The sequence below is a fragment of the Polypterus senegalus genome, chromosome 4 (assembly GCF_016835505.1).
Source record: "Polypterus senegalus isolate Bchr_013 chromosome 4, ASM1683550v1, whole genome shotgun sequence".
Lineage (NCBI taxonomy): Eukaryota > Metazoa > Chordata > Cladistia > Polypteriformes > Polypteridae > Polypterus > Polypterus senegalus.
This window is the reverse complement of record NC_053157.1, coordinates 2,285,635-2,425,851: the sequence shown is the minus strand read 5'-3', so window position 1 is coordinate 2,425,851 and position 140,217 is coordinate 2,285,635. Positions and strand designations below refer to the sequence as shown.

The 140,217-nt window shown below is 43.4% G+C and overlaps 1 protein-coding gene across 2 annotated transcripts; it reads right to left on the bottom strand.

Annotated features, from left to right (window-relative positions):
• Positions 1 to 18,922: 18,922 nt before the first annotated feature.
• Positions 18,923 to 125,287, bottom strand: ppm1kb (protein phosphatase, Mg2+/Mn2+ dependent 1Kb). Of its 2 annotated transcripts, none has more exons than XM_039750148.1 (7): positions 125,136 to 125,287; positions 91,570 to 92,063; positions 84,161 to 84,261; positions 49,998 to 50,163; positions 43,142 to 43,286; positions 26,565 to 26,699; positions 18,923 to 19,099 (listed from the first exon to the last, which is right to left on the bottom strand). In XM_039750148.1, exons 2-7 carry the CDS (start codon positions 92,001 to 92,003, stop codon positions 18,968 to 18,970), a joined length of 1,113 nt encoding a protein of 370 aa, XP_039606082.1. In that variant the 5' UTR covers positions 92,004 to 92,063; positions 125,136 to 125,287; the 3' UTR covers positions 18,923 to 18,967. The 2 variants fall into 2 exon arrangements, with proteins under 2 accessions (XP_039606082.1, XP_039606084.1); XM_039750150.1 differs by lacking the exon at positions 125,136 to 125,287 and adding an exon at positions 105,796 to 105,897.
• Between the last annotated feature and the right edge of the window lie 14,930 nt (positions 125,288 to 140,217).

Sequence of the window (140,217 nt, the reverse complement as noted above, 5' to 3'; positions counted from 1 at the left end):
CTATCTTTGTGCTTGTTGTATATGAAGATGTAATTCAAACGGCTGAAATCAGAATGTGCTGGTCAATAAAACGGTTACCGTATGGACAGAAAAATCGTGAGTGAGTAACATTTCAGTTTATTTCTCCGGTGTCTGCTTTTTGTTGACAGCAATTCACCTGCCACTTCGCACGGGAGAAATCGTTTTTACTTTCTCATATACGAAGTACAGAGAGAGAGAGTATAGTAATCATGAGAAAATTCAACCTCGATATTTTGATGAATCTTGACGTTATAGACTAACCAGTGTCCAACAATACTGATTTTTGGAATTGTGTGTGTGTGTGTGTATAAACACGATAACTCAAAAACGCAACTAGACAGATGGATGAAATTCAGCATGTGGTTGTTACACCACAATTGTAGATCGGTGTGAACTTTTGAGCCAAATCCATCACCCGGAAGTCGTTCCTTACATATTTTACATACTTGATTTTTTTTTTTATTTTATTTATAGAGCTGCAGAGTCTGACTTATTCAACTTTACTGTTACAATAATTGTTCACTATATTATTAATTTGATTTGGTGTTGATGGTTCCTTAATGTAAATAATTTAAAAATATAATCCTTGTCTTGCGGTTTACTCCTCAGATATCCATCCCCATAATTGAGTATACGAGAAAGTCGAGGGGAGAGAACTCATGATTTTTGAAAATGAAGCGGCGCTGATCGAGAGACTGACGAGGTCATCAGACAAGAGCACCATATTGGTGCTGACCAATCACTTTTGCTTTAAAAACATTGTTTAACAACAAAGCGATACAAACAAAGGCAGAGAGTCTGACAAGTGATGACAAACTAAACATACTAATAGGTTTTTGTGTTTATTCCAGATTTATTCATTTCTTTTTTAGTTCATATTCACAACTCAAAATACCTGATTTTGTGAAAGTAATCCATTAGCAGGATTATCTTTTATAATATTTGTCTCCCTTTTTTCAATGTTTTTCTCTCTCTCTCAAAATAGACAGTTGAATTCTAATATTCTTTTTGTTCTTAACATCAGCCTTATCGTACTTCTTGCATACCAGGGATTGTTCCTGCCTTACATCCAAACTGCTGCGGTAGGCTCCAGGTGTCCTGCGGTCCTGCTCTGGATAAACAGGTACAGATGATGTCGTCTACGTTGTTCTTAATCTCAGACGCTGTCTCTCCTGTCCGCACTCTTATTACCTGCTCTTGCTCTGCTCGTTACGGGTTTACTGTCCTTTATGGTGGGCTACTCAAGTCTCGCTGCCCCTCACCTTCACACTACGTGCTGCTTGTTTTTGGTTTTCCTCAATACAGCCAGGTGGGCTCTGCAGACCCATTCAAGTCTAAGAGCCCCTGTTCTTCCTAAGCCCCCGTGATTCTCATGAGAAAATATTTTAAAAATTATGTCAAATTGTTCATATTCAGTATCTGGTTTTGATAAAACAAAAGCAGGCAGTTTAGTGAACGTCCACTAACATTAAACTCGTATCCAAATCTGTTAGGTTGCAGTTCTGTCTACTTGTGACGCAAAACTAACTCCAGAGGAGCTCCACACCATAATTACTAAAACCAAAACTGAAAGTAATAGATATAAAGATAAAATAGAAATGTCTTTGTGAAATAAAAAACAAACTAAAACGAAAAATGCACGATGAAGGAAAACTAAAACTAAACCGAATTTCCAAGTAAGGTCAGAAAAAATATAGAAATAAAAACGCAAAACTAGAATAACCTCAGTCTGAATACACAATGGGCGGTCAGAAGATGGAGAGTCCACCTTATGAGAAGGATTTAGGAGTCATAGTGGACTCTAAGCTATTGACTTCCCGACAAGCCATTAAGAAGGCTAACAGACTGTCAGGTTATATAGCGCCTTGATGTGTGGAGTACAAGTCACAGGAGGGTCTGCTCAGGTCTTTATAACCCACTGGTGAGGCCTCCTCTGGAGTACTGGGTACAGTTTGGGTCTCCATAAGGACATAACAGCACTAGAGAAGGTCCAGAGAAGAGCAATGAGGCTGATTGAGGGCTACAAGGGATGAGTTTTGAGGAAAGATGAGAAGATCTGAGCCTTTAGAGTCTGAACAGAAGAAAATGTAATTTAATGAAATGCAAAGTATGACACGTAGGAAGTCAAAATGGGAGCTCTGAATATCAAAAGTCCACCATCTGTGAAGAATTTAGGAGTCGTAGAGGACTTGACACTATTGACTGGCAGACAAGCCATTAAGAAGGCTAACAGACTGTTATGTTATATAGCGCCTTGAGGTGTGGAGTACAAGTCACAGGAGGGTCTGCTCAAGCTTCATAACACACTGGTGAGGCCTCGTCTGGAGTCCTGGGTGCAGTTTGGGTCTCCATAAGGACATAACAGCACAAGAGAAGGTCCAGAGAAGAGCAACCAGGCTGATTGAGGGCTACAGGGGGTGAGTTAGAGCTGAGCCTTAAGGAGATGAAGAGGAGACCTGACTGAAGTGTTTAAAATGACGAAGTGAATCAGTCCAGTGGATCGAGACGGTGACATTAAAATGAGTTCATCAAGAACACGGGGACACCTTTAGAAACTTGTTAAGCGTAAATTTCACACAAACATTAGGAAGTTTTTCTTTACATAAAGAATGACAGACACTTGGAATAAGCGACCAAATAGTGTGGTGGACAGTAAGAGTTGAGGGTCTTGATGTAAATAAGTGGACAGGACTGGCGAGCTTTGTTGGGCTGAATGGCCTGTCCCTGTGTCACGTGTGAAGCCCCCAAACGCTCTCATTAGTTTTGAGGCTCCTTGCCCCCCTCGTCTTGTCAGCGTTTATACTCCCGGTCGTTGAAGGCGACTCTCTGTGTGCCTCCTGTCTCACTCGCTCGCACTTCCTCTTGTGATCGCATCACCAAAACCAAACTGAGCAGGACACGCGGGCACACACACACACACACACACGTCGTAGTGTTTTATTATATTGTAGATGAACTTGAAGTGAGAAGTGGCCTAAAATGACAGAACGTTGCGACCATCCGTGAGTCCTACGTTGGCATTTTTGCGCCTCCAAGTGGCAGGCCAATGAAACGAATAGAAAATCTTATTTCATTGCTCACTTGAGTGACACGTCCGCCCCATTCTGATGTCCTCTCACTTCAGCCGTCTTCAGTGTTGGTGATGTCCTCAAACGAGTGCGTTAGGCGTTAGTCGCCTTCGTGAATAGCCTTTCAGTTTTGCTGTACACCACGAGTGTCGATGGCAGGCGTCACCATCGCACTCAGCCTGACCCTCAAGTCATGCTATTTGATAAAGTAAAGGGGTCTTTGCTTCGTCCAGGTCTGATCGCAGTAACGCCAGTCACACACATTTGAGCATCTCATGCTAGTTGTATGTGAACTGAACGAGGGTGCTTTCTGTGCGTAAAGGCCGAGTCGTTCTTTATTACAATGTGTGTGTGCGGTCAGTGGAGCCGATTACTTCAAGATGGTCCGCCATTGCTGTAAAGTGCCTTCTGGTCTCCGCGTTCCCACCCTGCACATGATGAGTCTGTCCGGGTAGCAACTTGATTGTGCCCAGGGCTTTTCTTACTTTTACTCGGGGCCATCTTCACACATGGGCACACTGGGCATCATGAGCATAGGGGCCCACGTTTGTTCTGATGTCTGTTTCTGTTTTTGTTATCAAAACGGGGGTCCCAGTGCTCTACTTTGCCCCCCTATGGTGGTGTTAAGATGGCTTTTACTGCAGATGGTGGATGCGTGTTGGCACATCGCGCTCTCGCCTTTCATGCATTTAATTACATTTAAAGTAACTAATGCCTGCTGTCTGGAAGTAACTGTGTGTGTTTTATAAAACGTCACGAAGGGAAGGAAGGGGCAGACACAGAACATTAGAACCCTCGAGACGAGGACAGGCCATCCAGACCAACCAAGCTCGCCAGTCCTGTCCGTTTATTTACATCAAGTCCTGAACGTCCTCCTGTCCACCACACTACTTGGTCGCTTATTCCAAGTGTCTGTCATTCTTTGTGAAAAGAAAAACTTCCTGATGTTTGTGCGAAGTTCACCCTTCACAAGTGTCCAGCTGTGTCCCCCCCAGTGTTCTTGGTGAGCTCATTTTAAAGTCACCGTCTCGATCCACTGGACTGATACCCTTCATCATTTTAGGTCTCCTCTTCATCTTCTTTCCTTTAAACTGTAAAGCAGGGTGTCCAACTCCAGTCCTGGAGGGCCACAGAGGCTGCAGGTTTTCATTCTAACCATCTTCTTCATTGGTGACCAGTTTCTGCTGCTCATCACTTCTTTTTGCTTTAGTTTGAATTAACTTGACTCCGACCCCTTAGTTGTCTCTTATATCTTATTAACTATAATGAGACACAAAACGAGCCGCCACATAACCGGCTCCCCTGTGCCCACCACACAATATCTGAAAATAAAGAAAGGTGACGGTCTCGGTGAGGCTCATCTCTCAGGTCGCCAAAACATTTAGAAATGTCTGCTGTGGCAGATCAGAGCAGCAACAAGTTGTGGAATTAAATAGCGGGTTTAATTCACAGCAAGAACCGGCTTCTCATTAAGAGATTGACTGGCGTTTGAAGCCCCAGTTTAGCTGCTCATCTGTCGGCTCGTTTCACGTCTCATTTCTGTTTGGCTGCCATTTAATGAAGAAAAGAATCAATTCAGCGGACTGAATCCTTAAACACAGGGCTATAAAAATGAAGGGAAAAGGAAGTCAATTAGTGAAAACTGATCACCGATTAGGAAAAGGGGGAGAATGAAAACCTGCAGCCACTGCGGCCCACCAGGCCTGGAGTTCAACACCCTGCTGTGAAGGCTCAGCTCTTTTCATCTTCATAACTCACCCCCTGTAGCCCTCAGTCAGCCTCATTGCTCTTCTCTGGACCTTCTCTTGTGCTGCTATGTCTTTATGGAGACCCAAACTGTACCCAGGACTCCAGATGAGGCCTCACCAGTGTGTTATGAAGGTTGAGCAGAACCTCCTGTGACTTGTACTCCACACGTCAAGGCGCTATATAACCTGACATTCTGTTAGCCTTCTTCATGGCTTGTCTGCCAGTCGATAGTGTCAAGTCCTCTACGACTCCTAAAGTCTTCACAGAAGGTGGACTTTTGATATTCAGAGCTCCCATTTTGACTTCCTACGTGTCATACTTTGCATTTCATTAAATTACGTTTTCTTCTGTTCAGACTCTAAAGGCTCGGCTCTTTTCATCTTTCCTCATAACTCCTCCCCTGTAGCCCTCAATCAGCCTCATTGCTCTTCTCTGGACCTTCTCTTGTGCTGTTATGTCCTTATGGAGACCCAAACTGTACCCAGGACTCCAGATGAGGCCTCACCAGTGTGTTATAAAGCCTGAGCAGACCCTCCTGTGACTTGTACTCCACACATCAAGGCGCTATATAACCTGACCTTCTGGTAGCCTTCTTAACAGCTTGTCTGACAGTCCACTGTGACTCCTAAGTCCTTCTCATGAGGTGGACTCTCGATTTTCTACTGCCCATTGTGTATTCCGAGCTCCCATTTTGACTTCCTACGTGTCATACTTTGCATTTCATTAAATTTAGTTTTCTTCTGTTCAGACTCTAAAGGCTCAGCTCTTTTCATCTTTTCTCCTAACTCCTCCCCTGTAGCCCCCCATAGTCAGCCTGGTTGCTCTTCTCTGGACCTTCTCTTGTGCTGTTATGTCTTTATGGAGTCATAAACTGACCACAGGACTCCAGATGAGTCCTCACCAGTGTTTTATAAAGTCTGAGTGTCACCTCCTGTGACTTGTACTCCACACGTCAAGGCGCTATATAACCTGACCTTCTGGTAGCCTTCTTAATGGCTTGTCTGACAGTCCACTACGACTCCTAAGTCCTTCTCATGAGGTGGACTCTCGATTTTCAGACCCCCATTGCGTATTTTGAATATTCACTCAAAAATGAAAACTAAAAATATTTTAATAAATTATTTCATTTCAGTTAGTCTTCCCAGCTACTTTAATAGTTTCGTTTAGTTTTAGTTTTTCATTTCAGTTTTGTTAATTATTTTATTTCAGTTTACGAAAATGTTTTTTAATAATAGTTTTGGTTTTAGTTTTCGTTCACTCCAATAACCTTGATTCAAACCTCACATTTTGACTTCCTATGTGTAATTCTTACATTTCATCGTCCACAAATCTGCCCAAGTCCTTCTCTGATGATATAACGGATTCTCGATTATCTGCCAGTCCACTCTATCTTGGTATCATCTGCAAACTTCACCAGCTTGTTCCTTATCTTCCTATCTAAATCCATCCATTTTCCAACCCGCTGAATCCGAACACAGGGTCACGGGGATCTGCAGGAGCCAATCCCAGCCAACACAGGGCACAAGGCAGGAACCAATCCCGGGCAGGGTGCCAACCCACCGCAGGACCCACACACCAAGTAGGGACAATGCAGACTCACCAGTCCACCTCACCTGCATGTCTTTGGACACGCAGACACGGGGAGCCTAGCTAAATCCTTTCTATATATTAAAGACAGCGGCGACCCCACACTGCCCCCTGCAGGTCACCACTCTTAACATCACCCAGTTCTGATGAGCTTCCTCACCCCATCACCCTCGCCTTCCTGTGTCATTAATTATACCGATGAATTAGTCCAGGGGTTCTCCTTTAATTCCACTTCCAGCACTCGTTGCACCTTCTCATACCGATAGCAGGATGGCAGCTCAGCGGGGAATACAAGACTCTTGACTGGCACACGGGTTCACTCAGAAAAACTCACTCAGATATCCTTTGGGTGTCAAAGCCGGTAATGAAACAGGGAAGAGGGCTGAGGCGGCGGTCCATGATATATAGTCCATCGCCTGTTGGCTGAACAGATCATCGATGCCAATAAAACATCAAACTGGAACTCATGAAACATGCCAGCGACATTAGGATTTTTTTTTTTTTTTGCAGCAGCAGCAGCAGCATGTTGTTTGAGGTCATCTTTAATGACCTGTTGGGCACGGCCATCAGCGGTGTGACTGTCTGCGGGGAGAGAGTCGACCTCGGCATCGAGAGGTTTACTTACCTCGGCAGTGACATTCATGTGGCTCTGGTGACTCAGTAGACGGATTGGGAGAGCATGGGGGGGTCACGAGGTCACTTTAAAGGGGTGTGTGGCGCTCCTGATATCAAAGGTCCAAGTCTTTAGAGTGAGACATGGACACTACCCAGTGATCTGAGATGAGGACTCGACTCCTTCATGTCTGTCTCTTCAGAGAATCCTTGAGTCCCGCTGGTCTGACTTTGTGTTGCTCACGGAGTCCCGAATGAGTCACATGACCTGCACTGTGAGGGGGCGTCAGTTACGGCACTACGGCCATGTGGTGTCTGTCATTACCCGAGGGTGATCCGGCTCATTGTCGAGGCTGGGCCAGGCCATGGGGACGCCCACGTAACGCCAGGCGTTGGCAGATAGAGGGTGGGACTGGACCGCGTGTCTGCCTGGGGGTCAGGATCCCGAGTTGTTTCGTCAGGTGTTGGTGCGGTGACACGCTGTACCAGTGCAGAAATTTCCTCAAATCATCAAACTGCAGTCATCACTTTTTTTTTTTTAAATATGTTGTAAGACACTAGGGGGCGCCGGTGCCTCTTTAACCCCAACAGACAGTTGCTGCAGACACAAAGTAAAAGCAATAAGAAACGTTTCATTGCTTTTCCTCTTAGCGGTGCCCTCAAGCACCACAGCCACCAATAAACAATGAACTGGGCAACACGACACAATTGTCTTTCTCCACCACCCGACTCCGGTTCACCTGCTGGGTCTTCAGCAGTCCTTTATAGAAAGTCCTGACCTGGAAGTTCTTCTGTTCTCCCGCCCATGTGACTTGCCAGCACTTCCAGGTCAGTTCTTTTAATCAGCCCGGAGTACTGGGGGGTAGGGGGGGCGGTGGGGTTGTGGTTTGCTTCAGTCTTCCTGATCCACACGTACACCCGGACTATAAGGAAAGATGACTCCCTTCGACACCACCACCCCCCCAGTGGCACCCAACAGGGCTGAAAATCTGAACTCCAAGTCCCAGGATGCCCTGCAAGAATCTGGGGCACTGCCACACTCCACGGAGGCTGCCATCTAGTGTCTTGGGGGAGGCCGCCGTCCATTCCAGGGGCACCCAGGCTGCCGTGTCCCACGATGTCTAAATCTGGTGCACCGGGTAGTTGGTGGGGTGGCACGTTTAATCTAATATTAATGATGAGCCAGCAATGTGAGTGAAATTGACTCGGCTTCCCTTTCAAAAAAAATAAATAAATATAAAACTACCAGCTAAATGTGCGCCATTGAGACACGGGGTGGGGTTTCATTTTAGATGTAAAAACGTTCACTGATGAGGGGGGCTACACACATCCCCTCGAGCAGCAGGCTGAGAAGAGGCCATCGAATCGGCGTGTTGTGCACAGAGGCTGGGCAGGATGGCCGCTGGTATATTTGTGGCACTGCTGCGGGGCTCACAGGTTCCAAGTGCCAATCGTTTTTTTTTTTTTTTTCTTGGTAGCTCAGCGTCCTCCAAATGTTCTGAAGCTGCACTATGAAGTGGCGGCCAGCACTCGGAGTCACTCGTCCTGACGGCTCAAGAAACACGCCAGCGACATCAGCAGTGTGTCTGTCTGCGGAGAGAGTGTCGACCTCGCCATCGAGAGGCTTACTGACCGCGGCAGTGACATTCATGTGACTCTCCCTATGAAGTCAGTAGACGGACTGGGAGGGCACAGGAAAGGGGTCCAAGTCTTTAAAGTCCTGGTACTCTCATGGACGCCATCCAGTGACCTGAGATGAAGACTGATAGACAGACAGACAGACAGATAGACAGATAGATACTTTATTAATCCCAAGGGGAAATTCACACACTCCGGCAGCAGCATACTGATAAAGAACAATATTAAATTAAAGAGTGATAACAATGCAGGTATAGCAGACAATAACTTTGTATAATGTTAACGTTTACCCCCCCGAGTCACATAGTGTGGGGTCTCCTCAATCTGTCACTGAAGCTGCTCCTCAGTCTGGAGATGATCCTGTTCAGTGGATTCTCCATGATTGTCAGGAGTCTGTCTGCTCAGTGCCCGTCGCTCTGCCACGGATGTCAAACTGCCCAGCTCCGTGCCCACAATAGAGCCTGCCTTCCTCACCAGTTTGTCCCTCTTCTTTATGCTGCCTCCCCAGCACACCACCGCGTAGAAGAGGGCGCTCACCACAACCGTCTGGTAGAACATCTGCAGCATCTTATTGCAGATGTTGAAGGACGCCAGTCTTCTAATGAAGTATAGTCGTCTCTGTCCTCTCTTGCACAGACCATCAGTGTTGGCAGTCCAGTCCAGTTTATCATCCAGCTGCACCCTCAGCACAGTCACCTCTGATGATCACGGGGTCCATGAGGGGTCTGGTCCACCTAAAATCCACCACCAGCTCCTTGGTTTTGCTGGTGTTCAGTTGTAGGTGGTTTGAGTCGCACCATTTAACAAAGTTCTTGATTAGGTTCCTATACTCCTCCTCCTGCCCACTCCTGATGCAGCCCACCATAGCAGTGTCGTCAGTGAACTTTTGCACGTGGCAGGACTCCGAGTTGTATTGGAAGTCTGATGTATGTTGGCTGAACAGGACCGGAGAAAGTCCAGTCCCCGATGTCATTCCCGAGACGCACAAACTGAGGTCTGTCTGTAAGATAGTCGACGATCCACCAATGCCACCAGGTGTGAATCTACTGCCATCTCTGTCAGCTTGTCTCTAAGGAGCAGAGGTTGGATGGTGTTGAAGGCGCTAGAGAAGTCCAGAAACATTCACTGCTGTGTCTCTTCCTTGGGTCCTGCTGGTTTGACTTTGTGTTGATCACGGGGTCCCAAATGAGGCACATGACCTGCATTGTGAGGGAGCGTCAGGCACTACGGTCACGTGGTGCGATTACCCGAGGGTGATCCTCATTGTTGAGGCTGGGCCAGGCCAAGGGGACGCCCACGTTAACACCTGGCTGTGGCAGATGGAGGGTGGGACTGGACCACATGACTACCTGGGGTCAGGACCCTGAACTGTTTCGTCATGTGCTGGTGTGGTGACACGCTGGACCAGAGCCTGCTCCAAGCATCTGACCTGACCTGACCTGCTTGAGAAGAAAAGGCAAAATAAGAAACCGAACGAAGCACAATTGATTTTCTGTGGCGCATCCTGAGCTCCCTGTGGTGTAGATCAGCTGATTAGTTGGACTCCATGACCATCTCTCTCTCTCTGTCTCCATTAGCTGACCCTTCAGTGCGTCCCTCACATTCAATGGTATCTCGTATCGGCGATGTTTTGAAAAGATCACGTCGTCTTTGAATCATCGCACAGCCCTCAATAAAATCCATTTTACCATTAAACCCAGTAATTCCAGGTAGTAAGTGAACACCTCCAGCCTGCGGGTTTGCCTTCTGCCTTCGTCCAAAAGTTAAGAGTCACCGTGGTCACAAACTCGGACGTCAACCTCAGGCCTCGGGCTGCCGCCTTCTCCTCGTCTCGCTGTTACGGCGCCTCACGTCCTGCAGGGTGCTACACCGCCGCCATTGTGGTTTTGCAGGCCCAGCGTGGCTCCTATTTGAAGTTTTCTCTTCTGTCAAAAGCGATGGCGACACTCATTTGCTCTTTCAAAGTTCATGTAAAGGAATACCCCACCCAACCGTTTTTTAGATATAGACCAGGGGGCTCTGTCCTCTTCTTGCTTTGCTTGCCAACCCACCGGTGGGCGCTACACGCTAGACACTTCACGGCTCTGGGGACGCGGATGTACAATTTAAACAGATTGTTATTTTCATGGGAATTGTTACATATGATAAGAGAACTATTTCACATTACAGCGAGTAATTAACCACAGTAAAAAATAGTAAAACGTAATAAATTGAAAGTTAACGATGTTTCCTGATGCGTTGCTGGTATTTGTTGCATTTATACGTTTTCGTTCTGTTTGGCTTTGAAGTTCGTGATATCGTGAGTTGATGTTTTCATCCTCCGCACCATCAGCACCAACTGCTTCAGCAGAGCCTACTGATACACATTTAAACAATTTGCCGTATAATCGATCGACAGTTTAATTCGTGTGACTTCATCGTTTCTCGCTGCTAGGATTCCCCGCGTACTCATTTCTGCTGTTGATTACCCATCAGGAGGAAATTCTTCAATAAGATTTGGACAGAATGCGTCTTAAAGTGAGGAAAAGGTTCAAATTTCTAAGAGCTGAGAGCGCAGGAACCGACAAAAACCAATGAGAGGTGAGAGGATGGTGGGCGTGGCCAAGAGGAGGGCGGGACTTGAAAAAATCTCTTCAAAAAAGTCTCGTCTCAAGATTTCCTTTCGTAATAGAGAGACTTGCGGTACCCCATTGAGTTTGTATTGTATTCATGGGGATCAAAGATAACAAAGATTCCAATTAGTAAGCAGCGCTGCACAATGGCAGGCAATACAAAAATCTCCATGGAAATGTCGCTTGTTCTTTTGAATTGAAGATCCGCCTCTCGCCCTCATTCATTGGCCGTCAATTCCAATAGCACTCTAGTATGGGACGCAGCTTTCCAGTTTATTTTGTTCACCGAGTTTTCCTGAAGTAATGAACGAATGCGTTTTGCACGTTAATGGGTCAACAGATTCTGCAGCACAAGTGAGGAACGTTTTTCAATTCATTGGCTACTGTTGGGTCCTGTTCATTTAGAATCACCCCGGCGTGGCCAAACCCTTTAGTGCAGATGGCGCCCCCTTGAGGGGGCTGCTGCCTCCAGAGACCCTCAAGTGACCCCCTCAATGCCAGCCAACGAGGAGTTTAGCGGCGTCTTAATCGGAGCTGGAGAGTTGCCTTTGTTACATGACATCCAGATGTGGACTTCATGAAGAAGAAGAGGAGGAGGACGAGGAGGACATCATCTACTTCAACAGCCCACCCATTTCAAGCTGTAATTAGTGAAGAACGTGCTGTGAAAAAGTGTGTGCCCCCTTTCTACTGTGAATGGCTTTATACTAAATAAAGGGCATCCAAAAAAAAAACACACAGAGCACCATTTCCAAATTGCTACTTAATGTATTTGTTATCCTGTGTGAAAAAGTAATTGCCCCTTTAGTTCCTGACAACTGACTGAACTTAATTGACCATTCGTCTCCACTGACTAAAAAAATGGCCAGACCTGTTGAATCGGACCCTCGTCATGACCGTAAAGTTGCCACCATGAGGCTTCTAGAAGAACACAAGGCCTCCATCAATAGGAAATTACAGAAAAGATTGGGGGGTTGTTGAAACCAATAAGGAGAAGAGCGACAATCCCATTTCTAAGCTAATGAGACTTCAGTGAGAGCCATAATCTCCAATCTTGGAACCGTGCAGATTCTTCCAAGGATAGGTGGGTCTGCCAAACTGACCCCAAGGGCACGGTGGCCAGTCATTCAGTCCCAGAGGACCCCCTGGAAGAACATCCAAACAACTGCAGTCCCCTGACCCTCAGATACGGTTAGCCTTCAGGATTCCATGATAGGAAAGAGACATGAAGAAAACTGGGCGATGCGCAAAGCAGAGACCTCCGCTATCCAGCTGCCCATCGGTGACAAAGCACCGGGCTGATTGGGAACAATGACAGCTGAGCCAAAAGTTGTAGGCCACAGGGTCCACTGTTTCACCCGTTTGACAGTAAGAACATCAGACCCACCATAAAACTTGGGAGTGCTGGTGTGAAATATGATTTCTTTGAAAGCAACCAGAAGTGGTGGAGCTGAGCAGAATATTCTGAAAGAGAATGAGCAGCCATCTGTCTGGGACCTGAAGCTGAAGATCAGTGGAACGAAACACCAGGATGATCGCTGAGCCTACTGGAGTCGCGTTCAATGGAGAGACAAACTCTTTGGATGACACAAGGCCTACTCTTGTCTGGAACTCGACGGGAAGAACATCCGACTTACAATGAAATGTGGGGTGATGGTGTGAAGGACACACACTGCGAGAATATTCTGAAGGACGACGTCCAGTCCGGTCCAGTCGTTGGTCTGTGACCTTTGGCTTGTGCAGCAGGATGACGAGCCAAAACCAAGTCGGCCACTGAACGGCGGCCCAGACGTTTTGAGCCCAGTGGAGGTTCCCAAATGGTGCCAATGACTGTGAAGTAAAGCGAAGAAGAGTGGAAGTGTTCAGCTGTGATTATTGAACTTTCTCACACGAGTGAGGGGAGGTGGATATGTTTGTTCCTTGAAATAATAAGGTCCTGATTTAAACACAGTACGGTGTGTTTCCTCAGGTTCCCTTTCCTCTAAATATTGCATTTTGTCTGGAGGGCTGAATTTATAAAATGTGCAAAAACAGGATTTCATGGCTGGGGGGGCAAATATTTTTTCACAGCACTGTAAACATGAACTGGATTGGCGCGCTCATCTGCCCGCTAAGCCTTAAACCATTTGTAGTTTAACAAGATTATGACTTTTGTGTGACTGCTTTCTTTTAATGGCCTGTAGGGGGCGCCCTCGTATTCTTCTTCTTCAGTTTCGACTTTGGTTCACCAATGGAATTGACAGCAAGGACACTAAACCAGCAGACAGAAAACACTTTATTCCCAATAGAAACATTGAAATGGTTAATTCAAGTCCGAGCGATGATACGCCACACGGCCGCACCGCTTGTGCCAATCAAGTAGATTTTATCCAAACCGTTTTGCCCCTCAAATTTCCCAACAAACTCCTTATTTGCAAGAAATGGACAGAGCAGCAAAAATTTACAGGGGCCGCCTGGGACGCGCATTCAACGCTAGTTGGGAAAACCGTTTAGGGTGCTGTGTGCTTTCTGAAGTTGCATCACGAGAATTAAAAAACGATGAGCCCACCAAAAACGTCTCGCTACGTGTTGTACATCACCACACGTTCACGGGCAGGATACGACAACTAAATACGAAAATAAATCTACGCCAGAGCAGCACCGCCGTGGATGCTTCACAGAGAGTTAAATATGAATACGGTATATACATATGTACACGAGGGTCCTCGCCCGATTCACGTCACACGCGTTGTGCTTTAAAGGTGGCCTTCTGTTATGTGCCGAGATAAACAAAATTCTTCACCGTAGCGCATCGCCGACTTTACTAAAGTGCCCAGCTTTGCCCATTTGTCATATACTTCAAGTTCATCGCGTTCACAGAAATACAAAACGATAACAACGCTAATATCCACTCCGCTGCTGCAGGCCACAAAGCGGCCGTTTATTACAATTCACTTTTAACGCTTTTTCATGGTTTTGGGAGCACAAGTATAAAATCATATGTCACATGTTTAATGGCGAAATGCTCCCGATGTACTTGATTGCGATTCTGAAGAGGAGATCGAGCACCGTGACACCTCCGCACTTCACCGTCAGCACCTTGTCACATGTGCCTAATGACCTCTAGACAACATTTGGTGTATTTAATCTTTCAGAAATATTTATTAACGGTGGCTTTAATGCCGGGGTATACTGGCATCGACGTTAAAGTAACGAGTCGATAAAAACCGTGAATACCAACTACTGCAAGTCAATCAAATCAACGGCCCTTCATTTGCTTCAATACACAACCCCAATCTTCAATTTTGCTGCCGTTCTGAAGTTGTGGTTGAATCTCGCCAAGGTGTCCATCCAATCTACTGATCTTTATGACCTTCACCACAAAATCCCAACTGCGATTTTTGTCCACTCTTTCTTCTAGTGTTCTGAAGACTCCCTTCATTACCTTGGCTACCTGAACAGCCTCATTTCTGACCGACTCTCGACGAGGACCTCGGTGATTTCTGGAGAGCAGAAGTTAATCAAATCTGCCCACCTTTACTTCACTCCGATTTCTTCTAGTTGTTTGAAGACCAACCCAAGGTTCACCTCACTTCCACTCATGCAAAAACGGTGATACAATGCTACCCACGCAGCCTCACTTGTCACTGACCTGACTGTCACTTGTCGAGTCTTTTCTGATGAGCTCATAACTTTCTCTTTCAGCTTTCGGTAGAGCAAAAGTCAAATCAGAGTTATGGACCCAACCCAACCCTGAATTTTTTACCACCATTGTAGACGTTTGCGGGAACTCTTGAGGTTCGCCTCCCGTCTAGTCCTGCATAAACACCAACGCGTTTGGCTGTCACTTGTCGACGTTTTAATAGAAGCTCAGCAATTTCTTCTTCTGGTTTCGATAGAGCAATAAATCAATGGACCTTTATCTACTCCACTTCAAAATGGCCAACACCAATGGATGGACTTTTGCCAACATTCAAAACATTTGAGAATCCATTTACAGTTAATATCGTATTGAGGTCTCAGTCAGACAGAAGTCAATCAAATCTACAGATTTTTGCCACTGTAGAAGTTTCAGGAAACCCATCCTTGAGGTTCAACTCGTGTCTAGATGTGCGTAAAACTCAAATGTCGATGTCCAGGCAGCCAGCTGCACCTTTAGTGAACTTTAGTTGTCAATTGTCTAAGATAAGCTCATCAATTTCTTTTTCAGCTTTCGGTAGAGAAGTCGTCAATCAAATCTGTCGACCTTCATCAACTTCACCACCAAATATCAACACCAGATTTTGTATTTTAGCCACCGTCCTACAAGTTTGGAAAAACGTTTTCTTGTGGCTGGACTCACAACCTGCAGCCTGAAGAGCCTCATGTGTGACCGTCACTCATCGACTCTCTACAATGCGCTCATCGATTGCTTGTTCTGTTTTTGGTAGAGCAGAATCGGGTAGATCTACTGATCTTTCTTCACAGAATTTGGCCACCATCCTGAAAGTTTGACAAAACCCTTCGTTGAGCTTCCATTAACTTCCAGTCATCTGTAAGCACCAATGCACAGCTATCCACCATTCAAGGAGCATCAAAATCCACTTACTGTCGTTGTGGATGAATACACAGACTGGTGACTTCATATTGTGCTCTCGGTAGAGCAGAAGTTATTTAGATCTGCTGAATGTTACTTCACTACCCAGTCCAGTCCCAGCTCCTGAATTACCACCGTTCTAGTAGGCTGAAGATCTCCATGCTGGTATACGGTGGCCCGTATTTGTGATCGTCACTCATCGACTCCTTGTTCTGGTTTTGGTAGCGCAGACATCAATCAGATGATCTCATCTTTATTTTGCTTTATCGATTTTGGTCACCATTTTAAGAGGTCTGACAAAACTCTCCCTTGAGGTTCAAAAAAGTTCTAGTCATCTACTGAATTCGGTTTCTATTTTTGCTGCCGGTTGAAGTGCTGCGTGGGTGTCCCTGTCTGTGCTTTACTCTGACACTGCTAGTGTCTCCATATGCATTCCTTGCATGAATTTCAACTGGCGAGATGTTGTCCCCAGCAAGAAATTCAACGATGGCACGCTGTCAATGTTTTCGTCAGACATTTTTTCACATTCTAAATACAAGACTGATGTCGTTGAAGCGTGATACGACACGTGTTCTGTCAGTGCTAGTTAGGATGCTGTGGGGCGTTTCCTAGTAATTGTTCATATGCTCTTTACTTTTGCTGCGACCATCGCCATTTTTTTGTTATAAACATTTTCTTTTCAGCTGGGGGCCCCCACTCTCAAGTCTCAATCGTCCTTCACGTACCAGGCAGTGGGATCAGCGTTTGTACCGCTTGCCAGACGGCTGAAACTCAAATCGTGGGCCATGTGCCAGTCACAACTTCACCCATTTTCAAGATGGCAGGCTGGTCCCCTTGGCTGTTTTTGAAAGAAATCGGGCAACATGGCAGAGCGTGGCCACAGAGTGTCAGATGTACAAGTGATGATGAAGAAGATTACAAGACCATTGACAAGAACGGGCCATTCAGCCCAACAAGCTCACCAATCCTATTCACCGAGTTGACAGTTGAAGGCCCCTAATGTCATACCCTCTGCTACGCTACCGGCTCATTCATTTCACTTGGCTACAGACCGTTAAATGCATGGACTGGTCCCTCTGAACTTCACTCATTTTTCGTTGCTTATCCAACACTCTTAACAGGAGGCCCATATTCCTTTCCCCAACCACACCTGCCAACTCCCACTGGCATTCCTAGGTCATCTGAGAGATTCAGTCTTCCCCCAGTGAGCCCTGGGTCTTCCCCCGGGGTCTCCTCCCTCCTGGTTGTGCCTGTATCTAACTGTGCAACTTTAGGGTAGTTGGTAAGACACCAGCTCAAGTGGCTCCTCTCGACGTCGAGGGTCTGCTCCGAGCCTCTCACTTTGGCGCTAACGGAGAGCCCAGCCGCCCTGTGGTGGGAGAAGACCCTTTGAAACTGCTAGAAACGAGTACCGAGCTGCAAACAGTCGCATTGAGCATCTGAAGCCTTCACTTGACTTGGACCTCCTCGGGATACGAATTGCTTCTGGGGTGGATACGGCCTACGGGCAGCTATACGGATAGACTGAAGGTGGGCATGAGCAGGATTAACTAAGCAATAGGCTGCCAGGCTTCACAGTTGCCCTATTAAGCTAGAAAGCCACTTCAGTGCATCAGAATGGGCCAAACACAACTTGGTATTCAGACTTGGAGCGCTCTGTTGATTTGAGCCAATCTGTGCCCATCTCATGCCCAGATTTGGTATTTTTCAGGACTTTTGATTACATTTCTGTTTTCAGACAATTGCTTTGTTCTAAATGGTCTTTTTTTTTTTAGAGACTGTAGTGGCAGGTGACAATGACCACACTACCACTTGGCTGTCAACGCACATCATTTATTTTTAGGTAGAGTGGGCATGAAGATGGGAAGCTGGTAGAGGGTGGGTCACTGTCCGTGTGGCTTTGTCTCTACAGATCTCCTCCCACGTCCCAGAGATGGCAGTTATGTTGATTGGCTACTCTGAATTAGCCTGATGTTGGTGAGGGTGCCAAACAATGGACTGGCGCAGCTGGTAGTAAAGCAGGTACATGTAGTGAATGAATAGATGGATGAGTAATAAGGACAAGCACCAAAGTATGAGCAGATCTTAATAACGACACAGGTCTGTGCTTCAATGCCAGCCCCATAATGGCATGCCTTGCAGTTGCATCAACCCGGGTGGCATTTGTGTTTTTTTCCTTTTTCTTGGTTTCTTTCCCCTGCAGGTGACTCTAAATTGTCCTAGTGAGAGTGACTGTGTGTGTGTCCTGGGGTGGTCCAGCTTCCCTGTTTGATGAAAACCTCTTCAGACTGAATGGATGGGTGATCGGTGCGCTGGTCCCCCCAATGCAATCTGTGTCTGCTAAAAGCTTCTAGGGTGACACAAGGTGTGATGTGCAAAGAAGTGAAGAAATACAGAGTGACAAAGTGGGATGGTTTAGAGAAGCCACTGGTGGTGACCAGTCTAGTGTCCCTCGTCCCACAGTCCTAATAAAAAGCATTGCCACCTTTGAACTTCCCCAAGTCTGATCGATGAGCTCCGGCAAAACCTTCTCATTAAATACGAAAGCCACCATCCAACTCACAGGTTGGTTCGAGATAAAAGTTGTGCTGAAACCGAAATGCAGCTTCGCTCGAGCGGAGGGTGAAACGTCCTAAAGTTACGCGGCGGTATCAGAATTGTGCGTCTCCATCACAAAACTCCAGTGAAATAACTAGAAGGGCTTGAAATGACAGATTATATTCTTAGATCATCGGGCTGGTGTAGCCAGGCAGAGCCGTACCCGACAGTGGTGCCAATGTCCTGGCCTTACGATTGTTTGATAAGTGCCAGACGCCTGTACTGTACAGGAGGTCCAAGAGTTGGGGCCAATTCACAATTAATGAACAAACCCCCCCACAAAAAAAAACTATGGGTACCCTACGGCTGGGGCAGGACCCATAATTTAGAAAAATGATGATTAACATTTTATAAAAAGCAGTGGTGCCCGTGTGCTTACCAAACCCAATGTGCCACCGAACTGAGCAGCTTCAGTGTAAAACTCCGCCTTTCTAATAAATACATTCCATTGAGCGTTAAGGAGATGTGCATGATGGGGGGGCTTTTTTTCCCTTATTGCACATTGGCGATTCCTAGTTATCTCCACGTTATGCCCATCGGCCGCTGGAGACGAAGCTTCGGCTGAATGAAAAGTTCACATCCGAGCTTTTGTGCTTTCCCCAGGCACCAAAAGGAACGATGATGATAGTGCTGTTGTCTTCTGAGCCGTACTGGAGAGCCTGCGGACGAGAAGAAAAAGGAATGAAGGAAAACCATCCATGGCTGTCAATCAAAGCAACTGCACAGAGAATTCATGAAATAATCTTCATCTTTCGGCTGCTCCCGTTAGGGTCCCTACAGCAGATCATCTTGTTCCTTCTCTTCCTGTCCTCGTCATCTCGCTCTGTCACACCCGTCACCTGCATGTCCTTTCTCACCACATCCATAAACCTCCTTCTTAGGCCTTCCTCTTCTCCTCTTACCTGGCAGCTCCATCCTTAGCATCCTTCTCTCAATATACTCAGCATCTCTCCACACCAACCCAATCTCTCCTCTCTGACTTTGTCTCCCAATTGTCCATACTGAGCTGACCCTCTAATGTCCTCATTTCTAATCTTGTCCATCCTCTTCATACCCAATGCAAATCTTAGCATCTTTAACTCTGCCACCTCCAGTTCTGTCTCCTGTGCCATCGTCACCAACCCATATAACACAGCTGGTGTCACTACTGTCCTGTAGACCTTCCCGTTCACTCTGGCTGATACCCGTCTGTCACCAATCACTCCTGACACTCTTCTTCTCCAGCCATTCCACCCTGCCTGCACTCTCTTCTTCACTTCTCTTCCACACTCGCCATTACTGCTGATCTCAAGTATTTCAACTCCTCCACCTTCATCAACTCTCCTCCCCTCATCCTCTCCATTCCACTGACCTCCCTCTCATTCACTCACATGTATTCTGTCCTGGTGGTCCTACTGACCTTCATTCCTCTCCTCTCATATCTTCATCTCTCCAGGGTCTCCTCAGCCTGCAGATCACAATGTCATCAGCAGACATCACAGTCCACGGGGACTCCTGTCTAATCTCGTCTGTCAGCCTGTCCGTCACCATTGTAAATTAGAAGGGGCTCCGAGAATTCATGAAATAATCATTAATGACATTAATAAATAATCATGGAGCACAGGGGTAAGTAAGCGCTGCTGCTGCACAGCTCTGGCCGACTGGGCTCAGATTGTGGACCCACTTGCTGTCCGTGTGGCTTCATTTCCCCAGAGTCTCTTGTTCTCCTCTCACTGGTAGTGAGTGTGCCAAACAATAGACTGGCAACCCCATCAGGGTTTAGTGCCCTCCTTGTGCTTGAAGCTGCCAGGCTAGGCTCTGACCTCTTGTGACCCCTCTCTGTCTTGCTATATGGTTGTGAGACATGGACGCTATCCGGTGACCTGAGAGGAGGACTGGACTCCTTCATGTGTGTCTCTCTGGATAATCCTTGGGTCTCGCTGGTTTGACTTTGTGTTGCTCATGGGGTCCCGAATGAGGCACATGACCTGCATTGTGAGGGAGCGTCAGTTACGGCACTACGGCCATGTGGTGATCCGGCTCGTAAGATCCTCATTGCTGGGGACTCGAGTGGCTGGACCAGTCCAAGGGGTCACCCACGTAACACCTGGCTGCGGCAGATAGAGGGTCATTTCCGGAGGGTGGGACTGGACCACGTGTCTGCCCGGGGGGTTGCAAACCGGGATCCCGAGTTGTTTTGTCGTGTGGTGGGTGCGGCGACGCGCTGTACCAGTGCAGGCTCCCCAACGTGACTTGACCTCTTGTGACCACCCAGCTGGATTAAGCGAGTTTACAACTGAATGACAACGAATGAGTGTCTGTGTGGCTCCAGCTATTCCAGTCCCACCCGTGTGTCACCTGCTTACCTGGCAGTTGTGAGCGAGCCTGGCGCTTGTATAAGTGTGCCCTGTGATGGCTCAGTTTCAGTCTGGCGACCAGTACACTACAACCACAAACGCGGCCCAACAGGTACAGCTAGTGAATGAATGGAGAGATGACAAAGTAGAAGTCTGCTGCCATGACACACTTTCTAACCAGGGCTCTGGACTGGTGACAGTGGTGGGACAACTGCTTATGAACCCAAGCCACAAACTGCTGGACTGGGAGAGGAGATAAGCAGTGGTGGAGAGGGAGAGACCCTGGTCATCAAGTGAGCCATCATTCAGTTAAGGTATTACCATTCGGGGGGCTAGAATTTACCGTGGTGACGTACTATGACCCCCTGCAGTGGATGGCCACAAATCATATAAGGAGTCTGATCCCCCCCCCCATCACCCGGTGGTTCCTGGACTTCCAACCTGACCTCTTCAAGGTGGTCCACCAGAGGGGTTTCTCTCTACTGCAGTGGCAAATCCCTATCCCGGAAGTTAGACCTCATGGCTGGGTCTGCTGAACCCACTGGGCTCGAACTTGGCGGTGGGAATTCAGGGGCTTGCCACATGGGAGCAAACTGGGAGGTAAGGACACAGACACCAGCGTCCGGGGAAGTGAGATGGTTAACAACCGGTCTTCTCTTGTCCGTAGTCAGGAGGACAAAGCCCACTGATGTCATTTCAGCTTTGGCCCCAAACATCCTCCATCTTCCACCCCATGGACTGTTTAAAGGAGAGTGTCGCTGCAAGTTGGCGTTCATTTTGAATCAGACAGCAAAGAGCACTGAGCTCCAGCACAGAGAAGCAAACCCCAAAGCCTCAGAAGAGGAACACTCAAAGGCAGACAACTTCCACAATGCCGTTTGAGCTTTTTCTCCAAATGAAGCGGGGTGCTGGCTGATCCCTCACTGTGTATATACTGCCTTTGTCCAGTGTCAGGAATGCCAGGGGCCATGACCCGGCCAGGACGCCATGAGGGACCGGATGTGGGTCTGTGCCCACCCTGGATCACGTGGGGGTCGCCTTCCTGGTTGCTTTGGGGGCCACGGGTACAGGGCATGGAAGCTCCACCCTGTAGGGGCCCGTGGTCACCGCCAGGAGGCACCCCAATGCCTTGGGGACCCGGGTACTGAATAAAAGGAGCCGCCTCCACAGCTCTCCTGAGCTTCGTCCTTCCACCTCCCGACTCCAGCCTCGAATGATGGGAGACGGCCCCTTTTATACAGACCCCGGATGAGCCCCAGGTGTTCCCGGCATTCCTCTTCTGGCCACACCCCAGCGTGGCAGAAGTGCCGGCTGTTCTCCTGGCAGCTCTCCGGGCGCCATCCTAATTCTTCCCCCCAGCACTTCCTGGTGTGGCGAAAGTGCTGGGGTAACAGGTCCCCAAGGCATTGGGGTGCCTCCTGGCGGTGCCCACGGGCCCCTACAGGGTGGAGCTTCCATGTCCTGTACCTGTGGCCCCCAAAGCAACCAGGAAGGCGACCCCCATGTGATCCAGGGTGGGCACAGACCCACATCTGGTCCCTCATGGCGTCCCGGCCGGGTCATGGCCCCTGGCATCCCTGACACCAGTTTTAGATGTTTTTCATTTTGCTTATTGTTATTTTTATGAAATTTACAGTATATTCCCCAGTTTTTTTCTACCAATTAGGAGCTGGTCGTCGTTTTTCCTTTTCCATGGATTTACCTGTTTAAACGGGGGTGGCAGGGGGTTGACGGCAGGGTGCTTTGTGGTGTGGCACTGGCACGGCCCGTAACTTCGACACTCTACTAGGAAAGTGAGAAGCAGCGACTACCCACAATTCATTGCTCAGAATCAGTTGGCTAGTCTGGAATGTTACGGCTCTCGACTTGAAGCTGAGGGCTTTACAATGGAAGAGCAGAAATCAGAACTGCGGATTGAACATTTAGAAATCCCACTAGCGTGTTTGGCTATCGATGTGCTTTCAACTCCACACAAATGTCTCGAGTAAAACTTCTGCCCATAAGCTGCATTCACCCATCCACTTATTCATCCGTTTTCGGACCTGCTTGGTCCAATTCAGGATTTTAAGACCCATTTTCAGAAGAAAACTGCAGGGTTTTGGTCCATTCAGGATAATACATGGCCACCAGTGAGTCTAACGTAGTCTGTGCCTGTCCTTGGGGTTCTGGGAAGAAAGTGCAAACATCCACAGAAATGCCACCCATATAGACGCTGAGAGATAACGTGCCAACTCCAACTACCAAGCCTGGCATTCACGCCAAACCTCCCAGACCTGTGGTGTGGGGCAGATAATCACGGTGTCCACCTCCTCCTCCTCCTCCATCATCATGTTACGCTAAACTGGATTTGTCGTCTTGGAGGCACAGATTCACACAGGTGACCTCAGGCACAAGTGCTGCCTAGCGAAGCACAACGGACTCCATGTAGCCTGGACACACGGGAGTAACACAAACAAACTTTGAGACGTCTTTGTCCTTTACACTCCAATCAATGGAGCTGGCTGGCTTCATACCTTCAGGTGCCTTGAGGAGACGTCATCAAGAAGGACTCTGGGCGTAAAATTGGAGTCAAAATGCTTCTCTGATATTTGTCACCCGTCCTGTCACTGAAGCCCTCGGTCACACTGATTCTCTGCTGTTTCGAGATAATGATGCGGCTCAGCTGGCACCCTGGGCCCGGTCTCAGACGTGCAGCCAACACAAAGTTCCACCATATTTATAACAAACCGACATTCTCAGACCTGCTTAATCCAATGGAAGGTCGGTGGCAGTCTGGAGACTCTCCTGGCATCATCATGCACATGCCTACCCTGAATGGAGTGTCATTTCATCAAAGGGCCCACACGCTTTTACACCCAAGCAGGGGGCTAACATAAGATGGCCAGTTAGATGTATCTGTCCAGGAGGAAGTTGAAAACCCCACACAGAAATCGACCCAGCATGACATTCAATCCCAGGACGCTGAAACCACAAGGCAGCAGTGCTGACCACCCTATTAGTTACGTCATCAAACTGTAATCTGAAATTCTCTGATGCCCACAAGTTTACCGAACTTTGATAAAACAGCACAACTGCTTCAGAGGCTCACGCCGTCAGCTCCACCAGCACCTCACAAATGTATGTGAAGGGCGGCAGCCATACTGGAGGTACCCTTGTGCTCCAAAATGGCAGTCTGGTGCCTGCATGGAGATGCTAAGGGTAATAATTAGTGCTGGGCAATGAGTCAAATTTTTAATCAACGCAGACAATCACAACAATCACATTGAAATGTGCAAAATGCAATAATGAACTCCAAAGTAGTGTATTGTGGCTTCATTGCAAATTTCACCAGTCCCATCCACACCAGTGTGTTATAAAGCTTGGGCAGAAAATCCTGTGACTTGTACTCCACACGTCAAGGCGCTATATAACCTGACATTCTATGAGCCTCCTTAATGGCTTGTCTGGCAGTTGATTGTGTAGAGTCCACTACGACTCCTAAATCCTTCTCATGAGGTGGACTGTCAATGTTCAGACCTCCCATTGTGTATTCAAACCTCAAACTTTTGACTTTCTCTTTGTCATACTTTACATTTACTGACATTCCGTTTTCTTCTGCTTAGACTGTAACGGGTCAGCTCTTTTCATCTTTCCTCATAACTCAATCTCTGTAGCCCTGAATCAGCCCAGTTGCTCTTCTATGGACCTTTTCTAGTGCTGCTTTGTCCTTTGTGTAGAGCAGAACTGCCCACAGGACTCCTGATGAGGCCTCACCAGTCCTATCCGTGTAATTCTTCTAAAGAAACATCAAGTCAAGTTCTGAAGGTCCCTGAAGTCCTCCTGTCTACCACACGACTTGGTCACTTCCTAATGTTGGTGTGAAATTCACCCTTCACAAGTTTCCAACTGCGTCCCGGTGTTCTTGATGAAATCATTTTTAAAGTCACCGTCTCGATCCACTGGACTAATTCCCTTTAAAATTTTAAACACTTCAATCATGTCTCCTCTTCATCTCCTGTAACGGCTCAGCTCTTTTAATCTTTCCTCCTAACTCATCCCCTGTAGTCCTGAATCAGCCTAGTCGCTCTTCTCAGGACCTTCTCTTGTGCTGTTATGTCTTTATGGAGACCCAAACTGTACCCAGGACTCCAGATGAGGCCTCACCAGTGGGTTATAAAGCTTCAGCATAACCTCCTGTGACTTGTATGCCACACATCAAGGCGCTATATAACCTGACATTCTGTTAGACTTCTTAATGGTTTCTGATAACTGTCTGGACATTGATTTTTAAAGTCCACTACGACTTTTAACCCTTGTTTGTCAAAATGACAGGTAGGCTATTCAGCATTCATCCTTCTGAGTTCCCCAGCTTCTGCTCTTTCAAACAACTGTGGAGCAGAGTGTCTCTTGATACTGACTGCTGCAGCTCCTCACTTTTTTCCCTTTAATCGGCAGAACGGTCCGTGTTCTTCTTCTTCATGGATTCAACAAAGTGCTGGAAACATTCCTTAGGGATTTGGGTCCATGCTGACTCAGTGGTGTTATGTATCAGCTTGAAGTTCTATGTATTTTATGTTTTATTGTTGTGTTCATTTTCAGTTATTCTTTTCCATGCCTTTATGTTATTTCTATTGTCTTCTCTCGTAATTCTATAATTACGTACTGCTGTGGGTGGAGCCCCAGGTAGCGGGTAAAGACCACGACTGAGAGAGAAATAACGCTAACAAATACCAATTGGCTTTAAGAAAATAATCATAGACATGTTAAGTGTTGATATTTTATCATTTTTTTAGCGGTTCCTGATCCCTTTAGTGACACTTTTGCGATGTTTGCTACTAAGATTTGTAATAATAAAGAGCATTATTTGGTAAAAACGTTACCAACTTTTGCAGTAACGTATGTACGTACAACAGAACTAACTCTCCAGCTGTAAACATTCTGAAAGAGAAACGTCCGCCCTTTATTTTGATTGGGAATACGTGAATATTAAGTGAATTATGATGACATTGTAGCCAGTTAAGTCAAAGTAGCAGAAAATGACCAAAAAGTGCGGTGCAGTTTAAAGAGTTAGAAGACCGCAGCACCATTATAGATGGATAGATACTTTATTAATCCCAAGGGGAAATTCACAGCAGCAGTATACTGATACAAAGAAACAATATTAAATTAAATAGTAATAAAAATGAAAAAAAATTAAAATAAAATTAATGTTCGCATTTACTCCCCCGGGTGGAATTGAAGAGTCGCATAGTGTGGGGTCTAATCCCCTTGTGTGCACATAAAGTTCAATCTAATTGATCTCTCAAAACTAGTTCAGTTTCTCTTTCCTGAGTGACTTCAATGGAATTCACGCAGCTCGCCAAAATAATAATAATAATAATAATAATAATAATACATTACATTTATATAGCGCTTTTTTATCAGTTACTCAAAAGTCCTCAGCATTGCCGTGTTTTTGCTGAACTCGAGGTGAAGTGAATTCAGTGGGGTTCGCTCATCACGATTTACTACACGTGCATTCTTTATACCTCTGCTCAGTTTTTTTAATTGAAATTCGAATTGATTACACTGTACTTATGCAGGGTGTGCCAACTGATGAGGTTCATTGGTGGGGAACGCAAAGGGGAGAGGCGAGCATCTCCACGGTTAACCATCTACTGGCACAGGCCTGTTACCCCTGGCTCCACTTTGAAACTACCAAAGAGTAAACACCAAGCAGAGTAATGAAATAAAAAGATGATTACAAATAAGCTTTGCTTTTGAAAAATACCAACAATAAAGAAGTGTCAGCAGTGGGGGTGCCACTCACCTGTTCAGAGATCACCTGGGCAGCTTCCAGGGGGTCATGGCACTGATTGATCACGTCACAAATCTCCTGGCTGTTCATGATAAAGTTGACACCATCGGTAGTCAGCGCCAGGAAAGAGTCGTACACGTGATGGAGCTGCGAGGAGACAAGAACACACACTCAATGACTGTGGGCCTTTTGCACGCCATAAAGTAAATGTATTCATTTGCCTCAGAATTATGTCCACCTTATGTAATCCAGGGTTGGACCCTCTTTAATCCACAGAAGGGCCCATGTTCTTCTTCTTCATGGAGTCAACAAAGTGCCAGAAACATTCCTTAGGGATTATGGCCCATGCTGACTCAGTGGTGTTATGTATCAACTTGAACTTATATGTATTTTAGGTCTTATTGTTGTTTTTGTCAATTTGCAGTTATTCTTTTTCATGTCTTTATGCTATGTAATTTTATATTTACGTTCTACTGTTTCTTATTCTTTGTGGGTGGAGCCTCAGGAAGTGGGGCTACCCTGACGTCACTGCTTCTGGTTCATCACTCTGGCTATACTGTATATGTGAGCTGAGAAGGCTCAGGAGCAGGAGATCATTCATTTACTATGGGGTTTGTAAGTATTACCATATTCTGCGGTTGGATTTTCCATTTTTCTGATTATTCTTGCTCTGTCTTAAGAATTCTGTTTATTGGATTTCGATTTTGGGGACTTGTTTGCTTAGGATGAAATTGTTAGGAAGCTCCGATGCCTCTTTTTGTTTTGTATTCTATTTTCATTAGAGAAATCCTTCATTTATAAAGATTTGTTGTTTACTCCTTTAATACCAGCCAAGGGTTTACGGTTATCTCGCCTCTTGTAGGACTTGTGTTATATTTCTGAGCTATATACAGATGTTTTGCCATTAACCCCATTAGAAAATTAGAGCAATCTGGACGATAACAGGTGTGATGGACGGCTAGCATCTTTGCCACAGCTGGGGCGCCTTTATGGAAGGACCTGGAAAGAAATGATATCTCCCCCCAGGGGGTGTCTGGATGGTTCCGGAGCCCTGGACTGCAGCATTTTCGCCACACAAGGAACTGCTGCCGGAAGAGAATTCGGGCGCACCAGGAAGATCATCAGGGAGCACCTGGAGAAATTGCAGGTGCAATATAAAAGAAGCCGCCTCAATCCGTTCATGGAGTTGGAGTCGGGAGGTGGAGGACAGAGCTTGCAGGAGAAGTAGAAGAGAAAGAGAGAGAATAGAAAAGAAGGGACTGAGCTGTTTGTGGTGATTTGTGTACTGTGTGCCGGAAAAGGAAAAGACATAAAAAACATCTGTGCTTTGGGACTTATGTGGTCGGTCGGTCGGTCGGTCTGTCTGTCTGTCTGTCTGTCTGTCTGTGTCGGGGCTCATTTTTCCACACAGGCAATTCAGTCCAACAAAGCTAGCCAGTCATATCCACTTAATTCTTCTAAAAAAACAAAGTCTAGTTTTTAAATTCTCTAAAGTCTTACTGTCTATGGTTTTCTGTGTAAAGAAAAACTTATTGTTTGTACAAAATTTACCCTTAAAATAACAGCCTCGATCCCTGGACTAACTCCCTTCATAATTTTAAACAATCAGGTCTTCTCTTAATCTTCTTTTGCTTAAACTGAAATGGCTCAGCTTTTTAAATTTTCTTCATAATTCATCCCCTGTAGCCCTGGAATCAGCCTAGTTGCTCTTCCCTGGACCTTCTCTTGTGCTGTTATGTCCTTTTTGTAGTCTGGGGACCAAAACTGCACCCAGGACTCCAGATGAGGCCTCACCAGTGTGTTATAAAGCTTGAGCAGAACCTCCTGTGACTTGAACTCCACACGTCAAGGCGCTATATAACCTGACACTCTATTAGCCTTCTTAATGGCTTCTGAACACTGACTGAAAGTTGATAGTAGAGAAGATTTGAGAAGAGATAGCAGAGTCCACTATGACTCCTAAATTCTTCTCACAGGGTGAACTTTCAATTTGCAGGCCTCCCATTGTGTGATCAGACGTAACATTTTGAGTTCTATGTGTCATACTTTACATTTACTGACATTCAACTTAATCGCCCACAAATCTGCCCAAGCCTGTCTGCTGTCCAAGTGCCTCTGTGATGATTCAATGGATTCCAGATTAACTGCCAGTCCACCTATCTTGGTATCACCTGCAAACTTTACCAGCTTGTTCCTTATATTCCTTTCCAAATCATGTATTTATATTAAAGATAGCAGCAGCCCTAGCAGTGCCCCCTGCTGGTCTCCACTCTTAACGTCACCCTAATTCTGATGAGGTTCCTCACACCATCACCCTCTGCCTTCTGTGTCTGAGCCAATTCTGCACCCATCTACACACATCACACTGAACTGCCACTTCTTTTTGATGCCCACCCTCTCATGTGGCACCTCATCAAATGCTTTCACAAATCATCTCATCTGCTCCTCTCTGGTCGTCTCCTTTTGTTGCCTCCTCACAGAATTCCAGCCTGTTAGTGAAACACGACCTCCCTCTTCTGACCCCACGCTGGCTGTCCTGTCCTTGCCATGTGTTGCTCAATCTTATCCTTAATAATTCCTTCCATTCATTTTCCTGTGATGCACGTTAACCATATTGGCCTATAGTTGCTTAGAACTACCTGGTCATCCTTTTTATATTATGTGATAATATTTTCCATTTTCTAGTCCTTTGGAATTTCCCCAGTGGACAGTGACTTCCTAAAAGTATGTGTCATTGGTTTATAAATGTATTTGCTAACCTTCTTAGCAACTCGAGGCTAAATATTATCTGGTCCTGGTGATTTGTGTGATTTCAGCTTATTTAATCATCACAGCTCTTCTCTCTCTACAATTTCCAAGTCCCTCAGCACCTCCTTAGTAGTCCCTGTTACTGCTGGGTGGTTATCCACTTCTACACAAATGTAAGTTTACAGCATCTGCTACTTTACTGTCTGTATCTTTAAATCCCCCTTTACTTTTCCTGATGCACTTCACCTCCTCCTTGACTGTTTCTTTACTGCTAAAATACTGAAAGAAACTGTTTGGGTTCTCTTTCGCCTTATCTGTTATATTCCTCCGTCTTTTAGCCTCCCTGATATCCTTCTTCATGGTTGCCCTCACGTTCTCTTACATCCTACGGTTCACATTGGAGGTATTTAGTCTTATTTGTTGTATTTGTCTGTTTTTACCTTTGCAGCTTCTTTATTAAACCAAGAGTTTAAGTTTAAGATTTTTTTTAATTTCCTACTAATTCCAAATTTAGGTATGTACCTGTCCTGCATTACATGTAAAACATTTTTAAACCTGTTCCTCGACTGTCTCCACACCTAAAAGCTTCTCCAAGTCCATCCTTCTTCGACTTTGCTGTGTCTGCTCAAAAACTGCTCTGCTATACCCTACTTGACCCTAGCGGTTCAATCGCCTCTACACCATCAATTCTAGCAGGATTATTAGAGAACACTAAATCTAGACCGGCTTCACTCCATGTTGCTGCGCTAACAGTCATTGATGAATTCTAAAACTCCTTCTCTTGTGCTCCGCTTCTTTTTTTCTTCCCGCGTCATCCCAGTAAATATTTGGGTAATTAAAATTCCTCATGACATTGATACCCCCTGTAAAGTTGCCTTTTTAATATCACTAACGAGCTGCGTGTTGAAATTACTGTCTGCATGGCACGGTCTGTAACACACTTCTAGGGGTCCAGTGCCGCTAAGACTCACATCTTCGAAGAGGCGGTGATTTATTTATTTTTTTAGTGGAGATTCCAGGGACGCACCCAGCCTGGGCCCGACCTGCACAGACTCACACGCAGAGACACAAAACCAACAAATGAATAAATAATATACTAAATGAAAACCCAATACACAACGACAACACTCTGACAAAGCTCCCCTTTCCCCTACGCTGATACAGTTGTAAGATAACAACGAACCACAACAAGAAACACAGACGACAATGTCCTAATGCAGGAAACGCCGGTGAAATGGTATGGTGTGAAGATAAAAATCCTAAGAACGGCTTCTGTAGAAAATGAGTGAAAGAGTCCTACCGGTAGTCCTGAGCGACGAGGGGCGCTCCTTTTGAAGATGCACGACGATTAATCCACCACTATATACATGACAGGCAGGCACAAGACGGTTCATTCATCCTAACGGGAAACGATCCAGGTCACAATTGATTTTTCAGACGACACGTTGGACAGGATACACAAAAACACCGACCTCTAGTTGCTCCGTCAGGCCCCACTTTTCCACTGTCCTCTCTCGGCCCCAGCAGCCCCTACTTCTGTTTCAGTCATCTTTTGCGGGTAATCCCCCTTGGGCTGCTGGGAAATGGAGTTCTTCACATGATAGCACTGCTACAGACTTCTAAAATAAGATCCCTTTCCCCAATACTTTCTAGGTGAAGCCACATGTCCTCGTCCCACTGAAGAGGACTTGCATTTAAATTCTGGTCAGCATAAACAGAAATCCCAACCTCTTTTTCTGTCTTCTCTATCCCTCTATATTATACTCATCCCCATCTTTGTTATTTTGCCGGGTTTCCATTATTGCTATAATATCATAATTACTCTCCTCCACATACAACTCCAACTCACTCGTTTCAATTTTGATATTTCTAGCATTAAGGTAAGCTATTTTTAATGCATTACTCGTTCTACTTTTACATTTAAACGTGGAGTTAGAATTTACATTACTGTGCCTTTTTATTTTTACACTATTTTGTTTGTTCCTCCATGTACAGTTCTAAACCTGGCCTGTCCGAAACTCCCTGCCACCCTACTCATATGCCTCCTCAATTACACTGGCTCATCCTGGCATCGTCAAGCCCAAGGCAGGGCCCAGTCCTGAACAGGGTGCTAGTGCATCACAAAGGGGGCCACTTTACTTTAATCTGCAAGGGGAGAACACGCAAAACTACACAGACAGCAACCAGGCATGAGACTCAAACTCGGGACGTTAGATCCACGAAGAAGCAGCCTCACTGCTGTGCCCACTCTGCTGATGAGGGCCGCCACAAAGTTCCAGTCCAATTAAGGGGGCCCTCTCAAGGCAGTAAACAGGCCCGGTAGGGATGCCAGTCTATTGCAGGGCACCACTCCTCCTACTATGCCAGTCTAGCGTGACTTTGTGAACCTAACATGGCCTCTTTAAATGACTGTCTTACCTGATCTGAACCCAATACCAGTTTTCATAGGAGAATCCCACGTGACCCAAGCCGCATGAGTGATTTTATCCGGCTGGCTGTTAGAGTAAAGTGTGCCAGGCATTTTTCAGACATCATTAGCTCATCAAGGCCTCTTTTATTTGATGAAGTACGCACACAATTTCCCAGGCGACTGCACTTTATGGTCTGGATTTTTCCATGCACCTAATTTAATAAACACAAATGTAATTTTGCGGCTCTGATTGCAGCCGACATCCTAAATGACAAGTAGCCACAATTACATCTGCCTCATTGCACCAAACATACAGCCACTTGACAGCCGCTTGGCTGACGTCCTAAACTCGTCCACCGAGGGTCTGCTTCTTGTTAATGTTGTGGATATCAAAAGTCAACACACACTGGCACGTCTGTTTTTATTGAGGCCTTGATAATAAGATCTGGTAACCAACAAACAGATTAATCATGTTTAGGAATAAAAAATTATTAAAAGTACAAACTTTCAATCCCATGTTTGCACAAATGTGCCCACCTTTTTGCTTATATTGTAAAGTTCACAATGCACCACATCACAAAACAATTTAGCTTTTCCGGCCTTTTTTCTATGTTATATGGTGCCTTTCATTATGGGTAAAATTACAAAACAGCTTGAAATTTCATGGCTGGCATTGTGGCACAGTGTGGTTAAGGCTTTGGACTTTAAATCCTCAGATTGTCAGTTTATGTCCCGCTAGTGACACTGTGTGACCCTGTGCAAGTCACTTGACCTCCAAGTGCCACATGGGATGGACGGGCATCCCAACCAGGAATGGGGAAGATTCCTGACTTGGATAGGAGGCTCAAAGTGGACAGACAGGCATCCTGGATAAAAAAGAGAAAGGTGTTTTACACGAATGAGACTCTCCATGTGGATGGACGGACATCCCAGCTAAAACAGAGGAAGGTTCTTTACCCGGACAATTGTAATTGTAAAAAACACCCTCTGTTTGAACCACAGAAAGCGTTGGTGTATTCGTGTTTGGAGCTGGGGTTCACAATGTAAATGTAACAGAAGAGTTCAAATTAAGTCGAATTATGAAGGGTATGCCCAGTGAGGGTAAGAGAGTTGAGGTACAGACGGTGGACAGCGCTCTCGTTAAAAGAACACGCTATCCAAAAATAGTATCTTTCTTAATATGTTAGTTACACCACGTAGTTTGTGGTGATGGACAAGTACAATTTTTAATCATGCAGGATGGAGATTATATATATATACAGGTATATATGTATATATATATATAATAAGCATATATATATATATCTATACTAATAAAAGGCAAAGCCCTCACTCACTCACTCACTGACTCACTGACTCATCACTAATTCTCCAACTTCCCGTGTGGGTGGAAGGCTGAAATTTGGCAGGTTCATTCCTTACAGCTTCCTTACAAAAGTTGGGCAGGTTTTATATTGAAATTCTACGCGTAATGGTCATAACTGGAAGCAGTTTTACTCCATTTACTGTAATGGAGATGAGCTTCAACGCCGTGGGGGCGGAGTTTCGTGTGACATCATCACGCCTCCCACGTAATCACGCAGTACATAGAAAACCAGGAAGACCTCAAAAAGTGCTGAAGAAAACATGCATTATATAATTGAGAAGGCAGCGAAACAATAAGAAGCGAGCGAAAGTGACATATAATACCATACTCATGAGTTCTGCTACTTCGGAAACAAAGCACGATGTAAACCTACACTTTAAATTAAGTTCATAGACAGGCTACCGCTGGCGTTTGTAATTTAGTGCCTGCCCATATAAGGCCGTCCGTCAGCGGCAATCCAATAGCAAACTGCCACGGGTAAATATTCACGGGTGAAGGACTGTGCTTATGGAGAGGAAGATGAGATGGTCAGGGTGGTGTTTGACACAAACTCAGCGAAACTGCGAGAGAAAGTTTTAAGTGCCAGGACTAAGGTAACATTAAATACAGCCATGGACATAGCACGAGATGGCACCAGCACAGCTGGGAAACTTCGATGCATGTACACCGAGTGGCTCACATGAACTGACGCAGTGCACAGATAAAAGCAACAGTTCCAAAGAGCTGAACAAAACCGAATTACACAATTGAAAAGGCAGCAAAAAATATGAAGCGTCTGATAAGCATATTCATAAATCCAGCTACTGTGGAAACAAAGCACACGTTGGAAAAAGTCAATGTCCCGCTAAAGGAAGACAGTGTAAAAAAAACCCGTGCATGCAGTGTGTCAGGTCTCAGATAAAGAAGACGAGCTGTTTATTGATGCAGTAAGAAACGAATCGATGAATGAAACCTGTCATCTTTACAACGATTGACAAACACGGAATGTAACTTGAACACAACACATCCTACAAATACGAGCCTGATTGAAAGAAATAATGATAATCAGTAACACTCACAAAACAAATACTGTATATTGACAGTCATGTTACGTTATTTTTAAAATGTTCCCTTTTCTTTTTCTAGCTTTTTTAACACACTACTTCTCCGCTGTGATACGCGGGTATATATATATAACCCGATGTACATACTCGAATAATGGATACTTTATTCGCCATCAATGATTGTTTTGGTAAAGCCATACTCAGTGTATTCATTAGATGAACGGTAAAAAAGTAAGAGCGAGGGGAGGATGACTCATTGAGGCATGCAGGCTGTAGTGCGCGTCAACTCTATCTGAATTGCGCGATCACATTTGAAAAACTATATCTTTTCAAGTTCTATTTAGTCCATATGTGTCAAACTCAAGGGCAGGGCCACATCCGCCCGCGTGTAATTATATCCGCCCGAGATCATTTTATATATTATTGTTATTAATGGTCCGGGTATATGAAGCGCTGGTAACACAATAAACTACAGATCCCATAATGCAGCGCTTCAGCTGCCTTGCCGAACACTTACCACGCTAATCAAGTCTACCTTATGATGCTGCAAGTTATTGCGAAGATAGAGTTATTGCGCACTGAGTTTGCACGGCGCTTTGGTGACTTTGAAGAACAAAAAAAGTCCGTCTACATGCGGCTCGAACCTCGTGCATGTTTGGTAGCACATATCTGTGTGAGAAGCTCTTCTCAGTGATAAAGACTAACAAAACAGCACACAGGAGTCGCCTCACTGATGACCACCTGCAATCCATCCTGAGAATCTCCACAACACAGAACCTCACAGCAAACAGAAACGAACTTGTGGCCAAAAAAAGATGCCAGGCGTCCAGCTCTAAAATGACATCTGAGCAAAGACAACTGAATGATTTGATTTGTTATTGCACGTAAGAGCGGGAGTCAACCGTTTTAACAAACAGCGTATTGCACTGATACGAAATAGCTGTGTGTGTATATATGTAGATATGTATGTATATGTATATATATGTTTATATATGTGTGTGTGTATGTATGTGTATATGTATAGATATGTATATATATACAGTATATATGTTTATGTGTGTGTGTGTGTAAATATATATATATATATGACAACAACACTCATCACTCACAACAGTGACAAAACAATTACATTGACAATCAGGTTATGTTATTTTCAAAATGTTTCCTTTTCTTTTCATTGCTTCTTTAACACACTACTTCTCCGCTGCGAAGCGCGGGTATTCTGCTAGTATAATATAATAAGCATCTATATATATTTTTTTCCTTAGGAGACTTCTTCCTCTTTTCCCACTTCTATACGTGCTTGTTGGACCTTCTCCATTCAGCTCGGTCCTACACCTCCTCACTAAATAATCTGCTCCATCTTATATATCAGAGTGTCTGACATCTAAAATTTCAAATCGTAACCTTAGATCTTCAAATGAGTGTCTCCTTATAATTCCAAAAGCTAAACTTAAAAGAAGTGGTGAGGCGGCCTTCTACTGTTATGCTCCTCAAATCTGGAATAGCCTGCCAGTAAGAATTCACCAGGCTGATACAGTAGAGCACTTTAAAACACTGCTGAAAACACATTACTTTAACATGGCCTTCTCATAACTTCACTTTAACTTAATCCTGATACTCTGTATGATCAATTCTTCATAATAACTATTCACAGTGGCTCTAAAATCCATACTGACCCCAACTCTCTCTTCTGTTTCTTTTTCCGGTTTCTTTGCCACCACCACCTACTCAAAGCATCCTGATGCTCCAACAATGATGGACTGAAAGCCAGAAGTCTACGTGACCATCATCATCAAGTCCTTCCATGAAAACCCTAAATACACAGAGGACTGTTTGACTTATGTTAGGTAGATTGCCCAGAGGGGACTGGTAAGGTGGTCTCTTGGTCTGGAACCCCTACAGATTTTATTTTTTTCTCCAGCCTTTTTTTTTTTTTTTTTTTGTTATTTCTGTCCACCCTGGCCATCGGACCTTACTTATTCTATGTTAATTAATGTTGACTTATGTTTATTTTTTATTGTGTCTTCTATTTTTCTATTCATTTTGTAAAGCACTTTGAGCTACATTTTTTTTTGTATGAATATGTGCTATATAAATAAATGTTGATTGATTGATTGATTGATTGATAGACAAACCCTTTTCCTTGACTCCATCTATCCACCTCCACTTTGGCCTTTCGCTTTCTCTTCCCCTGGATTTCCATTCCCATCCCACTTTGGTCAGATACAGTGGGTATAGAAAAGAATCCCCCCCCTTCAAAATATTTCCATTTTTTTGCTTTACAGCCTTAAATGAAAAACACACACAAAAAATATTCCTTCCCAGCTTTACTTGCTCAATGCAACCTCTGACATCCAAGAGAAAGATATCACAGCTACAGTTCAGAAAAATTATAAAAAATCAAAAACAAGACTTGACAGTGATCCCTCGCTATATCGCGCTTCGACTTTCGCGGATTTTAAATGTAAGCATATCTAAATATATATCACGATTTTTTTGCTGGTTCGTGGATTTCTGCAGACAATGGGTCTTGTAATTTATGGTACATTCTTCCTCAGTTGCTTTGCCCAGTTGATTTCATACAAGGGACGCTATTGCAAGATGGCTGAGAAGCTACCCAATCAGAGCATGTATTACATATTAAATAGAACTCCTCAGTGATATACGATATGCTTCCCGCACAGTGCTTCACATACTTGAAAGCCCAAACAGCACGTACTGATTTTTGATTGTTTGCTTTTCTCTGCCTCTCTCTCTGACATTCTCTGCTCCTGACGGAGGGGCTGTCTGCCCACTGGTGTAGAGGATACGGACGCTCCTCTAAAAAATACTAAAAGACTACCTTCACATTGCTGCCTTCCTTGTAGCTGCTTTGTCCGGCGGTGCTTCGCATACTTGAAAGCCCAAACAGCACGTATTGATTTTTGATTGTTTGCTTTTCTCTCTCTCTGACATTCTCTGCTCCTGACCCGCACTCCTTTGAAGAGGAAGATATGTTTGCATTCTTTTAATTGTGAGACGGAACTGTCATCTCTGTCTTGTCATGGAGCACAGTTTAAACTTTTGACTAAAGGGTGTTATTTCATGTCTAGAGGGCTCTAATGATGTTAAAAAACGTATTTAGAAGGTCGTAAACAGGTTTTCAATGCTCTAACTGCGAAAATATTAGATTTATAAATAAAGAATCCTACTTCGCAGAAATTCATTTATCGCTGCAGTGTCTGGAACGGATTAACATTTTTCCTTCTACCCTAACGAGAGCCCCAGGACCCCCACAACAGGGTGCTGCCCCTCCATGCTTCACTGTAGGTATGGTGTGTTGTGGATGGTGAGCTGCATTGGTGTACCGTTTGGTGTTGAGGCCAAATTGTTTGATTTTGGTCTCATCTGACCAGAAGACCTTTTTTTCACTTAGCATCAGAACCTTCAAGGTGCATTCTGGGAAAGCTCAAACGAGCCTTAATGTGGCCTTCCTTGAAAAGTGGCTTTTTCCTTGCGACCCTCCCAAACAAGTCACCACAGTGGAGCGCTTGTAAAATTGTTGTCACCTGCACACCATTAATGACCACTCTGTGCCATCAAATCCTGTAACTCCTTCAAAGTGGCCATTGGCCACTCGGTGGCATCTCTTACCAGTTTCCTCCTTGCTCTTCCATCCAGTTTGGAGGATCCAGGGAGGGTCCTAGTAGTACCAAACACCTCTTTATTATGGACTTTACTGAGATCCTTGGGATTGATAAAGCCTTTAAGATGTTTTTGTCTCCATCTCCTGCCTTATGTCTGTCCACAACTCTGTCCCTGAGATCTTTTGAAAGTGGCTTGGCACCCAAAGTCAGTTATTTGCTGTCAGTTGCTCTACCAAGCAAGGAAATGAATGGACCAGGAACAGCTTCACTAATCACATGGATTACAGTTGATCAAAGGTGGAAGGAAGTCAGTAATCATGGTCTGCAATGGAAATGGTGGGCACTGACACCTGATGGAGTTTAGGAGGGCGCTGGGTGATCCTTTATTCATCTCAGGATTTCTTGATTTTTATTTCTTTAAATTGTTCTGAACTGTAGCTGTGATTTTTCTTCACTTGGATGTTAGAGATTGCATTGAGAAAGTAAAGCTGGAAAAAATTTTGGTTTGTGTGTTTTTATTTAAGGCTGTAAAGCAAAAAAATTGGGAATATTTCGAAGGGGGGGATTCTTTTCTACACCCACTGTATGTGTGGTGCCAACTGGGCTACCATGGTTTGTCAGGTGCGCTCGTTCTGTGTGTATATTGAGTGGTTAATATGCATTTTTGTCAACTTAAAGAATTACTTTTACTCATGAAGAGCTTTTGAACGTACAGGACTTGGTTCCATCGGATTTATTTCTTATGTTTGTTTGCGATTTCCCGTTCAAGTTTTCCCCCACACGTGAGGGCAGAACATTGGATCACTTTTACACCAACATTAAATGGGGATTTTGCCATTTCTCTCATGCACCTCTTGGCAACTCTGACCACATCATTTATTATATTTGTTCCCAGCTATAAGTGGAAACTGGAACAGTCAAAGCCCACCAGAGCTATTTGCCGCAGATGAAATTCTGAGGCTGTTGGAAGGCTGAGGGACTGTTTAGGCTCCACCGATTGGAAAGCCATGGAAGGCTGATGTAACAGCATAGATGAATATACTGATATTGTAACATCTTAACATCTCCTTCTGTGAAGATAAGAGTCTCCCTAAGAAGATACAACAATGACAAGCTGTGGTGCACCAAGGAGCTGAGTGTGCCCAGAGCTGCCAAGGACCAGGCATACAGGATGAATAATCGATCAGCAAGGCGACACTTTAATAAAGCTCCGAGAGCTACAAAAGCCACTAACAAAGATCAGCTGGCATGAGGCTTTAGCATTAACGGTCAGGCAGTTTGGAGTTCTCTGAAAAAACTGTCAAATTACAGGCTGAAGTGCTCCCAGGCCTTATCATCCGCCATTTTGAATAATCAGTTTTGTTGCTGGTTTGACAAGGACATGAGCGCCTGCTTGGACTCTGACCCTCTGCCTTCTATATCAACAGCCCAACCTCACATAACTATTTCAGTGTCACCATCGCCACTTCACGGACGTCCGATTCACCATCTTCAGCCACCCTGAACTCCTTCATTCCTCTCCACTCCACACGATACTGTCTGTAAAGCAAGAGGAGGTATAAAGACTATTAGGACAGCAGCTGGCCCTGATGGAGTCTCGCCGGGTACTCTTAGACATTGTGCACACCAGTTAGCACCAGTCTTCACTGACATATTCAACACCTCTCTGCAGCTGGGCAGACTTCTGAACTGCTTTAAGGTAGCCACTATAAATCCAGTTCTCAAGAAGGGTAAAATCTCTGAACTTAATGACTACAGGCTTTGACCTTGGAGGTTATGAAATATTTGAACGTCTTATGCTTTCCCACCTAAAGCCCATCACCGACCCACTTCAGTTTGCATACAAGGCAAATCGTTCAATGGAGGATGCCGTTCATTTATGCCTCCACTATATTCTTCAACACCTGGACTTGCCTAACACCAATCTGAGGAGCTTGTTTGTGGATTTCTGCTCAGCATTCGTTACTTCAGAGTAAACTAATCCAGTTAGGTGGACACGATGGTGTCTGCCAGTGCGAGGGTCGCCAACTCCAGTCCTGGAGGGCCGTTTCGGCTGCAGGTTTTCATTCTAACCCTTTTCTTAATGAGTGACCTGATTTTGCTGCTAATTAACTTCTTATGAACTAATTTTAATTGACTTGCTCTTGAAGACTCAGACCCCTTAATTGTATCTTTTTCATTAATTAGCAGCCAAACAATAATGAGATACAAAATGAGCCAAAACAACTGGTGTCCATCACACAATGTCTGAAAATAAAGAAAGATGAAGGTCTCAGGAATGTCTATCTACTCAGGTCCCCAAAACATTTTAACAGAGCTCTAAGAAAAGAGAAAATCAACAAGTTCAGAAATGTCTGCTAATGCACCCCATTAGCACCTCATTAAGCAGCTGGTTGGAGTCTGAGGCCCTGACTTAGTTGGTCTTCTGTTGGCTCCCTCATTTCACACTTCATTTAAAGAAAGACATGAAGCAATTCTGAGGAACGATGAGGAAATTCAGGGGAGAAAATATTTAAAAAGCAATTCAATTAAAATGAATTCACAAGAAGTTAATTAGCAGCACAAACAGGGCAATCGTTAAAAAGGGTTAGAGTAAACACCTGCAGCCACGGTGGTCCTCCAGGACTGGACTTGGTGACCCCTGTGTCAGTGGATTAGGAATTTCTTGACAGGTAGAAAGCAGCAAGCAAGACTGGGCCACCATCTGTCGGATCCAATGTCAATTCGCATAGGCGTCCTGTTTTCACTTTATACAAATGACCTAATGTTTGCAGATGACACAACCATAGTGGGTCTCATTTCTAATAACGTCATGTCTTCCTATCAAAGGGACGTGGGCCATCTTGTGGAATGGTGTCCTTGTAACAACTTGGAGCTCAGTGCTATTAAGACAGTGGAAATGAGGATTGACTTCCACCAACAAGTCACTAACTGTCCTCCTTTGCAAATTAATGGCCAGACTGTACGTGTGGTTCAGTCATTTACATTCCTGGAGACGACTTTCACTAATACGTTAAATGGGACAAGCACATCACCTCCATCATCAAAAAAGCCAGGCAGAGATTGTTCTTCCTTCGCTATCTTAAGAAGCTTGGCATATCAAGGTGTATCTTGTTCAATTTGAGAGAACTCTGACTCCCTCCATCACTGTGTGGTTTCCTTCTGCCTCCACTCTTTCTAAGATTCGGTGTTTTGTTCCGCTGAGAAAATTGTTGTCTCCCAACTTTAAAAGATCTGCTCACCGCCACAGCAGGAAAGATTGCAATGGACTCCAGCCACCCCAGCAGCCATCTGTTTATCAAATTGTCATCACAGAGGAGGTGCGGGTCTATCGGGACCTGAACTACATGCCATCTCCGCAGTTTCTTTCCTCAAATTATTCAGATCCTAAATAAATTTACACAGGGTTACTCCTAACTGTTTTTGATACATATACTTTTTGCCTATTCGTAAATCCTTCACACTTGCTCAATTTGTACTAATTAATTTCCATGTTATTTTGTACAGTTTTTTCTGTTTATTTGAGTTTACTACTGAAGTTTGTAAATGTTTTGTTCAAGAAATTGTTGCATTTGTACATTGGTTTGCAGTGTCAGGTTAATTTTGGGTTGAAATGGTGTTTTTTTCTGTTGGTAATGTCTTGTATTTGTGGTCGCTGAAAGTCGGAAACAACAGGAGGCGGACACCAATAAAAAGTAAAAAGCAATTTCTTTATTCTTGGTGAGTCAAAGAGGCTGCAGCCCCTCTCAGCTCAGTGGTACTGACTGGTCAGATCAGACAGCCCGCAGCCTAACGTGGGGCTTCCCTCTTTATACCTAGTTTGTGTATTAAATATATATATGGCAGATCATTTTGAGGTTATACTGTACATACATTACATTAGCTTGCGACTCCCTGAATTGGAATGTGCACATTGCTTCTTTCAGATAAAGAGGTTATCAGGGCACTCACAGTTTTAAGAAATATGCTCAAATAGTTTTAAGTGTGAATTCAGAAACGGTCACAACTGATTTATAATATCACAGGGTGTTCTGTTAGTATCAAGAGGTCAGCAGTTTCTCATAAAATAATGTGAGTTAGTCCCTTATTCCGTGCACAAGCTTAATTCTTTTTCTGCATAAATGAAGAACAAATCGCATGATTAATACATAATGCAGTCCTTGGTATTTAACTACTTCTAATCATTACAGTTAACAATATTTCTTCCTCATATTTCAAGTTTATACCTAACCAGAGTCAATTCTGGTATGTTTCACATGCTAGCAATAAAGTGATTCAGATTCCGATACTTGTGGTGGACGCCTGGGGCCCTTGCCCAGCTGGGACGCCCCTGTGATGGAAGGACCAGGAGGGAGGACATATTCACGCCAATACCTTCCCCAGAACACGAGAGGACAACCCTCCTGGATTACATCGGGGTCACAGGTTTGGAGCTTAGAAGCTCAACCCTGCTGGGGCCCGTGGTCACCACCCAGGGGGCTCCTTGGACTGCAGCACGTCCGCCACATCCGAAGGTGCTACCGGAAGAGGATCGGAGAGCAACTGGAGCTTTTCCGGTTGCACTATAAAAGAGGCCACCTCACGTTGTTCAAGGAGCCAGAGAACAACGCTTGCGGGGAGAGGAGTGGAGGCAGCAGGGAAGAGAAAGAGAGAGAGAAAGAAAGGAAGAAGAAAAAGAGAAGTGTTGTGCTGAATAATTGCGTACTGTGCTCTGAAGTGAGGAGCGGAAAATAGAACTGCCCCAGGAAGAAATAAACTGTGTGGTGTTTTGCACTTGTGTGTCTCTGTGCCAGTCTGTGTCTGGGGAGCGGTACGTCTGCATGGCTTTCACACCACATAGTCGCTGTCTCTCCTCATCATGCGTCAATACCACCTCAGCCTACTTTCCTGTACTTTCTTAGATCTCTCTCTGACTTTTGTTGTACTACTTTTTGTCTTGTTTCTTATTCTGCCCCTTTTTTATAACTCTACACATCCATCTCCACATTCTCATTTCGGTCACATTTAACTCCCTTGACTGCCCAAGTCTCAGCTCCATACATCATTGCTGGTCTTACTACGGTCTTAAAGTCGGAAAGTCTTATTAATGTTTCCTAAAAATAAAGACCCATTTTCTGTTCACCGCAACACTGTTGGTGATAAGATCTCATTATTGGTGAGAAGGCAGACATCATTCATTTTCATTTCATTTCTTAGATCTACAAAGGCTGGCATTTCAATAGTCATGGGGGAATGTTGACATTTTCTGCTTGCTCGGTTCATTTCTGATAAACTCCAATTTCTCTTTATTTCTGATTCTCTTCTCAGACAAAGTCATGCAGCCAAAGGAACAAACCAACAGATTTATTGTCAGTCACTCATTCATTTGGCCCTGAAGTCCCACACAGACTTACGTTAATCCTCTTGGTCTCTGGCTCAGCGATGACTCCGATGCGCTTCAGGTCAAAGTCTCCTATGCTCCGTGTCATGGCTAGCCGGCCATTCACATGAGGCTGACCGAGACTGTTCCAAGCCACAAAGCCACCACTCTTCTTAATTCTGTTGGATGAATAACAAAAATACATTCAAAATAGAAAAACACGCACATAGAAATCCCTTGTTAAAATCAATAATGGACCAGATCTTCGCTTCTATAACAGGTATTACGCATGTGCGTATGTGGACCATTCTCCGGGGCTCATCAGATATACCGTATATATTCGCATATAACCTGAAAAATTGATCATAAAATCAGACCCTGATTTATATGTCAGTTCAAAAATACACTCTGAATTTTGTTGTAGCACCACAGTTACCAATTTCTTTTGCCACTTCAACGACGTTTAATTTAAAACCAGCTTCATATTTGCTTCTGATCGAATGCTCCATCGTAGACGAGGGATGCTCTTATGATAAAGGCGCATGAGGGTGTGAGATACAAAAAACACAAATCAGTGCAAACGCCACTTCAGAATAGTGTGGGTATTACCGTGTGGCCACGTAGGCACAATACATAGAAAAAAAAGGCAGTGTGGTCCGTGGTTACTCTCTCAGGTGAGCATTAGCATGTCATAATCTCTTTGACCAATAGCGCGTGTTTTCAACATTTGACTTATACGACTGATATTATAAAATAACAGAAATTATACAGTAAAATCAAGCCTCCAATTATCCATGGGAGAACTTATCTGCGAGTATACAGTCATATGAAAAAGTTTGTGACCCCCTCTCAGCCTGCATAATAATTGACTCTCCTTTCAACAATAAAGATATCAGTGGTATGTCTTTCATTTCCTAGGAACATCTGAGCACTGCGGTGTTTTCCGAACAAAGATTTTTAGTGACGCAGTATTTAGTTGTGTGAAATTAAATCAAATGTGACAAACTGATTGTGCACAAATGTGGGTCCCCTTGTCATTGTGCTGATCTGAATGCCTGTCACTGCTCAATGCTGATTACTTGGTATGATGAGCTCGTCAAGCCTTGAACTTCACAGACAGGAGTGTCCAATCATGAGTGGTCAAAGGTATTTAAGGTGGTCAATCACAAGTTGTGCTTCCTTCCCTTTGACTCTCCTCTGAAGAGTGACAGACAGCATGGGATCCTCAAAGCAACTCTCCAAAGATCTGAAAACAAAGATTGTTGAGTCTCCTGGTTTAGGGAAGGCTACAAAAAGCCATCTCAGAGGTTTAAACTGTCAGTTTCAACTGTAAGGAATGGAATCAGGAAATGGAAGGCCACAGGCACAGTTGCTGTTAAACCAGCAGGTCTGGCAGGCCAAGAAAAATACAGGAGCGGCACATGAGCAGGATTGTGAGAATGGTGACAGACAACCCACAGATCACCTCCAAAGACCTGCAAGAACATCTTGCTGCAGATGGTGTATCAGCACATCGTTCTACAATTCAGAACATCTGTATGGCAGGGTGATGAGAAAGAAGCCCTTTCTGCACTCACGTCACAAACAGAGTCGCTTGTTGTATCAAATGCTCATTTAGACAAGTCAGATTCATTTTGGAACAAAGTGCTTTGGACTGATGAGACACAAATGGAGTTATTTGGTCAGAACAAAAAGTGCTTTACATGGTGGAAGAAGAACACCACATTCCAAGATAAACACCTGCTACCTACTGTCAAATGTGGTGGAGATCCCATCATGCTGTGGGGCTGTGTGGCCAGTTCAGGGACTGGGGCCTTTGTTAAAGTCGAGGGTCAGATGAATTCAACCCAATATCAACAAATTCTTCAGGATAATGTTCAAGCATCAGTCACAAAGTTGAAGTTACGCAGGGGTTGGATATTCCAACAAGACAATGACCCAAAACACAATTGGAAATCTACAAAGACATTCATTTAGAGGGAGAAGTCCAATGTTCTGGAATGGCCGTCACAGCCCCCTGACTTGAATATCATCGACAGTCTATGGGATGATTTGAAGCAGGCTGTCCATCAAATTGAACTGAACTGGAGAGATTTTGTATAAAGAATGGTCAGAAATACCTCCATCAGAGTCCAGACCCTCATCACAGGCTATAGGAGGACAGCGTCTGGAGGCTCAAAGGAGCAAAAGGAGGCTCAACTGAGTATTGACGTCATATCTCTGTTGGGTGCCCACATTTATGCACCTGTCTAATTTTGTTATGATGCATATTTCATATTTTCTGTTAATCCAATAAACTTAATGTCACTGCTGAAATCCTACTGTGTCCATAAGGCATGTCAGATATTAAAAGGAAGTTGCTACTTTGAAAGCTCAGCCAATGAGAAGCAAATATTCAAAGAATTAAGAGGGGTTCCCAAACTTTTTCATATGCCTGTATACGGTATGTAATGCTGCTCTGGGTCAAGAGAGGTGCTGACTGTGGTAAAGTGAGATCCGTGGCTATTTGCCTTTTAAAATAACTAATCATCAGTGTCCATATTTGATGCCGGGAGTTGCTAATCACCACACCTGTGCCACATCCCCACATCTAAAAGGAGACGCACGAGTGCAAAGAGGAATAAAAAAAATGGAGATGAAAAGGAATAGAGGTTAAAAGGTGGCGGAAGAGCAGTCTCGGACAGGATGATCCGGCCACCTAGAGGGGAAAAGCAGAACGAACAGGGGTCCCGTGAAGGAGCGTAGGTTGTGGTGTGCTAGGAAGCTGGTTCACCTAAATTGATCACTGGTGTGGAGTGGGGCGAGCATGGCGGATGACCTCCCCAGGGATCCGAGGTACGACTAAGGGTGCGTGAAGGATAACGGGAGGAGTGCTGACCTCGGACAGTCTGGCTTTGTTGTGAGGAGGCAGCCAAGAGGGGGGTCAGGGGATGAAGATTGTGGCTGGGGAGTCTTTGCTGGCTGCGTGAGTAATGGGTGGGCTGGGATCAAACTGAAAGGAACATGAAGGAGCCAGTGACTGCATTTTCAAACTCTTCTTTGAATGGATTTATTTATTGTGTTTTTAACCCCCACTATTCACTTGTTTTTAAGGATTATTTATTTATGGACATTTTTGAATCATGGCACTATATGTTTTGATTCTCTTTAATAAAAGCATGTAACACTTTTTACACCATCCCCTTACTCCATGTGTGATCTGCCCCCATTCAGCCATAACTATTGACAGCTTCGGGTTTGAGAGGCTCCTAAATGTGAAGAGGGAGCATGGAGAGGACCTGCAACATCACACGGACATTAACATTCTTATCTCTTGTCCCCACCGCAGCACAGAGAAGACGCCCAGTGAGGGCAACTGACTCCGCCCCTTCCAGTTCTCAAGCAATACATCCCGCTGCTACTGGGAAGAGGTGCTCAGTATTGCACCGAACCCAACACAAGATGGAGTTCTGTCAACCTAGCCGGACTGTACCCTTGTTTTGAAAGCTTTTCTATTGGTATGCATATTGGCTCTAATTTTTGTTGACATAAAAAATGAAATATTTTTATTGCCATTAAACAGGGATGACCAAGTTGGCACCCCAATATTCTCCAGTGGTGGCTTGCAGCTCCTTTACTCGACCACACTGGACACTTATGGATTTAACAAGAAACTTGCAACCGTGAACCATTCTTGGACATATCACACCTGATTATTCTGCTTGAGCAATTCAACTACCAGCCAAGCAAAGAGAAAGGAAAAATCAGGGTCTCAAACTCCATCTTGGGAGGGCCATTGGAGTCGCTAGGTTTTGTTCAAGTCTATCTTTGAATTTTGAAATCCTTCCATAATTCATCTTGGTCTTTTTCTGATTTACAAACTGCAAGATGGGTTTAAAGAAGGAATGTAAGATACAGTGCCCTTCACAGGTACCCACTTGGTGTGCTGGGCTGGTAACATCCCTTCAGGAGTGACCCACCAAACCAACAAGGCGATTACAAAGGCAGGCTCAGTTATGGGACACCCTCTGCACCCACTGGAGGTAGGAGAATCTTCATAAATCCTAAAAGTTAATATCGTTCCTGCCCTGTTTTTTTCCTTTGTTTACCCAACATGGTAGGACGCGACACGTGACTGCGATCCTCAAAGGTTTCGCTTTTGGTCATTTTTTTAACTCCTTTTCTCCCTTGACATTGAATCTCGACTAGTCCTCGTGTTTGTTTGCCTTTCTTTTAGTACCCTCGGCTTTGACCTTGCTTTCCCCTCACGTTTGTCATTTCCTCATTATTTCCTTGCCATCTCACAATAATCCTCAGATGTGTCATGTTTCATAACACAATGCTTTAGAGATTTGTTTTTGTTTGATTAATAAGTAACTTAATTTGTTTCTAAGGAAGAACTCTGGCTTTTATTTGTTTAACTCTATTGTGCAAGTTTCTATGCAACTGTTATTACTTTCACTTTTATAATATACTGAAACACTTTTTTCTATTTATTGGTGAGTATAATTTTTTCTTTAACGTCTTATAAAGCACTTTGAGCTACACGTGTTGTATGAAAATGTGCTATCCAAATAAATGAACAAATCCAAATCCTATCATGTAATATCATCTACTGTTGAGTTCTGCTCTGTCCTTGTAATATTTCTATTGTACTATTGTATTTATTGTATTGTATTGAGGATGACTTGTGTTCTGTTCTGTGGATTGTGTTGTACTGACCCTCTTGTTTTTTTTTTGACACCCACTGCACGCCCAGCCTACCTGGACAGGGGTCTCTCATTGAATTGCCTTTCCCAAGTTTTCTTCCATTTTTTTCCCTACAAGGGTTTTTTTGGGGGAGTTTTTCCTGGTCTTCTTAGAGAGTCAAGCCTGGGGGGGCTATCAAGAGGCAGGGCCTGTAAACAATTCTTGTATGATTTTGGGCTACTATACGAAAATAAATGATATTGTATTGTAAATGTTGCTGTTGTATCCTTGCATTTCAATGTGCCAGTCCTTGTCCCTGCTCTGGCACTGTGCAGCGTCCATACTATGTGGCAGCCCTGAAGATCTGGAGGAAATCTCCCAGGATTCCACCTGTGCTGCTCAGAACATCCTTCTCGGCAGACAGCCTGGCACGTTCAGCAGACCACCTGCTCTCTTAGTGTCCTGGCGCACCTTGGCATGCAGCGTGCTCTGAAATGCATGCTGCCGTCCAATTTGTTAAGACACCAGGAATTATTGTGAATAATTAGAAGACCGGAAGAAGTAAACATGTGAGAAAAGTTAAGGAAGGATCGAAACCAAAAGATCACAGAGGAGAGCAAGACAGAACTAAACACGTGGGCAAAACCAAAAAATCAGAGTCACAGTCAAAAAGGAATATCCAAATGAACCTAGCTTGCTCTTGATCTAATAGGATTAAAAAATAAAATAAAAAAACAACTCTTTAGGGGAAAGTTAACTTTAATTCAACAGACAGACAAATCTTGACTGGAACTGCAACTGTATTTCTACTCGAAAGGCCGATGGTGTCAAAATCACGATGACCAAGGTCACCTGACACATTGACGATGTTTCATAAACAAATAAATGGAGAAATATATTGTGATAGACGGCCAGGTGCCCTGCCCCGCTGGGATGCCTGGAGGAAGAAGGAACCGGGAGAGTGGCACTTCTTTTCCCTGGGTACCCGGCCGGTCCCTGATACCTGGGGGACAGCACTTCCGGGACGTCAGGAAGTGCTGACAAACCAGGGATGGTTTAGGCCCGGAGTGCTTCCGGGTGCAAGGGCAGCACTTCCGCCTGCTGGCAGTCTGTTATCAGGCCCCTGGAGCACATCCGGGGCTGAATAAAAGGGGCCGTCTCATTCCATTCGGGGGCTGCAGTCAGGAGGAAGTGGAGGCGGAGAAGGACCGTGAAAAGGACTGGAAAGGGCGATTGGTGTGGGAGGCACCGTGTGCTGTGTGAGGAAACTGTAAATAAACGTGTGCTTTTGTAGACAGGGAGGTGGTCTGTCTGTCTGTCTGTGTCCGAGGCTGGCTTCCACAATATATATATATATATATATAAAATCCAACGTCGGTATGTCTGTCCACTTTTCACAAGAGAACTTCTTAACAGATTTAGATCGGGGTTTTTTTTTCTATCATTTGCTTGAACATTCTGGTTGATTTTGCGACTTCTCTCATCGCACTAAGAGTGAAATATTTGCACTAATCCGAGAGAGAGACTGCGGGCCGAGGGGAGGGGGAAGTGTGACGTCAGGAGTGGGGAGTCAGGCGGGACCACTACGGGGGGTGGAGTCGCTATGGACAGCTAGTTTACTATAAATTCAAAATGTATTTGGAAACCTTGAAGTAATAACCCCCATAGAGTTACAAAATCACGTGTACTTGTCACACCATCCACTGCCCTTTTAGGGTGACAAGCACACACACAGCACAAACTACCCACACGCTGACACTTGAGGAGGCTTTCCCATCAACAGCATGACAGTTTCTTCTTTCTCCTCCTCTTTTCCAGGCCCATCTCGTCTCTTTCTTGCAATCCTTTTTGTCAGCATGGCACCCCATCAGACCCCTAAAACATTTTCTGTGATGGAAGTGAATAAAACACATTCCCTGATTGTTATCAAATTCATGTATCTGAATAAAAATGGACAGACTGAACAAAGGATCAAGAAAAGGGAGGTGACATCTTACAGTTTTGACACTAAGGCCCCGTCTCTTGGCCTCAGTTTTTAATGGGTCAGATACGCTTTCTTTTACCCTTTATTGTGCTGCTTTGAAAGTATGCAGCCACTTTGACCTGCCGGGATGGACACCCCTCGTATCAAACCCACCTGCTTAGTACCAACACATCCACATACCCCCGTTATAAGCAGAAGATAAAAGAGGACCCGTTGGAGTCCCCTAAGCAGTACCCACCTGTCTTTTTCATCTTTACGCTCTGGGGTGTGATCCACTGTCAGCTTGTGGGCCTTCCCTTTCCGGCAGAGCAGCGCCCGGCTGTCGCCCACGCTGGCCACCACCAGCTCGACTCCATCACGCAGCAGTGCCACGGTGGCGGTAGTGCCCGCACTCAGCAAGGAAGCTGCAAGCACCATGGGTTTCACACAGGTTAGCCGCTTTTCCTCTCCCCCATTAGGGTGTCATACAAGAGAAGCTTTTCATTTCAGTTACAGGCACTATGACATGGCATGCACATTACTAAGAGTCTAAGAAAAGAGAGAAGCTTTTACAGCAGGGCCGAATGTCAAGCAGAAGGTGACAGTTCATCTCTCACACAAGACGTGGGCTACACCTCTTTAGATGAATTATCTGGTTACTGCAGATTTTAGTTTTTAAATTATTTGCTTAAATTGTACCAGCAGCCTAAGTACCCCCTTTTAGAAGGCTTTCATGAACAAACTACACTTGTTAAACCATTTCTACATTTACACTTAAAAATGTTCAACTTTGGCTTGCTTGCCAAGCATACCCACAGTAAACTGCATCCTTAAAACCCGTCATTCAGCCCCACTGGAAAGTGTGTGAAGAAAATGAGACAGAAAACTATCTAGCAAAAAGTGAACTTCGGCAGAACGGGAGAGGCAAATGACAGGGAGTCGAGGGAGACAACAGGTGTGTGCTGTTACTGCTGATGCCACGGCCAATTCTGAAACAACCTGCTCATGCGAAGAAAAAAAAAATTATATATATATATATATATATTGTGGACGGTAGCCCGGATACAGACAAGCGGACACTGATAGTTCAAGCACCATCACACATTTATTCATAATTAACTATTTACAAGTGCACACAACCCAGTACTCTGTACCAAATCACCCTTCAAGTCCAGGCCCTCAGCAATGCCTCTCTCTCTTCTGACCGCCTCCACTCCTCTCCTCCAGGCTTCGTCCTTCTTCCACCCGACTCCAGCTATCAAATGGATGGAGGTGGCCCCTTTTATATCCACCTGGACGTGCTCCAGGGGCGTCCTGATGAACTACTACTGGCACTCCCTGGTGTGGCGGAAGTGCTGGCTGCGCACCTGGAAGCACTCCAGGTGTCCCTGGTCTTCTTCCCTCTAGTACTTCTGGGTGTGGCGGAAGTGCTGACGACCAGGGCTCTCCAGGCATCTGGGTGCCCCCTGGTGGTGACCACAGGCCCCTATAGGGCATAATCCCTACTCTCTTCCTTCCTTGCCACTATATATATATATATATATTATATACTGTATATATATACACAGTGGGTATGGAAAGTATTCAGACCCCCTTCAATTTTTCATTCTTTGTTATATTGCAGCCATTTGCTAAAATCATTTAAATTAATTTTTTCCCTAATTAATGTACACACAGCACCCCATATTGACAGACAAAAAAAAGAATTTTTGAAATTGTTGCAGATTTATTAAAAAAGAAAAACTGAAATCTCACCTGGTCCTAAGTATTCAGACCCTTTGAACCCTCAGTATTTAGTAGAAGCCCCCTTTTGAGCTCATACAGCCAGGGTCTTCTTGGGAAAGATGCAACAAGTTTTTCACACCTGGATTTGGGGATCCTCTGCCATTCCTCCTTGCAGATCCTCTCCAGTTCTGTCAGGTTGGATGGTAAACGTTGGTGGACGGCCATTTTTAGGTCTCTCCAGAGATGCTCAATTGGGTTTAAGTCGGGGCTCTGGCTGGGCCATTCAAGAACAGTCACAGAGTTGTTGTGAAGCCACTCCTTCGTTATTTTAGCTGTGTGCTTAGGGTCAAGTTCTATCTTGGAGTTTGCTAAAAGAAACCTGAAGGACTCTGAGATGGTGAGAAATAAGATTCTCTGGTCTGATGAGACCAAGATAGAACTTTTTGGCCTTAATTCTAAGCGGTATGTGTGGAGACAACCAGGCACTGCTCATCACTTGTCCAATACAGTCCCCACAGTGAAGCATGGCGGTGGCAGCATCATGCTGTGGGGGTGTTTTTCAGCTGCAGGGACAGGACGACTGGTTGCAATCGAGGGAAAGATGAAGTACAGGGATATCCTGGACAAAAACCTTCTGCAGAGTGCTAAGGACCTCAGACTGGGCCGAAGGTTTACCTTCCAACAAGACAATGACCCTAAGCACACAGCTAAAATAACGAAGGAGTGGCTTCACAACAACTCTGTGACTGTTCTTGAATGGCCCAGCCAGAGTCCTGACTTAAACCCAATGGAGCATCTCTGGAGAGACCTAAAAAGGCCGCCCACCAACGCGTTTACCATCCAACCTGACAGAACTGGAGAGGATCTGCAAGGAGGAATGGCAGAGGATCCCCAAATCCAGGTGTGAAAAACTTGTTGCATCTTTCCCAAGAAGACTCCTGGCTGTATGAGCTCAAAAGGGGGCTTCTACTAAATACTGAGGGTTCAAAGGGTCTGAATACTTAGGACCAGGTGAGATTTCAAAAATTCTTTTTTTTTTGTCTGTCAATATGGGGTGCTGTGTGTACATTAATGAGGGAAAAAAATAATTGAAATGATTTTAGCAAATGGCTGCAAAATAACAAAGAGTGAAAAATTGAAGGGGGTCGGAATACTTTCCGTACCCACTGTATATATATATATATATATATATATATACGAGGGGGGGCCCAAAAATAACCGAATTTTGTTGTTGTTAGGTTGGTACTTGTAGTACGTGGTTGGGCCGCTATGGCGATGTAGTTACACTCCTCACAAGTCAGTCTGCCAAGTGCCATCAGTCTGGAAGATTGTGCTTGTGTTCAGTGAATTTTGTAAAAGTAGTTTTGTGCAAGCGTCTTTTTTTTTTTTATGACGGCCGATTATCGTGAGCAATGCGTGGCAGTGAAATTTGGTTTTCCTCTTGAAAAAAGTGTTGCAGAAACTACTGTTATTGAAACTGTATGACAACCCTGAACCACCCACCCTACTCACCGGATTTAGCTCCGTGTGATTTCTTTTGTTCCCTCGGATGAAAAAAGACTTGAAAGGAAGGCATTTTGCTGACGTCGAAGAGGTAAAACAAGAAACGACCAGAGCATTAATGGGCATTACTTCAGACGAATTTAAAAAATGTTTCGAACAATGGAACAAACGGTTAGATAAGTGTATTTCCGCCAATGGAGTGTACTTTGAAGGAGACTAATTGCAGTTTGTACAGAAAATTAAATTAAACACGTTTTAAAAATATTTCCGGTTATTTTTGGGTCCCCCCTCATATATATATATTTTTTTTTGGAGACAAGACTTTTTGGAAGAGAGATTTTTTTCAAATCCCGCAAGACAAGACTTATTTGCCTTAAGATTTTTTCAAGTCCCGCCCGCCCTCCTCTCGAACATTTTCAAACAAGACCACGGTCCTTTCACCTCTCGATCATGTGAATACTTTTGTCAGACACAGTTCCTGTGCTCTCAGCTCTTCTAAATGTTAACGTTTTCCTCACTTTAAGTTCCCAATTAAAGACGACATATTCTGTCCAAATCTTATTGAAGAATTTCATCCTGAAGGGTTATCAACAGAAGAAATGAGTACACGTGCAATCCTAGCACAGAGAAACGATGAAGTCAAACAAATTAACGCCAAAAATGTTGAATGGTTACATGGCAGATTGGTTAAATACGTATCAATAGACTCTGCTGAAACAGTCGGTGGTGATCGTGTAGAAGATGAAAACAACAACTTACAATATCCCAAAAAATATCTACAAGCGTTAGTTAACAATGTTCAGTCTTACAACGCACAAATTTCTGTAGAAAGAAGGATGTATCCAAGAAAGGTAATGTAGTTAATCTTTCCCGGGTAACATTAGACAACAAAGGAGATCTTGATATGCCTTTCATATTAAAGCGTTAACCATTTCCCGTTAGAATAGCTTTTGCAAAAATAATTAACAAATCACAGAGACAACCATTCGAAAAAGTCAGTTTATTTATTAGAGAGAAAGAAATGAAATTCACTCACAGGCAATTATACATTACGTTGTCACGATGAAAGTCCAAACACACAATCAAAATTCAATGCGATCTTGACAAAAAGTTAATTAAAATTTTTTTTAATGAAGTACAGTAAAAGTGTAAGCTTAAAAAAATGTGCGCGTTAATTTCAAAGCCAAACAGAACGAAATCGTCTTACTCAACGAATAACTCAACGCAATATGAAACATAATTTACTTTCAAATTGTTCCGTTTTACTCTTTTTTAATATGGTTAATTAATCTTCGACAGATAACATGAGACAACAAAGGAGGTCTTGATATGCCATTCGTATTAAAACGTTAACAGTTTCCGGTTAGAGTAGTTTTTGCAAAGCCAATTAACAAATCACAGGGACAAACATTCAAAAAAGTCATTCTATGTATTTGAGGAGAGAGAGAGGTAAGGAGCAGGCGCTGATACAGCACATTGCTGCACCCACCACATGACAAACCAACTCAGGATTCTAGATTAGGACCCGAGTACAGCCATGCAACATGTGACAACTCAGCATCACACGAGTTCAGATGGAATGGCACAGTGTTAGGTTATTATGGTGGCTGGAGCGCCAATTCTGCCACCAACCCCCAGATTTTTCCCTGCAGGTTGGAGGGCCTACATGCAGGGCTGGATGAAGATTAACGTCATACCCAGGACGGAGCAATTGCAGGTTAAGGGCCTTGCTCAAGGGCCAAATGGAGTAGAGTCAATTTTAGCATTTACGGGATTCGAACCAGCAACCTGCCGAATCCCAGATCCCTAGCTTCAGAGCCACCACTCCATTTATTTAATAGAGAGAAAGAAATGAAATTCAACCACGGGGTGTTATACGTTTTGTTATAATATATTGTGTTGATGCATATGTAACATCCATCCATCCACCCTCTTCCGCTTATCCGAGGTCGGGTCGCGGGGGCAGCAGCTTGAGCAGAGATGCCCAGACTTTTCTCCCCCTGGCCACTTCTTCCAGCTCTTCTGGGAGAATCCCAAGGCGTTCCCAGGCCAGACATAGTCCCTCCAGCGTGTCCTGGGTCTTCCCCGGGGCCTCCTCCCGGTTGGACGTGCCCGGAACACCTCACCAGGGAGGCGTCCAGGAGGCATCCTGATCAGATGCCCGAGCCACCTCATCTGACTCCTCTTCTCTACTCTGAGCCCCTCCCGGATGACTGAGCTTCTCACCCTATCTTTAAGGGAAAGCCCAGACACCCTGCGGAGGAAACTCATTTCAGCCGCTTGTATTCGCGATCTCGTTCTTTTCGGTCACTACCCATAGCTCATGACCATAGGTGAGGGTAGGAACGTAGATCAGACTGGTAAATTGAGAATTTTACCTTACGGCTCAACTCCTTTTTCACCACGACAGACCGATGCAGAGCCCGCATCACTAAGGACGCCGCACCGATCCGCCTGTCGATCTCACGCTCCATTCTTCCCTCACTCGTGAACAAGACCCCGAGATACTTGAACTCCTCCACTTGGGGCAGGATCTCTCCCCCAACCCTGAGAGGGCACTCCACCCTTTTCCGGCTGAGGACCATGCTCTCGGATTTGGAGGTGCTGATTCTCATCCCAGCCGCTTCACACTCAGCTGCGAACCGATCCAGAGAGAGCTGAAGATCACGGCCTGATGAAGCAAACAGGACATCATCATCTGCAAAAGCAGTGACCCAATCCTGAGTCCACCAAACCGACCCCTTCAACACCCTGGCTGCGCCTAGAAATTCTGTCCATAAAAGTTATGAACAGAATCGGTGACAAAGGGCAGCCCTGGCGGAGTCCAACTCTCACTGGAAACGGGCTCGACTTACTGCCGAAATGCAGACCAAACTCTGACACCGGTTGTACAGAGACCGAACAGCTCTTATCAGGGGGTCCGGTACCCCATACTCCAGGAGCACCCCCCACAGGACTCCCTGAGGGACACGGTCGAATGCCCTTTCCAAGTCCACAAAACACATGTAGACCGGTCGGGCAAACTCCCATGCACCCTCCAGGACTCTGCTAAGGGTGTAGAGCTGGTCCACTGTTCCGCGACCAGGACAAAAACCACACTGTTCCTCCTGAATCTGAGGTTCGACTATCCACGGACCCTCCTCTCCAGAACCCCAAATAGACTTTTCCAGGGAGGCTGAGGAGTGTGATCCCTCTATAGTTGGAACACACCCTCCGGTCCCCCTTTTTAAAGAGGGGACCACCACCCCGGTCTGCCAATCCAGAGGCACTGTCCCGATGTCCATGCGATGTTGCAGAGACGTGTCAACCAAGACAGTCATACAACATCCAGAGCCTTAAGGAACTCCGGGCGTATCTCATCCACCCCCGGGGCCCTGCCACCAAGGAGTTTTTTGACCACCTCGGTGACTTCAGTCCCAGAGATGGGAGAGCCCACCTCAGAGTCCCCAGGCTCTGCTTCCTCATTGGAAGGCATGTTAGTGGGATTGAGGAGGTCTTCGAAGTACTCCTCCCGAGTCGAGGTCAGCAGCGCACCATCCCCACCATATACGGTGTTGACACTGCACTGCTTCCCCCTCCTGAGACGCCGGACGGTGGACCAGAATCTCCTCGAAGCCGTCCGAAAGTCGTTCTCCATGGCCTCTCCAAACTCCTCCCATGCCCGAGTTTAGCTTGGGGTCTCACAGTCTGAACGGGCCTCTCAAATTTTAAGAATTTGTATCATAGTACAGATTCACTTGCACGTTTGTTTGGTTTTTTTTTTAATTCTTAACTGTTGTGATGTTACACTTTGAAAATTTTCAAAAATTTGGTTAAAATATATTCTGATTGCAGCTCAGAAGTCCCACCTCTTCCACCCGCTGACTACTTCAGGAAACAGCAGACGGAAAGTTGATGTTCACTCTGGACTCACAAACAGGGAATGGTGAAGACTGAATGTTTTATCGTCCACATCTTTATTCATTTATTTTTTTAAATGTTCTTTTGCCGGATACCTTTGGCAGTCCGCAACCCTTCAAAACTTGTTTCTCTCTCCTTTTTCACTAATCACTAAAATTGCCAGGCAAAATGGAAATTGACCTGAAGGTTGAATAAACTTGGAGAGTCAAATAAAGATAAGGCCGTTATTGTGAACCATCTGGGAGAAGCACCAAGTTCAATGGCGTGCATTTTTTATATATATATATATATATATATATATATATATATATATATATATGCACGATCAGGAAGCCGTAGGACATTAATGCGGACAAACATTAGCAACAGCAGCACACACTCGCCATCAGAGGGACCTAAGGGACATGGGGACAGCAGATGGGTTTGGGGACTGACATGGCAGGGTGAGGTGATGGGGCTGAGCACTCTAATTGGATTCATATCAGAGACACTTCAGTCTGACAGTGTGCAATAAAACTGCCACAGTTTACTTCTTGTTTGCAAAGCTGACATGCTGGTGGGGTTATTTCCTTTTCGTTTCAGAGCAGATGTCGCCTTCTCTTATGTGTGTGCCACCATGGAGAATTCTGAGCTCATATCTCGATACTGATAGCTGTGCAGCTTCTTTTTCTTTCTTCTCCACTGAAACTAACACGCCAGACAATTCCATTCTCAAAGCCTGGTTAATCCAGCACAGGTTACACCAAACCACCTCATCTAAAAAGCTGCCGTGATGTACTAAATCAATAATAAACAGGACTCACTGCTAATGTTATACAGTTCACTTTATGAACCACATTATAATTATTTAAACCCTCAGTACAGTATTTAAGGAATTGAAATTTGGGGAACTGGGAGTCCTGTCATTTACATACAAATAGAGGTATTAGAAGAAGAAGACAAAGACAAAGAAGAAGAGGATGATGAAGTGGACATTGCAATTACATTGACACTCAAAGTGCTTTACATATTAAGTGAGGGAGCCACTTCAACCACCCTCAATGTGTAGCTTGCACCGGGATTATGCAACGGTGGCCATTTTGTGCCAGTGGGCTCACCACACATTAGCTATTAGATGGTGAAAAGGTGAGAGAGATAGTTAGCCAATGAGGGACTGGGGATAATTAGGAGGCCACAGTAACCAGGCCATGGTGGCATGGCCCCCACATTCTAACACAGGCCCCTAGGCCAGGATCTCTGGCGGGCCCTTCACCTAGGGTTAAGGAAAACGTGATACCCAATAGGAACCTGAAACTTTTTTTGATATTGTTTTTACTTTTCAAAATATTTAATGCTGAAGTTGACACTCAATGCTGTAGGATAAAATTCTTGCTTTCTGTTCATACGTTTTGTTTGTGCATAATATCTACTCATCCTGCGCCAGGCCCCTGTGATCCCGGGCCCCCTGGCTAGAGCCCTGTCAGCAACCATGCATGGTGGGCAATTTAACCAGGACCTCAAGAAATACTCCACTCTTTACAAAAGATGCCCAGGGATCTTTCATGACCATGCAGAGTCAGGACCTCATTTTTATATCTCATTAGAAGGACGGCGCCGTTTTTTACAGCACTGTGGCCCAGCATTGCGACCAATACACTGCCAGGGATGCCAGGGGCAGTGACCCGGCCGGGACGCCGTGAGGGACCGGATGTGGGTCTGCGCCCACCCTGGATCACGTGGGGGCCGCCTTCCTGGTTGCTTTGGGGGCCACGAGTTGAGGGCATGGAAGCCCCACCCTGCAGGGGCTCGTGGTCACCGCCAGGAGGTGCCCCAATGCCATGGGGACCTGTTGCCTCAGCACTTCCGCCACACCAGGAAGTGCTGGGAGGAAGAATTAGAAGAATACCCGGAGAGCTGCCGGGAGGAAAGCCGGCACTTCCGCCACGCTGGGGCATGGCCAAGAGTTGAATGCCGGGAACCACCTGGAGCTCATCCGGGAGAGTATAAAAGGGGCCGTCTCCCTTCATTCAGGGCTGGAGTCGGGTGGAAGAAGGACAAGGCAAGAGAGGAGAGTGGAGGCGGCCCGAGAAGAAGGCATTTGTGGCCAGGACTGTGAGTGTTGGGGTTTGTGCACTTTTGGACTGGGTCTTAGTGACAATTAACTATTGTAAATATTGTAAATAAAACGTGTGGTGGTGAAAAAACAACATGTCCGCCTGTCTGTGTCCGGGTCGGCTCCACAACACAGACCACAGAATAAGCGTCCCCTGCTGGCCTCGCCAACACCTCTTCCAGCAGCGGCCTAAGCTTTTAGTACAGGCTGGGTTTGAACATGTTTAACTTTACGTGGGTGGTAGTATGGCAGAATCTTATATACACACACACAAAATCCTAAGCTTAAAAGTGCAACGATTTTGTGGAATAATTGTATGTGATGCTTATTTTGAAACCTACATATATATGTTTGGTATATTTCTTTTCAGTATTTATTGAAATTTAATGTGATGTTGCCAGACTTTCAGATTCTTCTTCCGTTTTTAAATTATAAACTAAAAAATATCAAGAACTCACCTCCTTTGGCGAGACTTTGTGCCAAGTGATTTAACCACGACCAGGGCCGGAAATAAAAGACAAAGAGTAGATGACAAAGTAGAACATCGAATAGACAAGGCAGTGAGACAAAAGGACAGCTGCTGTACAGGCTTTTAAATGTTTGAAGCACGAAAGCAGCAGCAGCAGAGATGCAAAGTGGCTGCCATGTAGCGCAGGCAGGGAGGGGGGATGGGGGGGTTTTGCTGGCATGCGAAGCAAGCAGGGGGTGAACCCCCCACTGGAAATATACATGTCTGTTAAATACTGAAGGTAATTAGACCTGAGGAGACTTTCAATGTAGATCATTGGTTTCTGTTGACCTAATAATATGACGTTAATTTGGTTTTAGACATAAATCCACCAATACATTTAAAAACATCAGGCAGACGGAGATATTATGTGCCACTAAGAAGCCCCAAACTCAATGATCAACTTTAGAAAGTGTTTTGTCACCCATGTGCAATTATGTGAAAAAGTAAGTACTCCCTGAAATTACTTTTTTTTTCCATTTTTAACATATGTGGATGTAAGATTAGATCTTCATTTAAATAGTGTCCTTAGACAAGGGGGTTAAATTAAAGAAAAAAAAATTAAAATTGGACATTGCAGCAGCAACTGCAGCTTTTCTTAGATGGTCTCCAACCCAGGTGCTGGCTGGGTCTGAACACGCTTACCTTCAGGTGGGTGACCGGTTTTGAAATGTAGGTGGTCATTTCTTCAGTGAAAACTGAACAGATATGCCAATTCCATCTGTGGAAAAAGTAAGTCCCCCCTTGGCTTTAATTAATACATTACCTGGTATGGCTTCCTCTAATTGGCATTTCCTACAGCTTGTAAGTTGGAGTTGCTAGAAATTGAAGTTGATGTGATTTGTATGATTCAAAAGAAAAATCTCTTTGTAAAAATATTTTTATTGGCAAATGTCTTTCCTAATGTTTATATGTAATTAAACATAATGACCGGTTATGAGCACTTTTAGTTTTTTTATGTCCACTTATGTTGAAACAGAAATAACACTTCATGGGATGCACTTACTTTTCACATGACTGTGTTTGTAATTGAAATTTGCGAACTGCACCCCTGTTATGCAGAAAGAACAGCGCTGATGGGTTAATTGCATTCTGGAGATATTCATATTTGTTAAATACTGAAGGTAATTAGAATGGGGCAGATTTTCAATATAGTTTATTGGGTTCATTTGACTTCATTTAAATCTGATTTTTATGCCCTTAGTTGATGTTAGGATGTAAATGCACCAATAAATATAAAACTTCAGGTAAATTGAGACATTATATGTCTTCCATAACCTGAATGAACATCCCTTTATAATAAACTTGTTAAAAAATGTAAGTCTGTGACTTGACCATCAGGCTGTGAAGAAGGAAAATGCTTCCGAATCCTGCCAGCTCAAGAGATGGCATCGTATCGCACATTTTTAACTGTGGCCCCCATTTACACTTTGGTTTTTAGGTGCTGAAACCTTAACAATTGTTTGAATCTCCAACAGGATACAATGCCTATGAGCTCAAGTTGGAGTTTGCAACAGGCCAAATATATTTTACAGAGGGTTTAAATAATTTTAACATGATTGATAAAGTGAACTGTACAAAGTAATCCAGTAGAGCGCCTACTTCAGCAGCAAAGAGGTAGAGGAATGGAGCACAAGTCCATCACAGGGCACCAATGAGCCAATACAGAGTCACCAGTGAACCTCACCTGTACACCTTTGGGGTGCCTGAAGGAAACTCACACTGAAAAGGGGTGAGCAGGCAAACTCCACACAGACAAATGCTAGTTGTGGAGCTCTAACCTAGAATGGTGGATCTGTGAGATGGCATCATGCTACAATAAAGTAAATCTGAATGTCATATCAATAACAAAGAAAATACATTTATTGTTCTGGTTCTTTTTTCACTACCCTTTTAGTCCAGAAGTACTGGGCGTATGTGTGACTAGGACCCAACCATCTTCTTCATCTGTGCAATACTCTTATTATCTTCAGATATTCCAGTTCTATCAGGTTGTCACAGTAGATGCTCCTGGATCTTTCTCAGGCCCACGATCTTTCAGGCCTGGCCTCCATCGCCTTATTTTCTAATCTATCTAACAATTTCAAATGCTGCTCCTGGACGGTCCTTACTTACTCCACTGCCAGCCTTTCATTCCACCACCTCTCTCTCCTTACCATCTATACCACCTTCCTGGAGGTCCCACATTACACGAGGCTGTAACTCTACTCCTAATCCTAGCGGATATCGGGCAGCTCCATGCGGCGTGTAAACCATCAAGCAAATGAAGAATACTCCATGAGTAAGGCTGTCAGGATTGTCTAGGGCCCAGGTCAAGTCTTCAGGTTGTCAATCGGCGAGATTTTCTGTTAGCTTGTATTTCAAAAGCTTTCAGATTTAACATTACGAAGAACAATGAGTAAAACAGGCCAGCTTTGATAAGCACAGAGTTTCACCAAACTGACACTAAAATTCATGTTGCATGCAATTTCACAACTGAGAAATGTGAAACTCACTAAAAAGAAATTTTTTTTGGAGGTTCAAGAGTTTATTTTTTTTAGTTGGAAGAAAAATAAAGAATACTGTTCTCTAAAGCCTCGCTGTTCTTTTATGAACTTCCGCATTTACGTACTCTTACCGTACATTTGTCAGATCGATTCTCTTTATGCCGTTCGTTCATGTCGCCATGGAAGAGTGTATTAGTTTTGAAAAATGAGAGGAGTATTTTAAGTGAGAAACCAGAAGGTGCACGAGCAAACAGAAAAGGGTCAATAGAATGATAACTACTACACAGAATGAGGCAAAGAGGTCGGCAACAAAAAAACGATAACGAGAAAGAATTTAGCAAAAAGCTTGGTAATATTTTCATTCCGATTATTGGAGAAGGAATTACAACCAATGACTGACTCCAGTTACCAATGGGTCATGTCCTCTTGAGGCCACACCCCCGGACAACATAGGACAAGGCCCCAGCGAAGGGTTAGAAACAACGGTGGTGATCGTGGGAACTTAAAAAGGTGGCCAAAATGGACCAAAAACCAAATGACACAATTCCTCGACAACTCCTTAAATATTTGTGGAAGTGAAAGATAAATGCAAGAAATGAATTCTCTATCTCAGAAAACCCATAAAATAATAGTAAGATTAAGCCAAATGATGTGCAGAAGTGAATAAAAAAAAATATGGGACCAAAGTAAAGAGCAAAACATTTGTTAGCCAGAAAGTTCAGAGGGTAAACAATCTTAGTGTAATCCATCAAGATTGGATACACCAGAACCTCTAAGGACATCCTTAAACCTGTCGCCCAGATCATGTCACAAATGAGCATGCTATGGAGAATCATGGGAAAGGATTTCCATGGAGATTGTGATAACCACAGGCCAAAATGGTGGTGACCATCGCATTAAAACGTAATCAAATTAAGAACCTCTGATGATGATCTTTCTGATCATAAAATAAGTCATTACAATAGCAACTGACGAGAAGGACTCATAATTAATTGCAGAATTATAACATTTGAGGGTTACTCTATAGTGCCTCTTTCTCTTGCACAGTTTGGCTCAAAAAATAATCAGCACATCGTAATCTCGTAACAGGCTTAACTTTCGAGTTTGGTATTTTTCCGTCCCGCTGTTTTGGCTCTAGACAGTCCTCAAGAAACTGTGACACACAAACTCAGAGACAGGCACACAGCCATCATCGAGATATTGATGTTTTCAGTATCAGGGGACCGCAAAAACGTTGAGATGCGTCGGAAACTGGAGATCGAAATTTTTGATGAATCTAAAGCTTTCGCTCCTCCCCCATAAATGACAGGTTACGGCAGGATAGGGCACAAAGCAAAAATAATAATAATACAAGCCATAACGTGACACAAGATTGACATGCTGCATATTTTCCAGTCAAAGACCCACCGCAAAGCGCCATTGTGCACATTACTTGTTTTTCTGAGCAGGAAGCTTTCCGTTTGTTACATAAGGTGTCTCCACCTACGCTCATCAACGTCTACTGGTGTACATTAGAATTCTTCTTCACCAAATATTACAAAATGATGAAGCCGACAAGAGTAAAGCCACCAAGTTCTGGGAATTGGTCCTGGAGTACAGGGATAAGAGGTGGCAAGCATGGCTACTCTCCATGGACATCTGACATGGTCTGTATTCCCTCCCTGGGAAGATCAGTTGAAAGAAAGAAAGATGGCTGCTCGCAGGACTGGATGGGCAGCAGAAAAAAAGCCTCCTGCTGGTTATGGTGCAAATAGGAGAAATTACACGGGAGGAGATTTGACCACCATTGCCAACCTGCCATCTGATGGGTATTATGGGTAAGGGTTTGAAACACCTTAGGATGGTGGTTTTTAAAAGTGTATTCTTTTATGTCCTTGGAGTTTTAAGTGGGAAAGAGGTGGTGCAGGGATGGTTTAACGCATGGGCCCGCTGGCCAGTTGCCCGTGGGCCCCTGTGGTAATCTATGTATCATATATACTCGAGGATAAGTTCTACCGTGGATAAGTCGGGACTTGATTTTACTGTATAATTTCTGGTATTTTATAATGTCGGTCGTATAAATTGAATGCGGAAAACTCACTCTATTGGTCCAAGACATTATGAGATGCTAACGCCCACCTGAGAGAGTAACCACGGAGCACACGGCCTTTTGTGCGTACGTGACCGCACGGTAATACCCAAACTATACCGAAGCGACATTTGCACTGTTTTGTGTTTTTTGTACTCTCACACTCTCATACACCTTTATCGTAAGAGCATCCCTTATCTACGCTAGAGCGTTCGATCAGAAGAAAATTTGAAGATGGCTTTAAATTAAATGTCATTGAAGTAGCGAAAGAAATTGTGTTGCTGCAACAAAATTCGATGCGTCTGAGAAACTGATGAAAGATTGGAGGAGGCAAGAAGATGTAAAAAAAGTGTCACATTTTTGAACGGGAGTATAAGTTGGGGTCTGATTTTATGATCGATTTTTCAGGTTTCAAGACCCGACTTATATACGGTATGTTGTGACTTGTTGATTAATCTTTGCAGTACAGCATGTTCTTCAATGTTTGAACATTGATTTTGTTTTAAGTACCAATACAATAAATATGTTTAATTTGATCAACCATTTACATTTTTATTCCTCCGAGTGGTTGTGTAGGTAGGTGCCCCAGTGCACTGCTTTGCCCGGGTGCCTATAATGTTGTTCACACCACAGACCTTGGCTTTCAGATTTGTACGGGTCCGATTGAAAGTGAATCTTTCATACTTTATTAATAGATACTTTATTCATACTTTCCTGTGCGAACTGAAACCTATTGGAGGGTGGTGTGTGGTGGAGCATGTCTGGGGTCCATGGTGGATCGTAAAAATAGCTGGCTCACACTTTTCGAGTGTGGATATGCACAGAAGTGACACACGGCCACACAGTACCTAACGGGGGGAATGAACTGATTAAGCAATTGACTCTCAGCCATCACCCATTGGGGCTTCACAGACCGCTTAATACGCCTGCACTCACAAAGGTCTGAGATGAAGAGAAAAAAAAAATGAGGAGATCTGAGGAAAGAAGAGTAGAATTGGGCAGCAGGAGTCGGAGAGACAGTCGGGGATACCCCATAGTGACGTGAGAGGAATAGCACTCCGGGGATGGAAAGCTCCTGTCGAGCAGAGGAGCAGGTGCAATCAGAATGCTCTAGAGGGTCCTGTGGGTACTGATGGAGGTGGCAGGATGAGGGAGTCGAGCTCCATGTGTCCATGTGGTTGGGATAGGAGCCAGTTTGAGGACTGTGTTTGCTGGTGTTTCAGCCCTGCTGAGCACGTCTGATGAGTGAACAGGAATGAAAATAAAATGAAAGGAAGCCGATTCGAACTGTGATTTGAAATGATTTTTTATTGCCTTTATTTATTGTATTGTTACCTTTTTACACTGCACTTTCTTTTTACGGATTATTTAGTTTTAGTTTAGCTTTTTTTCCCCACTGAACTTTGTTTTCAACACCATTGGCTCTTAATAAAACACACTTTGCACTTTGTTGTGCACCTTACTTGTTGTTGTGTGCCCTCTTTCACCCTCTTCCATCTTGCTGATGACTGCCGAGGTCCCAGGAGACGGAAGATGCTGTGGCTGCAGGCCACCCAGGGTATCACATCTAGCATTTCGATTATTTGTTGATTTGCTTCAAGGTTTATGATTATTGTGTTTTGAACTTTGTTTTGAAGGTTGCCTGTTCCTTTAGTTGTATTTCACTGTTTCAATTTGTTTTCTTTTTTCATGTAGTAAATCTTTAAAAAGTGTAAAGATTTTGTGGAGAGTCTTTGTGACTTTCACTATATTTTGGAATATTTACAGTCATTTTGCCAGCTCCCCATTTTTAGGCCTGCTCCTGCTAAAGCCAGCAAGTAGTCTTGGGGGCCTGGCTGAAGTCAAGATGGCTCCTGCTGGGCAGACTAGGTAGGCTTCTGGCCTGCTCCCTAAAATCTTTTTGGAGGCCTCACATATTTTGCTTTGGTGAAACTCTGTACCATGACCATTAACTTGCCACTTTTATTTTCCAATGTAAGTGTAGTAGTACACATGCAAATACATACAGTAAAGACAAACCTATTAAAAAGACCTCAAGACATCCTGCTCAGCCAGGTTTTAGGGCTACTCACAACTGCACATGCGGACTTGGTTTGTATTATTCTGTTCTGTGTTTTCCTTATCGTATGAAGTTTTATTCCTGGTCTTCTTGTTGGCAACATGCTAAAATCTCACTGCAGTGTGTAAACTTCAAGCTGAAGGCTGCCATCTTTAACAATCCAAATCCCAGTTAACCATAGCTTACACCATGTGATAATGTCAAAATGACTTCCGTGCACTTAAAACAGATTGGGATTTAAGTGTCCAGTTTTACTTCTTTCAATTATGAAAGAAAATTATTATAAGAAAAATGAAATGCACTACTGGCCACATTATTCATACTTTTTCTTATGCTTAAAGTTCAATTGACAACGTAAATCAACTTGGCAAACAAGAAATGAATCCTAAAAGTTGGGCAGTTTGAATGAGCGCTGCACAGAAATGTCCATACAACTACATGTGGACTAAATTACCTTAAAAAGTACAGTTTACTGAAAAAATGTGATTTACTTGACACTATCAGTTTAAACATTCAATGTGGGCACTGAACTCTGTGTTTTAACTCAATTAAATAGTCTGTCTGTGTAACAGAAAGAAAAAAAAAAGAGAAAGAAAGAAAGAGAGAGTAAAGATGAAAGAACCTTCCGCAAGCCCAGGCTAGGAACTGCTGGACTCCTTCACCTGCGACAAAATTAAGCAGATTCTCCTTCCACTGAAGCCCAGCAAAACAGTGTCCAGGGCCTCCAGTTCTAGAGACTGTAAGCTGGTCAGCAGCTCTGCGACAAATCACATGTACACAGAGGCAGATGGGAGATTTCACGCAGGAATTTCGCCAAACATTTAAACAAGCCAAAATAAATACATACATACATCTGCAACACTGGGGTGCCAGAAGTCAGATTATAGGCACTCTTACCCAAAAGAAAAGAGTTCATATAAAAAATAAAAAAAGCAATTACAGCTGTTAACATTATCATTAGATTTGTGTGCAAGCTGTGGTGGTACCGTGTCTCCCGGAAAATAAGTCAGGGTCTTATATTAATTTTTCCTCTAAAAGATGCACTAGGGCTTATTTTCAGGGGATATCTTACATTTATTCATGTGCAACAATACACATTTATCGAAATACAGTCATGTCACCTTCTTCTGGAATATCGTCATAACTCTCCACAGTCAGTTATTATAATGATAGTTATAATTGGATACTAACCCTCACCTATTCTGTTCCTCTTCTCGGTACTCAAATGTGGCACTTAGTGCCCACTGCCCACCTGCCAAGTTGTTTTGCCTGCCTAAGGTAAAGTCATCCCTGATGGAGGATCATAGGAATCGTGGGAAAGAGGGGTCCTTTCATTGGATTAGCGCTATTTCAGCTGTGGAATGGCCAAATGGGGGAGGCAGCTTGATGGATGAGGTCTCCAGGACCCAAATCATATTATGGGATATCATCTACTGTTAAATTCTATTCCGTGCTTCTAAAATGTTTATTTTTATACTGTATTGAAGATCTGTTCTGTTCTGTGTATTGTACTGTACTGTATTGACCCCCTACTTTTGACACCCACTGCACACCCAGGGGTCTCTCTTTGAGTTGCCTTTCCCGAGGTTTCTTCCATTTTTCCCCTACAAGGGTTTTTTTGGGAAATTGTTCTTGTCTTCTTAGATAGTCAGGGCTGGGGGGCTGTCAAGAGGCAGGGCCTGTTTAAACCCATTGTGGCACTCCTTGTGTGATTTTAGGCTATACAAAAATAAATGGTATTGTATTGTATTCAAACCCTGAATTTCAACCTGAATTTCTTGCTACGTTTTTAGGATCCTCCGGGATCGATCACTTCGATGTTTGATGAACGGTTCAATGTGGTGAAGCAAAATGCCGACATACAAATACATTCGTGGTGCTTTGATATTCATGAGTCACATATTCCCCAAAGTAAGGACACGACACATTTTAAAAGTCTCACATACCGTCTTCTGTGCCAGCTTTTTATTTTTTTGCACCTTTACAATACCATCAGACTGTACGGCGGCGTATTTGAGCCACAGAGAAAAAGAAAATATGGACATAATGAAAATGTTTATATTGTGATTAAAGTGGAAATTTCAGCTTTAAACTCTAAATGTCCTCTTTAATCTCGTAGTTTACTTTGTCATGAAAGCAGACCATCGTAAACGTCACCTTAAAACCAACCCAGTTGTTAAATCACTACGTATGATATTCCAGCTCTCTACACATTTAGAATCCTTAGATTTATACTTGATATCACTTTCATGATGAAATGCATTAAACTGTGTATGCTACATTTTACAGATACATTGTTAACTTTGTTTAAATAATGAATACTGTTAATAATTACACATATGGGGTGGCACGGTGGCAGAGCGGTAGCGCTGCTGCCTCACAGGGAGTCGCATCCCTGGTGTTCCCTGCCTGGAGTTTGCATGTTTCCCTGGTGGGTTTCCATAGTGGGCACAGTTTTCCATGCAAAGATATGAAGGGCTGCGGATTTGGTGAAGCTACAATGATGCCAGTGTGTGTGCGTGTGTGCTTGTGTTCACCTTGAAATGAGCTGATGCCCCGTCCAAGGATTTTGTTCCGGTCTTGCGCCGATGCTGCTGGAATGGGCGCATCCCCGAATTGATGAATGTAATCATTAAAGATTCTTTTCAGAGATATTGTGGCGAGGTGTCCTCGGAATTTAATGGATGTTTCAGGCACACGCATCACATTGTGTGAAGTATAGACCTGGCCTTAGGTGCCTTACTTTTCAGCTGACGACTATGACTAGGGCTTATTTTGGGGTAGGGCTTATATTACAGAGCAGCCTGAAAATCATGCTAGGGCTTATTTTCAGAGTAGGTCTTATTTTCTGGGAAACACAGTAATAATCTAAATGTGACAGCCAATAGATCTGTGTCTTCAGAAAGGTCTGTAAAATTATTAAACACTAGCCGTGCCCTGTGGCTCTGCCCACTGTCACACACGTGTGCATGGGAGGCAGCTGAAGGGCTTAGAGAGGACTGATGATACATCTGCCCGGGGGGGGCGGGGGGTACGCTAACGCTCTTTCCGAGTTCTCTACAGGCCTTTCCCGGGAAATCCCACCAGGAGCCGACACCTCGAAGCGGGACACATCACTTCCGGTCCCGGGCCCGAGGACGACATCACTTCCGGCTCCGGCCCCCGAGGACGACATCACTTCCGCCCTCCGTCCTATAAAGCCTCCTGCCTTTGCTCTGGCAGGCAGTTCTGTTTTGGACTCTGTTGAGTAAACTTGACTACGATGAAACGAGTACTTTTGCAGCCAGGAAACCGGATTAAACGGGTGGCTGCCCCAAACCTTGCCATGCCTCAAGTCTCTTCTTCTTACACCATGTAGTAGTGAAACAGGACAGCGAGGAGGGCCCTGCGTGGCTCCCTACTCCTGATGTCATGCTTCCCCCTCCCCTTGGCCCGCAACCTCTGTCTCGGATTAGCGTGAATATATCACTCCTGTGAATGAACTTTGATTCTTAGCGCAATGAGAGAAGCTGCAAAGTCAACTGGAATGTTCAAGTAAATTACAGAAAAACAACAATCTAAATCTATTAAGTAGTTCTCTCTTGAAAAGCGGACTGACATACAGACGGATGCTGGATTTATATCTACTCTATGTATGTATATAAAATCCTAAGCCTAAAAGTGCAACGATTTTATGTGACGTTTTTATGTGACATTTTTGTCACACTTTGAATAGGGCTTATTTTAAAAAATACATATATATGTTTGGTGTCATTCTTTTCAGAATGTATCAAACTTTAATGTGATGTTGTTAGATTTTCAGATTCTTATTCTGTTTTTAAATTATAAACTAAAAAATATCAAGAACTTACGTCCTGCGAGATGAGACTTTGTGCCAAGAGATTTAGTCACGCCTGGGGCTGGAAATAAAAGACAAAGAGTAAGACAGCTGCTGTACAGGCTTTTAAATGTTCGAAGCGCTGTGCGAGATGAAGATCACGTGGCACGGCAGCAGCAGCAAGCCAGCAGCTGATCGAGCAAAAAAAAATACTGTGTTTCCCATTGTATCATCGTTGAAGAGGTGGTTTCAGAAGAGCGCCCGTATCTCCTTGGAGTGCGTTCAGCTCCTCTCTTAACAAGGCTGGCGCGATTCACAGGCCAGGGGGGCTGGCGAGCAGGTGGCGAACCCCCTAGTGTACATTTTATATATACAGTGCATCTGGAAAGTATTCACAGCTCATCACTTTTTCCACATTTTGTTATGTTACAGCCTTATTCCAAAATGGATTAAATTCATTTTTTTCCTCAGAATTCTGCACACAACACCCCATAATGACAACGTGAAAAAAAGGTTCCTTGAGGTTTTTGCAAATTTATTAAAAATAAAAAAATTGAGAAAGCACATGTAACATAAGTATTCACAGCCTTTGCCATGAAGCTCCAAATTGAGCTCAGGTGCATCCTGATCATCCTTGAGATGTTTAATTGGAGTCCACCTGTGGTCAATTCAGTTGCTGTGACATGATTTGAAAGGCACACACCTGTCTATAGAAGGTCCCACAGTTGACAGTTCATGTCAGAGCACAAACCAAGCATGAAGTCAAAGGAATTGTCTGTAGACCTCCAACACAGGATTGTCTCGAGGCACAAATCTGGGGAAGGTTACAGAAAAATTTCTGCTGCTTTGAAGGTCCCAATGAGCACAGTGGCCTCCATCATCCGTAAGTGGAAGAAGTTTGAAACAACCAGGACTCTTCCTAGAGCTGGCCGGCCATCTAAACTGAGCGATTGGGGGAGAAGGGCCTTAGTCAGGGAGGTGACCAAGAACCTGATGGTCACTCTGTCAGAGCTCCAGAAGTCCTCTGTGGAGAGAGGAGAACCTTCCAGAAGGACAACCATCTCTGCAGCAATCCACCAATCAGGCCTGTATGGTAGAGTGGCCAGAAGGAAGCCACTCCTTAGTAAAAGGCACATGGCAGCCCACCTGGAGTTTGTCAAAAGGCACCTGAAGGACTCTCAGACCATGTGAAACAAAATTCTCTGGTCTGATGAGACAAAAATTGAACTCTTTGGTGTGAATGGCAGGCGTCACGTTTGGAGGAAACCAGGCACCGCTCATCACCAGGCCAATACCATCCCTACAGTGAAGCATGGTGGTGGCAGCATCATGCTGTGGGGATGGAACTGGGAGACTAGTCAGGATCAAGGGAAAGATGACTGCAGCAAAGTACAGAGACATCCTGGATAAAAACCTGCTCCAGAGCGCTCTTGACCTCAGACTGGGGCGACGGTTCATCTTTCAGCAGGACAACGACCCTAAGCACACAGCCAAGATATCAAAGGAGTGGCTTCAGGGCAACTCTGGGAATGTCCTTGAGTGACCCAGACTTGAATCCGATTGAACATCTCTGGAGAGATCTTAAAATGGCTGTGCACCGACGCTTCCCATCCAACCTGATGGAGCTTGAGAGGTGCTGCAAAGAGGAATGGGCCAAACTGGCCAAGGATAGGTGTGCCAAGCTTGTGGCATCATATTCAAAAAGACTTGAGGCTGTAATTGCTGCCAAAGGGGCATCGACAAAGTATTGAGCAAAGGCTGTGAATACTTATGGACATGGGATTTCTCAGTTTTTTTATTTTTAATAAATTTCCAAAAACCTCAAGTAAACTTTTTTCACATTGTCATTATGGGGTGTTGTGTGTAGAATTCTGAGGGAAAAAATGAATTTAATCTATTTTGGAATAAGGCTGTAACAGAACAAAATGTGGAAAAAGTGACGCGCTGTGAATACTTTCCGGAGGCACTGTGTGTGTATATATGTATATGTGTATATATATATATTATATATATATATATATATTATATATATAAAATAATATATAATTATATAATATATAATTGATAGCTTTTGTATCCAATGGCCTCAACATATACAATTGATATACAATATTTTTGGTTTTGCTATGTGATGGTAAGTGAAGGTATCTCTGGCCAAGTGGAAGGTAAGTGCGCTCTAAGGTCAAATGTCGCCACTGTATCAGATCGTGTTCAGGTTTGACGGGAGAGCGTCTCCCACGTTTGGAGAAGAGCATGTGGCCGTGTAACTCTGACAATGAGCAGCTACACTCTAAAACACACGCAGCTGTGATCTCTCTCTTAAAAATGTCAAACGTTACTCTTTAACAATATCCAAATGATAATGTCTGCTGAACAAACACGTATCGTTAGCTAAGCAATGGCAAGGTGTGCTACAACATGTGGTGATAGGTACAGCGAATCGAATGGAAGCTGGCGTGTGAGTGAGGATGGTCTCTACTCCTGATGTCCTGCCTCCCCCTCCCCCTCGGCCCACAGCCTGCGTCTCAGATTTGCGCACATAAATCAGGGCCGCAACTAAACTATAATACTTAGCACGATGACAGAAGTCGCACAATCAACCGGAATGTTCAAGCAAATTAAATTATAAATCTGTTAAGTAGTTCTCTTGTGAAAAGCGGACAGACATACAGACAGACAGACATTGGATTTTACATATAGAGAGATGAAAAACTGTATTCTCTCCGCTCTAGAAGTATTCAGACCCTTTCTTGCAGCACTCCAAATTGTGCTTAGGTGCCACCTGTTTGCTTTAATTCTTCTTGAGATGTTTCTAGAACTCGATTGGAGTCCACCTGTGGTAAACTGAATTAATTGGACATCGTTTAGAAAGGCACACGTGGACCTGTGTATAGAAGGTCTCACAAGTCACACTGCATTGTCAGGGCAAAAAAAAAAACAAGCCATGAAGTCCAATGAACTCTCTGTAGACCTTCACAATCGAATTGTGTTAACACATTAATCAGGGCGAGGGGGATCAATAAATTTCTAAGCTTTGATTGTTCCCAGGAGCACACTGGACTCAAGAATTTGAAAATGGAAGAAGTTTGGAACTACCAGGGCTCTTGCAAGAGTTGGCCATCTGGCCAAACTGAATAACTGGTCATGAAAGGCCTTGGTTAGGGAGGTGAACAAGAACTCAGTGGTCACTTCAGCACAGCCTCACAAGTCCTCTTCTGAGATGGAAGAAACTGTTGGAAGGACAGCCATCTCGGTAACACTCCATCAATCAGGCATTTATGGTAGACAGCACTCTTGAATGAAAGGCGTATGTCACCTCGCTTGGAGTTAAATTAGCCAAATAGCATTTAAAGGACTCTGGTCTAATGAAGGGCAGCACGGTGGCGCAGTGGTAGCGCTGCTGCCTCGCAGTTAGGAGATCCGGGTTCGCTTCCCGGGTCCTCCCTGCGTGGAGTTTGCATGTTCTCCCGTGTCTGCGTGGGTTTCCTCCGGGCGCTCCGGTTTCCTCCCACAATCCAGAGACATGCAGGTTAGGTGGATTGGCGATTCTAAATTGGCCCTAGTGTGTGCTTGGTGTGTGGGTGTGTTTGTGTGTGTCCTGCGGTGGGTTGGCACCCTGCCCAGGATTGGTTCCTGCCTTGTGCCCTGTGTTGGCTGGGATTGGCTCCGGCAGACCCCCGTGACCCTATTCGGATTCAGCGGGTTAGAAAATGGATGGATGGATGGTCTAATGAATAAAAAACTGAACTCTTTGAGCAGCACTCTAAGCCCAACTTGTGACGAAGACCAGGCACTGCTCATCACCTGCCTAATATCTAACCCTTGTATTTGTTTTTAAATCCTTTAATGATTGTGCCCCATTTTATTTGTCAGAACTGCTGCACCCTTATGTACCGTCTCGCTCTCTCAGGTCAGCAGACCAGATGCTTTGACGTGTTCCCAAGGCACAATGCAAACTCTGAGGTGATTTGGACTTTTTCAGTTGCAGCCCCAAAACTCTGGAATGATTTGCCGTTGCATGTTAGGCAGGCTCCTTCACTAGCTGTCGTTAAATCTTATTTAAAAACACACTTTAACTCTCTGGCTTTTAACCCAGTATGATATGTTGGCTATCTGTATTCTTTTTATTACGAATCTCTTCAGCTTGTATGTGTTTTATGTGTTTCTGTTTCATTTACCCTTGGTTATTGTGTGTCTGATATGTTGGGTTTTTATTGTACAGCACTTTGGTCAGCCTTGATGCTGTTTTTAAAGTGCTTTATAAATAAATAAACCCCTAGCATGGTGGTGGTGGTGTTGGAGGCAGCATCATTCTCAGCAGCAGGGACAGGGAGACTGGTCAGAAGAGGGTTGAATACAGCAAAAAAGAGAAGGACTTGAAAAACACCTGCTGCACAGTGCACGCCACCTCAGGCTGGGGTGAGGTTTCACATTTCAGCACAATGACGCAAAGCATACAGCCAAGACAACGCTGGAGTGGCTTTGGAACAAATCTCCGATTGTCCTTGAGTGGTCCAGCCAAAGGCAAGACTTAACCCCATAGAACATGTGTGGAGAGACCTGAAGGTGGCCGTTTACAGATGCTGGAGAGGATCCGTCAAAAAAGAATGAGATACAGTAATCCCTCGCTATATCGCGCTTCGACATTCGCGGCTTCACTCTATCATGGATTTTATATATAAGCATATCTAGATATACAACGCGGATTTTTCACTGCTTCGCAGGTTTCTGCAGACAATTGGTCTTTTTACTTCCTGTACATGCTTCCTCAGTTGGTTTGCCCAGTTGATTTCAAACAAGGGACGCCATTGGCGGATGGCTTGAGAAGCTACCCAATCGGAGCACGCAGTTATGCTCCTATGTGTTGATTGGCTCAGTGAAGGAGCGCTGAATTCGATTCTGCTGCGTTAACCAGGAAGTCTCGTCTCGCTCATTCAGCATCAACGTGTTTCACTGTGTAAAGAGTTGTGCTCTTTTGTGTTTATCTTTGTGCATAGTCAAGCCCTTCATTATGGCTCCAAAACGATCTGCTCCTGCTACTGCTTCAGGGGCCGTGCCCAAGTGCCAATGGAAGATGCTAACGATTGCTGAAAAGGTAAAAGTTTTAGATATGTTGAAAGAAGGGAACAGCTACACCGCTGTAGGACGCCATTACGCCATCAATGAGTCCACGATTCTTTTTAGATAGATAGATAGATAGATAGATAGATAGATAGATAGATAGATAGATAGATACTTTATTAATCCCAAGGGGAAATTCACAATTCACTTTTATTTAAAAAGGAGGAAAAGATCTACGGCTGCAGTGTCCTTTAACCAGGGCACAAACCGAGTTGTAAGTGGACGTAATAAGGCAGTAGTCCGGATGTAATCTGCTTTAGGGATTTGGATTGAAGACTGCTGGAAGAAGAACAACGGTGGTGATACACAGTCGTCTGAAGAAGCTCCTTTAGAAGAGCTGTAACGCTCTCCTTCACTATGCAGTAAAATTAAACTCATCGTTATTTATCAAGTCATTGTTGGTGAGTAACCATAATTAATTTTTTTACGTACAGTCTTTAGTACACACATTTTACTTTATATACAATTTTTCTTGCATTGTATGTATTTATTGCTGGTGGCCTGTCTATCGTAATGTCTGTAACATATGTGATATCGGAGACACTCGATATCTTTAAAATAATATTTAGGTTTTACTGTATATAAACAGTGTGTTGACATACATAATTTCAACGAATCTTACCTAATATCTAAGAGAATACAAAGGGTTCATGCTGTATAACTGTGCTGGAAATGTTTAGAAGAGTGTGGGAGAGTTTATAAGGGTTTAAAATATATAAAAATAACCATACGAACATACTGTATGGTTTTTACTTTGCGGATTTTCACCTTTTGCGGGGGGTTCTGGAACGCAACCCTCACAATCGAGGAGGGATCACTGTAAACTGCCTAAATCCAGCAGGGCAAAGCTTCTAGAGACTTACTTAAATGAACTCGATGCTGGAATTTCTGCCAAAGGGGCTTCTACAAAGTACTGACCTAAAAGTCTGAATATTTCTATAAATGAGAGATTTCAGTTTTTAAACGATTTTGTTTAACTTGATTCTTCTGTCTGTCTGGGTCAAATCTTGCAACTGATTTTAAACCCACTTTTGGTGAAGCGAATTTCTTCATATTTTGCATACGTGTTCAGTATCGATGACAATACAATAATCCGTCAAAACCAACACAATTACTTAACAAATTTTGCCATAATCAATGGTTATACGATTCCAATTAACGCGCACACACACAACGATGACGGAGAGAGAATAGAGTGAGATATTGGAGCATACAAGTGAGAGACACATCGGATTGCCCCCACGTTGGCTTAACTTTAATTGACCACAGCTTGCACACTGATGAAGAAAATACTTAGCAGCCAATTCTGTAAATGCAATTATATGGTGGAACATTCCAGAACATCTATGAGTTACTGGTCATATCAGTGAGTAGATGTAATTATGTTAACACATTGGCACAGTTAGAAAGAGAGACAGCTGTACAAGGCGTTAAAAGAAGGCATCGCCCAGTGTTGCAGGGTAAAGGCCATCATGTCAAACCATCCACCCCACCTCCCGCCCAATTAAACTCCATTTTGTTTTTTGCATGCAGACATTAAAATCATCATCTGTTTTAATTGATGGTAATAAAAACTAGTGGAGAGGTAAAGAAATCTTTCCAAAACCCACTGTGGTTCTTTATCCTACTGACGTGTAGTCAAACCATTAAAAATGTTAAGGATGGTAAGAAGTACAAGTGGCTGACCTGTAAACGTATTTCTTACTTTTACGTCACAGAAACACAAAAACCCAAAGTTTTCACCTCAGCGTGTTCGTAAAGGTAACGTCTTTGTACACGTACATGTGCTCGTTTTGTGTCGGCCACATTACGCCATGACATAAAACACCCAAAAGAAACTGGGACGGTCCTGTGCAATCCAGTTAGAGGAAACGCGAATACAGTATTCTGTGTATGAGTTAATAAATAAATGATACATTTATGCAATTGTGAGCTGGGGGGCAATTTTGCTGTTCCTATGATATTGAGGGAGTATATATATGGGGGGTGCGTTCATGTTTTCAACTGACAGATTTCAGGTTAACAGCCAAGGTGTGAAAGACTTGTCAAACTGAACAGGAGTGAAGTGTATTCTGGGAAAACTGAAGGGCAAAGCAGGACCTTAGACTTTTTTTTTTGCTTAACCAGTCTGTCTGCAGCAGAGTGCAGCAGCTTATAAGTCCCATGGGAATCAACTTTGAGCCTTTCCTGCATTTTGAGAAACTGTAAAAATGTTGGCCACTTTATTAGCAGACAGCAAGCCCAGCGTGAACACTTAATTTAGGCGACAAGGAGGGAAGACAGTGGTTACCTTTTATTAGAACTTTCCTCAAAAAGAGTATCTGTTCAGTTTTTAGTTTAGTTCATTTGACGCTTTGTTGAAGGGATGGAGTGTTTGATTCATTTGCTGCTTTTCTGACACTTTGAGGGACGACAACGGGCTTTGTCATGGTGCTATCTGCTTAGCAGCAGGACACTTTACAAGGAGCACCGGCAAGAAATTTTCCTTTTCACTTTTTGAAAAAAAGATATAAAATCTATTAGCTGCACTACCTGTCTAAAACAAGCTAAAAAAATCAACCTAGACCTCAGCTTTTAAGCTTGTAGTGCCCCATGCAATGTGCAAATCTCGGTTATATACCATTTGGTATGGGATTCATAAAAACAGCATTACAGTGTGTGTTGAGCCATCTGTTAGAATGATAAATGCACTGCATACGTCTCTGTCAGTGTCACTTGGTATGGAATTTGTAAAAGCAGAGTTAATCTTTGTGATGTGCCATCTGTTGGAATGTTGAATAAAATGCATTGCATTACTGAAAGTGTTTGTGATGTTCCATCATTTGGAATAACAAAAACACAGCAACCACGCAGACACACAGACACTTATCCTTTTATTAATGTGGATTCTTTAAAGAACTGGACCATCTGGGCTTAAATGAAGACTGCACAAAGCCAGCCAGTTTGTATAATACTTTGTATTGCTTGTTTTTGGTTTTGGTTATTGTGAAAATGAATACTGCAAGTTTTAAGTAGAAGTTTTAACTTGATGTCCCAGTCTGATTATTGATTAACAGCATAGACGAGAAGTTAGGGTTGCTCACTCACTCCTTGTCTAACTGTGCTCTCTTAAGGGCACAAGGCATGCTTTGTGAAGTCCTCAATTGGTGGAAAATTGGGTGGCAGGAAGGGAGTAAAACTAAAGAGAACCCCTGTCAGCCAGCAGCCTCCCATTAGAGGTCCCTAGGGCTGAATACACAAGATATTTAGGAAGATTTAGGAGTCGTAGTGGACTCAACACTATCAACTGCCAGGCAGTGTTCAGAAGCCATTAAGAAGGATGTCAGGTTATATAGCGCCTTGACGTGTGGAGTATAAGTCACAGGAGGTTCTGCTCAAACCTTAGAACGCACTGGTGAGGCCTCATCTGGAGTACTGGGTGCAGTTTTGGTCTCCAGGCTACAAAGAGGACATAACAGCACAAGAGAAGGTCCAGAGACAAGCAACTCAGCTGATTACGAGGCTACAAGGGATGAGTTATGAGGAAAGATTCAAAGAGCTGAGCCTTTACAGTTTAAGCAAAAGGAGTTTAAGAGGAGACCTGACTGAAGTGTTTAAAATCCATCCATCCATCCATTATCCAACCTGTTATATCCTAACTACAGGGTCATGGGGGTCTGCTGGAGCCAATCCCAGCCAACACAGGGTGCAAGGCAGGAACAAATCAGAGCGCCAGCCCACCACAGGGCGCACACACACACACACACACACTAGGGACAATTTAGGATCGCCAATGCACCTAACTGCATGTCTTTGGACCATGGGAGGAAACCCACACAGACACGGGGAGAACATGCAAACTCCACACAGGGAGGACCAGTGTTTAAAATGATGAAGGGAATCAGTCCAGAGGATCAAGACAGTGACTTAAAAATTAGTTCAACAAGAACACGGGGGATACAGTCAGAAACTTGTTAAGCATAAATTTCACACAAACGTTAAGAAGTTTTCTTCACACAGAGAACAAAACGCACATGGAATAAAAAGTATAATAAGTGGTGAGGTAGACAGTAGGATTTCATGTTATTTTGGAAGAATTAAGTGGATTAGGATTGGCGAGCTTTGTTGGGCTGAATGGCCTCTCCTTGTCCAGATTGTTCTAATATTCTAATATAATTCGAGCACAGTGATGCAGGTAAGAGGTTACAGATAATAAATCTATGGCAGGTTTTGACATTTCTTCCTATCCCAGAGTAAGAAAAGAACCTAAGATGTTATTTGTACATTTTGTTTTGGGTTCTGATAACACATTAAAAAAAACGCGTCATTTTGAATTTTTCCGCATGCTGCCAATATTCTAATATGATATTCTAAGGACAGTAAAAATTAATAATTTTGTGAAAATAGACAGACATGGGTGCACATATGAAAGATGTCAGCTCGCTATTACTTTAAACAGGACTGACATAATGACCGGTCAGATTAAATGAGAGATGAGATGAGCACGTGTCCTTCTCTAAGGAAGAAAATAAAAGAGAAGTCAGAGTTAAAGTAGGGGTCTCTTATACAAATTTCGATTTAGATTATTACTTTAAAGAATACTCCATCCAAAAATAATTTTTTTATGTATTATGTATACATGTAGTTCGTAGTGATGGTCAAGAAAAACTTTTCATCTCATAATGTCGTGGCAAGTGAACATCAGGTTTCTGTTAGAATGGAATAGTGACCAGTGCTGGGCAATAGCAAATAATATGAAAACTTTCCATGAAAAAAATCTCCTATTACTCGTATTGCATAACCCACACATCAAGTGATCCCTTCAAATGCTCACAACATGCAAAATGCATGCATTTTTTGCTTAATATCTTATACTGTATATAAACGTCTACGCATGGAAGTGTGTCTGTCTATCCAGCCCGGAAGTAAGAAGTGGAGTCGGGGTAAGGGCTCTGTCTCCAAGGAAACAGAAAACTCGTTTAGCCGCTAATAACACAATCGAGGTTAGCACGTTGGCAAAACGAAACCTCAGAAGACAGACAAAGTCACTTAGCCGCTAACATTGGCAAAGCAGTATCCCTTTTATTTTTCCTCCTGCCACTAATGCACAAGCGATGTGAGCACGTTGGGCAAAATGAATCCTAGGAGAGACGCCCAATTACCTGACATCTCTACCGTGCATCCGGAAAGTATTCACAGCGCATCACCTTTTCCACATCTTGCTATGTTACAGCCTTATTCCAAAATGGATTAAATTCATTTTTAACTTAAAATTCTACACACAAAACCCCATAATGACGTCAAAAAGGTATACTTGATGTTTTTGCAAATTTATCAAAAATAAAAAAACTGAGAAATCCCATGTCCATAAGTATTCACAGCCTTTGCTCAATACTTTGTCGATGCACCTTTGGCAGCAATTACAGCCTCAAGTCTTTTTGAATTTGATGCCACAAGCTTGGCACACCTATCCTTGGCCAGTTTCATCCATTCCTCTTTGCAGCACCTCTCAAGCTCCATCAGGTTGGATGGGAAGCGTCGGTGCACAGCCATCTTAAGATCTCCAGAGATGTTCAATCAGATTCAAGTCTGGGCCACTCAAGGACATTCACAGAGTTGTCCTGAAGCCACTCCTTTGATATCTTGGCTGTGTCCTTAGGGTCGTTGTCCTGCTGAAAGATGAACCGTCGCCCCAGTCTGAGGTCAAGAGCGCTCTGGAGCAGGTTTTCATCCAGGATGTCTCTGTACATTGCAGCAGTCATCTTTCCCTTTATCCTGACTAGTCTCCCAGTTCCTGATGCTGCCACCACCATGCTTCACTGTAGGGATGGTATTGGCCTGGTGATGAGCGGTGCCTGGTTTCCTCCAAACGTGACGCCTGCCATTCACACAAAAGAGTTCAATCTTTGTCTCATCAGACCAGAGAATTTTGTTTCTTATGGTCTGAGAGTCCTTCAGGTGCCTTTTGGCAAACTCCAGGCGGGCTGCCATGTGTCTTTTACTAAGGAATGGCTTCCGTCTGGCCACTCTACCATACAGGCCTGTTTGGTGGATTGCTGCAGTGATGGTTGTCCTTCTGGAAGGTTCTCCTCTCTCCACAGAGGACATCTGGAGCTCTGACAGAGTGACCATCAGGTTCTTGGTCACCTCCCTGACTAAGGTCCTTCTCCCCCGATCGCTCAGTTTAGATGACCGGCCAGCTTTAGGAAGAGTCCTGGTGGTTTTGAACTTCTTCCACTTACGGATGATGGAGGCCACTGTGCTCATTGGGACCTTCAAAGCAGCAGAAATTTTTCTGTAACCTTCCCCAGATTTGTGCCTCGAGACAATCCTGTGTTGGAGGTCTACAGACAATTCCTTTGCCTTCATGCTTGGTTTGTGCTCTGACATGAACTGTCAACTGTGGGACCTTCTATACACAGGTGTGTGCCTTTCCAAATCAGGTCCAGTCAACTGAATTGACCACAGGTGGACTCCAATTAAACACCTCAAGGATGATCAGGATGCACCTGAGCTCAATTTGGAGCATCATGGCAAAGGCTGTGAATACTTATGTTACATGTGCTTTCTGAATGTTTTTATTTTTAATAAATTTGCAAAAACCTCAAGTAAACTTTTTTCACATTGTCATTATGGGGTGTTGTGTGTAGAATTCTGAGGAAAAAATGAACTTAATCCATTTTGGAATAAGGCTGTAACATAACAAAATGTGGGAAAAGTGAATACTTTCCGGATGCACTGTACATGTCAATTTTTTTTCTGACGATTTCAATAGTTTCTAGGAACCCAGGCTTTTTACAGCACGGGCCTACACAGCTAGTTGTTACATAAATAACTCTGGAAAATGAAAGTAGTCCACAAATAGGAAGTCCCTTCACACAGCATTACACTTTTGAATTGAAGGCCCCCTCATTCTAGTCTTTGAAAACTTTAAATGATTGTTTTATTTTTTTTTTATAAATAAAGTCGAGTTTTGCAAACACCAGGTAAACCTATGAATATGGTGGGGTTATGTAATGCTTATCACTGGGGAGCATACAGAGAAATGAGTTAAAGTGAACATGAATATAAGCAGTGACGGCAGCAGGCAGAAAACACAAATAAAAGAGTGGAAATGGCATCAGTCTTAGTAGGAGTCACATGACCGGAGGAAGGTGGTACTGCTTCTGGGGTCACCCCCTTAAGATTTACAGGCATGTTTGGAGAACCAGATGTGGACTTTAATATGTAGTTTTTTCTCAGGTCACTGAAACCCTAAATGGGATTCTTTCCCTCTCCAATAGTCTTTATTGAAAGGAAAAAAAAAATGTTCCCTTCAAAACAACCAAAACTGCATATTTAATAATGTAATATTATTAAAAGCTACTAATCTCTTACATTTACATAAGGAAAATGATTAAATCTCACATAAAATAACATTAACATATTAAACTCCACCATTACAAGCTTTATACTAGCAGTAGGACAAACCTGCACTCAAGTGCAACATAAAAGACCACTAACATTGATGCTCAATGCCCGTACACAGCAGCAACTCCAGCTGCAAATTCTTATGAGTTTGCGATGAATTTAAAAATACTTTAAGATGAGGATTTAAATCTCATTTAACACTAGAATCCCTGAAGCCTAGGAAAAAACTTGTAATTGCAGGCCACCTTAAATTCCTTCGCACCTCTCCATCAGCATCTTTTGTTTTGTAAATGTATTGATCAGCACAAGCAACAAGCAGCCTGCTATCCCATCCCCGCATCTCCGCAGCTCAACTCGGGCAAAAAGCTCTCCCAGCTCAAGTCTGTGTATCTGGGTGTGAGCGGCCTGGAGTTGTAGAGAGTAAATAATATATCGTTATTTGCAACACATACATTTCATGAGTATTCCGTGTCTACAACTATCTGGTGTGGAGGACTGCCGGCTTCGTGTTCCGGTCCTCACCTCCAGGCCGCCAGGAGGAGCTCTCCCGACAGCATGATCGTGCCCCGAGGTCCAGCAGGGGCTCATGGACTATGTAGTGTTTATACACAGCCCTGCTGGATACCTTGGGGGCCACAGGGAGTCGCTGTAGGGGGGCTTGTGGGCTCTTATGTGCCCTATGACCCGGGAGTGCGTCACGGTCACGTGACAGGAAGAAACGACGTGCTCCCGGGTTGAAGAAAAGGACTGTTTACCCTGACCCGGAAGGAATAAGGGACTGTGGACTGATTGGGCAGGAACACCTCCGGGTCAGGGGCTATAAAAGGACTACTGAGCTGAGCTAGGAGGTAGAGGGACGAAGTGTCTGGGCAAGGAGGAGAGATTATTGTGGTATTTATTGAGTGTGTGAGTAGTGTGGAGGGTGCTTTGTGCACATTGTTGCTAATTAATAAAGAGTCTGGGACTTTTACCTGGTGTCTGAGGGTTCAAGGGAGCACTAGCACCCCCTACTGCCACACTGGGTAAGTGTAGGATGACAGGAAATGCGAGGCAAGAAACACATATCTGCTATAATATTAATGACAAAATTCTAACATGAAGTGTATAATGTGTGAAGACTGAAGTCCAAATATCAAATAAACACTTTCACAAAAGGTACACGTTTAACAAGTGCGCTTTTATTCAAGAATATAACTGAGGTAAAAGAAATCAGGTTATGGTACGACGCTGACACAACTGCTTGGGTGGTGCAGCAGTAAGAACTGCTGACTCATAATCAAGAGGTCGCTGGTTCGATTCCAGGTGCTTCCTAGAATTACTGCTTTGAGTAGTGAGCTGCTCTTATTGTTACTATTATAGAATAAAAACATACATTGCATTTGAGTCTGTAGCAGCCGGTGTAAATGTATGGTACTTGTAAAGGTTAGCTATTTATTTTTTGTTCAGTTGTTTTCTCTCAGTCACATTCACGCTCCCCCCAATATGTTACTGACATGTGCAATGCCACATTTACAAAACAAAAGATGCAAATGGAGAGGTGCGAAGGAATTTAAGGTGGCCTGGGATTACGTGTTTTTTTGTAGGCTTCAGGGATTCTAGTGTTAAGTGACATTTAAATCCTCACCTTAAAGTATTTTTAAACTCATTTGACAAACTCATAAGCTCCTACCCACTGAGACATATTCTGACTGTTCTTACGCTACTGCATTCCCACCTCCATGGAAGTTGAGACAGTTTGAAGTGAGATCACTTACCATTTCCAGATGACTGAATGTGCTTTTCTAAGTTTTTATCTAGTTCCAAGAATGCCTTGGTTAACACTAATTCCAAGTTTTCCTCTTCTTTCAAGAAATCACTGCATTAAAGAAAGAAAAAAAAAATCGTCAAAATCTTTCCAAAGTGAACTCTTCTAATGGTTTCCTGGCTCTTCTTACTGATCCACTGCTGTCCATTTATTGTTAAACAGGTTCCTCCACCTGCTAATACAACCATTAATATGTCTTTGACTGGCAAAGTACCCACATCGCTTAACATTTCTGTTTTAAAACCAGTTAATCACAAACTCTGACAATTGCAAAGCACTCCTCAATTACATGCAGTTTGCTCCCTCCTAATATCCTTTGTTTTTTCATATGTCATATAATGAACTGCCTGAGATCTTTAGATAAATGTAATATTAGAGAAAGATGTAGCAACACTACTCAAATGGACTACAAATCCCAGCAGCCCAAGGTAGTATTACACCATTGGACAGTCTCAGAGAGGCAAGGGGGTTGCTGGGAAGAAGGATGATTAGGCACAATCTTTAAAAATGAGCAAAAAGATGCCAAAAGGGGGAATAGCAATCATAAGTGTCAATTTGTTTCTATGCTTCCTACTCTACTGGATTACAAATCAACCGCCATAGATTACAGCTGTTACTGGATTTATGTGTTTGTCCTATGCCTGTGATTTTGTCTTGGTTAGACACACCTTTGTCTGGGGAGCGCTCCCAATCACACCGAATCTTCATGCAACAACTGGAACCTGGTAGGACAAAACTGTACTGAAGACTGTTCACAGGGATCTTTCATTCTACTTATCTGTTGTAGTGAACTGTGTTTTGGGCCGTTTAAACTGAACGAAACACTAGACACTAATTTGTGCAGTTTATAAATAATATTGCTACTGGGGGAATTTGAGTGGGATCTTTCATGTCTCACGCATGCACATGGGAAACGGTTTAAAGGCTCAGGTGATGGCAATTTTCCACTGAACCAGGGGATGGCGCTGTATGCTAAAGGTCTTTCTTTTCCTCCCTCTATAGTAAGGAAGACCCCACCTCTTCCTCCCGGGAATCCTCATAACTGGAAGAGCCGCCATGCAGGCCAGTCACCCTGAGACAACATATGAAGGAGAAAGATGAGTTTTGCTTGTACCACGCCTTTCTGTTTTTATTTTTGATTATTCAGTTATGTGGGGTTTGCCACAAAGTGAAACAACACTTTGATTTGTCTTTGTCTTGTGTTACAGTGCATATTATTTGTTTATTGACTATTTTTTGTTGTTTATTTGTTTTAATTTATACTTTATTATCTATTTATTTGAGCCTCTATACATTTATCTGTGTGTGTGTGTGAAAGAGTCGGGGTAAAGTTGGCTGCGTTCCTGGGGTCCCAGAAATAAAATTAAAAAAAAATCACTGCTTAAAAAGTAAGAATCTTCATGATCACTACAAAGGGGACCTGAGTGAACACACAATAAAGTTTTTAAATCATTACTTGCTTTATTCAACTAACAAATTATCCAACACCTCTGCCACCCATGTGAAAAAGTAACTGCTCCTCAGATTTTCAATAATCAGAATTTTCTTCTAAACTGACAACAGTCACTGTTGAGGACTCCTTGCCTACTCTTCTTTGCACAGTTGCTTTAATTCAGACACACTGGTGTGACGATGTGGGTTTGTTGCATCCTCCCATCTTCTGTCTGGGAGCCCTTGAACCCGTCACCGTCGAGCTTAGCAGTGAGGCAACAACATAGCAAAGGGGATGGTACAAAAGTGTCAAGTGCTTTTAGTTAAAACAACAACAAAAACAAAGTGTTCAAAATAAAGTGCAGTGATTTCAGACCATGCTCCGATGATCTTGGAGCTGAAATTACTAAGCCCCATACACTCACCCCGCAGATGGCGTCTCAATCCGCTTCTATTAGCTGACGAGAATTGTACTGAATTTATATCCAAACAAATTGAATTCTTTCTAGAGACAAATACATCCCCTGAGATCTCTGCAGGAATACTCTGGGAAACTCTTAAGGCCTTCTTAAGAGGACAGATTATCTCATATCTTTCCCACAGAAATAAATCCGAAGCGAAGAAAGTAGCAGAGATAAAAAGCGAAATTACTAAAATAGATGAAGAACATGCCAGACTACCAAGCGAGACTCTACATAAGAGGAGGCAGGCTCTACATTCAGAATTAAACCTCTTGACAACTAAAGAAACCGAACAACTAATTTACAAATCCAGACATCATTATTATGAACATGGAGAGAAAGCTAATAAGCTTTTAGCGCAACAAATTCACAAGCAAGAAGTGCGCAACGCAATCTCGGTAATTACTAACACGAATGGAGATAAAATCATCGAACACAAAAATATAATGTGCACTTTTAGAGACTACTATAAATCCCTATATACTACTGAGTTTAAAGAAGACAATATACAATCTAATGCATTTCTGGATAAATTACAGATACCACAAATTGACGCTTTTAGTGTGGAGGAACTCGATAAACCTCTGTCATTATCAGAATTACTGGATGCTATAAAGTCACTCCAAGGTGGAAAAGCAGCAGGCCCTGATGGCTACCCTGCAGAGTTTTACAAGAAATTCTCCGCTCAGCTAGCTCCCCTCCTATTAGCAACATTTACAGAAGCCAGAGATAACCAATCTCTTCCACAAACCTTTCGCCAAGCACTAATCACTGTCTTTCCAAAACAAAATAAGGACTTATTACAATGTGCATCATACAGACCAATTTCACTTCTGAATAACGACGTTAAAATACTCTCTAAAATCATAGCTAGAAGGATGGAGAAAGTGCTCCCTCAATAATATCACAAGACCAAACTGGATTTATTAGGGGCCGACACTTATCTTCAAATCTTCGACGCCTGTTTAATGTAATATACTCACCAACTAAATCAAACACCCCAGAAATATTATTATCATTGGATGCAGAAAAAGCATTCGACATGATTGAATGGAAATACCTTTTACTATTTTGGAGAAGTTTGGGTTTGGCCCAACATTTGTGCATGGATTAAATTACTGTATACTAACCCAGAAGCTTCAGTTTGCATCAATAACATTTGCTCAGACTACTTTAAACTAGAACGTGGCACAAGACAAGGATGCCCTTTGTCACCACTGCTGTTTGCAATTGCCATTGAACCACTGGCAATACATTGTCGAAATACTGATCAGATAAAGGGGATTAGCAGAGAAGGACTGGAACAGAAAATCTCATTATATGCAGATGACATGGTACTGTATATATCGGACCCAGAAAATTCTGTGCCTGCAGTCTTAGCAGCACTCACAGAATTTCAAAAGCTCTCTGGTCTCAGAATTAATCTGAATAAAAGTGTACTCTTTCCGTGAATTCGCAAGCATATAATATTAGATTAGACACCCTTCCTTTTATCATTGCAGAACAGTTTAAATACCTCGGGGTAAACATCACAAGTAAACATAAAGCTCTTTATCAACAAAATTTCGTGTCTGTATGGAAAAAATTAAACAAGACTTGCATAGATGGTCAACCCTTCATCTCACACTAGCTGGAAGAATTAACACTGTTAAGATGAATATTCTTCCTAAGCTCCTTTTTTATTTCAAAACATACCAATATACATTAATAAATCGTTCTTTAAGCAATTAGATTCAACAATAACCTCATTTATTTGGAATTCTAAACATCCACGCATCAAAAGAGCGACCCTACAAAGACAAAAGGCAGAAGGCGGCATGGCTCTACCTAACTTCCAGTTTTATTACTGGGGGCAAATATACAGTCGATAAGAACCTGGACACAAATAGAAGAACATACACAGGCATGGACCGCAATAGAAGTAAAATCCTGCAGTACTTCTTTGTATTCCTTGCTTTGTGCTCCAATAAACACACGCTATCGGCAATACACTAATAACCCAATTGTGCTCCACTCACTTAGAATCTGGAACCAATGTAGAAAGCATTTTAAGACGGAGAAGCTTCTTTCTGTGGCACCCTGCAAAAGAACCACCTCTTTCAACCCTCACAAACATATGCAGTTTTTAATATCTGGAAAAATTTGGAATTAACTTGCTTAGAGATCTTTATATAGACAACGCCTTTGCATCCTATGAACAATTACATTCCAAATTTAACATTCCAGCTACAAATTTCTTTCACTATCTTCAAATCAGGAACTTTGTTAAACAGAACCTTCCAGATTTTCCTCATCTTGCACCCTCATCCACGCTGGAAAAATTATTGCTCAATTTCAAGGAGTTAGACTCCATCTCTACAATATATAAAATCCTTTTACAATCCCTTCCTTTCAAAGATCCAAGAGGACACTGGGAAAATGACCTCTCAATTAATATATCAGAAAAGGAGTGGAAAGTAGCAATGCAGAGAATTCACTCAAGCTCCATATGCGCAAAGCATACAATTATACAACTCAAAATTATATATCGAGCACATCTGTCTCGACTAAAACTCTCCAAAATGTTTCCAGGGCATGATCCAACCTGCGAACGTTGCAACCAAGCCCCAGCCTCACTAGGTCACATGTTCTGGGCCTGCACCAAATTAACATTATTCTGGACAAAAATTTTAATTACCTCTCAGACAGTCTTGGACTCACAATCCCTCCTAACCCATTAACAGCTGTGTTTGGGGTTCTTCCAGAGGGTCTTAAAGTGGAGAAAGACAAACAAATTGTGATTGCATTCACTACACTGTTGGCACGCAGACTTATTCTGATAAACTGGAAGAACCCAAACTCTCCTCTTTTAAGTCAGTGGGAAACTGATGTGTTATATTATTTAAAATTGGAAAAATCAAATACTCAGTTAGAGGATCTGTGCAGACTTTTTCAAAACATGGCAGGATCTAATCAGTAATATTTTGAAATGATTTTATAAAGCACAGAGAATTTGTTGATTTAGGTATTTTTAAAAGCCTTAAATTTTACACCGTTTGGCTTGCTCTCTCTCTCAAGGGTGGGGATCGATCTGTTCTTAGCATAATTCTTTTTTTTTTTGAAAAAACTTGATTGCTATGTATTGATTGTAATAAAATTAATAAATAAATAAAAAAAAAATAAAAAAAAAAAAAAATAAAGTGCAGTGTCCAAAGTTCCAATAAATACATAATCCGTAAAAACAGATGTAACACGTGGAGGTTAAAACCAATAAATAGAAAAAGTCTTCTTAAAAACAACGAGGTTAAAATAATGCAGGAAGCATTCTTTTAAAAAAACGACAACAAGACCGGTGTCTTTCTTCATCTGGCAGTTCCCCTACTCCTCCCATCTGGGCTTCTCAATAGGGGAGTCGTCCTACATGCAGCTGGCCTTCTCACCACTCTTCTACTGGTCAGTTGCCTTACCGATCCCTGGCTCCGGTAGGCTTCACGAACAGCGACTTGGGATTCACCAACGACCAGGGCTCTCACGCTGGGGCACCACGTCCCAAGTCCTGACTCCCGCTGCCTTTCCCAGCCTTACGCGGAGAGTCATCTGCCTTCTGGTCAATCCCACTCCATGATCTCTCAGCGGGAGTGACCACTACTACTATTCCCCGGGTGTCGGCCCAACACCCAGAGTCCCTGCTCAGCTGCCGCGAGCCTGCACTCACTCACTCGCTCTCCCGCACCAACTCTCTCTTTCTCCCCACTGCTTCCTGTTTTCCTCCTGCAACCTCCGTTCTTTCCTTCCTTAAAGCCGACTCCCGCTTCTATTTATCAAGAGGGCATTGCAGCTGTGGCAAATCAGCGGCCCCAGGAACAATCACGGATGTGGACAGTTTCTCACCTGTGCACATAGGTGAGAAATGTCCACATCGCGAATCATCCCGAGAACCGCATCAGCCACACAATCACCGCGCCCCCTCACCAAGCCGCGAGCGCGGTGATTATTTATTTAAAAGTGGCCCTTTTTACACGAGCTGTGGACCCACTACACCACAACTGGTACCTTTGTGAGCGTCAACTGCTCATCTTAGCATTTCCATTGGGTTCAAGGAGATCAGGATTTTGTGTGGACCACCACAAAACTTGAATTTTCTTTCTTCTGAGCCAACAAGTTGTAGACCTGCATTTGTGTTCTGACTCCTTGTCCGGCTACACAACCCAACGGCCACTGCAGTTTCAGGTCACAGATAAGCAGACCTTCCCTGTTCTAGTATTCTAGTAAAGAGCACAGTTCATGTCCCCTGCAGTAATGGCAAAGCATCCTCACACCATCACAGCAGCACTTCCATGTTTTATTGTATGACTGATATTCTTACTGTTGAATGCCAGATCTAGCGGGCCCTGTGTTGTCCAAAGAGTTCTACTTTTGACTCATCTGCCATTTTTCCAAAAATCCTGGGGATCATCCAGTTGTTTCCACACTGATGTTTCCTTACTAATCTACCATGAATCACATTTTTCTTTCCTCTCTTTCTTCCAATGGCATCAACACTCACCTTAGCTGAGGCTGGATAGGCCTACAGTTCTTTGGATGTTCACTGCAACTTCTTAAATGAGTTGTCACCCTGCCCTTGTGGTTATTTTGTCAGGCCAGCCTTGCCTGGGGAGGATTCCCTACTCTCTTGATGCTCTACAATTGAGATAATGGCTCTCGCTGTGGCTGTGGTGCACTTTGGGGGGTCCCAGAGCCTTAGAAATGGCTTTGTCACCCTGTCTTGATTGGTTAAGTTTCAACAGCATTCTTCCTCATTTATTCTGGAAGTTGTTTTTAGATTGAGGTCTGCTGTTCATCTAGAAACTTATGGTGACGACTTCACTCTCAGTAAGGTTTCCACTAAAGAGGGCTAACCGTGATCAGTAAGCGGATATTTGATGGAGTAACTACAGGGGCAGTATCTTTTTTACACAGACAGTATAGGGGTTGGATAACTTTATTTCTTAAATATAGAAATTTAGTCAAATGTATGTTTATTCTGATTCTCTCTATCTAACATTACATTATACAGGAATCTAAAGATCTGAATTCATTCCATCGTTTCCAAAACAAAGCTAAAGAATATCAATAATCACAACTACAGTCTGCTGTGATCAGGAAGTGTTAGGGTTAGGGTTAGGCAAAATACTTTTACACAGAACTGTGAGGGTCTTGGTGTTGTACAAACATTTAGCTTGGCTTTCTGACTGAGGTCACGGTAGGTCAGGGTTATCCCCTAATCCCCCACCACGCCATCTTCCTCAGCTACCCCACTTTCTTATTTTCTTGCTTCATGAAACCCCCCAGAGCTATAGAAGCTGAAAATGGAAATTTGTTTTTGTCGTCATTTCTTTGATGTTTTAATTTATGTTTCTTCAATTCTTGGTGTTTTCTTACATTGGTGAGTAAGACACTTCTCCAAAAAATCAATGCCCACAAGTCTAATGTCACAAATATTACTTACGTAATATATTTTTCCATGTACTTGTCACAGAAGTCAGCAGCCACAGCTCCACCATGTCCGTCGAAAACTGCAAAGTAGAGGATGTTCTCGGTCATCTGAGCGACTTTGAAGCGATCCTCATTCTCCTTGCGCTTGCCGATCTGGGAGGCACTGCCCACCCTGGACAGGCTCACCTTTGGGATGGGTTTACCATACTTGATGCTGGATGGGAGATGAATTGGCTCATCGATGCGGTTGTCCCATATTCCAAATGTGTCCCAGGTGGTGGGACGACCACTGCCGTCGGGGTCAAACCGGGAGGAACGGAGTTCAGGACTCGAACTGTAATGAAACAGACGCTTGTCCTCTTGTAAGATTCTGGAGGTCAGTAGTGCTCGCCTTCTTATTTGATATCCGTGGGATCGCAACAAGTTAATGAAAAGAGCTGCTGACATAACGTCCTGTCCCAAAAAAAGAAAAAGGCGATATTTGTGGAACAACAGACAGGTGCTTATCTGAAAAACAAAAGAAACAAAAAAGCCAGAATAAGCATAAGCCATCCTAATTTGAAGGGTTCACAAGAAATAATTAATTTCATGAGGTAAAAGTACACAATAAACAACAATAGTTGAGTCAGATATCCAAAATATCAAAATGTGTGCTTCAACTTACAGTATATATTCTCAATTGTAATAGAAATTTGTCATTTTGCAAAGTGTGGCACGGTGAGACGGTGGTAGTGCTACCGCCTCCCTGGGTGGCATTTGCATGATCTCCCTGTGGGTTTCCTCCCACTGTCCAAAGACGTGCAGGTTAGGTGACCTGGCCCTAGTGTGTGTGTGTGTGTGTGTGTGTGTGTGTGTTCACCCTGCGACGGACTGGTGTTCCTGCCTTACACCTTATGCTAGCTGGGATAGGTTTTAGCCCCCAAGATCTGGATTAAACGGGTTAGAAAATGACACGACATTTTTTCACCCTCTGATAGAGGGCCATAGAGGACTAGTAAAAGATTAAAAATAACCTCTGTCAGGGATGCCAGGGGGCAACGACCCGGTCGGGATGCCTTGAGGGACCGGAGGAGGGTCTACGCCCACCCTGGATCACGTGGGGGCCGCCATCCTGGTTGCTTTGGGGGCCACGGGTAGAGGGCTTGGAAGCCCAACCCTGTAGGGACCCGTGGTCACCGTCAGGTGGCGCCCCAATGCCTTGGGGACCCTGGAGCTCAGCACTTCCGCCACACCAGGAAGTGCTGGGGGAAGAGAGAAGGGACACCCGGAGAGCTTCGGAGAACAGCCGGCATTTCCGCCACACTGGGGCGTGTCCAGGGAGGAATGCCGGGAAACACCTGGAGCTCATCCGGGATGAGATAAAAGGGGCCGCCTCCCTTCATTCGAGACTGGAGTCGGTGGAAGCAGGACAAAGCAGTAGAGAGAGTGGAGGCGGCCCGAAGAAGAAGGCATTGTGTGGCCAGGACTGTGTTTGGAGTTTGATTATTGTAAATAGCACCTTGTAAATAAACGTGTGGTGGTGGATTACAACATGTCTGCCTGTCTGTGTCCGGGCCGCGTCCACACCTCATATTCAGAATCACAGACCTTAAAATAGTCTAAAACAATGTCCCATGTGATTGTGATTGAAATTTGTCATTTTTAACCTTCTGGGAGTGGCTCTAAGCCCAGGTTTATACTTCACGTGACGCGACGCATGCTCCATCAGACACTCCTGCTACACAAGCTCTTTACTGTTTATATTTGCACACATACTTTACGTAAATCAGGAGGAATCCACCAGGTGGCAGTGCGAGATACAGGGTGAGGCAGAAAGGACGGACTTTTTTACAAAATCACAAAATTGTTAATTTTTTCTTACAAAGAAATTTATTGAAAGGTTTGAGTTCATATTGAAATAGCATTTGATAATTCGTACGGATGGAAATGCAGATCTAAATGCAAAATACGTCTTACCGAACGATTACTGAGGCCAAGTTCAGAAGAATGCTTCCGAGCAGATCGACTTGGACTGCGCAGCAGGGCTAGTCGTACGCTTTCCTCATTTTCAGGAGTACGTGCCATTGGTGTAGCCCCCAGCAGTCTTTTGTTCATTAGTGAACCTCGTGTACGAAGTGCTTTAACCCAACGTAGGATAGTGTTACGAGCGGGAACAGCTTAATTTCTGTGGATATTGAAATAGCAGCGAAACTCACCCTGAACTGCGGTAATTGATTGCTTGTTCTTAACAAAACAGTTGTATGCAAAAACGCGGTGTTCTATTGTCCACGGCTCTATGGCTTCAACTAAAAAGAAAATAAAAAAATGCTAAGACTTTGCGAACCTAACGCCACCTACCGCACATCTGTCACTCCACCTAGTGGCGAGTTCTAGCCATTTCAAAGACGTCCGTCCTTTCTGCCTCACCCTGTATTATCACGCTGAGAACAGGTTCGGCTTCGCGGTGTTGTGAATTGCATGGAACATTCATTAAATTCCGAGGACACCATACTGCAATACTGGATCTCTGAAAAGGATGTTTAATGATTAAATCCATCAATCCAGGGATGTGTCCATTTCAGCAAGCAGTGGGCACGAGGCATCAGCTCATTGCAAGGTAAACACAACCACTCACATACACTGGCGTCCTTTTAGTGTCACCAAATCTGCATATCCGGAAACCGGAGCACACTGTGGAAACCCAGCAGGAAAACATGAGAACTGCAGGCAGGGAACACCAGCGACGTGACTCCCATGCGAGACAGCAGTGCTACCGCTCTGCCACCCTCATGTGTGTAATTATTAACAGCATTTAAACGAAATTAACGATTTATCTGTAAAATGTAACATGCATAGTTTAATGCATGTCATAATGAAAGTGATATCAAGTATAAATCTAACGATTATAAATGTGCAGGGAGCTGGAATATCAGACATTTAATGTGTTCTGTGTGGTGAGCTATTGCTGTTTGCCGCTGCCGTCAAGTCAGGAGGAAGCCCCAGAAAAAAAAAAAAAAGACGGCACAGAAGATGGTATGTGAGACTTTTAAAATGTCTCGTGTCATTACGATGGGGAATATGCGACGCTTGAAACAAGACAGAAGTCCAACCACTAATCATCAGCGGTGACTGTGTGGAGAGGGTGGCAGACTTCCGGTTCTTGGGAGTCAACGTAGAGGAAAGCCTATCCTGGAGTGTGAACACCTCTGAGCTGCTGAAAAAGACCCAACAGAGACTGTACTTCCTGAGAGTACTCAGGAGGAATAACATCACACAGAGACTGCTGGTGTCCTTCTACAGAGCTTCTATAGAAAGTATCCTAACATACTGCATATGCATCTGGTACGCTAGCTGCACAGTGGCTCAGAGGAAAGCACTTCAGGGAGTCATCAACGCTGCCCAAAGGATCATCGGCTGCCCTCTCCTCACACTAGAAGATCTACACAGCTCCCGCTGCCTCAAAAAAGCCCATAACATCATAAAGGACACCTCACACCCTGGACACTCCCTATTCGAACAGCTGCCGTCAGGCAAACGGTATAGAGCAATACATGCAAGGACAAATAGACTCAAACATAGTTTTTACCCAACTGCAATACCGCGTCTCAGTGCCACTAAAAGCAGATAATGGTCACATAACAGCTATATGAATTATGCACTGACTTATGCAATTTGCACTACTGAATGTTTGTCTATTATGTTTGTTTATATTCTAATCTGTTTTTTTTTTATAGATGTGATAATGCACTGACCAGAGACATCTTCCAATTTCGTTGTACCTGTGACAATGACAATAAAGATCATTCATTCATTCATTCATTGAACATCAAAGCACCACGAGTGCATCTGTATGTCGGCATTTTGCTTCATCACATCGAACCATTCATCAAACTTTCAAGCACGCACACCGATCCCCCGCAGGATCCTCAAAGCGACTTTCTGTCACATGTAGATAGTAACCAGAGACTCCGACGTCACATTCCGACTTTTATCACACTGCGCCCCCCCGACTTTTTGCTGGAATTGCAACTCGCACACGCGTCGCGTTAATTTCGAGGACCTGCTCAGAGGACGTGTCAAATGAATGCTGGCAGCCATGATGCGTGCGCGTTCTGAGCGTGAAGTATAAACTAGCCCTAAGAGGGCTAGGACCACCAGTACAGACTCACATATCACAAATATGACCTTATTCATAATCTGTAACCTTGAAATAGCATAAAACAGCATTCCACATTACCTATGTTACCGAAGTTTTGTTAAAAGAAGTAACTTTAACCCGTCATATCCCATAAGGAAATGAACCCATGGGGTCAGCTGCTGTGGCCAGCACACCTTCAAGTCCTTCTGGTCATTTTTGTTGAAGTCACCTATTTGTTTACTCTTTTATCATAACAGTGCAATTTCCAACACAAAATATGGTCCAAAGATGGACAGAAAATTGGGTTGGTTGAAGACCAAAGAAAGGAGGGAACCACAAAAAATGCAGCATCTTTCATAACTAGACGTGAAGATGAGTCAAATGGTATATTATACCAGTAAGTCAGGAGGTGCTGAACAAACATAAATCAATAAAACAAAGCGTTCATAAGGGATATATAATACGTTACTGTGGCTGTCCGAGTGGCTGTCCCAGATTTTAAACCACCTGTAGCTTGCAAACCGTTTGAATTATTGACGTGAAATTTGGTACACATACACTACGGGACCTCTACCATCGGGGTGATGATTGACCTCCAAGGTTATTCCTCATTTTATTTTTATTTTTATTTTTATTTTATTGTAGAATCAACTCTTGGCAACGGCCAGCAGGGCGGCGCATGCATGCGGGCGCCGTTCTCATTCCCTACCACCTTCGCCGTCACTTCCCCTACCTCTTCATATCTTAAATCATTCCTGAGGCAGATTGAAGATTTAAGTGCCAGCTTAAGTGAAAAATGAATAAAAATATACTAAGTAATTGCAACACAAACACGGACTTAATCAGTTTTAACGCAAAAAGATGCTGACGAAAGAAGAGAAGAAGCGGGCTGCTAGGTGGGAGAAAAGGAGGCTGTCGAGGAAGCAGCAAGTGTATCAACCTCTGAGCAAACGAATGATAAACGTACAGAGAAAGAGGAGGAAGACTAGAAGTCAAGTGGACTCACTGCACGTTATCGTTATAGCAGTGCACTGTTACTGCTAAGGGATAAAACCAAAAACACACCATCATGGCCGGAAAGCCAATCTTGATTTTTTTTTACTTAACCTCTTAAGGCAAACACTCTGCGTTGCCAGCCAGACTCCATGAGATCTGCAGGATGGACTAACAGAGCATGAACGGTGAAGTGGATACCCAAGTGAGAGCCCTTCATGCTCTCTGACCTCCAAAGGTCATGCGAAAAGACAATTTCCCTTTGGTGATTAACAAAGTTCATCAAATCAACTTTGCTTTGCATTCACAAAGTATTGAAACCCCTTCACTCTCTGCACACTTTATTGTGTTGTAGATTTCATTTTAATGGAAAAAATGTTCATGTTGTGCCCATCAATCCACACTCAAAAACCCATAATGACAAAGTGAAAACACATTTGCAGAAAAGTTTGCAAATGTATTAAAAATCAAAAACTAAAATCTCTCATTTATAAATGTATTCCTGTGTGGTCAGGTGCGCCCCATTTGCTTTCCATGCCATTTCTCTGGGGGTTCAATGCCTTGTTTCCTGTCCTCTTTGTGTCAATCGTTTACTTCAATGTTACTTTTGTTAATTATCTGCTTTGTTCTCTATGCCTGTGTCAAGTGTTTCGAGGGTGGTCCCCGACGAGGAGGGGGCCACCTGCCCCATCACCGTAAGTGGTTGGCCTCAACCTTATCATCCTGCTGAAAAACAGAAAGGTGATTATTTACCGAGCTAAACTGGGAGAAGCACACTAACATATGAAACAAAATCAAAGAAAAATGAACATCCTAGCTACCAAACATGCTAACATGGTTATATGAAGAACCACACAACCCAGTAAAAAAACATAAAGTGCCATTAATGAACCAGAATTTTTTTAGATGGTTCACAGTTTATCGTAACAAATACCCAAAGTATACAGCCAGGATAAATCTGGAGTGACTTTGGGACACGTCTCCAAGTGTCCTTGAGTGGTCCAGCCAAAGCCCAAATTTAAACCCCATAAAACATCTGTGGAGAGACCTGAAGATGGCAGTGTACAAAGAATTTCCATCCAACCAAACAGACCTCGGGAGGACCTTTCAGGAACAAATGGGATCAACTGCCCAAATCCAGGTGTGCAAAGCTTGCAGAGAAAGTGCTGAGCAATACTCTAATGCTGGAATAACTGGAAAAGGAGCTTCTACAAATTAAGAGTCTGAATAATTCTATGAATGAGAACCTTCAGTTTTTATTTTTTAATAAATCTGCAGACTTCTGAAAATCGCATCTCCACGTCATTATGGGCTGACGAGTGTACACCGATGGGCAAAATAAAAATGGCCAATGTATACACTTAAAATGAAAACGCAATAAAGTGATGTGACAGACGGCCGGGGTCCTTGCCCAGTCGGGACACCCTTCTGAGGAGAGGACATGTCATCAGCAGGACACAAAAAGGCTGCATCTGGGCCACAGGTTTGGACCTTAGAAGCTCAACTCTGCTGGGGCCCATGCCCACAGGCGGAGGGGTGCCTGGACAGCTCAGCAGCCTTGGTCTGCAGCACTTCCACCACACCCAGAAGTGCTGACGGATGTTGATTGGGGAACACACGTAAACACTTCCGGGTGCAGAATAAAAGAGGCCGCCTCACTCCATTCGGGGAGCCAGAGTTGGGAGGCAGAGAACAGAGCTTGTGAGGAGAGAAGTGGGGGCGGCAGAAGATTAAACAAAAGGAAAAGGAAAAAGAATTGTGGGGTTTGTGCACTGTGTGAGGTGCTGTTAAGACTAGAATTACCAGAGCCTACGAAAAAACTCAGAGATCCGGCCCAACCTTAAATCAGTTCGCACCTCTCCGCCAGCGTCTTTTGTCATCTAAATGTGCTGATAAAGACAAGCTGCAAGCAGCCGGCTATTTCATCCCCCCACCGACTTAGAGCGTGCACGAACTTCTCCCAGCTCATGCCTTGATTGATTATCTGGAAGTGAAGTTTTAGACTGGAAATAATAGATTGTTATTTGGAACACACGCATTTCATGCGTGTTCCATTTCTACAGTAATCTGTGTAAACACATTTTTAAAACAGAAACGTTTTTCATATTTTAGTAGTAAATGACAAAATGCAGGCATAAACTACACTCACCTAAAGGATTATTAGGACCACCATACTAATACGGTGTTTGACCCCCTTTCGCCTTCAGAACTGCCTTCATTCTACGTGGCATTGATTCAACAAGGTGCTGAAAGCATCCTTTAGAAATGTTGGCCCATATTGATAGGATAGCATCTTGCAGTTGATGGAGATGTGTGGGATGCACATCCAGGGCACGAAGCTCCCGTTCCACCACATCCCAAAGATGCTCTATTGGGTTGAGATCTGGTGACTGTGGGGGCCATTTTAGTCGAGTGAACTCATTGTCATGTTCAAGAAACCAGTTTGAAATGATTCGAGCTTTGTGACATGGTGCATTATCCTGCTGGAAGTAGCCATCAGAGGATGGGTACATGGTGGTCATGAAGGGATGGACATGGTCAGAAACAATGCTCAGGTAGCCCGTGTGTTATGGTGTATAAAATCTGTACATTTTGGTTTCCATTATATTTTGTTCAAGACAAGACTGTGGTGTTATGGGTCCACAGCTCGTTGAGTAAAGGCCATTTTTAAATAAATCAATGTGCTCGCGGCTTAGCGAGGGGACGTTGGGCCATAGTGAGCCGCGGGACGATCCGTAGGGTGTGGGCGTTTCTCACCTAGTGCACAGGTGAGGAACTGCCCACATTCGTGATTGTCCCGCGGCTAATGCTGCAGCTGCTGTGGCCCTCGTCATTTTAAAAAGAAGCGCGAGTCGGTTTTAAAGGGGAAGAAAAGAAACGTTCGGAGGGAAAAAAGTGGAGAGAGAAAGGAAAGGAAAAGAGAGGACGGAGGTTACAGGGAGCGAATGTGGAAGCAGGCGGTGCCGGAGAGAGACAGACACGCGGTGCGTGCATGTGGTGGCGATCGGGCCGTGGGCAGCTGCGTAGAAGCTGGGTGTTAGGCCGACACCACGTGTTTGTGTTGATGTCGCTCCGCTGGCGATCAGGTAGCGGGAGTGACCAGGGAAGGCGACTGGCGCAGAGAGGCCATGGAAGGCAGCGGAAGTCGGGAGACTTGGTGGTGGGAATCCCCAACGTGAGCGACCTGGCCGTTGTGGGAAACCAAGTTCTCCAGGACTGGGATGAGTGCCATACCGAAGCCAGGGATCGGGAGGTCTCCAGTCTCGTGCGTGTGTTTTAGGAGGGCAGCTGCAGAGAGCGTCTTGCCTGCTGCGATGCCCAAACGGGATTAGCAGGTGAGACGCTAACAGAAGAGCACCGGATTTGTTTGTTGTTTTAAGACTGCTGCCTAAAGAAGATTTTAACCTCTCGTTTTTAAGGATGTGTTTTTTTTCTATTTATTAGTTTTACTCCCACGTTCTTTTATGGATTATTTATTTAATGAATTTTGAAAGAACTGCACTATTTATGAACACTGTTTTTGATTTGTTGACTGTTTTAAATAAAAGCACTTTTGCACTTTTTACCTTCCCCTTGCTCAGATGCTTAATTTGCCTCCATTGACTAGCTCACTCGGCAACATTATCGACGGTGTTGGGTTCGAGTGCTTCCAATAGCAAAGGGAGTGTGGAGCCAGAACCCACATCGTCACAAAGACAACAGATGAAATTAAATTAAAGCAGGTTTTCTTCCCTTACACCTTACTTTTACAACACTTGTTCATAGCTTCATGCTAATTTGGTTTTATAGCCTGGGAAAGGTTGCTGAGCTGATACCTCAGGCTATTGATGGATGGACATCTGGAACAACAATTTGCTTTATAGCCTAGGACAGGAAGAACTACTGATGCCTCCGAGTACATCAAAGGTTTTGTTGTGTGGGAAAACGGACATTGAATTAATTCATCAATCATTTGGACAGCCAGCCAATCAGGTGCATGTGTTTTGAAACCAAGGCTTGACATTTCATAATAAATATGCCTTGGTTTGGAAAGAAGAGAAAGAGAAGAAAAGGGAGAAGAAGAAAGAAGAAGAGGAACGGACGAAGACGGCCCTGGTCGTCAGAAAGGCATCATGAACATCGATTGCTAAATCAAACGCCTCCCTGGGACATTCATCCTTGTCATCTGTAACTTTTTCGTAAGCTTTTTCTAAAGACTGTATATATTCAGACTTTCCTATCACTACCTATTTTCTAGTATTCTTTGTTCTTCTGGTATTATTATTATTCTTGTAATAAATACCATGCTGCTTTTAACTTTCAATGGTTTGTCTTAATGTCTAGAGTGAGTGAAGTAATAAGTTAGATTTCTTTGAGCACCTGGTGACAGCCGGATTTTTGCTATTATTTCTGTGCTGCGAGGTTTATATGGCTGAGAGTAAAGAGCGCTATACTCAACAGAAGGAACAAATTTGAGAAAGAAGGTATTCTTGGCTGATGAATGGCCTATAGTCAAGAGTGCCGAGTCTTTGTATGTTTAAATGAATTCTTGTAGACCAAAAGTAATATTTAGGTCTGAGATATCACTAAAACATCGTATTGTTGTTCGTGCCGAAAATAAGTAAGTCTCTTGAAGTGCTGAATGACAGGCTGTTATTCCTATAGCACTTGTGTGGTTTAAAGTGCTAAGGGTTAATCAGCGTGTGTGTGTCATTCATGGAGCACTGTTGTGGTTAGGGTCTGTGTGTGTGTGTGTTTATCTATGTGTGTGTGTGTGTGTGTGTGTTCATCTTAAAGTGCAACAGTAGACCAACCCGATAACGAACTTGACGAGAACCCTTACCCTTGAGGAAACAGGTAAAAGGGCAAGTGGAGGGAAATACCACGATAATACATTTGCATTTAAACGATGCCCAATTGGCACTAAGGAGCCTAAAGTGTGCCAAGAAAACATCCCCCACCCATTACACCACCACCACCAGGCTGCACAGTGGTAACAAGGCATGATGGATCCATGTTCTCATTCTGTTTACGCCAAATTCTGACTCCACCATTTGAATGTCTCAACAGAAATCGAGACTCATCAGAACAGGCAACATTTTTCCAGTCTTCAACTGTCCAATTTTGGTGAGCTCGTGCAAATTGTAGCCTCTTTTTCCTATTTGTAGTGGAGATGAGTGGTACCCAGTGGGGTCTTCTGCTGTTGTAGCCCATCCGCCTCAAGGTTGTGCGTGTTGTGGCTTCACAAATGCTTTGCTGCATACCTCGGTTGTAACGAGTGGTAATTTCAGTCAAAGTTGCTCTTCTATCAGCTTGAATCAGTCGGCCCATTCATTCTCCTCTGACCTCTAGCATCAACAAGGCCATACTGGATGTTTTTCCCTTTTCACACCATTCTTTGTAAACCCTAGAAATGGTTGTGCGTGAAAATCCCAGTAACTGAGCAGATTGTGAAATACTCAGACCGGCCCGTCTGGCACCAACAACCATGCCACGCTCAAAATTGCTTAAATCACCTTTCTTTCCCATTCGGACATTCAGCTTGGAGTTCAGGAGATTGTCTTGACCAGGACCACACCCCTAAATGCATTGAAGCAACTGCCATGTGATTGGTTGATGAGATAATTGCATTCATGAGAAATTGAACAGGTGTTCCTAATAGGTGAGTGTATATAATGTATGAAGCCTGAAGTTTAAAGATCAAATAAACACTTTCACAAAAGGTTCAAGGATAAGACAACAGCTTCCGTGGCATAGTGGTAAGAAAAAAAGCCGTGTTAGCATGCAACATTGACACGCATTTACTTTGACTGCCTCCGTGGCGCAACGGTATCAGCTGCTGACTGGGAATCAAAAGGTCATGAGTTCGATCTCGAAAGAGTCCATTTTGAGAAGTGAACTGCTCTTATTCTTACTATTTTAGAATAAAAACATACATTTGATTCCAGTCTGTAACAGTCGGTGTAATTTATGATACTTTAAAGGTTAGCTTTTTTTTTTTTTTTAATTCTCTCAGCCGTGTTCACAATCCTAACTCCCCAGCCCTGCATTTGACACTGCTGTTTTCACACAGACGCGCTATAACAGAGGTAAACTGAAATCATGACGACGATTCTACATCGGACTAAGAATGCATTTTTGCCATCGCTGTACTTTGTATATGTACGTGGGAAGCACTGCACTCGTGACTTTACGCTGTGTTTTTATTCTAAAATAGTAAGAATAAGAGCAGTTCACTTCTTAAAATGGAGTCGTGTGGGATCGAACTCGTGACCTTTTGATTCCCAGTCAGCAGCTGATACCATTGCGCCATGGAGGAAGTCATAGTAAATGAGTGTCAATGTCACATGCTAAAGTGGCTTTTTTTCTTACCGCTATGCCACAGAAGCTGTTGTCTTTTCCTTGAACCTTTGTGAAAGTGTTTATTTGCTTGACTTCTCACTCTATACAACTCTAAGCAACTGACGCGCAGGTAAAGAGACTTGAGCTGAGAAAACTGTGCGGGGTGGGGGGATGCGATAGCAGGCTGCTTGCTGTTTGGTGCTCATCCACACATTTACAGGACAAAGGACGCTGACGGAGAGGTGAGAAGCCATTTAAGGTGGCTCGGATTTTTCAGTTTTTTCATAGGCTCTGGTAATTCTGGTGTTAAGGAAGAGAATAAACATGTGTGTGTTTTGGACTTCTGTGTCTATCTGTGTCGAGGCTGATCTTCCACAGTGTGCAGAATGTGAAGGGTCAAAAGACAATCTGAATCCATTGTATATATCTGCTTTCTTACTTTAACCCATGGGTGAGCAGGGTGGATTCTGGGGGGCTGCAGTGGCAGCAGTTGCTTAATTAGACAACAGTCGTCACGCCAGTAACAGGCCTGATTTAATTCCATGGCCTGTTAGTGTTTTAGCTCTGCCATGTCAGGTCATTCTTACAGTATATTGTACATTTTTTGCCTTCCCAAGGAGATCATCCAAATAATGTGAAGCCTAAAACGGATGAATAAATCTCAGTCCTTCACATTATTTTCTCTTCACTTTCCTTCTAAATATTTAATTAGATGAGTTTTCTAAATCCCAAGGGGAAATTTAGATGTGTGCAGCAGCAGAAACCTAAAAATTAAATTAAACCAGATAGCTTATGATGAATGCATACAAGCTAGATGGAGAACTGCTGGTTCTTTTGTCATTTGCATTTAACTGCTAATAAGAAGACATTAAAAAGGTCGATGCATCTCTTGAAGACTAAAATAAGCAATTAAAGGTGGGGAATTCTAACAAGTGAGGCCAATAAAATGAAGCACTTAAGCAATAAGAGTTTCATCAGCTATAACTGACTTCTTGCTAACAAACTGGGTTGGAACAAAAGCCTGCAGCCACTGCGGCCCACCAGGACCAATGCTGCTCATCCCTGCCTTAACCCTTTAGACAGACATACCCGGGCAACACCAGGCACTTCAGCTAGTGTTAAATATAAAATAGAACTGCATGAATCCAATGATTTGCACTTATACAATTAAATGAAAAGTGTTCTGCAAAATATTGAGTGCATTGTGTCAGTTCACATATCTGCGAACAAGACCATAATGCTACAATAACATAAATTCATATAGGAGTAACATCATTTACGTCAATTAATTATACTAATGTAACAATATTTAATACAGGGTACTGTAAAAGCTAACAATTCATGTTGAACCAAAGTCCACAACTCAATTCATTAAATTCAACTGATGTTTTTGTTTTTTTTTCCTCCAGTAAATGTGCAGAGTTCGCACCAACAGTCATATGACATATTAGCAATGCCACAGGGCAGGCATGAGCCCCAATAACCCTGAATTGGATTAAGAGGGTCTGGGGATTGTGAAACCCGAAACCTGCGTAATCCAACAATGCAGGTGAAAAGCACAACCTCAAACCAGCACTGAGCAGCAGTCCAATGGCCAAAAAATCTCAAATTAGAACTGCCAGGTAATCCAAACATGGAGAGAACAAGCAACCTGCATACAGACAGCAGAAAGGTGCAAGGTTTAAAATAATAATAATAATAATAAATGGAGTACTGCCCTAAGGGGGCGGCATCGTGGCACAGTGGTAGCACTGTTGCTTCGCAGTACCACGTCCTGGGTCCTATCTGCATGGAGTCTGCATGTTCTCCCCGTATCTGCATGGGTTTCCTCACAGTCCAAAGACAGGCAGTTTAGGTGCATTGGTGGTCCTAAAGTGTGTGGTTGGAGTACGTGGGTGTGTGTGTGTGTGCCTGCCCTGTCCAGGATTTGTTCCTGGCCCTGTGTTAGCTGGCATGGGCTCCAGCAGATCCCTGCACCCAGTTCAGGACTAAGCAGGTTAGAAAGTGACGGACTGACTGCTTGACTGCCACAAGGTGCTTTATTACAAATAAAATATAAAACTACTGATTACATACACTATGGTATACATCTATGATACCATCCATTGATCCATTTATCTTCTAAACCCACTTTTAGTTGAGCAGAGTTGTGGGGAAGATGGATCCCAGCAGGTGTAGGGCACAAGACAGCAACAATACCAGGGCAGGGTGCAGGTCCATCACAGGGTAAACACACACACGCAGTATATTCAAAATTACACAAGAAGTTAGGGATGGCATCTACACTGGCAAAATGCTCATTCTGTCGTCCGTATTCCTAAATCACGCTGACAATTCATTTAAGTAACGGTGTCCTCCTCGCCTTATCACCAGCCCCGTTCTGTGCGCTAAAGAAACTTTTTCTCCACGCATTTTAAACACCTTCAGATCGAGACGTCCGTCTCCTCTCGTGTTCCTCCTGCCCTCTGAAACGAATGAATGAAGGAAGGACACCGTAACGCAGTTTGTTCTCTTTACGAAGGTGTCAACGTCGGCCGGGTGTGACGTGTGACGTCAAAGTCTCAGTGCATTTAAATACACAGAAGAAGGCATTCTGGAAACGGGTGGAAAATAAAAACAGCTGCTTTGTAATCCACTACCAAACAGATCCGTGCATATCTCGAACAAGCTCTCCGGTCCGAGTCCTCGCCTGTCCCTGCCGATCTCCTACGCCTAATGACTCGATCAGAGTGAAGCGGGGTGCATCCCCGGTCATTTCGCAGACTACAGGAGTCTTCCCTGGGTACGTAATCCGCTACGCACATTTACCTTTACGATGCCTTTTTATTCTTTTTAATCCTTGCCGTCCATCCGTGGGTTGATGCTGAGAGCGCTCCCGCTGTTTCTCTGCGCGGATACGTAATGAGCGGACAATTTGATAAAGATTGACGTGCACGTCCGCCAATAGCGGCGCAGCACAGATAAAATGCCAGTTTGTTTTGCCCACAGTCGAATCTGCTGATGGGTAGCTACTGGGTCCAACTGGACGGCACACTGTGGCGAAAACTGACATGAGCTCTTAAAAACATCCTTTCTTATTATAAGGATTTTGGGAGAAGGCATTCATTGGCGGTTGTTCGACTTATTCAAATTATTCCATGACGTCTTTTTTTCCCGTTTCGCGAACTGAAAATGTGAGGTGTCAATTTTGTTATTAATTACGAGCACCCAAGCCTACAAAATACTGTAAAATACTGAGTGTGTGTCCGTTTTACTTCTAAAGGGAAACTGCATCCCGAAACAGGGGCGTATGCAGTGGGGCTGAGAGGCAGGTGCACGCGCAGGAATGTTGAGAATCATTTTAGGCTCAATTCAACTCTTACGCTGCCGCAAGTGTCAATTTCAAAGAAAAATGTGCATATGACGTACTATTTTAATCTCTACTGTAGGCATGAGGTGAGCAGACGGAAAGAATGCAATATAAACTAACCTTAATCCACTGCACTTCACATAATGCGTTCACCAACGCTGCGCAAACTTGAAGTCGCAAATAATCTAACTTGTCAGGTGTACTGGCGATGCTAAATCGACCCTCTTGTGTGTGCCTGTATCCTCCTACCTTCACCCTGTCCAGACAGTGTGCTCCTGCCTTGTGCCCGATGCATGCTGGGATAGGCTCCAGCTCCCCTGCTCTGTAAAAGCGGGTTTAGAAAATGGATGGATGTTATGAAAACTTGTATCCTATTGATAACTAAAAGAAAGAAAAGTTAAAAACTTTCAAACGGTAAAGCAATACTGTCGTGATGAAATCGGAACCCACCCAATTATCATATGATTCCTAAATGAACCCCCGACTCACAACACGACGGAAATGCCAGACAAGACACTCGTGGGAAAGCAAGACTGCAAAACTGCGTAGCACCTAGTGACACCCGGGGCCGGCTCTAGGCATATAGTGGGGGCGCCAAAACCCCTCCTTGAGCTCAGCCAAACCAAATCCCCCCCGGTTCTAACATACGTTTGTCCTATCGGGAGGGCACTTATCTCCAAGGGGGGCGCCCTCCCCTCCTTCGTTGATTTCAGTTACAGATCCGACCGCACGAGCCTCAAACGGGGACTCTCCTTTGGGGGGCGCAATGTCCGCTTGAGACTGCTCCACCCTGATGCGCACTTCTTACCTAAGTCCCCATTCATGTCTGTCTGCCTGCATATAGGAAGCCGAGAGCTCACTCCATGAACGTGACTCTGTCTCTGCGGGGCAGGGGTGGCAAACTCAGACGCTCGAGGACTGCAGGTTTATGTTCAAGCCCGGTACACATTCTATGGAATACGTCACGTTGCCTTGATTTTAATCGTTATTTACTCACTCATATGCTTCCATCTTGCTAAATGTATTATTTTTGCTTTTTAATTGAACGTCTGGTAAAGCACGGTGACCTACGTGTTTTGTATAAAAATACTGCACAGAAATCGAGTGCGTTCAAAAAGAACGACCGCTTCATTTTTTCCACCACATTTTTCATGTTTCCACCTTATGCTAAAATCATTTAAATTCTTTTGTTCTCTCCGTATCATGCAACTCTCAACCGGATGACAAAGCGAAAACAGGATTTTACATTTTTTGCAGTTTTATTATTAATCAAAAACTGAAACATCAAACTGGCACAAAAGTAGTCGTACCTTTTGCTTGGTAACCCCCCTTGTGCCAGTTAAGTTTTCTTTCACAGACACCCACTGTATAGTAATATCAGTGTCGATATTAAAACACATTAGGTTACATATTTTGTTTTGTGCTTTCTTCTAGCAATTTGTACTTTCTTTTTTTTATTATTCTAATTCAGTACTTTGTGTTTCTTGTCTTAATCTATTAATAGAGAGAGAGAGGGAGGGAGGTAAGGAGCAGGCGCGGATACAGTGCATTGTCACACCCACCACATGACAAACCCACTCAGGATCCCAGATTAGGACCCCAGAGCAGTCATGCGACAGGTGACACCTCAGCACCCCACTAGTTCAGATGGAATGGCACAGTGTGAGGTTTTTAATGGTGGCTGGAGTGCCAAGTCTGCCACCAACCACCAGGTTTTTCCCTGCAGTCTGGAGGACCCACATGCAGGGCTGGATGCAGATCAACATCATACCCTTAATCTACTAAGGTCGATATTAATTTGCATCCAGTGTTATTTATTTAATCTTTATCTGTGCCTTTATCCCTTTAGTACCTTTTATATTTCTATGCCATGGCATATTCCTGGCGCCATGTCTCAATAAGACATTTCAAAATATCAACATATGCTGCCCAGGGGTTGTATCCGAATTTGACTGAGATGGGGCACAAAATCTGTACATTTTGGTTTATATTTCCATTATATTTTGTTCAAGACAAAAACAACAGATGAACAAAATTCAGGACACATCAAAGCATACCTTCTTCCTAGTTGTACCTCACTTTTAAAACAGTTGTTCCAATACAGAAAGGAAGGAAGACATGCTGGTGCCTAAGGATATTGATTAGCTTATAACCAGGGCATCTGGGACAACAAGTAGCTAAATTATTTTACAGCCTGGGAAAGGAAGTAATGCCGATACCTCAGGCAACATCAAAAAAGTTTTATTGTTTGGGAAAAACAGACAGTGAATTCATTCATCACATTGACAACCAGCCAATCAGAATATCTCACAATTACAACTTGCAAAACCTCCTGGTAGAATTTTATAATAAATATGCCTTGTCTGGGGAGCGATATAGGAAGGAGGGAGGATGAAGACGAAGGAACGAAGACGTCAGAAGAGGACGCTGGCAATGTGCAGCCGTTTCCATCTGATCATCAGAAAAGCATCTCATGAACAGCTACGAGCGCCAAGATCACAAGCCGCCTGTGACATTCATCCTTGTCATGTTTACATTTTCGTAAGCTTTTTCTAAAGACTATATATATATCCAGACTTTACTATCAGTCCTATTTTCTATTATTCTTTATTCTATTGGTACTATTATTATTCTTGTAATAAATGCCATGTTACTTTTAACTTTCCATGCTTTGTCTTAATGTCTAGAGTGATTGAAGTAATAAGGTAGATTTCTCTGAGCACCTGGTGCAGTGGGAGGTTTGCCATACACTCTGTGCTTTGAGGTTTATTAAGGCTGAGGGTGAGAGCTCCACTCAATAGTAGGGAACAGGACGTAAAGTAAGGCATTCTTGGCTGATAAATGTATGTTTAAATGTATTCTTTTAGACCAAAAGTAATATTTAGGTATGAGATATCTTTAAAACATCGTATGTTGTTCGTGCTGATAACAAGTAAGTCTCCTAAAGTGCTGAGAAAGTGACAGTCTGTGTTATTCCTAAGGCACTTGTGTGGTTTAAAGTGCTAGAGGGTAACCAGCTGTGTGTTTGTCATTCATAGGACACTGTGGAGTTTCTGTGTGTATGTATTTGTTAATCTTAAGGTGCAACAGCAGATCAACCCGGTAACGAATCTGAGGAGTACACTTGCCCCTAGGTAAAGGGTAACTAGAGGGGAATATCACGATAATACACCACCACATACTGTATTTGTGTCCGCTTCACAACGTGACTCAGTAAGGCACTGTGCACTATCAAGATATGCTGTGCCCTTTAATTTATATCCTACATTGTGACAGAATTGGCCTTAGGCGCCACCACATATTTCTGACAGGCTGGCAGATCTCTCATTGTTGTTGAGAAGCCATTGTAATTATTGAGATAAGCCCATTATTGTGTTTTGCTCAAAGTATGTGTGTTGATCTTAGGCGAGATGACAGTTTTCTGGCAGACTGGTAGCACATCTCAACAAAGAATTTTGCACCACTCAGTTATGCTACCCTTTGATTTATACTACTATCCTACAGTGTGCCAAAATTGACATTAGCTGCTATATGGCACCCTGGCAGCATATCTTAAAAAAGACATTTTACACCGTCAAGCTTGTTTATGGATCATTTACAGTCAGTGACGGTCAAAGTCCATATGGAGACCCAGGCAGGGGACACCAAGGAGGGGTGGGCAAACCCTAATAAAATCCCCAACCCTGGTTTTTAGAGTTTGGTCCCCCTTGGTGTCCAGAGTGAGCACCCAACAACATCACCCCTTGGTGCCAGGAGCACACAGTCAGTACTGTGACACATCGAGGAGTATAGTGGGTCGGTTGGCCCCCCATCTGTGTCCAGGCTGCATTCTTCCTATCACACCTAAACGGCTCCCCCTGATTAGGGCCTATGTCACCTAACGGGATGACCAGCTCTGCTTACTGTAGATAAAATAGGCACAGGTACGTCGTCTCGGCTCTATTTTGTTATTGCTGTATACTGTACCTGCTGTAAATGGTTGCATGTTGGCACCTCACACTTTAACATATAATATACATGCTGGAACCCCAACATCCCTCCCGTCTTCAATGTAATGAATATATATCAATGTGCTCAAATTTCCAAGGGGGTCTCAGTTACAAAGCTGTGTAAAATGTACCCCGCCATCGGGAGGTGGAACAAGAAGCCAACAAACACTGAGAGAGCACAGGCAATAATTTGCTTCCACTTCGAGCACTGATCACTTGTTACATGCTTATTATTAAAATGGACTTGACATCACCTCCTGATAAAGGAAATAATTCAATCAACGTGTGCTAGTTGAAAGAGTTTAAGATTGTTAGATGATTTGATGAAAATTTAAAACTATTTATTTAGAAGCATTTTCCTATATTTCTGTCAGCTATCGAGGTTGCCGAAACTGCAGTATTTTCGATAGGGTGATAAGCTATGACAGACCAACAGAGATACAGTACGGTAACTCTCGATATGTTCAATGCTAGTACAATTCAACAAAGCAATACGAATCCATAGTACACCGATGCGGCAATTTTTTTTTTTTTAAGTATATATGTTGATTAAGCAGCTAATTACAACACCTTTGATATATTCACAGAATGGCCACTACAAAACAGTAGATATTTGTTGTTATGCTTATCGATATCTATAAATAAGTTTGTGGCCAAACTGGATTTCATAATCTGAAATCTCAGCGGTTTAAACAGAGAAAAACAAAAAATGTTAAAAAAAAAATCAGGAGTGGTCTCCCCTCGACTTTCTTGTATACTCAGATATGTGCAGTTATGTAGTGGTGTCTGGAGAAGTGGGTATGCTGTAAATTTAGCCCCCAAATTTTTTAGCGGCCTACACAGCAAAAGAAAAAAGTGCCCCGTTATAAATAGTGACAGTCTTACATATTTAGTTCCCACTAGAAAGGGACAGTCCTATTTACATCGGCTGCCTGACTTCATTCACTTCAAGGATCATTTATGAGATCAGCAAACCAGAGATGCAGATTTTGCAGATCTGTCTGGTTCATAGATTAGAGTGTGATTCAACTGCATAATGCATACATTATTTTAGTCCATGGGGAAAGTAGATTCTTTTGTAAACAGTGTTTTGGAATATCTAATCTGCAACAGATAGTGAAGGCCAGAGAGTGACACAATTATAAAATTAAAATGATTTGTCAGTGGCAGTATGCGAAAATTACTGATGGTACAGAGGTCCATTTCATTAATAGTAGATACATTTAACATGAAGCCAACGCCTTTTAAGTCTGAGATACATTTATTTTTACAAAATTTAAACAGCTGATTTTCAAAATAAAATACTTGGATATGACCATTCTAAATATTCATTAACTATGACAACAGAGAGCAATAACAAGTAATGTCATTTTTCATACTTTGGCAATGCATCCTTGTTCCTGTTTCACCTAGTGTAAAAAAGAAAAACACCCATCATACTCTTTTCAAGTAAATTCAAAACCCAATCCTAAAACTGAAAATAAAATAAATAATTTGGCTTGGCTATCAAACATATTTGGTGGATACCTATGTGTACAAAAATATCACATTATATTATATAACTAGCAAAATACCCGCGCTTCACAGCGGAGAAGTCGTGTGTTAAAGAAGTTCTGAAAAAGAAAAGGAGACATTTTAAAAATAACGTAACATGATTGTCAATGTAATTTTTTTGTGACTGTTATGAGTGTTGCTGTCATAAAGGATTTGATTATCATTATTTCTTTCAATCAGGTTCGTATTTGGAGGACGTGTTGTGTTCAAGTTACATTCCGTGTTTGTCAACCGTTGTAAAGATAACAGGTTTCATTCATCAAAGTGTTCACTACCCAAATCACTAAGCGAGTATTTAGCGGCAGTGTCATGAAGTTGTTTTCGTCTAGCTGCATCAGAAAATGTACCACGACGTCCGACAAACGTCCTTTTTAGTGTTTTCTCACAGCTTGGATTGGTGCTGTCATAATCGGTTTGAGTCTACACACACACACACACATATATATATATATATATATATACACACACACATATATATATATATATACATATATATATATATATATATATATACACATATATATATATATATATACACATATATATATATATATATATATATATATATATATATATATATATATATATATATATATATATATATATATATATATATATATATACATACATATATATACATACATATATATATACATACATATATATATAAACTGCTCAAAAATTAAAGGAACACTTTGAAAACACATCAGATCTCAATGGGAAAAAGAAATCCTCCTGGATATCTATACTGATACAGACTGGGTAATGTGTTAGGAACGAAAGGATGCCACATCGTTTGATGAAAATGATCAACCTACAGAGCCCTGAATTCAAAGACGCCCCAAAAATCAGAGTGAAAAAATGATGTGGCAGGCTAGTCCATTTTGCCCAAATTGAATTGCAGCAACTCCAAATTGTACGCAGCACTTTGTATGGCCCTTGTGTTCTTGTATACATGCCTGACAACATCGGTGCATGCTTCTAATGAGATGACAGATGGTGTTGTGGGGGATCTCCTCCCAGATCTGGACCAGGGCATCACTGAGCTCCTGGACAGTCTGAGGTGCAACCTGGTGGCATTGGATGGACCAAAACATAATGTCCCAGAGGTGTTCTATTGGATTTAGGTCAGGAAAGTGTGGTGGCCAGTCAATGGTATCAATTCCTTCATCCTCCAGGAACTGCCTGCATACTCTCACCACATGAGGCCAGGAATTGTCGTGCACCAGGAGCCACTGTACCAGCATAGGGTCTGACAATGGGTCCAAGGATTTCATCCTGATACCTAGTGGCAGCCAAGGTGCCTTTGTCAAGCCTGTAGCGGTCTGTGTGACCCTCCATGGGTATGCCTCCCCAGACAATCATTAACCCACCACCAAACTTCTCCATGGCTTCTCCAGACCCTTTCACTTCTGTCACGTGCTCAGGGTGAACCTGCTCTCATCTGTAAAAAGCACAGGGCACCAGTGGTGCATCTGCCAATTCTGGTATTCTATGGCGAATGCCAATCGAGCTGCATGCTGCTGGGCAGTGAGCTCAGGGCCCATTAGAGGACATGGGGCCCTTGGGTCACCCTCATTTAGTCTTTCTGGTTGTTTGGTCAGAGACATTCACACCAGTGGCCTGCTGGAGGTCATTTTGTAGGGCTCTGGCAGTGCTCATCCTGTTCCTCCTTGCACAAAGGAGCAGATACTGGTCCTGCTGATGGGTTATGGACCTTCTATGGCCCTCTCCAGCTCTCCTAGAGTAACTGCTTGTCTCCTAGAATCTCCTCCATGCCCTTGAGACTGTGCAGGGAGACACAGCAAACCTTCTGGCAATGACACGTATTGATGTGCCATCCTGGAGAAGTTGGACTACCTGTGCAACCTCTGTAGGGTCCAGGTATCACCTCATGCTACCAGTAGTGACACTGACTGTAGCCAAATGCAAAACTAGTGAAGAAACAGTCAGAAAAGATGAGGAGGGAAAAATGTCAGTGGCCTCCACCTGTGAAACCATTCTTGTTTTGGGGGTCATCTCATTGTTGCCCCTCTAGTGCATCTGTTGTTAATTTCATTAACACCACAGCAGCTGAAACTGATTAACAACCCCCTCTGCTACATAACTGACCAGATTAATATCCCATAAGTTTCATTGACTTTATGCTATACTCTGATTAAAAGTGTTCCTTTAATTCTTTTGAGCAGTATATATATATATATATATATATATATATATATATATATATATATATATATATATATATATATATATACACACACACATATATACATATATATAATATATATATACATATTGTCACACACGTGTGCATGGGAGGCAGCTAAAGGGCTTGAGTGACGGCAGTTCTGAGACAGGCCAGGCTGTGGCAGAGTGCACTGACTCTTTTTCTCACTTCCCTGTAGACCATCCCTGGGAGACTCCACCTGGCTCTCGTGACATCACTTCCGGGACCGAACCAATGGAGACAGAACTAACCGGCGCCGCCCCTGATGTCACGTCCGGGCCTGATCCAATGAGTGACGAACACGTGCCCGATTCCCATGACCTCACTTCCTGTCTTCCCCTTTAAAAGCCTGCCCTTTTTCCCCTTACCCTCAGTCTTGTCTTGGACTCGTTTGTATGCACGTCAGTGCTGTTGTTGTGATAAAAAACGACTTTGCAGCCAGGATACCAAAATATACGGGTGGCTGCCCCAAAACTTATTTGAGTATGTCTCAGCTTTGTGACAATATATATATATTATATATTATATTATATACACATACATACATACATACATACATATAATATAATACTGTATATATATTCCACCTCATTCATGAAGATGAATGGGATATATTTTCTCAATACAATGAAGGGTATCTCAAAAGAATTAACACCAGGTACTTAGATAAGTAGTGGTATACTTATATAAACATCAAATAACAAATTACAGATAAGAACCCAAGATTTATAGTCAATACAGATTTGCAAACCTGTCCACAGCTTGTCTAGACTTGCACTACAGTATTCTCCAGACAGACTTGCTCTCCACAGGGGTTTTCACCCTGCACTGCCTACAACGCATAGAACTAGCAGTATGGTGGCTCAGCAGCCAGGTCCCAGTATATTTTTGAGGTTCAAACTTGGAAGTAGGGGGGACGTTGATGTTAATCATCATCAAGTTTGAAATGTTTTACACCAGTAGGACAGCCCTTTTGTCTGTGTTTATATTGTTCATAAGGCTAAAGTTCCTCTCACACTGTGCTGTGCTGACAGGGAATGTTTTCATACAGTTAATGAGAAATGCAACCAACCGGAATTTTTTTGACAGCTAGCAGCTTTGATGCTAATGAAAGTCAGGGAAGCTAACTTAACACTAGCCACAGCATGAGCAAATTGGAACAACAACAAATAAACAAAACTAAATTAAAAAAGCTAACAGTTAATGCTGTAGAAACACTGTATTAACATCATTTACAAATCTTGCTATTATAAAGTACTCACCATAGTTGATGTGTTCTTCCATTGAATTTGCAACGTCGATCAGAGATTTAGCACCTCCACTGTCAGCACCCCCTCCGACTGGGGTTGGGGACTGAGAGGCTGTGGCTTCCTGTCCAGCTGGATAGTAGCAATAACGTAGCTTCACAAAGTCATTTGTTCCGAAAGCTAATTTTTGTTTGTATTGTTCGCTTCATTTTCACTATTAACTTGGTAATATTAACTTTTCACATGAGGAAATATTTTGGTGTGTAACAATGGACCGACAGGAAGGATATTTTTCCCGGTTTAGCAAAGGAACGGCATGTCTCGCCCTACTCTGCCTCTGATTGGCGTAATCTGTTTGCCCTAACCAATCATTAGTTTCCCTAAAATGTAACCAAAACAGACAATAGCAGAAAAAACTGACATGCCTGCAGCACATAAATGCGTATCAGCGTGGATGTAATCTGTCACAGTGCGTGGACTGAAAAGTGCCGTATACCAGCGTATACCCTGTATTACACTGCAGTGTATATCCGTAACAGGGAGATTTAGAAGTGGGTATACGCTGTGACGACCTAATAAGAAGTGGGTATACGCTGTGACGACCTAATAAGAAGTGGGTATACGATGTATACCCTAGACTACACTACTGGATATGGGGATGGATCTATGAGGAGTAAACTGCAAGACAATGATGATTTTTTTACCAGTAACAGCACACTGCTATAACGATAACGTGCAGTGAATCCACCCGACTTGAGCATGCCTAGTTCTCATCCTCTTTCTCTGTACGTTTATCATTCGTTTGCTCAGAGGTTGATGCGCTTGCTGCTTCCTGAGCATCTCTTCTTTTCTCTACTCTAGTGGCCTGCTTCTTCTCTTCTTTTGTCGGCATCTTTTCGCATTAAAACTGAATAAGTCAGTGTTTGTGTTGCAATTTCTTAGTACGTTTTCTTTCATTTTTCACTTAAGGTGGCACTGAAGTCTTCAATCTCCCTCAAGAATGATTTAAGATATGAAGAGGTAGGGGAAGAGATGGCGAAGGTGGTAGGGATGAGCACAGTGCCTGTACGCATGCGGCGCACGGTCGCAAGTTAATTCTACAATAAAATAAAATAAAAATAAAAAGAGGAGGAATAACCTTGGAGGTCAATCACCATCACTGCGAACGGAGACAAGTAGAGATCATGTAGTATATGTGTACCAAATTTCAAGTCAATAGTTCAAACGGCTTGCGAACTATGGGCGAGAATCGTGGACAGACAAACGGACAGCCACCGTAGCGTATTATATAAGAAGATATTATGTACATTGACGAACCATCAACAACAAATCAAATCAAATCAATAACATATTGAACAATTATTATAAAAGTTGAATAAATCAGACTCTACAGCTGCACAATTTCTGTATTATCGATATCTATTATTTATTTATTATATATTTATCTATACTAATAAAAGGCAAAGCCCTCACTCACTGACTCACTCATCACTAATTCTCCAACTTCCCGTGTAGGCAGAAGGCTGAAATTTGGCAGCTCATTCCTTACAGCTTACTTACACAAGTTAAGCAGGTTTCATTTCGAAATTCTACGCGTAACGGTCATAACTGGAACCTACTTACGTACACATACAGTATATGGCCATAGCCTGCAGCTCGGTCGCCATGTGAGGCGGAGTTGCGTCCCGCATCATCACGCCTTCCACGTAATTGAGTGCCTGCCCATATAAGGCCATCCGTCAGCAGCAATCCAAAAGAAACCCTGCCGCTAAATATTCACGGATGAAGCACTGTGCTTATGCAAACGAATAGGAAAGCAAGGTGTAAAGCTTAAGTTTAAATTAAGTTCATAGACAGGCTGCTGCTGGAGTTTGTCATGCCTAAGACGAATACGATATTCGCGAGATACAAGTTTAATGAGAGGACACAGGGTATAAACGAGACTTTTGATCACTTTTTAACGGAGTTAAAATTTCTGGTGAAGGACTGTGCTTATGCAAAGGAAGATGAGATGGTCAGGGATAGAATAGTGTTTGCCACAAACTCAGCAAAAGTGCGACAGAAACTTTTAAGTGCCGCGTCTGAGCTAACATTAAATGAAGCCGTGGACATCACACGAGATGGCACAAGCACAGCTGAGAACCTTCGATGCATGTACTCCGAGCGGCTTACGTGAACTGACTGTGAACGCAGTACGCAGAGAACAAGCAAAAGCTCCAAAGAGCGCTGAACAGAAAACGCATTACACAATTGAGACGGCAGCAATAGAATATGAAGCAACTGACGCATACACGCATATTCATAAGTTCAATCACCTACTGCGGAAACAAATCACACTGTGGAAAAACTCAATGTCCAGCTAAAGGAAGACTGTGTAAAAAATGTGGTAAATTGAACCACTTTGCTAAAGTTTGCAGGACTGGGAAAGGTAAACCCGTGCATGCAGTGTGTGATGTCTCAGATAAAGAGGAAGACAAGCTGCTTATTGATGCAGTAAGAGAGGAACAACCCTCTGAATCTGAACAAGCCTTTGTAGACACATCAATAGGAAAACAAGGTGTAAAGCTTAAGTTTAAATTACGTCCATAGACACGCTGCCGCTAAATATTCGCAGGCAAATCCACAACTTAATAACGGGAATGCCTGTTAAACATCTTAGATTCACGAGTACCGATTTGGGTAGTGAACACTTCGATGAATGAAACCGGTTATCTTTACAACGGTTGACAACGAAGATGAGATGGTCAGGGATATTACGTTATTTTTAAAATGTTTCCTTTTCTTTTTCATAACTTCTTTAACACACTATTTCTCCGCTGTGAAGCGCGGGTATTTTGCTAGTCGACTATAGATTTGTCAGAAAGTCATTTGTCGGGTTAAATAGCGACATCTAATGGCAGAATATTAGAAACACTTGTAGAACTTTTCTTACAATAAGTCTTATTATAGATAATTTGATTTTGTCTGCAGTGGGCTGGCGCCCTGCCCAGGGTTTGTTTCCTGCCTTGTGCCCTGTGTTGGCTGGGATTGGCTCCAGCAGACCTCCGTGACCCTGTAGTTGGGATATAGCGAGTTGGATAATGGATGGATAGAATTTCAAATGTTTGTTAAACTTACACGTGCAGAGTACTTAAAATGTGTACTTGTATGTGACGTTGTGACTTAGTGTATGTATTTAATTTTCTGTACAGACCACAGCAGCAGGAATTAAAGTACTTTCTGAGTTCAGATTGCGTTTGAAGCGATTCCTTATTTCGATATTTGGAAAGGGAGTTTACAACAGCAAAGTTGTGCATCTGTGGAGTTACGCCCGTGGCCAGACATCTGATCGTGTCTACTGTCGTTTGGACTTTATCTCACCCGTATTTTTTATACCAGCCTCATTTATAATATCTATGTATCTAGATTGCATAATACCATACATTGCATCAGTGTCAATATTGCTGCTACTTCTTTGTCTTGTCTTTGCACAATGTCTTGCCTTGTTTTGCTTTAATTTTAATTAAACATTTTTATTTGCACTTCATGTTTTACTGTGGACCCTGAGCTTCTTAATTTCGTCTATCTGTATACTTGTATATGGTTGAGATGACAATAAAGTTCGCTTTGACTTTAACTTGCATGAATAAAAGGTAAAGTACCACTTACGGTTAACGGAAACAGACCAAAACTTGATAGAAATCTACGTTTTGTGGCGAATACTTGTATGCAAAATTTGGTTGACCTAAGTGAATGCGTACTCAAGTTGTCGTCTTTACACACACACACAGACGTACACAATTCCAAAAATGGTATTTTTGACTCAGCGAGGTCTAAGACGTTGAAATTCATCAAAATCTCGACATCGAATCTTTGGACGATTAGAATACTTTCCCTGTACTTCGTATACCAGAAAGTAAAAACCCACAGAGCTACGAAAAGAAGGCACAGTCGCTCGCGCGCACACACACACACACTTAAGCCACAACGTGATGGCGTTAATGCGTTGCTCTGCCAGATCACACGGCAATGACACAGCGCGGCGCTGCATTCCTGCTATCTGATAAACCCGATGGCTTCACGCGCTTCAGCGCTCAGATGGCATTAGCTGAGTAAACCTGCACAGTTAAACTTCGGGGACCAATACTCCGGTGCACAAGCCATTAAGTAATCTTTAAATTAAGGACACCTAAGGTGCGATCATCTCATAGTCTATAGAAGAGGGTGTTTTCCTACATGTATGTGGACTGTTGTATTGTGGCTAACGAACAAAGAAAAATCTCTGACTTGTCATCACACAGTCCTTTGCAAGTTTGAATCCTTCACTGTAACAGGTGCCTTCCACCATTGACATTTTCCAAGCATTCCTTTCGGTGCATTTACTTTGCGCGGCCACATCAATCAGTCTGACCACGCCTCTCTCGTCAAGTAGGGCTCCGCCCACAACATAACCCGTACCTTGCCGGTCGGAGGCGGCTGAGACAAATCTAATACGCTACTTGGAAAAAACGGAGTGGACTTTACTGAAAAACTGCATCATCCGCTCATACGGCATGAAAAAATAGCATAACACCATCAAACAGATAGATGGAGAGAACTTTGCTTGTCACAAGCAGAAAATTTAAAGCCAGTAGAATAATAATAATAATGTTTGAACTAGAGCAAAACACTGGACTGCTGTATTTCATTCAACTGACAGTAAAAATAAAAAAGTCTAGATTTTCCCCAGAAAAGGCTGTCACTATCTGTTTTTTAACCTCACTTTCATGACTGCACAGAGGTGGCAACTATCACAGCAGCCCTGGCCACCAGATGGGAGCCAATCCTGGAAAGTGTGCCAGTCCTTCATGATACACGCAAGCATACACTTACCCTCACTCCAAATATGCTTTTTATATGTGCCAGTTAAATTAACAAGGCAAGTCTTTAAAATGTAAGAAAGCAACAAGAGGAGAAGGAGGCAGCACTCTGGCTGGGATTCAAACCCAGGACTCAGGAGCCAACGGGCAGCAATGCTAAACAAATCACCATGATGCCACCGAACAGAGTTAATACATAGCATGTTGTGTGGGAACAGATTCAAAATATGCACTTTTGGCAGCTAACACCAACCAATTCTACCCAGACCCACTTCATTTTATGTATAAATTTAAAAGGTCAGCGGCTGGTGCCAGCTTTCAGGCTGTACACGCTACTCCTTAATGGGCAAGATGCTTATTTATTTCAATATTCAAATACATCCATCCGATGTGTAGGCCTGTGGGCGTTGCACAGTTTAGGACACCAAGTATACCACAAAGCAGAAGCTGGCTGTGCTGACTGGAATTCTCCCCACCACTAAAGTGGGGAAATGAATTTAAATGAATTAATATTTGTGACCTGAATCTATAATACAAACAAAAAGTCGTCATAATGAGTTTTGGGCAGATGATCTCCTAAGGTAAGGTCATCCCTGATGGAGGATCGCAGGAATCATGGGGTAGAGGGGTCCTTTCATCGGATTGGCTGGCCCAGTTTCAGCTGTGGAATGGCCAATAGGGGGAGGCAGCTTGATGGCTGAGGTCTCCAGGACTCTAAACAAATCCAAATTCTATTACATGATCATCATCTACTGTTAAATTCTGCTCAGTACTTGTAAAATTTTGATACTGTATTGAGGATTTGCTCTGTTCTGTGTATTGTATTGACGCCCTTCTTTTTGACACCCACTGCACGCCCAACCTACCTGGAAAGGGGTCTCTCTTCGAACTGCCTTTCATGAAGTTTCTTCCATTTTCTCCCTACAAGGGTTTTTTTGGGAATTTTTCCTTGTCTTCTGAGAGAGTCAAGCCTGGGGGGCTGTCAAGAGGCAGGGCCTGTTGAAGCCCATTGCAGCACTTCCTGTGCGATTTTGGGCTACACAAAAATAAAGTGTATTGTATTGTATTAAGCTCTTTGAACACATTCCAAGCAAAAACTACTCTTATTAGTAAGCCTTGTTAATAAAGGAATAGCTGCAAATCTATTATACATAAAATGGGGCATATCTCATATAAAGGTTTCTAAAAAGGCTGTGCGGCACAGCGGTTAAGGCTGTGGACTTCAAACCCTAAGGCTGTGTGTTCAAATTCTGCAACCTGCACTATGTGACCACGAGCAACTCACTTCCCCTACCTGTGCTCCAATTGGAGAAACAAAAGAAAAGAAATTTGGCAAATTGTATTTCAAATGTTGTAAGGTACCTTTGATAAAGGTGTCATAACAGTTAGAATTGCTCATTTATGTATCAATTTTCTAAAAAATGCCAATTTGTTCTTTGCTAGATGCCCATTATAGTACATAAGAAACTTGACAAACAAGAACATTCAGTCCATCAAGCCCGTTTGTTTAGCTAAACTGTCCCAATACCTCATCCAGATTCTTCATAAGGACACATTCAGTCTCCAGTGACTTTCTGTGCTTGCTTAGACTTCGTTCCTCCCACCCCGGGTGGCACATTGGGCGCGAAGAGATCGCCAACGAATTCGGTCAGCGGCAGCGGCTTCGTCCTGTGATATGTCTATAGCACGTAGGTCTTCATTGAAAGAACGTCGCCATGTTTCTTTTGGGCGGCCATGCTTTCGTGTACCACGGGCAGGCGTCCAGCTCATAGCGATCTTTGGAAGGCGATGTATCAGTTGCCGGAGGATGTGGCCAGCAAATAGAAAGCGGCGTGTCGCTACAGTGCTCGCTAGAGGTTGGGTAGCTGTTCGTTGATGGATTTCGTCATTGCTGACGTGGTCCTGATAGGGGACCTTCAGTATTCGCCATAGGCAGTGTTGCTGAAAGATATTCAGGCGTCTCGTAATCGCTACAGATGACTTCCAAGTTTCGCTCGCATATAATCGCCGTAGGGATGACGATCGTATTTAGCAGTCGTATCTTTGTTGGCAATGTTGGATTGCCATATTGTTCCCAGTTGTCACATTACTGATGACGCTTTCCCAATACGGTGGGTTACGTCGATGTCTGTCCTTCCGTTAGGCGCCATGGTGCTGCCGAGGTAGGTGAAGCGGTCTACTTCCTCAAGCTGTTGTTGGCCGATGGAGACCGGGATATTTGTATGGGCGTAGCCGGTGTGTATGATGAGCCAAGAGACTTTCTGTGCAACCCCAAGCAAAACCACACACCTGTACTCTTAAAAATGCGGGTTCTTTAATGGCACTTTACCCGGTTATGTGGTTTCCTTGCTTGACAAAGAGCCATTTAATTCTGGGATGGATTCTTTGCATGTGATATTGGTCCTTAGGGCCTTGAAGAGATTCCTAATATGTGGACGAAACAGAAATCTTTAGTGGATCGTATAGGCTGCTGACAGATCAAAAAAACCTGATCTTAGCTTGTGTGATGCGTGCAGAAATAATCCTGTTAAAAATCAGAAATGCTATTTCACAATTCTGTTAATTCTGTTACCGTCTGTTCATGGCTACTTATGGAAACTGTTACTGGTCTAAATAAAGATTATTTGGAACCTTTACAGGGATGGTTGCTCTATGGCACTGTTCTGAAGACCCGCTTTGGCATCTTTATTTTTTAAAAGTCCACCAGTGTTCACATTATGATTGTGTATCAAATATGGAAGGCATTCTCTAGGAGAGTCACAATATAAATCAAAGCTCCAACTCCTCACTATAATAAGCTGCCAGTGTTTAGGTCTGCAGAAATTTGGAAACAAATACAAGTAGACAATACTTGTGAAGCATCTTGGGAAGTGATCTTTTTGAAGACTCAAGTCAAGTCAAGTTGGGGAGCTTGCACTGGTACACTGCATTGCAGCAGCCACTACACAACGAAACAACTCGGGATCCCGGTTTGCAACCCCCCAGACAGACACGCGGTCCAGTCCCACCCTCCGGAAATAACACCTGGCTGCGGCAGATAGAGGGTCATGTGGGCGACCCCTTGGCCTGGTCCAGCTACTTGAGTCCCCAGCAGTGAGGATCTTACGAGCCGGATCACCCTCGGGTGAACGCACCACATGGCCGCAGTGCCGTAACTGATGCTCCCTCACAATACAGGTAATCTGCCACATTCGGGACTCCATGAGCAACACAAAGTCAAACCAACGGTACCCAAGGATTTTCCAGAGAGAGACACAGTACCAAAGGAGTCCAGTCTTCGTCTCAGGTCACTGGATAGCATCCATGTCTCAAAACCATAGAGCAAGACAGGAAGCACCAGGAATCGAAAGACTTGGACCTTCGTCCTTTTGCATAGATATCGGGAGCACCACACACCCCTTTCCAGCGACCTCATGACCCCCCATGCTCTCCCAATCTGTCTACTGACTTCATAGGAAGAGTCACCAGAGACATGAATGTCACTGTCAAGGTAAGTACTGCTCTAAATAAAAAGTCAAGGCTGACTGTAATAAGCTAAGATATGCATCTGCTCCATGTGACTCTGAACTGGCTAAGTGCTTGACTGAGGAATTGTGCAACAATCCCCCCAAAGTGCCTACATGGTTAATGATAACATGCTTGCCTATTTGATATCAGAATAAAAACGTTAATGGTTTTATCATTCCCAAAACTCTATACAGCTTAATTTTGATTATTCTTTCTTATATTTATGTAGTATACAAGCAGTGCTACCCATCCAAGATAGGGTTGAAATCTCAATGTTAACATTTGCAGTGCACCATTTATTATGGAATGAAATTGTCATTCCAACAGACGGTGCAACACAAACATTTGTAGTAAAGCATTATATTACCACAAATGTTTGTGATGCCCCATCTGTTGGAATGACTGGGACATAGCAATTGGACTGACAGACAGACACTTATTAAAGTAGATAAACGGATTTCTCTCCATCCGGCAGTTAACCTCTGTTGGATGTATTCAGCGACAACATTTGCAGTGTAGTGTGTCCAGCTGGTTGCTATTGGATTCATAAGAGCACTGCTACTGTTTGTGATGTGCCATCTGTTGGATAATGGAAACATAGCAACTGGATGGACACACGGACAGACACTTGTTCTATTAAAGTAGACATGGATTATGAACAGTATCTAATTGATGCCAGTCATTTTTCCACTGGGCTCCACAATAGAGTTACACAACTGAAAATAAGGATGGATGGAGTGCTGCCTGTTCAATCCCTGCTGTCCACCCACTTTGTGCCCGGAGAGACTTACTTCAACTACCAATGCTTAAATTGTTGACATACGAACACAACCATACCACCCCTTTAAAGCACCCGGAAATGACCACAAAGAGAGGCACAAGGTAAATCTATAAGCCCACAGCTGCAGTCCCCACTTCGGTCAGTGTGCAACTCTGATCCTAACATCGTTACATAAGACCCCTTTCAGATGGCGATCGTTAACGGCGAGCTCTATATAAAATGTAAGCTTGTCCTAAAGGTGCAGCATCACGCCAAGTGCATTCGTTGGATTGAATACGAGCCTGTATTTGCAGATCAGTGATATCTCAAGTTATTCAGCGCCAGGATTACATTCCAGATGAACTCGCCGATCCGTGTTTGTGTCTGCTTTGAGGAACGGAAACAGCCGGAATTGTCAATAATGGATACGCATTTAGTCCACTTAGCCAGTCACCTGCGGGAAACGGGCCAAGAGTTCAAACAAAAGCGTATTTAAATGAATACATCGAATAAACAAATTATAGCAAAGTCATAAAGAGCAGTGTCTGCTGCCAAACGCACTTGAAATACTGTAAATAAGCAAACATACCAGCTTTAAGAAAAAAGCCAATCTGACATTAAAAGCTGAGAAGTGCCGGAGCTCCGCGTTTGAAAGAAAAAAAGCAAACGCTTACCTAAGGAGAGCCTCTCACTTCAGGGTGACCCCTATGCGCTCCTCTACTCCGCTCCCAGGTAGGCGGCTTGTCTCCAGCAGACGCACTCCTCACATTCCGAATGCCGCCTGCCGCTCGCCCTTGTGTGTACAAATGACACCCGACGTAAGAGCTGCGTCATGGGCGTTGTTCGCGAGGCGATTCGGTCGTTGGCTGAGCGCTTGTCCAATGGTAACACACGCTGAAGGATTATGCTGCTCGAGTATGGTGGGATGTGACATCACATGATTCGAAAAACGAGGCGAGATTGTTGCCGGAAGTGACGCTAAAGTCAACGCCTCCCGTGTGACCAGACTATGCGGTAGCACTCTGGCTGCCGGTGGTCTGACGCTGTGACATTTATAAATGATCAAAGAACTCCAACTGGTCACTTAGTGTGCCGTTTTCTTGACGATGTGGAAGCAAACGTGAGTATAGTGATGCGTAACCATCAATGTCTGCAATTCAGTTTACGCTTTTTTATTTTGTCGTCTTGACTCAAGAAATGTGGAAACTCGCGTTCTCTGTGGTGTTCAAATGGACAGCCATTAAAATGTATCGAAACTTTAGTTTAAGCATTAAAAAGCTGCACAAAAAAGCATTTAAATTACCGTTTGGTAAATAGTTCCAACAATGTTTCAATATCAATATCCACCTTCCGTTAAATGGCACATTTCATCCGAACAATGTTTTTACCTCCGATGTTTTTTCTATATCGTGACCCTGTTTTTTTTTTTTTTTTACTTTTTCTTTTAAACGCAAGAAACACAACCAAAGATAACTTGGCTTTATTAGTAAAGAATAAATAAAATGCAAATGTGCTGATGGAATTCAATGAATAGTAGGGTTCAGGTTCACTGCATGAGATTTTATCTCACAATTAAAGATGTTACCAAGTAGTAATGTCAAGAAATCAGTGCCTGTTTTTTTTTTTTGTAAGAATATAATGGTAGACTTCGGATGATTTGAGCTCATTCTGCCCCAGTTGTCATTGGTGGTGGAGATGGTGAAGGCATGTAAGTATCTAGGGCTGTCTTAACAGCATTATAGGCCCCCCTGGGCAAACAACAACAGCAACATTTATTTATATAGCATATTGTCATACAAATAATGTAGCTCCAAGTGCAAAGCAGGGCACTGGGGCCCCTAACTACACAACCACTCGGCAAGTCTCAACATACATAGATTAGCATGGGGCCCCGTTAAGATGGTCCTGTGAGTACCTCAGGATGCATCAGAATGGCAGGCTTGAGTGGCGTACCAACTCAGTGGCCATCCGAATACAAGAGCGGCCAGAGTCACCTCTTTAACATGAGGAGGCCAATGTTGTTTGGTGTATGCAGGCCACTCTTTGGTGTTTTCTACCAGTCTGTAGTGTGCTGGGGAAATGGCACAAGTGTGGATGATGCCAGTAGACAACATAAACCGATTAATGATACCCAAATGGCAAATAAAAGCCCTACCACTAGCCCTTCTAATTATAACAATACATTTGCTATACTAACATTGCTCAAAAATGTAATTCATTTTATGTTGTTTTTCCAACTAACTGGATTAAGTACATCTAACTTGAAAACGACATTGTTTACTAAAAATACTTTTTATATTAATTTGATAAACTGAATTAATCCAAATGTAGATGGCTTTAGGAATTCCAAAAAAATCTTCACTAACACAATTCATTGAGGATATTTAAAGCTAGCCGGGTACGTTGGGCATAAATTCTCAATAATTCAATCCAACAATCATACAGTTTCAACATAAGTAATAAGGATATATAATGTTTTTTATGCTACTGTGTAAAACCGGGGTCACATGAGCTCCCAGGGCAGCACTTTGTAAATTGGTGCATTACAAGGAATGCCACAACCATTGCCCTAAATGGTAATTTTTTTGTTTCCTGTTAATGGTCATAATTGTAGCTGATATTATTTGAGCATTTTGATGGGCTGATATCTCATTTAGCTCATCAAAAAGTTGGCATTCAGTTTGCGTGATGTCAGCAGTTGGGGACTGGACATGACGTGGACACTCGAGGCTGGAAGTGACATCATCTGAAAGGTAAGTGCGGTGTGGTCATCTGGTTGGAACAGAAAAGATTTGTTATTCTTCTGTCAGTCTGTTGGGGAAGGGAAAAAGTGTTAGTACTTATTCCCAACTCTCTCTGTTGTACTTTCACTCTCATTAGGACTCTTTGGCTCCCTCCTAAGCGCACGTGTGCGACAATCAGCACAGCTACGCTAATAAAACTAAAGGTGCCATAGTGTTGTAAATGAGGGAGGTCCTCCAAACAAAGTCCTATACAGAGTTACAAAAAGCCCCACAAGTGGAAGGTCTATCAACCTTCAGCTCATGTAACAAGAAAGGCAAATGAAAAATCTTTATACAAATGAAATTTTTATTAAACAAAAACGCCCTGTAGCAGAAGAAGCTCCAAGGAGCACAAAGGTCGCAGGAGGAGTTGCCTTCAAACAATAGCCCTAAACACCCAATTCCCAAAAAATTGCGCAATTCGGGCAAAATCCAGGAAACAACAAAAAGCAAAAGAGAACTTACCAGAAGTCAGCATGCACACAATGAACTGCAAAGGACTGTGTGTTCACTCAGCCTTTATGGGGTTAAGAGCAGCCCCTTGATGGAGAGGGACAGGTGGCTCCGCCTCTTGGGGATCCACGCACAAACTACATGGAGCACGGTAGAATACAATACAATACCATTTATTTTTGTATAGTAGCCCGAAATCACACAAGGAGGGTCGCAAACGGGCTTTAACAGGCCCTGTCTTTTGACAGCCCCCCAGCCTTGACTGTCTAAGAAGACAAAGAAAAACTCCCGGAAAAAACTGAAGAAACCTCGGAAAGGCAGTTCAAAGACAGACCCTTTTCCAGGTAGGTTGGGTGTGCAGTGGGTGTCAAAAAAGGAGAGTCAATACAACACAATACACAGAACAGAAGACAATAACAATACAATACAATACAATAGTGCAGTAGTAATATTACAAGTACAGAGCAGAATTCAACAGTAGATGATATCCCATAATAGGTTTTGGATTTGTTCAGAGTCCTGGAGACCTGCCTCCCTCCATAGTAGAAGCATGAACACATAGAATTGAAGCAATGTACAAAACTAATTAAAAACAAAACACAGAATAATGGAATTAATTAGCATAAATGACAATATCACCAGAAACAAATTCATCAAACATGAGCAAAAAAGACAAAGAAATTTGAACACCAGCTAGGAGAGGAACTCCCAGAAAGTGGTCCTGTGTGGTTATGAGCTGTGGGTAATGACCGAAAGAGTAAAAGCACGGGTACAAGTGGCAGAAACGAGGTTTCTTTGCAGGACCGCTGGGCTGGCATTCCATGACAGGGTGAAAAGCTCAGCGATTCGGGGGGAGCCTCAGAGCAGATTGAGGTGGATTGTATGGATGCTACCCGGGAGCTGCTCTGCTGCAGACCCAGGACAAGCTATAGAGAATCTACAGTGGGTTCAGAAAGTATATAGACCCTTACCTTTTATTGGATTGTAGATTTAATTTTCAATGGAAATATTTGCCTTTGTTGTCTGTCAGTCTATACTCAGTGACTCCTCATGACAAAGTGAAGATGTTTTCAGGAAGGCTTGAAATTGTATTAAAAATCAAAAGCTGAATATCTCATTCCTAAAAGTATTCAGACTCTTACTTCAGTACTTTGTAGAAGTCTCTTTGGCAGCAATTTCAGTTTTCAACTTTTCTTGGTAAATCTCTACACGCTTTGCACGCCCAGACTTGGGGCAGTTTTTGCCATTCTCTCTGGTATGCCCTCTCAAACTCTACTAAACCGGATGAGAAGTGTCTGTAAAATGAATCGCCCGTATCTCTAAGATGGCTTGGGAATTCCACTAGGAAGAGCTGGAAGTCTCTTAGGTGAGACCAGGGAAGTCTGGGCTGACCTGCTGCCACTGCGACCCTTGGCACATCAGTGAGACGAGGTAAGATGGCAGTGGTCATTGTTATATTCCAGCTTGAGTTCCTCCTCTGGCTGGGGTTCAAATCCATTCTTTATGTCCTTTTTTGTTTTCCATTGAGCCATTTATTTATGGTAATGTAACTTTTGATATTTTTCTGCTGTATTTACTTTGTGTTATTATCCATGTGTTTTATGGGTGGTTCCCCAAGAGGCGGGGCCACCTGCTTATCACCACCAGCATGGGTGTCGTACTAGTTTAACGATAGCCCAGGTTGTTTGTCTCAAAGTCTGGAATGAAAAGTTTGCTTTCAAGAGGAAGGGCCCCATAGAGACTGCTTATGTGTGGGACCCAGAGTTCTGTGCCACCAGGGACTGCCCCCCGCCCTACAAAACCAGGGAGTCTCCTACAGTTCCCAGTGGTTCACCTTGAATGCATTATGGAGTGTTGTGTTTTTGCTGTGGTTTGGTATTTTGATTCATTGGATTTGTGACCATTTTCCTCTGATTTTTTCACTTTGCCATTGGATTGTGTCTTGGGACTTGTTCACCGTGGACTGCACTTCCTGACAACTCCTTTTTGCCTCGTGTGTTCTACAGAGCTTCATGTACTTGCAGGGCATTTTTGCAATGATATATGTTTTATTTCATGAAGATTCTACATGGCCCTTTTTGTGTGTAGCTGAGGTTTTTGACAGGATTTCCCCCTCTAGTGAGTATTCTTTGGAAGTGTGCATTGGGACTCTTCGTCCATGACAGTCAACACATCTACTTACAGACAAGTAGTGACCCAGGCTTGAAAACACAGAGGCACCGTAAGCACAAGTATCAGACTTGTTCTTCAAACATCCAAAACTTCCTTCTTTTTCTACACATATTATCTTACTTTGTAACGGCATACTGCACGATAACGTGTAGTGAATACGCATGTCTTGAGCATTCCTAGCCTTCATCCTCTTTCACTATATGATGTTTTCTCACTGATGCTCTGTGCAAGAGAGGACAGAGCCGACTATACTTCCTTAGAAGGCTGGCGTCCTTCAACATCTGCAATAAGATGCTGCAGATGTTCTACCAGACGGTTGTGGCGAGCGCCTCTTCTACGTGGTGGTGTGCTGGGGAGGCAGCATAAAGAAGAGGGACGCCTCACGACTGGACACACTGGTGAGGAAGGCAGGCTCTATTGTAGGCACAGAGCTGGACAGTTTGACATCCGTGGCAGAGCGATGGGCGCTGAGCAGACAGACTCCTGCCAATCATGGAGAATCCACGGCATCAACTGAACAGGATCATCTCCAGACAGAGGAGCAGCTTCAGCGACAGACTGCTGTCACCATCCTGCTCCACTGACAGACTGAGGAGACCCCACACTATGCGACTCTTCAGTTCCACCCGGGGGGTAAACGTAAACATTATACAAAGTTATTGTCTGTTTTACGTGCATTGTTATCACTCTTTAATATTGGTTTTTTATCAGTATGCTGCTGTTGGAGTATGTGAATTTCCTCCTAATAAAGTATCTATCTATCTATCTATCTATCTATCTATCTATCTATCTATCTATCTATCTATCTATCTATCTATCTATCTATCTATCTATCTATCTATCTATCTATCTATCTATCTATACGTTTATCATTCGTTTGCCCAGAGGTTGATGTGCTTGCTGTTTCCTGAGCTGCTCTTCTTTTCTCTACTCTAGCGGCCCACTTCTTCTCTTCTTTTGTTGACATCTTTTCTTGTTAAAACGGATTAAGTCCGTGTTCGTGTTGCAATTACTTAGTACGTTTTTCTTTAATTTTTCACTTAACCTAGCACTTAAGTATTCAATCTGCCTAAAGAATGATTTAAGGTATGAAGAGATGGCGAAGGTGGAAGGGAATGAGAACGGCACCCGTACGCATGCGCTGCTCTGCTGGCCGCTGCCAAGAGTTGATTCTACAATAAATTCAAATAAAAATAAGAGGAATAACCTTGGAGGTCAATAATCACGCCGAAAGCGGATAGTAGACGTCACGTAGTATATGTGTACCAAATTTTAGGTCAATCGGTCAAACAGTTTGGGATCGGACTGCCTCGGAAGCGTACTATATAAGACGATTAGTAAGGCAAAGCCTGCTGTTACGCCAATGCCCACTAGGTGGAAGCAAAGAACCACACAATACAAAGAAATGGAGCCTTGAAACGAAACCTAGCGTTTTGAATTGTAGTTTCAAACTTATGGCCACATTGGCACACTCCCATATCATTAAATATAGGGTGGTCCAGATCTAGTTTTACAGTATTCTTTACGCTATAACTTATTAAGTTTATTACATAGAAAATCACCCGAAAAATCCCGGACCATCAAGAAGTGTGCAAACTGACGACATGAAGAATCGTCTTCGCGCCGAACTGGAATCGTCCCCGCATAAATTAATGTCATCCAGACGATCTAGACCTGCATAATTAGATCTGAACCACCCTGTACATGACTGATTGGCAGTGTTGGGGAATGCGCCTCTCTTGGGATGAGAACATCAACAAGTGTGATGATGATGCTGAACTGTAAATAAGGGCAGATAATGAAGAATCGGCTGAATAATCACAGAGGGACTTCTAGTTAATGACTTTCAGGTAAAGTCCAAATGTTTCTGCATGTCCACAGAGCTGAAGGTCCTCGTTTTAATCACGTAGCTTCTGGTTCTTTCCATACCACCCTAATGAAGGGTTTGAAAGGGAACCAGAAGCTACGTGCAATCAAGTTCATCCATTCTGGTGGTCTTATCACTGCCCAACTTTTATATAGCACCCTTCCTCTTTTATACAGCGCCTTTCCTCATGAAAAACATTCCTTGACAATGAACACTTTGCCATATTTGTAGTTAGTTCGGAGAGATGAAGCGAGTCACTTTAGGTCACTATTTGAGTCAGTGGCAGCATTGCGGTATTATATAGCACCTTTCCTAGCGGATGATCGGCACAGAAGGGGGCTTCACCATGTCACACCGCTGGCTTCTTTACTTGAGTGATTGTACACATCCACATCTCCTATTCTAATATTCTTTATTTTATCTGGAGGCTTCCGTAAATGACTCAGTGCAAGGCAGATGGCTAACTCAGAACAGCTTTTTAATTTATTAAAGCCCATGAAAGAGAACTTTACAAAAGACGCCCGTCTCCATTACTCTCCGTTACTAACCCCTGCCCTTATTTATTCATATATTTACCTTGGTTATCTGGTTCATAACAACTTTATTTAAAACCTTAATCCACAATACCACACCTACCAGGGTTAATGTTGAAAGGCACGAATGTGCCCTGGTGGTGGCGCCAGTCTGCCATGGCACTTTTCAAGTAGCCAAGACGTGCGGCTCTGTGTCCGTGACGTGTGTCCGTATCCCTGTTTGCAGCTGATATCCAAATATCTGGAAAACTGCCATTGCCAACAGCGTACTTTGGTGCTAATTTCCGTTGTTTTGGATGGAAATAATGCAACAATACTGTAGATTCACAAAAAGTATAACCTCCATTCAACTTAAAATAATGAATGTAATGATTCAAACTTAATATTTTCAATCTGAACCAATAGAATTCTTTGTATCTTATTGAACCCACAATTTTCAAGTTGAGGCAACTCATTTCGAGTGATTGGGTGTAATTCACTTGTTTTATATTGAAGTAAATCTTTTTTTTCAGTTGTTACAATTTAAAATGGTTTATTGGTCGTAACCTGTTTTTATGCTATTAGAAATATTATGATCATAACATATTCCAATGCTGAACTTTTAACATTTATTTAAAAATCGAGTGCAAATACACAAGCATTTTGCAGTGTAAATCTTAAATATACAACAAAAAATGATTAAACGTTTCTACGGCTTTCTTGAAAGTATGTTTTATTACGAGCGCTAATTCTTAAAACTAACAGTTGAGAAACAGGGTTACTTACCAGAAATCCTCCGTCATAAAAGTCAGCCGCTGAAGATGACCAGAGCTGTGTAGCCACGCCCACTCCACCCGGGACAGTCTTCTTGTTTTTTAGCAGTTGGAAAGTCAGCACGCTGGGAAGTTCGACCGGAAGAAAATACAAACGGCCCTCAAACACGGCACACGAACAACCTGAAATATTAGGTTGACTGAAATCGGATTTTGACGTTTATTTCCTCCACCACAACTTACTTTGGTACAAACAATTTTTTTTTCCTTTGTTTGAGATTTGAAACCAAATATTTCAAGCTACAACACTAAATGACTAATCTTAAGTTGCTTGAAAGAGAAAATTTACGTTAAATGAACAACTTGAATGTTAGACTCTTTTCAGTGCAGAATAAAAAGCCTAATAATTCATTCACTGTTTGCTCACCACACAAATGGTCGTGAATGCATGTTGTCACACTCGTACCTTTTAGGTGACAATAATGCACAGGTACGTCCGTAATGCAATAATTAAGCAGTTAATATTCCATTGTATTGCTGTTCCCTTTTTGTCTTTCTCATCTTTATATTTAAATTGGCTTCAAGTGGTGCAGCGTCAGCTACTCTGTAGACCACTAGAAGGGTCCTGCAGAGTAAAAATCAAATGTGTTTGAGGGTCGAGTCACAAACCAGCCTAACTTAGCTACTGGACTAAGCTAGCCCCCAAACTACATGACTGGGGTGGGAGGACACAAAATCATGCTTTGACTGCCCCCAACTTGCTAAGATTCTTTAAATGAAGTCGATGACTGAAAATCACTGCATTAGTCAGGTGATCTGACATCATTATACAATACAAATCTATTTTTGATTAGCCCAAAATCACACAAGACGTGCCGCAGTGGGCTTTACCAGACCCTGCCTCTTGACAGCCTTGACTCTCCAAGAAATCAAGAAAAAAAAACCTTGTAGGGAAAAAATGGAAGAAACCTCGGGAAAGGCCGTTCAAAGAGAGACCCGTTTCCAGGTAGGTTGGGGGTACAGTGGGTGTCAAATAAAGGGGGGGTCAATACAACACAATACACAGAACAGAACAAATCCTCAATACAGTATAAAAATAAAAACTGTAGAAGTACAGAGCAGAATTTAACAGTAGATGACATCACATAATAGGATTTGGATTTGGAGACCTCATCCATCAAGCTGCCTCCCCCTTTGGCCATTCTATAGCTGAGACAGCCAATCCAATGAAAGGATCCCACTTTCCCACGATTCCTGTGATCCTCCATCAGAGATGACTTTACCTTAGGCAGGCAAAACAACTTGGCAGGTGGGCAGTGGGCACCAAGTGCCACATTTGAGTACGGAGAAGAGAAGCAGAATAGGTGAGGGTTAGTAACAAATTCTAACTGTCATGTTACTGATGTTTTAGTGCTAATGACTGACAACAGAGATGCAGGCTGTACAGTTAATCAGCAGCTCTAGTCAGGGTGTGCTAAACTGAAGTCGTGAGTCTTTAAAAGCTGAGACTGAAGGGGCATCTCTTATAGTAGCAGGCAGACCACTCGACAGTTTAGGGGGTCCTGTAACTAAAAGCTTGACCCCCCACTGTTATTTTATTAATTCTTGGAATCCTAAGCAGACCGACATCTTGAAATCTTAATATGCGCTCAGGTTTGTAAGTCATGATAAGTTCAGACAAGTAAGCCGGACCTCAGCCATTTAATGCTTTCTATGTTAAAAGGAGGATTTTGAAATCTGCCCTAAACTTAACTGGTAGCCAGTGTAAGGATGTGAGGACTGGAGTTATGTGTTCGTATTTTCTTGTTCTTATAATAATTCTTGCAGCCACATCTTGGATTAACAGGAAGCTGAATAAAGAACAGTTTGACATTGCGGTCGTCAATCCTACTAGAAATAAACACATGAATGAATTTCTCAGAATCCTGTTTATTTAGAATGCGCCTTAATTTCCTAACATTTTTAAGACGGAAGAAACCGGATTTGGACAACTTTGTAATGTGCGCTTTAAATGACCTGCTAGAGTCACAGAGAACTCTGAGATTGCGGGCTGATTCAGTAAAATTAATGGAGACTCCAGCTGAGTTAAATGACGACACGATATCGTTGTGATCCGCGTCACTCCCTCCAACAATTACCATCCCTGTTTAAAGACAAGTCGTTCTCATCCATCCACTCCTTTAATTCACTAACACAACTAATTAAAGACAACGTCGGAGAAACTTCATTTGATCTAAAAGAAAGGTAGAACTGGGCGTCATCTGCGTACGAGTGATGTTTCCTAATGAGAGATCCAGGTGGAAGCCTGTCAAGTGAAAACAGTAAAGGGGTCCGAGTCCTGAGACCTGTGGGACACCGTATTGAACTTCTGTGTGTAATGATGGAGTCCTGTCAACAATTGCAGTTGATAATCGTGACACCCCCTCTAACTAGAAGTCATGTCACGTCACGCCAGGCTAAATAATGGAGAAAAACAGAAGCAAAAGTTACTTAGATTTTCTGACATATGGCGCTCTGATGGTAAACAGCTGGACGATTTCCTTGGTTTTTTTTTTTGCACTGTTGGCAGCCATAATTAAAATGGCAAACAGGAGAAAATGGGGCAACCAATTGGAAATCAGGGGCTATAGGGCATACATACATTGAACGGGAGTTTTTATTTGGGGGTAGGGGGGGCTCTTAAAGATCTGGGGGTACATGTCTGAGATCAGGAGTTAAAAGCCCTGAAAACCCATCTCAAGACCCCCCACTATAATGATGCCACAGACTGGGAGGTTATGGCTTGAATGCTCATTAAGAAACAAAGAACGCATTTTTAAAGGCGCTACATAATATGAGAATACCAGCAAAGAATTAAAGGATGGACAGGAATATCCATCCATCCATTTTCCAGCCCATTGAATCCGCCCAGGGTCACGGGGGTCCACTGAAGCGAATCCCAGCCAACACAGGGTGCAAGGCAGGAACCAGTCCCGGACAGGGCGCCAACCCACCGCAGTGGACAGGACTACGTAAGATATAACCTGTCAGAATGAATGGTGTGGGACCATCAAGTCTACTTGTCATGTACAGCAGAATCCTTTGTAACTACAGTACTTACACTGTTTAACCACTAGATGGCAAAAGTTAGCAGTGCACGGCACTTCCGGCCGCCGCCAATGGTTTGATCTCCTCGCCCTCTTCTATGCCTCAGCACAATTTGATCGTGGTGGAGGTCTACAGAGACTTCCTTGGACTTCATGGTTTAAGTGGGTTTGAAAAATGACATGTGTGGCTGGGTGCAGAAAAAAAAGGTCATGAAATGGAAAAAATAGGTGGGACAGCAACCAGGTTGTCCAGTTTGATATGGAAGTCCAGCGAAACAGGGAGCCTTTCCAGCTTCAATAAGCAGCATGTATGGGCAAAATAAACAGTAGGGAAATGCGGCTCCTTGCCAAGATGCGTCAGGGTCATTAACTGGAGCTCTGACTAGGGGTCTGCTCCACTTGCAAATGACACCGGGCTTCTTGTTTAATGTGGACAGGAAGGGGCGGGGCTAAGAGTTCTCACTGGGCGATGTTAGCGACAGCCCCGCCCTCTCACTCGATCGAGCCCACGAGGAGATCCTCAGATGCGCATGCGTCACCCATGACATGACATGACTTGAATAGCATGAAGGTCAACCTGGGGTACTTGAATCTGTGAATAAACATCCCTGCCTTGTGATTTCCAAAGGACCTTTTTTAAATTTGCACCCTGCCCCACCATAACCTATTGTCTAAGGAGCTTTAGATTCGTCAAATATTTCGATCTCCGGTTTTCGATGGATCTTGTCGTTTTAGGGTCCCCTGATACCAAAAACATCGATATCTGGATGCTGGGTGTGTGTGTCTGTCTGTCTGTCTGTGTCGGTGCGTCCCGAGCTAAAAAATATGATGAGATGACGAGGTGCTGATTAGTTTTTGAGCCAAATCGTGCGAGAGAAGGAGGTACTCGAGAGGAACCCTCAAATGAATCTTTGATAATATCTCGAGAATTATGGCAAATACCGTAATTCTACAATTAATTCTGAATTCTTCTGGTTAATCGCTATCGTAATGACCTATTATCTCAGCATCAGAGAGGTAAATAATTAGTGAAATGTAATAATTAGTTTGGGTAATTTGGTTCCCAGGGTGCAAAGCCTGCTGATGCTCACGTCCGAATTTTTGATTTTTCAATTTCCAGGTTAACAAAACTGCTGACTTTGATTTTGGTCTGGAGTTCTGGTCATGGATGTGTTGACTTATGGCACGGGTATCGAAATCTTCCGGCCTGGTGGGCCGCAGTGGCTGCAGGTTTTCATTCTCATCATCTTCTCAATTAGTGAGTCGTTTTGGCTGCTGATTAACTTGCTTGGCCTTCGTTGTAATTCACGTGACTCAGAACCCTTAGTTCTGAGGTGTCGAACTCCAGTCCTGGTGGGCCGCAGTGGCTGCAGGTTTTCATTCTAACCGTTTTCTTAATCGGTGACCAGTTTACACTGCTAATTAACTTATTTTCCCTTCATTTTAATAGCCTCGTTTTTAAGGATTTAGTCCTCTGAATTTATTCTTTTTTTTCGTTAAATGACAGCCAAACAGAAATGAGATTTGAAGTGAGCCAACAAATGACAAGCTGAGTCTGGCCTCAAACTCCATTTCATTTCAACAGATGACCCGCTAAATTGGGATTTCAAACTCCACCAATTGCACTCCAACAAATCTCTTAATTAGAAGCCAATTCTTAATTATCCCCGTTATTTAATTCCATGGCTTCTTGATGCTCTCATTCTGCCACAGCAGACATTTCAAAAAACTGTTGATTTTCTGTTTTTTTTTTCTAAGAATGTTTTGGTGAACCTTACTGAGACCTTCACCTTTCTTTATTTTCAGATATTGTGTGATGGGCACAGGTGAGCTGCTCATGTGGCGGCTCGTTTTGTGTCTCTTTATTGTTTGGCTGCTAGTTAAGGAAAAAGAAACAACTAAGGAGCCAAGTTAATTAAAACTAAGGCAAAATAAATTAATTAGCAGCAAAAACTGGTCCCTAATTAAGGAGATGGTTAGAATGAAAACCTGCAACCACTGCGGCCCTCCAGGACCGGAGTTTGACACCACTGACTTATGGGATAAAAAACCAGTCCCCCCCGGTGCCGGCCCTGTGATGATGACATTGTGTTGTGTAGCACCGGAAAAGAGGAAATGGAGAGAAATTTGGAAGACAGAATATTGAAGATAAATTGTGTGGCAAAGGCGCTATATAGGCGTTGACCCGACACAGACTGACAATGCAGGCACATATAGAAATAAATGAATAGGGTTTTTAATTTTTCTTCAGCTGTCTTCCCCGTGTCCCGCAGGCCCAACACAGACCCAAAACAACACACAAAGTATTGTAAATCACCCCAAACCACACTCTTCCTCCTCCACTACTCACCCAGGCAGCTTCGTCCTCCTCCTCCTCCTCCCGACTCTGGCGCCCTGAGTAGTGGCCTCAGGCTCCCTTTATAGTTCACCCAGAAGTGCAGCCTAATTGGGTTCATTGCCACCTGGAGCACTGGTGTGGCTGCGTTGGTGCCCACTTGGGCTCAGGAAGCCTTGCAGCTCCCCCTGGTGGTGGCCAACAGGGATGAACTCCAGTGTTCCAAGTTATTGGCCCCGATGCAACCCAGGGGGCTGCCACCAAATGTTCCGGGAGGATGTAGTGTGCATCCCATGGCTGCTCCCCTGGATCCAGTATCAAAGGGGCGTCCCGGCCAGGCATGGGTCCCGGCCGTCCGGCACAATTGGAAGAAGAAGACAGAATATCTGAGGTTTACTGTTGACCAGGATTCAGAGGTGAGCCTGCAAGGGGAACAAATGAAAAGAGTAGGGAAGTTTAAATGTCAAGGATCAGTGGTAACCCAAGATGGAGAGTTAGGTACATAGATAACCCACAGAGCGCGGTGGGGGTGGAGCAATTAGAAGAGGGTATCAGGAGGATTATGGGATTGAAGAATTAAGGCAAAGGTTAGAGGTCAGGTTTGTAAGACAATGGAAAGACCACCAATGATGTACGGAACTGAGACCTGGCAGAAATGTGGCAGAAATGAAGATGTTGAGATGGAAGTGTGGAGTTAGCAGAAAGGGCAGAATAAGGAATGAGACCATCAGATGTACAGCAAAAGTGGAGTGCAGGAACGAAGGCAGAAGTGGTGAAGGAGAGACAAGGAATATGTGAGCAAAAAAAAAGAGGGATGAGGAAAAGAAAGTGAGGGGAACCAAAGCAGAGGTAGACGGATAAAGTAGAAGGAAGACTTGAAGGGTCTGACTGAGGAGGAGGTGCAGGAGCGAGCTGAATGGAGAAGGCTGGTCCAGCATGTGGATTCCACACAGAAGCTGAATAAGAAGAAGAAGTTTTGACTCTGGAGAAAAACTGGATTGACTCTCAGTTCTGACCTTAGCTTGTTCTCTAACTCCGCGTGTCTCCCGGTCATCTCCATCGAAATGAAGTGCTTCTCGCCAGTCTGGACGCTGATGTTGCATTCTTTGCATATCCTGTGTGGCGGACAGCTGGGGCCCATGCCCGGCCGGGACGCCCCTTTGATACTGGATCAGGGGAGCAGCCATGAGATGCACACTACATCCCCCGGAACATCGGGGCCAATACCTTGGAACACCGGAGCTCATCCCTGTTGGGCTCTGTGGCCACCACCAGAGGGAGCTGCAAGGCTTCCTGAGCCCGAGTGGGTGACAACGCAGCCACACCCGGAAGTGCAGCCCACCTGGAGCACCTCTGGGTGAACTATAAAGAGAGCCTGAAGCCACCACTCAGGGCGCCAGAGTCGGGAGGAGGAGGACGAGGCTGCCTGTGAGGACTGGAGGAAGAATTAGTGCGGTTTTGGTGTTGGTGTTTTTGGGACTGTGCTGTGGTTGGGGGACACGGGGACAACGTGCCCTCCAGCTGAAGAAAAATACATTTGTGTTTTCTTTTTACGTGTGCCTCCATGTCCATCAGTGCCGGGCCTATATAGCGCCTTTCACACCTGACATGGACACAAGCAACAGGATTCATCAGTAAATGTTTAACAATGATTGTGTTGAATGCTATGATTACACTGGTCAGTGTCACACACGTGCGCATGGTAGGCAGTCTAAGGGCTTAACTGAGGGTAAGACGCAGAGTCAGGGGCTGATGAGCGGCACTAACGCCTTTTC

Bases quoted from the DNA above. Each gene is read 5' to 3' on its own strand.
- ppm1kb (XM_039750148.1), bottom strand. From the start codon at position 92,003: ATGTCAGCAGCTCTTTTCATTAACTTGTTGCGATCCCACGGATATCAA. The intron at 84,262-91,569 runs GTAAGTAATATT...TCTTTAATGCAG, and splicing joins TACATGGAAAAATATATTAC to TGATTTCTTGAAAGAAGAGG. The intron at 50,164-84,160 runs GTAAGTGATCTC...TGGTGCTTGCAG, and splicing joins CATTCAGTCATCTGGAAATG to CTTCCTTGCTGAGTGCGGGC.